At 41.1% G+C, this 144,179-nt stretch overlaps 7 protein-coding genes and 1 pseudogene across 7 annotated transcripts in view; 5 read left to right on the forward strand and 3 right to left on the reverse strand.

Moving 5' to 3' along the window:
- The first annotated feature begins 26,899 nt into the window (after positions 1 to 26,899).
- Positions 26,900 to 27,649, forward strand: LOC105277931. The gene has a single exon (XM_011336683.1). It carries the CDS (start codon positions 26,900 to 26,902, stop codon positions 27,647 to 27,649), a length of 750 nt encoding a protein of 249 aa, XP_011334985.1.
- Positions 27,650 to 45,440: 17,791 nt separating this feature from the next.
- Positions 45,441 to 48,988, reverse strand: LOC105277926 (piggyBac transposable element-derived protein 4). The gene has a single exon (XM_011336678.3). It carries the CDS (start codon positions 48,850 to 48,852, stop codon positions 47,110 to 47,112), a length of 1,743 nt encoding a protein of 580 aa, XP_011334980.3. The 5' UTR covers positions 48,853 to 48,988; the 3' UTR covers positions 45,441 to 47,109.
- A 14,214-nt stretch (positions 48,989 to 63,202) lies between these two features.
- On the forward strand, positions 63,203 to 63,664 carry LOC113561763. The gene has a single exon (XM_026968932.1). The coding sequence runs from the start codon at positions 63,203 to 63,205 to the stop codon at positions 63,662 to 63,664; it is 462 nt and encodes a 153-aa protein (XP_026824733.1).
- Positions 63,665 to 88,998: 25,334 nt separating this feature from the next.
- LOC113561766 lies at positions 88,999 to 90,639 on the reverse strand. The gene is made up of 3 exons (XM_026968942.1): positions 90,476 to 90,639; positions 89,910 to 90,302; positions 88,999 to 89,539 (listed from the first exon to the last, which is right to left on the reverse strand). Exons 1-3 carry the CDS (start codon positions 90,637 to 90,639, stop codon positions 88,999 to 89,001), a joined length of 1,098 nt encoding a protein of 365 aa, XP_026824743.1.
- Positions 90,640 to 91,363: 724 nt separating this feature from the next.
- LOC109610876 lies at positions 91,364 to 92,349 on the forward strand (annotated as a pseudogene).
- Positions 92,350 to 116,658: 24,309 nt separating this feature from the next.
- LOC113561768 lies at positions 116,659 to 117,096 on the reverse strand. The gene has a single exon (XM_026968948.1). It carries the CDS (start codon positions 117,094 to 117,096, stop codon positions 116,659 to 116,661), a length of 438 nt encoding a protein of 145 aa, XP_026824749.1.
- A 4,202-nt stretch (positions 117,097 to 121,298) lies between these two features.
- LOC113561769 lies at positions 121,299 to 121,736 on the forward strand. Its single transcript, XM_026968949.1, has one exon. The coding sequence runs from the start codon at positions 121,299 to 121,301 to the stop codon at positions 121,734 to 121,736; it is 438 nt and encodes a 145-aa protein (XP_026824750.1).
- A 13,406-nt stretch (positions 121,737 to 135,142) lies between these two features.
- The window catches only part of LOC105274761, a 9,950-nt gene continuing 913 nt past the window's right edge, over positions 135,143 to 144,179 (forward strand). Inside the window, exons 1-7 of the mRNA XM_020030190.2 lie at positions 135,143 to 135,494; positions 142,267 to 142,500; positions 142,674 to 142,835; positions 143,049 to 143,204; positions 143,276 to 143,344; positions 143,407 to 143,484; positions 143,598 to 143,863. Coding sequence (XP_019885749.1) covers positions 142,275 to 142,500; positions 142,674 to 142,835; positions 143,049 to 143,204; positions 143,276 to 143,344; positions 143,407 to 143,484; positions 143,598 to 143,863 — 957 coding nt within the window. The 5' untranslated portion in view covers positions 135,143 to 135,494; positions 142,267 to 142,274. The remainder of the gene's footprint in view (positions 135,495 to 142,266; positions 142,501 to 142,673; positions 142,836 to 143,048; positions 143,205 to 143,275; positions 143,345 to 143,406; positions 143,485 to 143,597; positions 143,864 to 144,179) is intronic.

Raw genomic sequence — 144,179 nt, forward strand, 5'->3', positions numbered from 1 at the left:
CACAACTCAATGAAACTAATTGAATGGTTCTTTTTAGTTGAATATACATTTAGTACTTGTTTCTTGCACAGAGATGGCACCGTACATATTAAAAAAGCGGTAAATTCAAATATTATTTGCAATATTACTGTGCGGTGCTATTATTGGGAGCGCCTCAGTTGAACACAGTTTACTTGGACACGTTGCAAGTGGACACCGTTCCATTTGGACACCGAAAATTGCACACCGTTCACTTGGACACCGTGCACTTGGACACCGTGCAGATGGACACCGTTAACTTGCACACCGTGCAGATGGACACCGTTAACTTGCACACCGTGCAGATGGACACCGTTAACTTGCACACCGTGCAGATGGACACCGTTAACTTGCACACCGTGCAGATGGACACCGTTAACTTGCACACCGTGCAGTTGGACACAGAAAAATGTACATCGTTCACTTGGACATCGTTAATGTGCATATGTATCATTTGGACACAGAAAAATGCACACTGTGCAGTTGGACACCGTTCACTTGGACACCGTTTACCTGGACACCGTTCACTTGGACACCGTTCAGTTGCGCACCGTTCAGTTGGACACCGTTTATTTCGACACGAAAAGACATGAAAAAAAGCGTTTTCCACCCACACACCCTGCGAGGGGGGGTGCGGGTGCGGGGCCGAAGGCCCCCCGCACCCCCCCTTCGGTGTGTGTGTGTGTGTGCGCGCGCAAACAAACCATGTCCATCTTTCCGTGTCCAACTGCACGGTGCACAATTGAACGGTGTCCAAGTGAACGTTGTCCAAGTGAACGGTGTTCAACTGCACAGCGTGCATTTTTCTGTGTCCAAATGATACATGTGCACATTAACGGTGTCCAAGTGAACGGTGTGCATTTTCTGTGTCCAATTGCACGGTGTGCAAGTTAACGGTGTCCATTTGAGCGGTGTCCAAGTGAACGGTGTGCAATTTTCGGTGTCCAAATAAACGGTGTCCACTTGCAACGTGTCCAAGTGATATACACTCCTATTATTTTGCACATAACTGTATGTATGCGCATCAAGAGAAATAAAAAAAATTTGGACCACATCTTTATTCTATAGCCCCACTGCCCTTGCGGCGCGGGGCTTCCTATTTCCTATTTCGCCCGCACTATCTGTTGACGCTTCTCTCTCTCTCTCTTCTCCTCCCTCTCTCTCATCGTATCTACATACAACAATAAATAATAAACAATAAACAATAAAAAACATAAAGATTAATAATAAGTAATGAATAATAGAATAAATGAATAATTGAACTCCACTCTTGGATACCATGTTCGCCTTTTACTTAAAAAAATCGCGTCACTAATAAGAATAATTTATTCCAAGAATAAAGAAAATTACAAATTAAATAAAACGTAATCAGTTTTGTAACATAATCTGGTAGTACATTTTTTCCCTTCATGGAATACATGTATAAGTAAAGGAAAAAAGTAGTTTTGCTATACAATTCGAATGGACTTATTGTTACTGAACGGCAAAACTGCGGAAAGGTGGTGATCTGTTCCATCTGGAGGAAATGTAAGAAATTCCTTTTCATTGCAATAACAAAAATTGCAATATTGAAGATTTTTGATTTTCAAATAATGTATACAAAATAGGATTGTTAGAAAGGATTAATAGGAAGAGAGGATAGATAGAAAGAAAGGATAGAAGGAAAGATAGATATAAAGGATAGAAAAAAGATGCAAATGATAGATGGAAAGATATAAAGAACAGAACATAGAAAAAGAAATGCATAGAGATATACTGATTGTGAAGGCATTTTACATTCGATGTATAATTGACAACAGAATTTGGAACAGAAATCTTAAAAAAAGAACGTTTGAAACGTCAGAAGTATATGTATGTATACATACATAAATAAACAAATAATTCATCTAATATAGTATAATATTTAATGTAATTTAATATACTATAATATACTGTAATGAGATATATATGTACATTTATTATTAGAATTATATCCTTTATCTGTCGCGAATTATAGATTACGTACAGTGACCTTTGCACTATAAGGACTAAATCATTTTTCGAGTTTTTAGTAATACCGAATTCGTTGAAAACGATCATTATGGAGTTCTCACAACAATCTGAAAAGAATAAGTAATTATTCTTCAAATTACGTCATTGCGCCTCTTTTTTGTGTTTTATTCTTCATATCTTTCTGTCATTTTGCTATCCTTTATATATATTTTTTCTATTTATCTTTCTTTCTATCCTATTCTATACACATTATTTGGAAATGCAAAACTTTATTTCTTTATTACATTTTTACAATTTTTGTTATTGCAATGCAGAGAAATTTTTCATATTTCCTTTTGACGAAGAGACCACCATCTTCTCACGGTTTCTCCGTTGAGCAACAATACGTCCATTCGTTTTACAGTAGTAATACAATTAAATATATAAATATATTTAATTGTATTACAACTGTAATACAATTAATTTTACAAAATTTTACAAAAAGACAATGCGCAAATTACTTTTCTACTTATTTTTCAATTATTTTTAATTAAATACAATTGTAATACAATTAAATATATAAATATATTTAATTGTATTACAATTGTATTTAAATATAGCAAAACTACTTTTTCCTTTTATACATGTATTTGCTGAAGGTAAAAGTATACTAACAGTATACTTTATACGAAACTACCCGGTAAAAAATGTGTTATACATATATCATCATATAAAACTGTACGTAATTATATAGAAACATAAAATTATGTATCAAATATGTTCATATATGTCCATACATACTTTCTTTCTCTTGTATAATTTCTGATCACATATATGTAGAACAAATAATAAGAAAAATAATTGAAAAATAAGTAGAAAAGTAATTTGCGCATTGTCTTTTTGTAAAATTGTGAGATACTATTTTATACATCATCATATATGATCGTATATAACATATTTCTATATATACACATATAGAAACATGTTGTATACTATTATATATAATGATGTATAAAATATTATCTATATATAGAAACATGTTATATACGTGTGACGCAGCGTTCCGCTGCGCCCCTAGTACCGCCAATAGTGCTCACGGCGCCTGCGACCGTGCAGACCGACCGACGCGAGGCCCCACCAAGCGGCGCGACCCCACCAAGCGCCGCTGCCCCCAGATCACAGGTCTGGGGTATATAAGCGCGACTCGCGAGACCGACGGTACCATTCCTCGGCCAGAGCTCTCCAACTCTGGCCATCCTAAGTCTGCATACTGAGCAGCCACTCCGCCTAAGCCTGCACGTTGAGCAGCCAACCCGCCTAAGTCTGCGTGCTGAGCAGCAACTCCTAAGCCTGCGTGTTGAGCAGCACTCCGCCCGAGCCTGTATGTTGAGCAGCACGTCCGCCTAAGCCTGCGTGTTGAGCAGCAACCCGACCGCATAGCCGCAACTCCGATTCCGCGACTTCCGCGACTCCGCATTATACGCCGATTCCGCGACTCCGTATATATGCTGGTTCGGCAACTCCGCCTAGAGGTACGGCCGCCTAGATATAAGACCGCGTAGTTCTAGGTGATTGTACTGAAGACCAAGAAATACAATTTGTCATACCTATAGCTGGTTCATCAATCAACTATCTCCCTGTCGCCACTGTTCGCCGACTCTCGGACACTCGCGAGCTGTCCGCTCACTCGTGATACGTTACAAATGGAGCCCGAACAGGGACCTCGGCGACAGGAATAAGGAATTGATATGCCCAAACTCCACACCGAAACCGGGTGGATTCACCGATTAACAAAAGCCGAGCTAGAACAAGAACTAGATAGCCACGGCAAATCCACCGAAGGGAATCGCGACGAGTTACGAGCACGACTAGTAGCATTCTGGAGCGAACACCGCCCCGCGCGCCGCTACACCACTATGACGATCGAGCGACCCGCCACCGAGGCCTTCGCCGAGACCGCCACCCTACTCGACACCGTGCGGAAATGGGGTTGTCAGTTTGACGGCCGAAACGGCATAACATTCCTGGAGCGGCTAGAGGACCTCCGGACGGGCTACGGCATGATCCGCCGACAATTGCTCTCATGCCTGCCACTCTTATTTAAAGACCAGGCGTTACTCTAGTACCGCAATAACCGGGAGGACTGGGTAAACTGGGGGGACTTCGAGGCCTGCTTCAGAGCCTAACTACGCTCCGGCCGCCACGCCCTTCGAGCTAGAGGAAGAGATCGCCCGCCGAAAGCAAGGGGCCACCGAGACCGCCCGCGAGTACGTAACGGCACTCCAGACGCTGATGCGCCGACACTAGGGAATGTTCGAAGCCACACGGCTGGAGAGGGTGTATCATAATCTCCGTCCCGAGTATAAATTGTACGTACGGCGCACCGACTTCACCACGCTGCCAGAATTGCTAACACGCACTGACGAATACGAGCGAGTCCGAAAAGAAGAGTGCGGTAACGCAGGCAAGACCATCACCGACCGCCGTACCACCGACCGACCGCTAGCCACCGTTTCAGCCACTTACGACGCCAAAGAGTGCTGCTGGAACTGTGGGCAGCGGGGACACACCAGACGCTTCTGCCAAAAGCCCGCAAAAAACTTCTGCTCGCAGTGCGGCAAGGAAGGCGTGCTAACCCGCGACTGCCACGGGGCGGGAAACGGCATCGAGACCGAGGCCGATGGGAGCGACGCTCGGTCAAGCGACCCAAACTCCCCGCCGTGAGGCCGCCGACGCGACGCCGCTCCGAAACTCGGCCGCACCTCCGCATCCGGCTAGCGGGAGAATATCACTGGGCGCTAGTGGACACAGGGGCCATCCTTTCCTACGTCTCGGAGGAAAAGGCGAAGCAGCTGCGCCGCCACGGCCGCGAACTACCCACCAGGACCACAGCCCGCCTGGCAGATGAACGCACCCAGGAAATTTGGGCGGAGCTCCGCATCCGGACCGATGCCGGGCACCACCAGGGGGAGCACAATTTTTTAGTACTGCCCCGACTAAGGTCCTCAATCATCCTCGGCATGGACCTCCTGGCAAAGGCAGGGTTCACCTGGGGACTGGGCCGGCCAACTACCTCTTTCGAGACCGTCGAGGAAACCACCGGCCTCACTACCATTTCTCCCTACCAGCAACGACAGTTCGAGGCTCTCCTGCAGGAGTACCTACTACAATTCGAGGCCCTCACCGGACCGACCGACCGGGCCGAACACCACATCCGGCTGGAGGAAGGGTAACCCCCCATTCGCCAACGTTACCGAACCTACAACCCGGCCATACAGAAGGTCATTGACCAGGAGATCGACGCAATGCTGGCCGAGGGTTGCATCGAAGCCGCCAGCAGCCCCTGAAATTCCGGCGTGGTACTGGCAAGGAAGAAAGACGGGCGGTACAGATTCTGCATCGACTTCCGCCGATTGAATACTGTATCCAAACGCGACGCCTATCCGATACAACCAGTACAACATATACTGGATCAGCTCAAAGAAGCACGGTTCCTATCGACTCTCGATCTCCGCAATGGGTACTGGCAAGTGCCTCTCCACCCGAACAGCCGACCCCTCACCGCCTTCGCCATACCAGGCCGGGGACAATTTGAATTCAAAGTAATGCCCTTCGGGTTGCACTCCGCACCAGCGACGTTTCAACGCTTGCTGGACACGATCATCAGACCCGACATGGAGCCTCGAGCCTTCGCCTACCTGGATGACATCATAGTCTTCGGGAGGACCTTCGAGGAGCATTTCACGAATCTACGCGAGGTACTCCACCGGCTACTCAAAGTCAAACTCCGCGTCAACGTCAGCAAGTGCCACTTTGCTCGGGATAGCCTACGGTACCTCGGACATATTGTGGACCACGACGGATTACGAACAGGCTCAGAAAAAGTAAGAACCATCACCGAGTTCCCTACCCCGACCAACCTCAGGGCATTACGGCGTTTCCTCGAAATCGCCTCATGGTATCGGCAGTTCGTACCTAACATCGCCACGGTGGCCGCCCCACTACACCAGCTACTCCACAAAAAGGCCCGGTGGACCTGAGAGGAGGAACAAGAGCAAGCATTCCTCACGCTCAAACACTAACTCGCTACCGCATCGGTGCTCCGCTGCCCGGACTTCGCCTTACTATTTACCCTCCAGACAGACGCCAGCGAGACCGGGATCGGCGCCGTACTAACTCAAGAGGTGGAGGGACATGAGAGAGTGGTGGCATACGCCAGCCGTACGTTACGACCGGCCGAGAGGAACTATTCGGCCACCGAGAAGGAATGTCTGGCCGTGGTCTGGGGAATTGAGAAAATGCGGCCGTACTTGGAAGGGTACCGTTTCACGGTCATGATCGATCACTTTTCACTCCGCTGGCTCCGGACACTAGAACACCCAACCAGGAGGCTGGCTCGATGGGCAGTCGCTCTCCAGCAGCATGATTTCGAGGTACAATACCGGAAGGGAACATTCAACACGGTGCCGGATGCTCTCTCCTGACAACCGCTGAACGACGAGGGGGGCCTCAACGACGAAATTGCCGCTCTCGAGGCCGAACAAGGTTGCAGGTGGTATAAGAAAACAATGGGAACCACCGAAACCGAACCTGAGAAACGCCCCGACTATACCGTCCGGAACGACAAACTGTACCGGCACATGCACGAACGACACTCCCTGGATGACGAGGGAGAGGAGTCAGCCTGGACGCTATATATCCCCCGGCCGTTACGACCGCGAGTACTGGACGAATGTCACAATGCTGCCACCGCCGGACACCTTGGCATCACCAAGACCATCACCCGACTAGCACAACGGTACTATTGGCCCGGGATGTTTCGGGAGGCTGCAAGCTACGTACGCCGATGCCCGAACTGCCAGGCCTATAAAACATCGCAGCAAGCACCAGCGGGTCTACTATACCACCGCCCGACCGTCGAACCGGGAGATACCATCGCCACGGACATAATCGGGCCCCTACCGCGATCCGCCAAGGGACACGCATGGGCCATCGTCACCCAAGACACTTTTACTAAGTGGCTGGAGATCAAACCGCTCCGCAACGCGACCGCCACCGCCACCAGTACAGTTCTCGAAGAGTGGGTGTACCGGCATGGGTGCCCCAAGCTCCTCATCTCAGACAATGGGCGCCAGTTTGTCAGCCGGGAATTCGCGGGCACCGTCCACCGGCTCGGGATCCGCCATCAGCGCACTCCTCCGTGTAATCCGGTCGAGCGGACTCTTAAATCGCATTCTTAAAACAATGATCGCCCAGTTCGTCGGGGGAAACCACCGGGTGTGGGACCACCGGTTGCCCGAACTTGTGTTCGCGGCCAACACCACGGTCCATGAGGACACCGGATATAATCCTGCCTTCCTGACCTATGGGCGGGAACTCCCTCCTCCCGGCAGCACGAGGCGCGAACAAGAGAGCGCCGATGGAATCGACAACCCAACCCCTGACCGACAACCGCGCGTCAACCGTCTCAACCGGTTGCGGGAAGCGTACCACATGGCCACGCTACGATAGAGAGAGGCCACCGAACAGCAACGTCGGCACTACAACCTGCGACGCCGAGAATGGCGACCACAGGCCGGAGACGCAGTCCTGAAACGAGAACACCCGCTCTTCAACGCCACCGAGAATTTTGCGGGAAAACTCGCACCGAAATACACCGGCCCCTATATGGTACGAAGAATCATATCACCGGTTATTGTACAGCTCGAGGACAACGGCCGGAACCTCGGAAATGTACACGTCAGGGACTTGAAAAAGTACGACCAAGAGTAAAGGCCCCGCGGCGCCGGGACAATAACAATCCCCACGCGCCGTACGTTGACACACAGCGCCGACAGTCTAGCACCATGAGCCGGTGTGAGCACAGGCAAGCGCAAGCCGCAGCCCAACAGGTCACCCCCGTACGCCCGGCGTATTCCCCACCGAAAGAGGCCACCGTCAGACCGCCAACCAGCCATCCACGGTACCCGCGGTCTCGGCAGGACCAGCTATGCGCCGCACTGGGCACACCACCACCGTCCCGCCGGCCTAGAGTTCCATCGGCCAGACCGGCCCGCACCCCCCCAACCCCGGCACCGACTCACCCAGCACCCCTAACCCCGGCTCAATTCCGCGCCGAAATGGAGGCACTCTTTGGGCGTATCAGCGACTCCGACCCGGACGACTTCATGGGGCTCGGAGATTATTATTTTATTATTCAATGAATAATAAAATAATAGAGGATTGCTGACCATCTAGCATACGTTTAGCCAGTAAGATCAATAGAAAAACTAATATTCAATATGAAATTAACTGGCGAGTAATAATAATATTTCAATTATATTTTAGTCGTTCACCGATGCTGCGTGTTAATTCTCCTTGTATGTGCGTCTTAAAGATCTTCGAAGGATCCGCGGAGGGAATGAATGATAGAATGTAAGAATAAAATATATGCGTCAATGTCTGGATAAAATTCGGATCAGCCCGGTTTATTTCGTCGTCGAGATACAAATCTGTCCGTGAAGAATACACGTCCGCGCGCTATTACGATCGCCAGTCGAATCATCACATTTTCTCACATCTCAATCCTGCTTGTCGCCTGCTTGTCTCGTTTCTCGGTTATTTGTTCCGCGTGTTATTACTCTAACTGCTATTAATAGCCTGTTTTCGTGTATCGATTGGGATATCGAGCGACTATCTCGCGATGTATTAAAATCGTATGATATAATCTGAAATCTAAATCTAAAATCTGATGTGTATAATATATTACAATAAAATAAAATAAAAAATGATAAAAGTCGCTACAATATATTAATGTTACAATTTTTAACTTAACAATGTAACTGCAATATACATATACGTCTGTTATATCGCAATTACATTATGAATTAAGTGGGAAAATATGTATAACATTGATGTTATGCATATAATTACAACTTTGTGCTGTACTGAAATAATTAATTATAGATACATAATATATAATAATTATATTAAAATACATAATATAATAATTATAATTATATAAATTATTACAATAAATTATTTTTATATAATTACAATTAGTATACAGGGTGAGTCATGACTTACCGGACACCCTGTCTAATTATATAAAAGTAATTTATTGTAATAATTGATATAATTATAATTATTATATTATGTATTGTAATATAATTATTATATATTATGTATCTATAATTATTATTTTAATACACACAAAGTTGTAATTATATATAACATCAATGTTATATTTTCCCACTTAATTCATAATGTAATTGCGATATAACAGGCGTGTATGTATATTGCAGTTACATTGTTAAGTTAAAAATTGTAACATTAAGATATAATTGTCTATAAGTTTTTTGTATTAGTTTTTTATTAATAACTTTTTAATAAATAATTAGCAGCTAAACTTTTTTGATTACTCAGGAGAGGGACTGTGAAACATATGTTAAAGTCAAGACGATTCACCGCATGATTGTCCTATTCGAAACATATTTATTGTATTATAATATTCCGAAAAGTTTTTCTCTGTTAATTAAATTAAATTATAATGCGCAATATACAAAGTATAAATATGAAAAAAATCAGAATTATTTATAGGATGCGAAGATTTCTTCTCTTTATATTTGTGGTTCTAAAAAGATTGTTTTGTTTGGCACTGTCGAGAATTACATGCTATTCATCATTCGCGAAACTGCTAGAAGATCGACGATTCTCGGTTTTCAAATGGAACGAACCAAGTCGAATTGTCGGGGCGTTTTTGCGTGTTTGTCAAAACGAGCTGTTATGAGGAATCGACTCTAAACTCCGAAGATCAGCTGAGTGACACGTACCGCGAGCGAGGACGCGTTGCTAACCGGGCTTTTTCCTCACGCGATTTCCTGGTGGTTCGCGACAAATAACGGGGGTTCGTGTGACAAAGGATCGAATCGCCGAGTCGCGGTTGTTCGCCTAACCGAAATTTAGTCTCGCAATGAGAGCTCTCCGCGACGGACGTACTTAACGCATTTCCCTGCTCGACGAATCGATCCTCTGTTTTCGAGTCAAGTGTTCACGGGAACTGTTTCCGGCGAACGTCCGTCTGCTACGCTACTGCGAGGGTCGCCCACGACTGCCCGCGACCTCCACCGCTGTTCTGTGACATCTCTCGCCTGCTTCGGCCCGCGATTCACTGTATTGAACACTGTGTCACCATATTAAGTGGAATACCAACCCGAGACCGGAAGCGGCGTACGAGACCGACCCGGAGGAGCGTTGCGATCCGACGGCAAGCGCTACCACGACGAACCCACCGTGGAGGAAGGTCGACGTTGCGCGGGAGCTCCTGGCCAACCGCTCCGTCAAGATTTCCGACTCTACAGGCGAGTCGAAGTGTCACACGACCACCGGTCGCGTCGCGAACCGAGCCGTCGGGTGTACGCTCGACTGGGCTACGCTCAGATCCGCGGCGCCTCAAAAACCACACTGCGGCCGCTCTTCCGTCTCGGCCCTGATGTTACTGTACTCTCGTTCGTAAATATAGTCAACTGGTTGTGTTGTGCAACTTTGTGTAGTGCTTCTCTTCCCTGCCCCTCCAGCGGATCTGCGGATCTGCGTTACTGTCACTCCGCGTCCAGATCTGAGCGGTTCTGGCGTTTGAAAGTTGGTCCGCCGTCTCGCGGACGGATCACGCGCAAACAGGCACTATGGGATGAATTTTAATTTTGACCCAATCACTCGTATGCACAATCACTTGATAGGTGATGATCATGGGTGTCCGCAGGTGGAAGGTAAGACTGGCCATTTGCCCCTATCAGCAAACAATTAAACGTTTGTCCTTGCTTGAAATAAAGAAAGAAGATGCCATATTACAAACGCAACGCACAACATCTACCTTATCGTGATGAGAAAGTTTTTACTACCAAAATTATAAATTTTAAATGTATAAATTGTAAATTATAAATATTTTAATTCTAGACTGAGAAATTTTCCATCGTACCATATATTACATAATTATAATTATATAAAAATACTTTATCGTAATAATTTATTTGATACGAAGAATCGATAATTATGATTTGATTTTAATACACTTTCATACAATTAATATTTATGACATGTTATATAATAATTATAAGTAATTATTTTTCAATTTTAAATTAAATATAAATTATTAGAATAAATCATTGTTATATAATTATATAATAATTGTAATTATATTAAAATAATTGATTGTAATAATTTATATTTAACTTAAAATTGCGAAATAATTACTTATAATTATTATATATTGTATGTCATAAGTAATAATAGTAATTGGATCAAATTGTTTTAAAATCCAATCATAATATCGATTCTTCATATAAAATGCATGGTCGGGCAATATATGTGTTGCGGGATTAGCCATTTTTACGCGTTTTAACTTATTTTATTGGCTATGATTAATAGTATGCAGACATGCGTTCGGTCTTTGGGTAGTAGGCGCGCCATGCAATCTGCAGATGGCGCTCTTACCTGCACCTATCTGCACCGAAAAGGGACTTCATTTATGCACCTCAGTGTACAAGCATACAAATTTATATACATTTATACAGATACCCATATTTACATAATCATATTTATTGAACATTTTTTTGAAATTTTATTTTCAGATCATCCAGGACGCAAAAAGGAGAGCCGTCCAAAAAGAGCGTCAAAAAATACGACGGACGGCGGTCGGGTTAATGCACAACGCCCCGATATGGACATCGGTCCAGGGAATCGAGGGCACGTCGTCCCAGGGATTCACGACCGTGCCGGCCCAGGGATTCGCGAACGTGTTGGCTCAGGGATTCGCGAACGTGCCGGCCCAGGGATTCACGACCGTGCTGACTAGGAATTCACGACCATGCCGGCCCAGGAAGTCGCGAATCCAAATAAATAAAAAATAAATAAATAAAAGGAGATCATTTTGTTTTTTGCTTTCCATACCTCTTTTCTGTTTTTCTTAGCGCTCTCTCTTTCTCTCTCTCTCCTCCTCCCTCTCCCTCCCTCCCTCCCTCCCTCCAAACATATAATATTATTGGAGATCGTGTAGTATTGTTTAAGAAATATATTTGAGTATTATTTCAGTGTTAGTAATGACTAATGACTATTGAGACTGATTATCGATTGCGATCTTTTCGGGAAAAAAATAAGTCTTTCAGGGCCACATAAAATTTTATCACATGCAATAATGCTGAAATATATTTCTTAAAAATTAGTCTAACAATAACTATTCTGATACCTAGTAGTCTAACAATAACGTTCAATAATTCATTCAGAATAGTTATTGTTAGACTAATTTTATCAATAACGCATAAGTGTTGTAGCGAGCGAAATAACTACCGCGTGGGCCTCACCTAAAACTTATTTTGGGTGAAGTTCCGAATGGGACAACGCACCGATTGCGATGAAATTTTACAGGTAGCTTCAAGATGTCATAGTAAGGTCAATTCTATAATTTCACTCACGGCTTTTGTTTAGTTCAAAAGATATAAACAAAAACATAACTTAATATATTACTAATCGACAAAAGAAAATTCTGCTCTAATGACCAAATCTTTAGTATATCTTACCAAAGTTATGTCTATAAATAACATTTAAAAAATTTCAACCTTTACTCACTGTCAGTAACAAAAAAAGGGTAAATATTAACAATAACGGAGGATGCCCCGATGACCTTGACGGTGGCATATATTATAGAGGTCACTCTCCTGAGTGACCTTCAAAAGGTTTTAGCCGTCGCTCGTTGTTTATTAAATAGTTATTAACAAAAGAAGTTTAATAATTTTGCATGAATTTTCAGTTGTTCACGCGAAACAAGAACTTGAGTTTGACATATATTACAAAGGTCACCTTCCCGAATAACCAGCATTAGGTTTCACCCGTCGCACGTTGTTTGTTAAAAAGTTATTAACAAAAAAGTTTCATAAATAAAGCATAATTTTACGATACCATATACGTTTACGAAAGAGTATATTTGATGAAATTTTAGCTTTAAATCAGAAATAGGATTGGCTTAGATTACATTTTCCGAAAGTGGAGCCCCGGACACATACGCTCGTTTTTCTTAGAAGAATTTGTTATGATGTACAGGGTGTCCGATGGGAAGTTGCTGAAACTAATCAGCTGTCAGTTTTAAACGTATGCAGTTATGGAAAAACAAAAATTGCGTTGGAAAGAGGAAAGTCTGCAGTTTTTAATGGGAATAAATAAAATTTAGCAAAATGTTTGTATATCAGTTTATTTTATTAATGAAAAATATGCTAATAATCAAGTAAGCTAATGATAAATATTTTCAAAGTGTGCACCATCTGAATTTGTACAAAAATTAATTCTTTTACGAAAACTTATGAAAACTTTTTCTAACATGTCGTCTTTAATGTTGCTGACGACCTTTTTAATAGCTACTACTAAATCTGACACTGTTTCTGGATTTTCGGCATAACAATGGTCCTTAATGTATCCCCAAAGAAAGAAGTCACATGGATTTAAATCCGGCGAGTACGGTGGCCATTCTAGCCCCCCCCCCCTGGGCAAATTTGGAGTATCCCAGACCGATGACTCAATTGCCATAAACTTTATGGATTGTTTCGAAGACCTCCTGGGTTCGATGTGGTGTCGCTCCATCCTGCATGAAATGAAATCCTCTAACCAGGCCTCCTTTTTTTGCATGAGGGAAGAATTGTGTTTCGAGAAGCTGCTTGTAACTTTCATCAGTGACTGTTGATTCGAAGAATTGCAGATAAATTCCTTTTACCGAGATCGCAGCCCATGCTGTTATTTTCTGTGGATGTAAAGGTTTAGCCAGGGAAACGTTGGGATTTTCCGACCCCCAAAATCTATAATTTTGTTTATTAACATAACCATTTAGCCAGAAATGTGCTTCGTCCGTGTAAATTATCAATTTTGCATCAAGTTCTCCATCTTCAAACATTCCATTTATCGTCTTGCAGAATTCCACACATTTCGTCATAGCGCGTTTGGTTAGCAATTGATGCGATGTTATTTTATAGGGATGCATTTTCAGGAAATGTTTTAAAATCCTGTGTAACGTTGTTTTGGATATTTCAAGAGCTTGGGCAGCTTTCCGAATGGAAGAATATGGATTCTCTTCAAAATACTTCTTAATATCTTCAATGTTTTCTTCTGCAGCTACAGACACAGAAGGACCTGGCAGATCATGTCTACGGTCTTGGATAGTTCCATACTGCATAAAATTATCGATAATTCTGATAAAAATAACGCAAACCATTATTTTAATGCAGATTTATTGCCAAAAAATGGAGTGACGTAACGCATACGTTTAAAGAAATAATAAATTGTACCCTTTTCAGCGTGTTTTCGCTCTTAACTTTATGTGTTCCGTATTTAGTACGAAACCCCCTGTAAGCATTGCTATAAACTTTTCCTCTGGAAAAGAAGCACTCGACAAGATAAATCTTTTCTTCCGTCGTCAGATTACTCATTTTGACGCGCACGGACTTGCATCTACCACAACCAGAATAAAACTGCGGATACTCAGATGAACGACCGTTAACCATAAGACCCTTTCTGAAGTCATGGAGGGGAGAACCAATCGTTTACTTTCAGCAACTTCCCATGGGACACCCTGTACTTATACGTCGGGCACCTCGGACCAATAACATAGGGAGCGGTGTAGGATGGTATCGGCATCGTTTTCAGCCTGCTTCGCGGGAGGGCGGGGGGCAGGGGCTTCGCCCCCCCCCCCGCCGAAACAGTGTAACAAATTTCACACAAATTGTGATCACTTGGTACATGGCACGGATCCCGGCGGGGGGAGGGGCTTCGCCCTTCCCTTCCCGCTCTCCCGCGAAGCGGGCTGAAAACCGAGCGTATGTGTCCGGGGCTCCAATTTCGAAAATATAACCTAACTCAAACCTATTTCTGATTCAAAGCTAAAATTTATTCTTATAAAGTGTATTTATTTTATTAATAGTTTGAGTTATGTTTCTGTTTATATCTTTTGAACTAAACAAAAGCCGCGAGTAAAATTTTAGAAATGACCTTACTATGACCTTTTGAAGCTACCTGCAAAATTTGATCGCAATCGATGCGTTGTCCCATTCGGAACTACAGCCTTTATTTTTTCCCGAACAGATCGAAATCGATAATCAGCCTCAATAATCATTAGTCATTACTAACGCTGAAATAATACTCAAATTATTTCTTCAAAAATACTTCAACAAGAAAGAGATAACAAATGCGTCTACTCTTGTCAAGTGGGCAGGTATCGCAACATCGCGGAACTTCTTAGAACTAATATTGTGTTCTTCGCTACGATTTCATACATGCACACCGTTTTTTGATTGAATCTTTTTTGTTAGACTTCTAAAGTCTCTTTTTCAAGCTTCCTTATATTTCTGTCTTCTGTCCCTTTGTCAATAACTATGATTCGGTACATACAAATTGCACAACTTGTATATTAAGCACCTTATTGTACGAGGTGAGCAACAACACCAGTGATTTTCGAAATTTTTTTCCATTTTCAACATCAACACTAGATTATTGACAAACATTTCTATATGTATTGTAACTGTGCCAAAGGATTTTTCATTCTATGCAGCCAAAAAAGATTCAATCTAACAAAGTCTGCCGTTAATACAGACGAGTTCAGGATCCCCTTAAGGGAATCCTGGTGTCGTCTGTATTACCGACAAAGTAAATGACATTTTTTAATCTTTTTATTAGTTGCGCATAGAGATCATATAATCAGAGATACGACAAGTAGATCAGAGTGCCGCCATCATATCTCATCGAAATTGTGCAAAGGAGAAAGAGATAATTGTGCGTTCTCTCTCTTGCACTGTCCGACTGTTCGCACTTTGATCGAGTGAAAAGTGCACGTAATAAATGTACATATGGCAATAATCAAACAAGAAGCTAATGGGACAAAGTATATTTACGTGATATAGTTTTACAGTTGTATAAAATAGCAGAAACGGATGAAAAATGGTGGACCAATCAGCAGAGGATGTCTAATGTCGCAACTCTGATTACAGGATCTCTAGTTGCGCAGAATGAAAAATCCTCTTGCACGATGAAAGAAATCCGTTTGCACGATATCGAGGAACTAATCTTCTACTCTTGTCCACGATTTTACATGCGAAATTTGGCATGGAATTTTCCAAACAATGAATTTTTTTATTACGTTTCTAAATTCACTTCAAAAAATATAAACTTTGCTATGTAGAAGATGGTAAATTTATTTAGAAGCATACAATTATACAGGGTGGCCCATTTTAATTTATAGAGTCGATTTTTTAAAACACTAAAAGAGATACGAAAAAATGTTTCAGACAAACATGTCACGATTTCGAGGGGGACATAAGATGATACCATTCGTTTGACCTTGAATAGTCGTTTGAAGGTCACGCGAAGATCACCTTCAATTTCTTAAACTGAAATCCCAACTTTTTATTGCAGATTCTTATTCTCCATCGAAAAGTAAGTAACTTTTGTCTGAAACATTTTCCCGAAAAATGTCATCTTATGTCCTTAAAATGTCCTCAAAACTCATCTTGAAGATCATTTTAAGGACATAAGATGACATTTTTCGGAAAAATATTTCAGACAAAAGTTGCATGTTTTCTCGCGTAGAATCCGAATCCGTAATAAAAAAAATACCATGTCTCATTAAAAAAAAATTTCAGACCGGAAGTTAGAATTTCGATAAATAATGACCCGTCTAGTTGTATCCACATTCTCTGTCGTGTATGGAGATCAACGTTCGAACAGTGTATTGTCGAATATCGACAATGTCAAACGTGATTACGTAAATCGGTATTCGACAATACACTGTTCGAACGTTGATCTCCATACACGACAGAGAATGTGGATACAACTAGACGGGTCATTGTTTATCGAAATTCTAACTTCCGGTCTGAAATTTTTTTTTAATGAGACATGGTATTTTTTATTACGGATTCGGATTCTACGCGAGAAAACATGCAACTTTTGTCTGAAATATTTTTCCGAAAAATGTCATCTTATGTCCTTAAAATGATCTTCAAGATGAGTTTTGAGGACATTTTAAGGACATAAGATGACATTTTTCGGGAAAATGTTTCAGACAAAAGTTACTTACTTTTCGATGGAGAATAAGAATCTGCAATAAAAAGTTGGGATTTCAGTTTAAGAAATTGAAGGTGATCTTCGCGTGACCTTCAAACGACTATTCAAGGTCAAACGAATGGTATCATCTTATGTCCCCCTCGAAATCGTGACATGTTTGTCTGAAACATTTTTTCGTATCTCTTTTAGTGTTTTAAAAAATCGACTGAATAAATTAAAATGGGCCACCCTGTATAAACTCGACTTTATTTAAAATGAAATATATGGCTGCGTTCGAAAATTCACTGCCAATACTGAAACTCTATAGTGTACGTGACATAAACTATAGAGTTTCAGTACTGGCAGTGAATTTTCGAACGCAGCCATATATTTCATTTTAAATAAAGTCGAGTTTATATAATTGTATGCTTCTAAATAAATTTACCATCTTCTACATAGCAAAGTTCACAGTTGTAATCTCTAACCTAACATTTTAACGTTTTATTACTCCTTTCATAGTAAGTAAAGAACGATAATTTTCAAATATTCTTGTGTGTATAAAAACATCGAATAAATGTATTTACTTGCAAATATGATGGGAGCGACATAGACAATATTTATATTGGATTAATTTCGTTTTATGTAGCATAATATATACTGCGAATATTTACCGATGAAAAGTCACGTTTTCCTCCATACCAGCTTCTTTCTTGCAGATACAGCATGATCTTACCATTATTAATATAATCTCATAAATTGCGTCTCACTTTTTGTATGCACGTTCAGTAATTCGGTATACACTGTTCTTCTCTCTAACTGTGAGCCTGCGAGTTAGCGAGAACTGAACTTTCCTATATCTATAGATAAGATAAGGGGCGTGTCGTTCTCCCCACCAGCGACTAAAAGAGAAGGACGGGTCTACTCCACAAGGCTATGTCTGCACCGTGATGTTGCCGCGCTGCTTTCTACGGTGAGGGTCGGTCTATCTCTATAAGTCTATGCCAATCAGTTACCACATGGTTACCGCGTAACCCCCACTCCGCGTCACGTGACCCGTTTTAGTTCGTCAGATCCGGATACAAGCGGAGATGGCACTAGTGTCCATTGGTCGCCACTTTTGAGGTGGGAGTTTGCACTCACTGTGGCATATCAAGCCCATGAGCGGAAAACGAGCCTGAGACAGAAAGAGTTTGGGGTCAGGCTCTCTCACTCTCTTCGTCGTTGCGCCTGCGCAGAACGCTGAAAGTACAGGCGGTGGCAAAACTTGATCCAAGTTGTACTAGTTGGCTAATTCTGTCATGCATACATTATGATTAAATATATTTTTTATTTAATTATTCCCTCTTTTTGTGTAACATGCCATCAACCCATTATTGATACTGATATTTTTGACTCCGGTTATTTCTCCATAAGTTTTTAGGTTAAGTAAAAACTTTTGAACTTGACTGTACGACAAAGACAGGCTGACCCAAAATCTCCTCTCTGTCGGCTCGCTTTAGGCAGCCCAGTTCCCATTCCAGTATTATTACATTTCAGTGGTCGTACGTCGTACGTCGAACGTGGTGTGAGTCCTCGCTTATATAGAACTCTAGTTGTAACCATTTTTGAGATCTCCCATTGGCTAAGGGCTCATGCCTACAGGACGCGGTAAATGCGACAACGCGGTGGCCAATCACCGTCTTGCATTTCTAGTAATACTAAATATATAACTTCGGTATTTCCAGAAATGCAAGACGGTGATTGGCCACCGCGTTGCCGCATTACCGCGTCCTGTGGGCATGAGCCCTATCCGATATCCAATAACAGAGCTTGTTTCTAGTATGATACAATGGGTACGGTCAAAGTCACGCTTCGAAGCGCTTCTAGACACTTTCTATCCTTCTTCTCATTTGACAGAAGGAAAAGGATAGAAAATGTCTAGAAGCGCTTCGAAGCGTGAGGGTGCCTCCCCACGGAGCGTAGCTTGCGTAAAGCGTAACTTGCGTATTTAGTAATTTTACTAGAATGTCCACAAAAAGCAACACAACTAAACGCAAATCGAAACCTCAAGTTCCCCATGGAGCGTACATTGCGTAAATCGCGCAACCTGCCTAACGAAAACAACCAATCAGCGATTAGATTTCTGTTTGTATTCTCTAACAGAAATGTAAAACGAATTTGCGACTGGTTGTCGTAACTTACGCGTTACGCAAAGTACGCTCCATGGGGAAATCCAGCCTTGTGCGCAAGTATGAGTAAGCGGAATGTATGTGTGTATATGTGATCCTATATAATTATCACTCCGCAAAGTAAAATTACTTCATATTAATGCCACTTATATATATAATTAATATTTATCTGCATTAACATTGAACATTAATTGATTTATTGCTTTTTAGGTCATAATATAAAATAGTACAAGCAACGGCATAAATGCCTTCCTTCGGTCATGAGTAACGATCGGTAACGGCAGATGGCACGACTGTGATGTGGACGGAGGCGGCGCGGCGCACACAGGCGAATTCTTACAAATTCAAAACCTAAAATATAAAATTAAGGTGTTTTCGAAATCTAGTTTAATAAATAATGTATTGACTATCAAAGAATCATTTGCAGTTATGAACAAAAATTAACCATTGTTTTTAAAAAATGCCATTTTTAATCTGACGAGTTCATATTTTTGCAAAAATTAAAAACTAAGTTATTGTTTGTATTTTAATAACATTAAGAACTTATCGATTAAAATTATAAAAACGTGCTAATAACATAAGCATCGCCAGCGTAAACATAGTATGTATACATACTAATATATTTTTATGTATATATATTATATATTGTTAAAGCTAAATAATAAATAATAATAATATAAAATTTAGTAAGAATATTTTTCAATATATCTATTTAATATATATAAGATATATACAGGGTGTTTCCTAAGTAAGTAGACAAACTTAAGGATATTCCTTGGCATATTTTAAGAAGAAAAGGTCATATAAACATATGTCCTAAACTGCTTTGTTTTCCAAAAAAAGTACATCACTGTTTTCGTTCACTTTTCGGATAGCGTGCTTTTGCAGTACGAGTCAACAGCGATGGGGATGGAGTGGGGATGGTCTCACGGCGCCGCAAGTGAACACTCGTTTCAGACTGCGCCGCGCGGCCGCCGCGAGACCATTCCCACTCCATCCCCATCGCTGTTGACTCGTACTGCAAAAGCACGCTATCCAGCATCACTGCTATCACGTTATCTTTGACGCAAACTTTATTAGTTCCTATTAAGTTTAGTAATTTTATTAATTATGGTAAATTACACAAACGCCGAAATGGCAGATATGCATTTCGTATACGGTCTTGCTAATGGAAACGCTCGTCAAGCAAGACGTATTTACAATGACAGATACTTTTTTTTGGAAAACAAAGCAGTTTAGGACATATGTTTATATGACCTTTTCTTCTTAAAATAAGCCAAGGAATATCCTCCTTAAGTGTCTACTTACTTAGGAAACACCCTGTATATGTATATTTAATATATGATATATGGAAAGTTATTCAAGAAATATATTTGAGACTGTTTCGACGTTATTAAATCTTTGGTGGCCCTGAAAAGGACCGATTTTTGGCCCTGAAAAGGACCGATTTTTTCCGGTAAAGAGGTCGATAGTGAATAGTCCGTCAGTCAGTAATCAGTTCAGTATCCGTCACGATCGATAACTTGATTGAGTCGATTAAGAATCGAATCAATCAAATTTGCGAGGAAGTCGGGTTGAAACTGAAGTTCTTCCCAGACTTCTTTCGCATAGGCAGCTAACGCTGCTGTCGTCCTCTCCCTTCTTGGTTCCCATCGTTGAACCATTTGTGCCCAAACATTTTCGATCAAATTTAGATCTGGCGAACGAGCATTGGATCAAATAAATCTCCGGATGATTCTGAAACCATGCTTGTGTTTCCCGTGATGAATGTACACTAGAATTATCCTGCACTAATCGAATAACTGGCATGTCCTCTGCGGGGTAGATTTCACGTACTGACGGAAGAAATACTTCTTCCAGTATGCGAATGTACTGCGCAGAGTTCATGCGTGTGGAAATATCTACCAGCTCTCCGATTGTAGTGTCAGAAATTCAGCCCCACATTGCACAGGAAATCCTTCCACTTCTGTGGATAGGCACAACATGATTAGGATTTAACCGTTGATCACGTAATCGCCATACGTGAGGTTGACGATCGGTACACGATACAAAGACCTTTTTATCGGTCCAGATCGTGGCCTCTCATTTCTCACGGCTTGTCGTCAAGCTGTTCAAAGCAAACGCGACACGTTGCTCCCGATGTTCAGGAGTCAACGGAATTTTGTGAGCTGGACGATAGCAGTGAAGTCCGGCTTCGTTTAGTCTTCGTCTTGCAATCCTGTCCGATATGCCGACGTCCGCAGTCTGGATGGCTTCTGCAACTGTGCCAAAAGGCCGTTGTTGCATTGAAGCGACGAGATTTTCGTCTTCGTCCCGTGTCGTCCGTCGTGGTCGGCGATTATGCTTGCGATGATCATGCAATGCATGATCACCGCCTTCAGCATACCGCTGTATCTACGTGCATACTGTCTTTGTGGAGCATGGAATATCAGCAGCAATATCTGCTACTGATCTTCCAGCTTGTCACTGTCCCACTATGCGACCTCTCACCTCGGGGCACAAATTTTTAAACATGACTTAACGCGCACCTGCAATAAGTCACAAGATAAAACGCATCGCCTTCCGCGAGTTGTATTTATACAATTTGCGGGAAGCGCTGCGGCTCATTTTCAGATTGTGCATTGTTTTTCCGTGAAATCGTAACATTGGACTCGCTAATTAATCGCCAATAGGAATTGAAGAATTTGTTATATGCATTTCATTGGTTCGCATCGACACACCCCGTTGGGTATATAAACGATGCGCGAGTCCAGTGATGTTATAAACAAAACGTCTTCGTCGAGAGAAGACGGAACTTTCCCTGCTTATTTTTTCTTTTCGAGGTTGTGTAAAGGTTGTTCTACATTAGTCGCAAGCGATTGACCACATGCATATTAATCGCAAGTCGCACGAGTCTTATCCCAGCAAACACAAAGTAACAGGTAATATATATGTTAGTTATAATTTCCCACTCATTAATATAAATACAACATACCATACTTGTTATGTAACAATTACATTGTTGAGTGGGAAATTATAACTAACATGTATATTACCTGTTACTTTGTGTTTGCTGGGATTATATCATATAGTTGCCATGATAACAAAGCTCGACGCTCAAGTTATTGCAAATCGCAGAGACGCAAATGTCAAATTTGACCAAACTTTGCGACTGCTGCTTGCGAGCAATTTACGATCGGAAGTAGTGCAGCTTACGTTTATGCGATTGCTTGCGTCTAATGTAGAACGACCTTTACTTGCAAACAATGAGGCTGTCATCACTGTATGCGACTAACTCGCATTATCTGCAGTAATATATTGGGTCATTAAGTATGAAACTTTACAAATAGAACAAAAACTTTTGCATTTTTTGGCACATGGACATGATTTATTTTCAATCGAAGTATGCGCCCATGTTATCTACACACTTCTGCCATTTTAGTGGTAGTTGGTCTATGCCTCTACTATAGAAGCCAGGAGTACGGGAATCGATGAAGTCGCGGAAGGCTGTTTCGACTGCCTGTTGAGAATTGAAGAATTTTCCCACCAACAAGTTGTCCAAATTCCGGAAGAAGTGATAGTCGGTAGGTGATAGATCTGGTGAATATGGTGGATGACGGAGAGTTTCCAATTCCAACTCCTGTAGCTTTGCCACGGTCAGTCGTGCAGTGTGCGGTTGAGCATTATCATGCAACAGGATTGGCATTGACCGATTGACCAATTTCGGTTGTTTAATAGCAAGTTGTTGTATCATTTCGTCCAGTTGCTTGCAATATACTTCAGCCGTTATCGATGTACCAGGTTTCATAAAGTTGTAGTAGATAACACCTGACCTGGACCACCAAACAGTCACCATAAGCTTCTTCTGTGTAATGTTGAGTTTCGCGTGATGTCTCGGTGGTTCATCAGCGTTCAACCACTGATGTGAGCGTTTACGATTGTCGTAGAGTATCCACTTTTCATCGCAGGTCATAATTCGATTCAAAAAAGATCCATTTTTGTGACGGGAAAGCAAAGAAAGGGAAGCCTCTAGATGTTGCACCTGCTGCGCATCGGTCAATTCGTGCGGGACCCATTTGTCCAACTTCTTTATCTTACCAATTGCAGCTAAATGAACCAATATGGTGGGTATGGAAACATTGAATATCGATGCCAATTCACGTGTACTTTGAGATGGATCGGACTCTACTACGGCTCTCAAGTGATCATTATCCACCTTCGTCTTTGGTCTTCCACGTGGCTCATTAGCGAGGCTGAAATCTCCATCTCTGAAGTTTTTGAACCAATTGCCCACCGTTGCTTTAGTAGTTGAACCTTCACCAAATACAGCGTTGATATTACGAGCTGTCTCCGACACTGTGGTTCCACGGCGGAACTCATATTCATAAGTCACACGAATTTTGGACTTTTCCATAGTTCTATAAAAAAGAATCCATCAATAAAACTAATGAAGATATTTGAACAAACAAATATGACATTTGAAGAGCGAACATACATCTATCACACTAACCTAACCTAATACTGACGTCTGGCGCCAAATTTGAGATAACAAATGTTAAAGATGGCGCTTTTACATTTGTAAAGTTTCATACTTAATGACCCAATATATTATTTTTCAGGACCAAAAATCGGTCCTTTTCAGGGCCACCAAAGATTTAATAACGTCGAAACAGTCTCAAATATATTTCTTGAATAACTTTCCATATATCATATATTAAATATACATATACAGGGTGTTTCCTAAGTAAGTAGACACTTAAGGAGGATATTCCTTGGCTTATTTTAAGAAGAAAAGGTCATATAAACATATGTCCTAAACTGCTTTGTTTTCCAAAAAAAAGTATCTGTCATTGTAAATACGTCTTGCTTGACGAGCGTTTCCATTAGCAAGACCGTATACGAAATGCATATCTGCCATTTCGGCGTTTGTGTAATTTACCATAATTAATAAAATTACTAAACTTAATAGGAACTAATAAAGTTTGCGTCAAAGATAACGTGATAGCAGTGATGCTGGATAGCGTGCTTTTGCAGTACGAGTCAACAGCGATGGGATGGAGTGGGAATGGTCTCGCGGCGGCCGCGCGGCGCAGTCTGAAACGAGTGTTCACTTGCGGCGCCGTGAGACCATCCCCACTCCATCCCCATCGCTGTTGACTCGTACTGCAAAAGCACGCTATCCGAAAAGTGAACGAAAACAGTGATGTACTTTTTTTGGAAAACAAAGCAGTTTAGGACATATGTTTATATGACCTTTTCTTCTTAAAATATGCCAAGGAATATCCTTAAGTTTGTCTACTTACTTAGGAAACACCCTGTATATATCTTATATATATTAAATAGATATATTGAAAAATATTCTTACTAAATTTTATATTATTATTATTTATTATTTAGCTTTAACAATATATAATATATATACATAAAAATATATTAGTATGTATACATACTATGTTTACGCTGGCGATGCTTATGTTATTAGCACGTTTTTATAATTTTAATCGATAAGTTCTTAATGTTATTAAAATACAAACAATAACTTAGTTTTTAATTTTTGCAAAAATATGAACTCGTCAGATTAAAAATGGCATTTTTTAAAAACAATGGTTAATTTTTGTTCATAACTGCAAATGATTCTTTGATAGTCAATACATTATTTATTAAACTAGATTTCGAAAACACCTTAATTTTATATTTTAGGTTTTGAATTTGTAAGAATTCGCCTGTGTGCGCCGCGCCGCCTCCGTCCACATCACAGTCGTGCCATCTGCCGTTACCGATCGTTACTCATGACCGAAGGAAGGCATTTATGCCGTTGCTTGTACATACATAGTATCAGTGCTCGATGTGGCAGACTGCTCATTACTTATCTCATAAGAGATATAATAAATAAATATTGTTGAAAAATAAGTTTTTTATTATATAAATATATTATATAAATGTATCTAAAATTACTTTTATATAGAGGAAAGTCCCCGATTATGAGATACCATATCGAGTTTGCCGAATGTAAGGAAATCTATAGGCAGAATTTTAAAATGTAATACGTTATCTTGAAGAGAATTTAATAAGCTTTAGGTTGGTGAAATGAAAAATCTAATTTAAATATTATTTTTTCTGAAAATTAAAAAAATTTGAAAAAAGAGCTTTACGCAGGATCGAGAAAGTGTGCTCCTAATATAAGATACCTCAAGAAATCGGTGTTAAAAGTGCAAAATATATCAGTATTGCAAGTAAAAAACTTTATTAGATAGTTTTATAAAAATACTGCTGCCACAGCCTTCGCCAAATCTTCACGATTCCACTGTTGACGCTTCCTCGTTTCTCTAACCTCCATAGTCAGATTCTATAAAAATTAAATACACAAAAATTCGTAATATAAATTCGTATTAATTTTTCTTTAACCTTAAGTAGTATTTTCTTTCTTTTTATTACACTACATAATCTTCATATTCGAGCAATAATTATCTCATATTAAGAGTACCCTGAATATCTCATTATACAAGCCACACGCCTAGCGGTTCCGCGATCATGAAATCTAACCTCTACAATTAAGCAATTCAACAAATTGCGTATTTTCCTGTTACTACGATTCTACTCTATCATTGCATACTGAATTTATTGCCAACCATTTCTTTATTATATAATAAACAAGGTTTAAAGACTAACCTCAAGTTCCTTTGACATGTTCACAATTTCACTAACCTTTTCTTGCAAAGGCTAAACGCAATAACGAACAATGAATTTTTCACTAAATACATTTTACACCAAGAGTAATAAGTTCATGGTGGAACTAACAGATGGTGCTCAATAGTTTAGCAGAAACCCCATTATCTCATATTAAGAGCATATCTCATAATAGGGGATTCTCCTCTCTCTCTCTCTCTCTCTATATATATATATATATATATATACTCGATATAAGAATTTTTCTTATTTCCACTAGTAGAATATGCTCCCGCAGTTTGTCGGTTAAAACCCGGGACACCCTGTATATATATATATATATATACATGTATCCAAAATATGATAAGGAAAGGAATTAGGAAAAAGAAAGATTTTTTCAAAATTTATAATTTTTAGCTTTCTATTAAAAAGCTATTAAATACAAAGAATACACATAATAAGAACTACTTATGGAATGACATTAACTTGTAATGGAAAATCAATGTAAATACTCTTAATAACAAACATTAAAGAAACATCCCTTTAAACATAATACATTCCTGTTGAGATGTAGGAGATACGACGTACTTCCACCTCATTTACAAGGATTAAGACTAAAATTGGCGTTCCGAAGCAAAGGTGTGAAATTCAAGTTTCAGAAGTGTAAAATCCGAATGCTCAGGTTTTTGTTAAATTTAGAAATCAAGGACATTAACTTTAATATAAAATTTGTACGTAAGAGAATTATAGAAATTGAGAATACACTGGTTTCATCTTTGCCGAATGACATAGTCACCAACTTCTTTAAGTTAAATAAAAGTAGGTTCCGGTTTCATAATAAAAATATGAGAGATAAGTTAATTAACAAATTTGAAAAAATTTTCAATAGACATAAACCAATTTGTTCTCTTTTAAATACTGACAATAGCAAATAGCTTAACAATATCAACGGTAAAAACATTCCTGAAGATGTGAGATTGATCTTGAGTTTGGGTGACAAGTTTGCGCTTCCATTTAGTAGTACGAGTAAGGTTGACAGATGTAATATGACTTTAAATGTTATCAAGAACTTTGAGTATGCCGCATTGAAGCTTCCGAGTGATATCGTTAGTGAAACCAGAAATTCTGTTACTAACTTATTGAAAACCTTCTTGAATAGAAATCAACATGGTAATTGCATTGAAAGATACATTACTGTGGCCTTTAATTCGTGCAAAAGGTTCTTAAATGATAATAGGGATCTTTTTGTTACAAAAGCTGATAAAGGCAATGTCACTGTTGTTATGGATAGATGTTCTTACTTTACACGTATGAATGAATTGCTCGATGATCAAACGACTTACAAAAAATTGGTCAAAGATCCTACCAACCGTCTTATGTCCAAGGTTAACGACTTAGTGAAAATATGGCTGAGTTCTGGTTTGATTGACGAATCCACTCATAAATGGTTACGAGTTACGTCCTGCAATCTATCGAGATCCTACGGTCTCCCGAAAATTCATAAGGATGGATACCCATTGAGAATTATTGTTTCTACGATAGGTAGTCCTTTTTACAACATTGCATGTTTTTTACATAAGATCTTAAATGACTCGATTTCCAAACCCGTTTTGCATGTGAAAGATAGTTGGTCTTTTGTTAGAAATATTAGTAACTCCAAAATTGACGGTAATGAGATAATGGTCTCGCTGGATGCTACTTCGTTATTCACTAACATTCCGAAGGAGCTTGTTTTGAGAGCTATTGAGAGGAGATGGCACTTAATCAGAGATTCAACAAGTTTTAATCTCGACTAGTTCTTGTATGCGATAGATTTAGTTCTAAGCTCCACGTGTTTTAAATTTGACGACAATTTTTATGAACAGGTCTTCGGCAGCCCTATGGGTTCTCCTCTGTCCCCGATTCTTGCTGACATGGTCCTGGATGATTTGGAATCTGACTGCATTAAGCTGCTTAACTTTAATATACGGGTTTTCTACAGATATGTCGATGACATATTTGCAGTTTTACCTATTGACAAGATACAAAATGTGTTATCTGTTTTCAACAACTATCATCCTCGACTACAATTTACGTGTGAAACTGAATGTGACGGCTCCCTTAACTTTTTAGACACTACCGTTATCAGGGACAGAGATAGGCTGATTACTAATTAGTTCCACAAACCCACGTTTTCAGGCCGATATATCAGTTATTTTTCCAGCCACCCTCTTAAACATAAGATTGGTGTTGTTTTGGGACTAGTTGACCATGCAATTTTATTATCTGACCCTATCTTTCATTTTTCGAATATTGAAACTGTATTAGACATTCTATCTAACAATGGTTATCCATCTGATTTCACTACTAGACATGTCAACCGTAGACTTAAGAAGATTTTTCATGAGGAGATATCTAATGAACATACAAATAGACAGATTAACAACAATTTTATAATGACTCCTTACATTAATGGACTAAGTGAGAATTTAGCACGATTATTTAAATGTATAAATGTTAATTGCGTTTTTACTGTTTTCAAGAAACTTAACGGTGTGATTAGACTAGGCAAAGACGTATTAGCAAACAATCGGTCTATGAATGTTGTGTATAAGATCAATTGTTCTAATTGCGAGGCTTGTTATATTGGCCAAACCTGCAGAAATCTCGAAAAGCGTATTAAAGAACACAAATCTGACATTTTAAAACACGAAACTTCTCTCTCTGTTGTTAGTAAACATAGGGTTGACAATGATCACGAATTTGACTGGGTTGGCACAGAAAGGACCCCGCACATTTTATAGGAAAAAATCGGGCCCGGTCAAATTGGCTGAAATTGAAATATGTTGTAGTTTAGGTGATGCTGATTAAAAGTTTCCTTAGGCAAAAACGTCAAAAAACAAAAATATAAAAGATACGATTTAAAGTGAGCAAATTGGAGTTTAAAAAATTTTTGAACATGTACATAAATATTTAAAAAATATATTAATATGCAGGTATATAAGTGTTTGTGTGTGTGTGTTGTATTTACACGCACGCATGTGCGCGTACGCACACACACATATATATATATATATATATATATATATATATACAGAGTGAGTCAAAAAGATGGGTACCCCTGAATATCTAACAGGGGTTACGTTGTTGAAAGAAATGTTTTATACAAAAGTTGTAAGGTTCAGAGGGGGACATAAGATGGTGTCATTGATTTGACCTTGAGTGAACGTGCCAAGGTCATACGGAATTCAACATTGTTTTTTTAAACGGAACCCCATACTTTTTATTGCAGATTCTGATTCTTCGTCGAAAAGTAAGTAACTTTTGTCCGAAACATTTTTTTAAAAACGCCCTCCTTATCCCGAAAACTCAGGTTCAACCTTTGGCGGACCGATGATAATAGCTTTTCCTTATGTTATTCTCCTCCAGACTTACCTTTCTTACGACAGCTACCACTGATCGGTGTGAGCATTCCGTGATGCACACGTTTCTCGCGAGGAACTCCGCACGCGCACAGAGCTGCGGGAGAGAAAGCGGAATGGACCACTATGCAGTTGCGGATGCTGCGCATGAGATATTCCGCTGGCTGTTATTACCCGACGTCCGTCGCGATGCTGAACGATAGTTGTAGACGTGCCGATGATACCACACTGGGGAGTTTGTGGAAAAACGTGTCATTCGTTCTATTCACCGCGCAAGCACCCACTATTATATATTCTACATAAAAATACTTGTTCACTTACCCTAATTTGATCCTTATTTACTTTTTACTGGTTCAGTGAAACGGTGGAAGAATTCTAGACCGCCACACAGGCCAACCGAACAAAGAACGAGACGGCACGTTAGGTTATTGTTCAATGGACGGCACGCACTAACACACATACATATCAGCGTATCTTCCACCAGAAATTGAAATTGACGTAATGACAAAACGACGTAACGGCGTAAAATAACTAGGCGGAAGTTTTCTAGTAACTTCAGGTTACGCTTTACGCAAGTTACGCTCCGTGGGGAGGCATCCTGACTTCGACCGTACCCAATATCTCTAGTTAGAATTCCTAAAGCCTTGTGTCCACGATGTTAGAAATCGATCCGAGATCTCGATCCGATTTCTAGCATCGTGGACACAAGGCTTTAGGAATTCTAACTAGAGATATTGGGTACGGTCGAAGTCAGGATGCCTCCCCACGGAGCGTAACTTGCGTAAAGCGTAACCTGAAGTTACTAGAAAACTTCCGCCTAGTTATTTTACGCCGTTACGTCGTTTTGTCATTACGTCGATTTCAATTTCTGGCGGAAGATACGCTGATATGTGTATGTGTTAGTGCGTGCCGTCCATTGAACTATAACCTAACGTGCCGTCTCGTTCTTTGTTCGGTTGGCCTGTGTGGCGGTCTAGAATTCCTCCACCGTTTCAGGAGAACAACTTTCAAGCCTTGTGTCCACGATGCTAGAAATCGGATCGAGATCTCGGATCGATTTCTAACATCGTGGACACAAGGCTTGAAAGTTGTTCTCCTATTGGATTTCGGACGTTGTACGTCGTACATCGACGCGGTGTGAATCCTCACTTATATAGAACTCTAGTTGCAACCATTTTTGAGATCTCCCATTGGTTAAAAGAAAATTCCGTCGCACAATTTTAGTATAAATAGAACCAGTCAGGCTTTCCTCGCTCTCTTCTCTCCTTCTTCTCTTACGTTCTCTTACGTCCGCAGTTTTTAGTCCCTTGGTTTTCCAGTTTTCGGGTTCGGTTCAAAATAGTACAGTGGCGAGATCTCTAAATTGGCGTCAACGTGGTCATAAATCAAGGTTTATATTTTATCTATTTCTCCCTTTCTCTAAATTCGTTCAATGTTGTCTATTAATTATCCTCAATAAACACAATATTTAGTTAGGTAAATATTCAAGTAATATTCGAATCTCCAACTCTCGCATTCCTTTTCCGGTAACTTTCGATCCTCTTTGAATCGCAAACGCACACAACTTGAGTCCCTGGGGTAAATTGCTTGAATGCATTGACTCCAAAAACTAAAATAGTAGCGTTACATACCGTAACAATACCCTCCCATATTCATACACAACACTGTTATATGAAAGAGGTTATATAAAGATTTTTTGGAATTCTGGAGTCGTCTGTATTACCGATGTAGTAGCAATGGATTTTTTTATTACGTTTCTAAATTCACTTCGAAAAGCATCATCGTATTCATTTAATATGTGGCCAGTGTGGATGATAGCCATTTCGTACATACAAAGTGCCAAATTGTTAGGGCTAGTGCACGTACATTGCCGTACGATGGCTTACGTGTCGCGTAACGTAAGCTTCTCACTAAGATGGCGTAAGGTGGCGTAAAGTGCTACGGCAATGTACGTGCGCTGGCCCTTATATTAAACATATTATTGTACGAGGTTAGGTTAACAAGCCGATAACAAACCTATAATTTTTGAACATTTTCCCGCTTCGAAGCTTTGTATATACAAAATAGCTATCATCCACACTAACCATATATTGAACGAATACGATGATATTTTTTGAAGTGAATTTAGAAACGTAATAAAAAAATTCATTGTTTGGAAAATTCCATTGTGACGTCCTGACGTCCACCTCACACCCATTTTAATTTTTTTATTTGCAATATTAATTATTAATGTATAACCGCTGATAGTTATTTTTGAGCGCCATTGATACTTACCATTTTTGCTTCACTACTTATTATTAACCACAGGCTTACGTACAGTAGTCTGTTATTAACCTAACCAAGAATATTATTTACTTAGCAACCTAACCGACACATTTATTATGTTAAAAGCTTTAGCTTGATACTAGTTTTAATATAAAAATATATGAAGTAATAATATTAACATATATAAAGGGAAAAGAAAATATTAAAAACACAAAAACATACATAAAATCAGTAAACTGTATAAAAACAGTTTTATATATTCAAGCAGTTAAATAAAATAATTTTGACACGTTTATCATTAATAATTTGGTAGATTTATAATATAATATTACGAGATTGGTAATATTTAAGATCGTTTGAATTGTAATACCATGAAGGTTTTTGTAGGTGTAGCAAAACCATTGAGCTACTTAATATTGTTTATTATATAAAAAGTATTAATGTGATTGTAATAATTGAAAGAATTGGTTTGGAAATATATCTTATTATATGGTTATATAGCCATTGATAAGTATTACAAATTTGGCTTAATACATTAGGGTTCTTGACAGGATAAAATATTTAATTATTTTTTATAACAAAGAAACAAATGGATTTGAAATGGATTTTATTATACTATAGTAAAGTCCTTTGCAAGTAGGTAATTTTCGTTAAAACCAATAGGGTCGGTTATTATATAAAAACGGGAAAAATCAATTAGTTATTTAAGACAAGAGTAAAAATAATGCCGGCGGAATTGAGTTTTATTAAGTGACAGTGTAGCTTTGACAGTTATTATAATTTACGGAGACATTTGGTGTTGAATGTTGTATAAGGTTATAAGTTGTTATTAATAACAATTAAAGGAGTAAATTTTGGAATTGATTTTATTATACAATGAAATAGTTTTTGTGAGTATAGTAAATTGTATTACCACATTTGAAGTAATTTATCGTATAGAAAAATAAAGATTATTTTTATAACATAAAAGGAGAAACATTTTATAAGTAAAAGAATGAAGAATATTTATCTACAATCTTAGTCAAAAAGAAGTACGTATTTAAAGTTACGAAATTGCAATAAAATTTTACTAAATTTTTTGGGTCTAAAATTTGAACCGTAAGGAAATAATTTGTTATAATTATATTGAAGCATCTAGGTCATAAGAGGAAACTAGTAGGGACCTCAGATTTTGAAAATAATCATTTTTACGGAAGTGACCAACAACTTTTGGGAATCATCATTTTTAGCTAGGCTGATGGTACCTTTGATGAAATTTTCCTTATCGCAGCACGGGATCATTGAGAAACTGCAAAAATTGCAAAGTCACTATTTGTTAAACAAATCAGCGTTATTTTTCAATATTTATAGTGTAGGAAGTTTTAATGAAATATTAATAGTTTAGAAGTTACAAAGTTAAAAACAATTAAAGTCAAAATCAATTAGTGAACAATTTAATATAAAAGGAAATAAGTTGTTTAACCCAAAAATATTAAGAAAAGAATAAATCGTTAATTAATTATGAATACAAGTATATTACACATGGTATTACATTTATAGTAAGGATTATTGAATTTTTTTAAGGGAATATTTTATGTTATTGAGCATTAATTTAAGTACATAATTATTACGCACTTAATCCGTTAATAATTAAGTTAATATTAACCATACCATATACGAACACACTTATATATGTGCGTATAACCCATAAAACAATTATTGGTTATTTAAGATTTTATGAATAAATTAAGACTAATATTGTATTGGAATAATAATTTTATATGGTTTAATTATAATATTAAACCCGGCACATCAATAGTTGCTTTATTAATAATTTTATAATAACCAAAGAATAGACGTGCAAGTACATACACGTGTATATCTATATATATAGGCATCCCTATAACTATAAGACAATTATTGGTTGAGTGAGATTTTATAAGTTTATTAGAATGGTATATTGAAAAAATAATTTTAGATGATTTAATTACATTATTAAAGGCTCAAGATACCAATAATTGATTTTACAATAATTTATAATTATTATTATTTAACTGAGTGCGTTATATTATTAAGTAAACGTATGCAAGGTCTTATAATAATTCATGCATAAGACTACGAGCATATAAAATGCATATGTCAAGCGTTATAATTTTTAGAATTAAATTTGTGAGCATTACAGAATTATTTGAATATTAATTTGAATAAGACACTGACCGAATAAGACAGTGAACACAGCGTTAAGTAACAAAGGAAAAAAGATTTAAATTCACGAAGGAATATTATTTCATGATGACTAATTGTACAATAACAAAGGAAAAAAAAAGGATTTAAATTCACGAAGGAATATTATTTCATGATGACTAATTGTAAAAGACGGTGACTTGTCGGCACCTGATTGAAATAATAATCCAAGACCGCTGTCTTAATCAAAGGTTGAATAGATATCTCGAGTAAGATATATCGGCAGGAAGTTGCAGCTGCCATTTGATTCGGAGAAACTCCGGTTGATTAAAAAGTATAACAGATGAGCGATAATTCTGTACTGAGAATTTTATGTTGAACTTACGCGTCAAAATACGTTTGTCTTTTGTAAGCGTTGAGCTCACCGTTGAGCTCATCGTCCCCACTAGACGCACCGTGAGACCAATCCCAGCACTTAAGTTTTCGATCCCACCATAAGAAGCTTCGAAAACGCAGAACCAATGAGTTAAGTGGGCAGAGCCTCCCTACTATTTTAGTTTTTGCTTTAACCGTAGCGTCCCCACTTATTGTAATCCCTTCTCGAGCTACAGGGACCCTGTCCCCACGCATCATAATTTTCGAATATATAACGTGATGCAGCAGCCAGAGAAACTTACTTAGGACGACTATTACGATTACTACCATTATTATAACGACTACTATTATTGGAGTCGCCAGCTAGCGTAAATTCGCTAACTAGGCGTAAAATATAACGTAGAGCCAGTGAAGTTTGAGTTATTACCGAAGTCTGATTGACTTATTCTTTTTGCTGCTACATCATCAAGTGCTTCCTGACCTGAGGGTTAGATCCGTGGGAACGCTTGTGAGTAGATTTGTTTAATTATTTTATACTCGCTGCTCTTATGAAACGTTATACTTGTATTCCATATACATACTACACATTTTGACAGATTTATAAAGCTTCAATACATTATTACACTTACAGTTACTGAATATTTTTGATTTATAACTATTTGTGAAACAATTACTGGCCTGAGGGTTCAGATTTATATGACATTTGCGAATACAACTATTTCAAGTAACACATACATTCATATTGTAACCAACTTCTATATTGCACTTGATTGTAGTAATAAACTTTTGATTAATTTGATTGTTCATTAAATATACCCTTCAAATATTATTGCATTAATCATTGAGAATAATATTAATGGTACAACAGTTGCAAACAATTATATTTCAACTTTAACTTTCGTTTAGAATCGCTCGCCAGCGTAAATTCGCAGCGAAGCGTCATCCTATATTGAATATATAGTACATGAATGCATTAATTATTCAATTTATTTGCGCGAGGCATACCCATTTATTTTAATTATATTAAAAGCGTTAATTCACTTTTTCCCTTTCAATACCATTAACAGCGACTTCATTCGCTGTGATTTATCCTTTGAAAACATTCGAGGGCGAACATTCGCTTCCATACCTGTCATATACCACGGCGTGTATAGCCGCCATTTTCTCATGCCTTAGCCCAGTATAAGAACATATATCCCTCATTATACAATTAAGTCACATTGAATATTAAAGTGAATTAATATCAAATCATACCATTATTTGAAGGATAATTCGATTATAAACATTAATTTAACAGTTGCATTACAAGTTTATTACATTTGTGTACTTAAATCAAGTGAGCATGGTAAAAGTTCGACTTACGCTAGTGACAATAGTACGACTTACGCTAGTGACAATTACGCTAGTGACAATATTAAGAGATTGCTGACTTACCATAAAGCAGTGCATGGTGAATTAATAACTTTAATTATGGTTACAGTATAGCACTAACAAGATTTAAGTTTAATAAATTACGTAATTTTCGTTTATTGTATTGTTAAGCACGAACATAGATTCATTCGTCTGACCAATTCTTTATGTATACTACGTCTGACCAATTCATTATATATTCTACCTGATATATTCAATTTAGTCACAGGAGGTATATTTTATTTAATTAACAAATAAAGCATTACGAAATTATGAATAATAATTAATAACGAATTAGAATCAATATTAATTTGTTTTAAATCACTATTTTATTCTTCAACTCCATCACCGTGTATGAGCATAAAAGTGCCCGTCTCTTTACCTTGTGCTACATTCCACTTATAAAGAAAGGCGTAGTAACCTGCCTACTTTTCTTTTGAGATATTTTATTTTATTCAATCCTTTGCATATGAGCATTATTATTGCTCATCCTTTTCATTTTTCCATTAGTAAGAGCGAAGTGACGCCCTTATTTCCATATTATACTACTGTCATACACTACACAGCGACATTACGCTGTGATTTTCTTTTCAATATTTTCCTATTCTTATACCATAATTTTGTTGAAGAATTAAAAGAGATAATAATTTTAATTTATTTTTCATTTGTTGAATAATAGAAAGATACCAAGTTACAACCAAACGGGTGGCTCAATCACTATAGAAGTAGGTACTCAAGCGATAATCCGCTTTATTGAGCGAAAACCCGCTCAGAGTACTAATTTTTATTATTATTATTTTCGCATGTAGATGGTTAGAAGGAATAAGCATAGAGCGGGCCGCCGAAAAAGGGAAAGAATCGAGTATCTGCTGCAGTTGCGTCGAGCTCAATTTTCCGACTTCCTGCGCAACCTGGGCGACCAACCGCCTAGTCGATCTGTAAACCCTGACAAACGGCAGAGCGAAGAAACCGCTACGCCAGATCCTTCAACGTTAACTCAGGAAACCTCTTCATCTCAGTTACCATCACACTGCAGCGAGTCCTCGCCGCAAGTTACTGAATGTACATCTTCCCCAGAAGAATCTGACGCATCTACGGTGAAAGTTTTTGTAAAAGAAAATCAGCCAGTTGATTCAACGGGTGATTCAGATATTGAATTTATCGAAGAAATTGAAGTTATTTCTAAACCTCCCTGTGATCCTATAATTAATGCATATTTTATGAAGATAGAAAAACTTGTTAGAATTACACTAACAGAGAGCACCACAAACACGAGTGTAACACACGAATTTCCAGACGAAATGGAATCAGAAGTTGAATAATAAATGATATTGATTATGTTATACTAATCCAAAGGTGCTTATTATTTTATTTGACAGACAACCATTCCTATTATAAAATCTTATGACATAATTGGCCATTTAAGAAGTTTCGTAATTGACTTACAATATTATTATATTTTTGACAATCACGATTTCATCACCGTAAGAGTTAATCGCAAGCTCTCTCCATTCCCGGGTAAAGTCGGTGTATGCAGATTGACCCATAATCAAAAGAGAGCACCTGAAATCAAATCACCTGAGGGATAGATTTGGGACAGGTACCTGATCGTCTACATTCTCACTTCCCTGGATGTGACACCATGCCAAATTTCGCATGTAAAATCGTGGACAAGAGTAGAAGATTAGGTTCCTCGATATCGTGCAAACGGATTTCTTTCATCGTGCAAGAGGATTTTTCATTCTGCGCAACTAGAGATCCTGTAATCAGAGTTGCGACATTAGACATCCTCTGCTGATTGGTCCACCATTTTTCATCCGTTTCTGCTATTTTATACAACTGTAAAACTATATCACGTAAATATACTTGTCTTATTAGCTTCTTGTTTGATTATTGCCATATGTACATTTATTACGTGCACTTTTCACTCGATCAGAGTGCGAACAGTCGGAAAGTGCAAGAGAGAGAACGCACAATTATCTCTTTCTCCCTCGCACAATTTCGATGAGATATGATGGCGGCACTCTGATCTACTTGTCGCAACTCTGATTATATGATCTCTATGCGCAACTAATAAGGCCGGATCTACAATAGGTGTAGTAAGCTTTAAGCTGCAAGAAATTGACCAATCTCAGTGGAATATGAGGAGAAAGATCAACTGTGATTGATGAATTTCTTACGACTTGAGGCTTACTACACCTATTAGACCTAGTAGACCCAATCGAAATGATTCCGTTTTTTCCACATTTGTCCCTTTCTTCCTTGTTCTTCCCTTTCTATTTTTTGGGGAAAAATGTGGGAAAAACGGAATCATTCCGATCGGAATCGTTTCTGAACAGTTTCATAATATGTGCTCTAGAGTGGCTAGTAATTTAGTGGTCTTTTTCATAGATAGAACTTTTGTATGTTGCAGGATGTTGAGGATGACGACAAGGAAAATGTATTGCGCATTATCTTTTTGTTGCAGAAATACATTTCCACTTAGCATGTCACCTCGCATGTGCTCCTCGAATACAAAAGAGACTCAACATTGTCCTATAAAGCAACGACAGAAAAAAATAGAAGAACTGACAAGGAGAATGGTAAAAATGGGTCTCACTTTCGATGAACTACAAGAGTTACAGGAAAATCTGGAAAAGGCAATAATGAATGTGAAAAAGGAATTAAAACTTATCATCCAATTCTCAAAAACTCAGCAAATCAATTGGAGTAGAAATAATGTAGTTCCGAGCGAAGCTGGGTGAAAATGCTTATTATTTATTCTTCTTCAAAACACACAAACGTTTCAGTCCACACGTTGGACCATCTTCAGTGTGCAATAATACATTCTGTTGATCAATGTGTTACGTTACAATACTAATTATTTTCTATATAAATGTGCATTCAAGGTTTAAAGTCAATAATTACTCACATATAAGTCATCCTACGTAATGTCGCATGTCAATCTCATTCCTCACAAACATAATTCTACACGTTCAAATGAATATTTCAAACAGAAAAACTTTGAAAGTCATAACTCGGTCAAACAATCAAATGAACATCTCAATATAAAAAACTTATAATAATAGTGACTCGGTTGTTACGTCCAAGAGACTCCACGGTTCCTCGCTTCCATAGGAAAAATATCAAAGTTAGAAAAAAAAGGGACAAGTAAGAAATAAAACCCACCAACGGAAAGAACGACCGGACGAGCGCAGGGGGCCAAGTGAACGGGGATTATGCAAAACATAGGGCCCACAGTTTTCCAACCCGCTCGGCCAGAACACTCGATAGGCAATAAACAACCGGAGTTAGTAGCAGAAAATCACTTAGCGAAGACCGTTCCCAATCTGGGAAAGCGGAGCGACACTTGGGAAACGTAACCGCTGACGGTCATAAAGTAATCCACCGAATTTAAATACTGAGAAATCCTGCCAACATGGGCAGACGGAACCTAACTACACTATGCAAATAGACTAAGGGAAACGCGAACATGGATTGCAATATGGTCAGCGTAGGGATTCTCACAAATGCCGCACCGTAATACTTGAAATCGGTATCATAAATCCATCAGATACCACGATAATGCAGAAGCCACGAACATTTCGTTAGAAACAAACCTTTTTTTTATATTTTCTTCTTTTCTGGGAAAATCATAGCCCCTCCTACACTCTTTTAGCCCTATATAAGGGGAGCAATTTGATCAGAGCCTCTCTTCGCCTTTGGATCGTCAACCAGCATACGTTCGTATTGTTCGTCGAGTCAGTGAATTTCTACTTAGAACGTTGTTACGTTCCCGTGATCGGGACATCGAGTAAGAACATAGAATTAGTGTCGGTCTCCACTCGAAGACTCTCTGGTCAGATTGGTTCGCTCATCCAACTTAGAAGAACTCCATTCGAAGCACAACATTGAAGACAGTAAGTCTCCTGCACATAAAATCTAAATTTTCTTCTCTTTTTACCGTTTCGTGATATTTGAGCAAGGTTCAATCCGTTTTCCTATTCAAGTGGCCTACGAAAATCGTGATCGCAGTCGATCCCCTCTCCCGGAATCATCACCGATTATCCTACCCTGAATTACCAACAACCAAAGAACAGGGAAAAATTAGTAATAGTAACGACCGTTACTCACCCCTCTCAATAGAAATTCCGACACCGTCGTCGAGTATCATCGGGAATCCACCCTCCACCCCCAGTGTCTCCCCTCTTTCCCTTTCGGAACTATCCCCCCGGTGGTACTCACCGATTCCCTCCGGAGAACTCGATCAGTTTATAGATTTGACCATCCCTACCTCCCCTCCAGTAATCAGGCGAGAGCCATTCCTTCCCCCTCTACCTCCAGTCCCTGAAAATTCCGAATTTGCTGGGCTTCCTATTCCTTCTATTGCAACTCTCAGGGAATTTTCCCAAGGAGCTTTTCAGCTGGTCATCGAGCATTTTCTCAATCTTTTCCCCTTCCGCCCCGCACCGTTATCTGCGGTCCAGGACTGATAGACATACCTGCCCTCAAGGAAGCGATCAGCTACGCTGGCCCCTACACCTACGTTCCCTTTATTACCCACCACCATGTTCACCTAGTCCTGATCCCCGCGTCTTACATTAGAGAATTTTTATATAATTTTAATCTTGAAATGTAGGCGTAAATAATGTAATAATAATAACATGTATCAACGTTTTTGGATTAACTATTATACGTTTGGTTTAGAATTGATTTAGAATTATAAATATGTACCGATGTTCCTCCGAATGAATCGGATTACACAGTTTTTAATTTTCAACTTGTACAAATATTTTAGTTAAAATTTGTATTGATAGTATATCGTTGTGTTTCCCGTAGCGGCGTTTTAATCGAATTATTGTTTTTTGTAATCATGTTCAAATCCGCAATCCAGTTTCAAAACTTTAACCATTTGTACTTGTATTTCTGATGACCATTGACAGAATATATTATTGTTAATTTACCAAATAAATTTCATTTTAGTTAATTCCCCTCGCTTCACCCTCTCCTTCGACAGATCGTACAGGTCCTATCCTTGGTAATAGGGATTCATTTCCCTTACCTAAAAAGGACCATCGAGTTGACCATCTCGAATAATAGGGTAAAATCGACTTCGGTCGTTGACCCGAAAATCGAGTGTCCGTTTCGAACAATAGGGTAAAATCGACTTTGGTTGTTGACCCGAAAATCGAGGGACCGTTTCGAATAACAGGGTAAAATCGACTTTGGTTGTTGACCCGAAAATCGAAACGTATCGGTCGGCTCGAACACACGAGGTACTGCGGTTGTGTGCCTACGTACTTCGAGAGGCGTCTAGTTGCGCCCTTCCTCGAGCTCACGGAGCTCTGGACGTAACACGGTCATACAAATTATGGTCATATCCTTAACATGTTCATCCGCATGTAAAAATGTGACTGAGTTCCTCGCGCCATACCACAGATCTGTCAACGTAAGCTATCCATGTCGTATATAATAAGCAGGCCAAAACAAAGTCGTCCAGGTTGTTACGGGGAAAACATATTCAAAATAGGAAAATAATCCGTTGGTAACGTCTGCGTGTCATTTTGTAAATTCAACGGGTTTATTTGCATTTTGATGTTCACCATTTCAGACACCATTCTTTTCCTATATGTACTCTCTTCATCCAAAATCTCCACTTCATTCTGTTAAAGGAACAGGGTGGTGATAGGAATCGTGAGTGAAGTGTTAGAGGCGCGACTAATCTCGCAGGCTGCCGCTGCGAGGCGTGCGAAGCGAGGTGCGACTGTAGGAAAAACCTGAAGAACTGCGAATAAAGTGTGATATTCAGTTTAACTACGTCTCGATAATTCCACTCGCTTACAGAATCTACTTGTTTAATAAGTTTCACTCGGATGTCCGTAAACTATCTCTCATTTATTAGAGCTCGATACACACGTTCGTCTTGATTGACGGTTCGACTTACATAGCGAGTTTTAAATTAGCACCGTCCGACTTCGCCCGTTGCCCGAAGTACACCGGAGATTCCCAACCGCTATCGAGATATCGAAGAGACGCGATAACTCTTATTCTCTAACACTACCGCCGTTTGAGCGTCTCATCTTCGTTGAAGCTATATTAATTATATCGCGGAATTTTCTGAATCGATTTCTCGGGAGCGCTTTCGTAAGAATGTCAGCTTCCTGTAGTTCTGACGGAACATATTCTACCGAAATTTCTCCGCTTTCGACCTTTTCCCGGATATAGTAATACCGTATATCGATATGTTTCGTCCTTTTGTGGAACTCAGGGTTCCTAACGAGACGTATCGCGCTTTGGTTATCTATACATAATATTGTGTCCCTCTCGCAGGATGGGGTCGCCATTATCTCCGGTAGTTGCGGACATAGTCATGGATGATTTGGAGACATGGTGCATTGAGAAAGTGGGTTTCAGGATTAAAGTGTATTATAGATATGTCGACGATATATTTATGATCTTACCATCGGACAGAATTCAGCATGTGCTAAATATATTTAACAGTTATCATCCACGGTTACAATTCACAGTGAAATTGGAACATAATAATATGCTTAATTTTTTAGACATTACCATTATTAGGAACAATGGAAATTTAATTACAAATTGGTTTCATAAACTGACTTTTTCAGGCAGATATGTTAACTACTTTTCTAGTCATCCGTTACAACATAAAATCAGCGTGGTCACAAGCCTGACGGATAGAACAATCTTACTCTCTAACATAAAATTTCACGATGCGAATATTATGATGGTTAAATCTATATTGAGTAATAATTGCTATCCATTAGAATTTATAGACAGACATATTAAGAAAAGGCTTAAAACAATTAAATATAAAAACATGGGCAATAATAATGGATTGACTGTAACTAACAATACAAACAAGGAAACCAAACATTATATATGTTTTCCTTTTGTAAAAGGTCTTAGTGATCAAGTTAGCAGAATCTTAAAATAATACCAAATAAATACTTTACACAGTGTGAACAAAAAATTAGATTGCGTGATAAAATGTGGTAAAGACGAAATAACGAATAGTAATAAGATAGGAGTAATATATCGTATTAATTGTGTAAACTGCGAAGCCTGTTATGTAGGTCAGACTGGAAGGCATCTTGCCACACGAATTTCGGAACATAAGAAAGCTATAAAGAAATGTGAAAATAATTGGTCATTGGTGAGCAAACACAGAATATCTAATATTCATGACTTCGATTGGTCAAATGTGGACGTACTGCATCATGAGCACCATTTGGGTAAAAGAGAAATAGCAGAAATGATTTTCATTAAAAGAAACTCGTATACTATCTGTTAGAAGTAGGTACATTAGATGATAATTTGCTAAGTCAGAATCGGTTGATAAGTTGTGACACAGTAGTGGAAATTAATTAGGTATCGATCGAACAGAGCGCGTGCAAGTTCTCTTATCAAGAAGCTATCGATAAAATCTAGAACGATCGATTCGTTAGATAGAGAGACCGCGTGGCTGAGTTCAGAGGTCCGTGTGCGTTAATTGTTCGATAAGAAAGATAGTTCTGTATATTTCTTTTATTTTTATTATTTTTGTACTGGCCAGCAAACTCGTTAGAGTGAGAACCTTGTGTTAAATAAACTGAAGTGTTACGAACAGAAAACCAACGTTTAACATTCACTGTGCACTCTCCAACTCTGCTAATCGACAACACTATCAACTTACATAAAGATACCGAAGGTTTGCCTGGTGTTTATGATCCAGTATTGAATAACATCTATTGATTGTCACCTAAATCACTTGTTTGCTGATTATCACCATGTACGGACGTGTCTATTGTCGTCTCCGAGACGACTTATCGATTCTTGTTATAAGTTAATTTTTCATTTTTAATGTATTTTTCTGGTAGTAAGTGTGACCTTTCATATTCATTTCTTTGGTTTTGTTGATGTGTATTTGCTATATTTCATATTGCTTTTGTTTTTAGAAAAATGACATTATATTTTGTTTAAAATTGTACACCTGAAGAGGACTAGAAATTCTAGTCGAAACGTAGTGATTTGCGGACAATAAAAGTGCCAGTGGTGTCGATGTTAAATAAGAGTTACATTTAATTATTTCCTGGCGAAACAAACATACTCTCTTGGAATCGTTATTTAATTGTTATGTAATTGACACTTCTTTTGTCCCCTCACCTTCTAACGGGGTTACTACCCGTCCTCCAGTGAGGGTACAGCAGCGTCACCACATGCAAGCGAAGTGATGATGAGCAGAAGAGGTATGAGGCTTCATTTCCGTAGATTTGCCATCCGGTGCACGTCACTAATCACTAGTCGATGTTCCGACTGATGCCAAAAATTTTGTTATTATTATTTAAAAAATGTATATAAATAAATATAAATAAATAAATAAATAAGTCAAAACTATAAAATATATAATATAAAAAATATAACATATGTTTTATAGTTTTCCAATTTATTTCATGTTTATTTTATTTGTTACATTCGGGAGACTCCACGGTTCCTCGCTTCCATAAGAAAAATATTAAATTTAGAAATAGGAAAAAGTAACAAATAAGAACTAAACCCCACCAACGGAAAAAATGACCGAACGAGCGCAGGGGGGCCAGGTGGACAGGCGTTACGCCAACCATAAGGCTCGCAGCTTTTCCAATCCTAACTGCGCTCAGCCGGAACGTCCGATAGGTAATAAATAACCAGAATTAAGAGCTAAAATCACTTAGCGAAGACAGCTCCAGAACCTGAAAAAGCGGAGCGGTACCCGCTGACGGCAATAAAAGTAATCCACCACAATTAAATACTGAGAAATCTGCCATACATGGGGAGATTCAAACTAGAGATACGACGCAAATGGACTAATGGAAACGTGAGCATGGATTGCAATATGGTAAACGGAGGGGTCTTCACAAGTGCCGCACTTTAACTTTCAAGAACAAAATCATAAATCTATCGGATACCAGCTGCAATTTGGGAAAGACAAGCGCTCCAATAGAAACGAATTTGCTTTACTTTTCTTTTCTTCTGGGAAACAAATAACCCCCACCTACACTTTTTTAGCCCTATATAAAGGGACCAATTTGGTCAGAGGTCCTCTTCAATCTTCAGTTGGCTTACAACGCATATCGTACTGTTTCGTTCCCGTGATCGGGACATCGAGCTTAAATCTTAGAGTCAGTGTTGGACTCCACCCGAGGGACCTCTGGTCAGGTTGGTTCCCTCCTCAAACGCATTGACGATCAACTCCATCCAAGAAGCGGTACCAGAAAAGTAAGCCTAAGTTCATTATTAATTTCATTTTACTCCCCTCCAACCGTCTTCGTGGTTTCATTTCGGTTTCTGGCACAAAGAATCAATTCCGTCTTATTTTATTTAAGTGTCAAATTTCAATCGCGGACGCAGTAATACCCCGACAGAAACACGGGCAGAAACTGTAACGTGCAACCAAGGGGCATCTTACACCGATTCAGCACAATTAACAACCGATACCACCGAGCGTTACTCACCCCTTTTTGTGAATATCCCGTCACCTGGATCTAGCGTAATCGGGAATCCATCTTCTTCTCTCGACCACTCCCCCCTTTCCCTCCCTGAGTTGTCTCCGCGGTGGTATTCACCCATCCCCTCTCCTGAGTTCGGGCGGACCCCAAACTCGGCCATCCCTTCCTCTACACCCGAACTAAGTACCTCCCTTCCCTCATCAGCTTCAGTCCCTGAGAACCCCGATTTTTCCGGCCTGCCCATCCCTACCATTCCTAACATTAAGGGAGTTTTCGCAGGGCGCTTTCCACCTTTTATTGGAGTACTTCTTAGATTTCTTTCCCACCTATTCTCTTCCACTCCCTCCTATCACTATAATCTGCGGACCAGGACCCATAAATATTCCTGCTCTCAGAATCGCGGTCGAAAACGCTGGTCCCGACACATTTATACCTTTCATAACCCACCACCGCGTTCATCCTGTATTAATCCCGGCGATTTATATTAGAGAGTTTATTTTTAATTTGGACATTTAAGCATGAATATGATAGATTTATTTTATTTATCATTATAGTTTGAAATATCTAATATGTATCAATAGTATAGAGAGTTTAAATGCGAGTTTAATTTTTGAATTTTTAAATTATATAGACAACCTAATATTACCTCCATTATGCGTTTCGAAGTTATAATTATCTATCCGTTACCTTAAATTATGTTATATATATATATATATATATATTCTTACCAACGATGTTCGGAAATGTATAATTCTTCTAATCAGAACTTTCTCAAATCTTTTTGTCTTGATTTTATAAGTTAGTCAAAATTACAGTTGCGCTATTTATAAGAAAGAGAATCATGAATAAATTTGTACTCCAAATTCTAAATTATAGTCAAACGTATCAGTAGCGATTCATTAATTTCATTTATGTAACCATTAGACAGAATATATTAGTGGAAATGTTTTAAGAGACAAACCCAAGTTTCATTTATTTCTAACTACCCTCGTATAACATTCCCTTTCCTTGACAGATCGTACAGGTCCTATCCTTGGTAATAGGAATTCATTTCCCTTACCTAAAAAGGACTATCGAGTTGACCATCTCGAATAGTAGGGTAAAATCGACTTCGGTCGTTGACCCGAAAATCGAGGGACCGTTTCGAATAACAGGGTAAAATCGACTTTGGTCGTTAACCCGAAAATCGAAACGTATCGGTCGGCTCGAACACACGAGGTACTGCGGTTTTGTGCCTACGTACCTCGAGAGGCGTCTGGTTGCGCCCTTCCTCGAGCTCACGGAGCTCTAGACGTAACAATTATTTGAAACAGTTGGATTTTTTTGGAAAATATTTTTTTAATGGTTTTTCTAATGGAGGTATTGTTTTTTTAAATACCTCGTTATAAATCGTAGATGTTGAAATATTCTTTGGTAATATTAGTGAATTTTTATTTGGATGCACAACAAATTTGCGCCAAATTATAATAATGTAAATCGTATTATTTAACTCATTTATTGAAATTCTATTTTTTTACATTTTCTTTAAAAGTTTGCGCTGTTTGTTTTTCACTATTTTGTAATTTATCCATATTGCTAAATATATGATTTACAGATATATTTTTTTTATTGATTCCAAATATTTGGAATTTAATTACCTTATTTAGCCCTCAGAGCACACACCTATTTTTTCGATCACGGAGCACACTGTGGGTTTGTGAGACCCTGTGCACTTTTTCACGGTCTACCATTTAAAAACTACTTATCCGATCAACTTGAAAAAATTCTCAGATATTCTTGAAATATTGTAGAATCAATCCCCGTAGTTCAAATGCCTCGTTAGAAATATTAAAACATCGAAAAAATTCCTGAAAAAATGTTTTTTTTTAAAAAAAGGTAATTTTGTAAAAAAATTGTAATTTTCTTAATTTTTTATATTTTTGGTTAAAAATTTAGGTTTGTATTCTCGAATAGTGGTACAATCAGGGAAAAATTACTCCTGTAGTGTATCTTTCAAAAAAGGTATTTATTTTGCAGGTTGACGGAGGTGGTTTTTTTTAGATGTGAAAAAGCGTTCCTTTCTAAAAGAAGCGTGGAAACAAATAAATTTTTGACAAAATATACTTGAAAATTGTATATTTTTATTGAAATTTACTTGAAATATGATTACAATGAACAAATAATATTAAAATGATGTTAGAAGTACTCAGTGCCACCGCAGTCATTACAAATATAAGCTTGATGCTCTTCACACATTGGGCGCAAGCAACATCGACACAAGCGTTTTGTTTTCCTATCTTTTTTGTAAGAACAGAGTGCACACCTTGCCCTTTTCTGCAACTCTGGTCGATCACCTTGTGGCGGAGCCTCTGCATTTTCTCCCAAAATAAGAAGTATACTTTTCCTGATGTCGGTACGTAGTGTAGCGTTCTCAAGCTTCTCTCTCAAATACGGCTCCAACAGAGAGAAAACCAGCTGCTTCAAAGCACTCTTGGCAGAAAGATTCTTTTCCAGATATTTGCAAGTGTAGAGAATCCTTGCATTCACTTGAGCTTGATCAAGCATGCCAAAAAAGAAACGCATTGGCCAACGCTTGGTTGCGCGAGCAGTTGTGTATGCGTGGCAGAGCTTGTCAAAGACGTCGGTACCACCCTTTGTTTTATTGTAATATAGAATCATCTGTGGTTTACCATTATCTACAATATTTGTTGTTATAATTTTAGTGCTAACAACAAGGACTAATTTGTGTTTCTTTGGTGTATAGCTGACTAAAGTAATGTCTCCACTGTGGCAAAATTTTGAAGATGGAACTTCTTTTGATGCGATTTTCATTTCATTTAGGATTTCTTTCTTATTCTTACGAATGGTACCAGTTAGCTTCATATTGTACGGATCTTTGAGCATATCCTTCAATAGTGGATATGTAGTAAACCAATTGTCACAAGTGATGGAACGGTCGGTACCATGAATTGGAGTGGTCACTTTCTTGACAAAAAATTCTCCAGATGACTCGTTTGACGGATGACCAGTTTTTCCCAAATAAAGGATTCCATTTATCAGATAGAAGTTCTGAGCATCATTCAAGGTGATTATTTTCAAGCCATACTTATCAGGCTTGGACTTGATGTACATCCTGAATTTACATCGTCCTCGGAACGACAGCAACTGCTCATCTACTGTTGTGTCGTTAGACGGTTCATAATAATATTCACAATTGCGGATAAATTTATCCCATAACTCTCTAATTGGAGATAATCGATCGTCCCCAGAACGATTCTGTCTCACGTCAAAACGCAAATGATTTGCCAGAAATTGAAATCGTGATTTTGGCATGGCACTACGATACAGATTATAACCACTTGTGTTACTCCAAATTTCCTTTATGCTCACATGGTTTGACTTCCATAGTCCTGAATAGTACAGTAAGGCTATGAAAGCATTGATTTCCTTCAAATCAGTTGTGTGATAGTATGTCTGCATAACAGCATTATCGGCCATCATTTTAGCACAGACATCTTCGATTTCTATGTTAGTATATTCAACAATTTTATTACGCATTTCCTCATCAAAGAGACAATTCCAAAACTCTGTGACACTGTTGCAGTTCTCAGCACCATTACGAGGTTTAGGAGTTCTTTCTTCAGCATTCACTCGATCTGATGTTCTTGGTCGAGGAAGGGTGCTCCATTTTGTGTTATTTTTGCTGCGCAGCGTCGTTGACGGTCTGCCACGGGCACGCTCACGCTGCTCCAAAATGCGTTGATTCAACGTCATTTCTTCTACATCTTCAGCTTCACTGTAGTCTAAAGTTTCACTTCCAGTCGAGGACTGAACTGAAACATTATCCTCTTCAGCAGAATTTTCGCCACCAAAATCCTCTTCTTCCTCGTTCTGCAACAAGGCGTCCCGCACACGTGTGCGTAGATTGTACGCCATCATGCACTGTGGTAAAATAATGATTTGGCAAAATCGACGCTTGGCACACACCAGGGTCTGAGTGACCCTGCACCGACTTTGAACAGTTCTGAATGCCTACTGACTACAGGACTTTATGGGGGAAGCACCGGAACGCATCATAGGTAGGACCCCAAACTACCGCCAGGGGCCCCAGGCCCGCCAATTTTCAAACTGCCTAAAAGATATTCAGGACGAAACTTGAGGACAGGGTCTGACAGACCCTGTATGTGCTTCGAGGGTTAGTAGTGTTAAGAATTTCGCAGAGTGTAGGCCCCTCCACTGGAAGAACATCATCTCACACCTCGGGACAGCAAAACGTCGGAACGGGGACCCGGCGGGAAAGAAGAACGAAGAAGGGAAGCCTGAGGGTCGCGGGAGCGTTGGAGGTTCCGAGCCATGCAAGGAAACGATGCCGCCGACCGCCGAATCAAAATGCGGAGCAGCAAGGAACGGAGCTGCGAGCGCGGATCGTCAGCGAGGAATCCCGTGCCGACCCAAAAAAAGGAGCACAGCCAGCTCGACCGCCAGGGAGGGGGTGCGCAACCCCTTGGCGACAACCTCGAGTCCCCTCGTTTGGGCCTGGCCAGCCCGGCGAGGAAAAGCGAAAACCGGGGAAGGTCGGCGCGGCTAGCCATCTACCACGATCCACAAGAAGCGCCTGAAGAGCGGCTACCCGCCGTGCGAAAGATAGCGGCGATAGGAGCTGCGGCGGCTCGGCGATAAGTCGGTGGTGGATCGATGCGCGGATCGATGCGTGAACGGGGAAGGACCTCGCGACGCGCCCCGCGACTCGTCACTTGGAGTTTGACGAAGCTAGAGGAGCGATCCTGACGAGGGCCTCGAAACAGAGAGCGAGAGAACAGCGAGCGACGACGCAGAGGACGAGGTCTTTATGTAAGGTTGCACTCTGCGATATCTTTTGTAATTACACCGGCTACGACGGCGCCTCGAGCTCTGTTGCCTAAATCATTGTTTCGCCTCGTGAGGGGGACAGGTTATCGTGTAGTGCCAAGGAGAGCGAGAAACGAGACGAGGCCCGTCCGCCCCGGTGTCGCGCATAAGGGGGGTAGAACTTCCACCTCGAAAGCCAACTCCAGTCGATTGTCGCGTAATATTGTCGTCTTTGTATTATAATCGGAATTTGTAGTCCTGTATTAACTCGCGTCTTGTCGAGCCGTGAGCCGTGGAGTCTGTTTATTGTGCGTTGCCGAGTCGTGAATTGTTTCGAGTGTTTCGTCGCGTGTATTGCGTTTCGTGTCTTGTCGTCCGGAGGAGTATTAATGGTCGCGTTTTGAGAGTATCCGCCTCGCCGACGATGGACCGTGGGTTATGCCGAGTATTCTAGTAGCGGGTCCTCGACTTCCGAGCGTTGGAAGAACGGGTGAGACTTTCCGGGTGCGGTAACGCCCGTGAGGGAGATCGTCGGGATTCAGGCGAGATCGCGGGAGGGAAAAGGAATTCGAGCCGACGGTAACGGACGTTTCCTGACCGGACCGCGATACCCCGCAGAAATCACCGACGAAGGTCTCAAGAGCGGGTGCCAAGAAAGTCACCGCGAAGTAACAAACTGACTCGCGTATGAGTATAGTAGTCGTCAGTATCGGGGCTGTGCGGTGACGACCGCTTGGGTATTGCGTCGTGTATCTCGTCTTTCGTTGTGTTCCTCAACATTGCGTCTGTGTATCGGCGTACTGGCGTTCGTATGATTTCGAGTAGCGAACCCCTGTATCCACGGAAGTTCTTCGAAATATATTTATTTTATACAATTGCGTTGTGTCTTACTGTCTTCCTTCCAGCGGCCTTATAATACCCTAACCCAGGACGGCTGACTAGTCGAGCTATCGAAATTTTATGTGCGAATTTCGTGAGCGGCGCAAGTGATTGCGCCTGGCGCCCAAGTACCGTATCGTCTCTCGTATTGGTGATCGTGACCACGAGACTCAGACCCGGGGGATAGAGAGAAGTTATCGAGAGAGAGAGAGAGAGAGAGAGAGAGAGACTGAGTTCCGAGCAAAAGAGTGTCGAGAGGACTTGCCGAGGAAAGTCTGAGTCGTCACGATCACGGTTGTTTGGGAATACTTGTCGTTTTGGTTATTTCGCGTGAAATCTGATTTGCGACACCGCGCCTACGCGTACGGCGGACCGTAGGCCAGCAACGGCCGTCGCAAAGGAAACGAGTACTGTAAAGCTCAGTACAATAGCAGGTAATAGAGCGGTAAATTTCGAGGAGAAAGCAGTGAGAGAAGGGGAAAGAAAGCTAGTAATAGAATGTGTTATGGAGAAGGAGATGGAAGGACAAGGGGGTATGGGGGGAGAGGAGAGAGAGATATTTTATAGGCAAAATGGTTTTAGCTCGGAAGGGATAAAATTACTGAGAAGAATGGGAACGGATATAGGACAATTAATAGGACAAAGAGAAAGGGAGAGATTGGAGCAATGGATAGGTAATAGGATAGAAAACACGAGATATAATATTAGATACAAGGATATAATGGTACAAGGGAAACCGAAATATCTAAGAGAGAGAGGAAATAAAAGAAGCCAAAAGATGATTGCAAGATGGAGATGCGGAAATGAGGAGGAGAGAAACAGATTCTGGGCTGGAGAAGGAGGAAGAAATTGTCAAATTTGTGGGAAAGAAGAAGGTGCAATTGAGCATATATTAACACATGTAGAAAAGGAGAATAGGTTTAGGGTGAGAGAATTATTAGGAGAGGAAGGAAATTTAGGAAAAATAAAATGTATGCGTGAAATAGAAAGGTTAAGAGAGGATCCGAAGAAAGAAAAAGTGAATGAAGGAATGAATGGTTAAGACACAATTGTAAACCGAGTCCCGGATTTAGGCCGAAAGGCCAAGCCGAAATAAAGTATTATTATATAGTAACGTCTTGGGACATTACATTTTTACACCTAGTCTGCAATGCAAAGATCACGTATCGCGGTTTCTCCAGCTGAGTCGCGGCCTTGACAGTCCACGAGTGCTTGGTGGTGCTCTGTAGTAGAGGAAACTCGTACAGATCTCACGATCGGAATGTTATACTCAGATAGCGTCCGCTCTCCAAGGCTCGTAGCATCGATAGCTTATTAACTGCATTCAGTAACACATGCGACATTCGCCACTGTATCTTGAACAGCTCAATCTTTGGCTCCAGCGCGGGATCTCCCAATAGACTATTGTTGTAGTTGCGCGATCGTATTAGAATCAGCTCATGACGAGCGTTTATCACCACGCGTTTGTAATCCTCGCAAAATCCCAGTAACATAGAGAGCGGTACGCAAAAATTAAAGTTTCCATCCACATTGTCAATATATGTATCCCAACCAGCATTATCCAGAGTCACGCCTCTGTCGAGTGTTAACAATGTATAGTTTTTGAGTGTCGAAGTCATTCCAACATTTTTGTTGCGATCAATTTCCACTCCGTCAAGTTCGTAGCGTATCTCATCGAACATGAACGCCACGCAATTATTCCCCAATACCACATTAGAGCCCTCAATGGCTCTGTTTGTCGTTAGTTTGCCCTCGACGTACAGAAAGCTCTAACACGGTAAGGTATACAAATCTTGCTGCTGTATGGGTATTCGTATCTCATTGCTGTGTCCCAACAGCGTGTTGGCGTACGGATTATACGTATGAGAATCAATCTTGACGATGCGATCGTCAAAGACTGGCTCACCTCCGATATTCAAAATGTCAATCATTTTTCCCCGCGATTAGGTATCTCGTACTCTGAAGCCCAAAGATTTCAAAAATTCAACGTTTGATGCACTGAGCTTCTTCGTATTAGATTTGAAAACGTCAATGTTTGGCAGCTTTTGTTTATCGAATGTCACCGCAGTTCTTACAACAGTATTACGCACGTACGCCGTTTCGTTCAGAACGAGTATCTCATCTTACACTACACACACTATCGTTGTCGTGTTGTACGTGTAATCTGACGGTAATCTCCTCACCGCGAAAATCAAGTAATCGCCCGTCCTGATCCACAACACGTAACGTCAGATCCGTAATGCACCGTGCGATGATCGGCAGGTAAATGATCTGCGCAGGTGTTTCTGATATCTTATATCCTGGTGGCACGCGCGGCGAAAATTCGTGTATTGTGTGCACACGCGTACCGTTGCTGTACGCACCGGCGGTCACGTTACACTCTATGCGAATAATGTTCACGTTCATGATATTGACTGGTACGTCCGATTCGTGCCATTTTCGCGGTTGCAATATCCGATTCGACGAGAATCCCAGCAGCGATCCAATGTTGTTCGGTTTCTTAAAGTTTATTCGATAGGCACACTTGATTTCGCTCCGCATCGTATTGTAATTAGCACGAAGTACTATCGAATACTCCTCATCATCGACGTTTTTGGCATTATCGCCGGAACCAGCTACGTGTCGTTCAATCACACGCTTCAGATACTCATCTATGGCGTGTAGTTCGTACGATCCCTCGGGTATAGTAATTTCCTTGTCATCTTTACCAAAGTAAAATTTATTATTCGAGGAATTCACGTTCAGTATCGTGTAATACGTTTAAAAATCCATAAGTCCGAGCTCGTACCCATCATCGCTCAAATCAATCGCGGGAAAGTAGTTTACCGTGCTACTCTTCCCGGTTAGCGTAAGCGTCAGCGACATGTTCGAGCGAATACTGAGCGCCGATCGCGGAATGTTATGGTTTAAATGTTTTGCCAACCGTCTGGAGAAATTTCAGGCACAATTGTCTGCAAATGCTCTGATTGTACGTTTGATACGCGGTACGATTGTACTCAATTTTCACGGCGTTATGTCCGAGAGAGCGCACCAAGTCCCTCGGTGGTCGAAGATTCCCAAAACTGTCAAAATATATAACATGATCTCCTCGCTTCGCATACGCTACCCAATGGGTGCCTGGGCCTTCCGCGTCATTCAAATTCACAATACCGCTCTCGTTTCGACCAACTCTGTCCATCGGTAGGGCATTACGCATAAATACACCTCTGAAGAACGGTATGCGCATACGATTAGCCAAGTGTTCCAATTGTATATTGGTGGTTATACCCGTAGGCATTCTTATCGTCTTTTGACGTTTTTTTCCACCATTCTTCTTCTTCAAGATACCCTTTCCACGCTTGTACGGAGCGAGATAAAGTCCCTGACCTTCCATAGCGCGATTGTGACGGCGCATTTCATCCAGCTGATGCTGCGCGGCCTTGTTGTCATTCACCGCTTTCGCGACTCCCGCTGCCCCCGCAGCCAACGATCCGATTACTCCCAGCAACGGCAGCAGTGGCAGGACACCGCCGCGTCTCGCTATCGGAAGCACTCGTTTCTTCGGTACTCTTCTGATGACTTCATCTTTTTCTTCGTCTTCATACCCATGCTCAATTTGGTCTTGGCTTCCATAGCTGTCCAAACTGTTGTAGCGGCAGCTCTCTCTCTCTCTCTCTCTCTCAGAGTCGAATCCCTCACGAAAATGCGTTCTCGCGCCCTTTCGGCGAGTATCTTATCCGCCGCGTGTTTGTTGTCAAGATCGTTGCTACGTAGGTACGCTATATCGTGCTCGCGACACGCCGCGTCCAAGAGATTGATACCTCGATCACCTCTAGCTAGACGTTCTTCTACACGAGTTCCAGGTCCACAAAACTGATAGCCCGGAATGTGCAGTTCGAAGAGAAGCGCGTTTATCGCACGATTCAGCAAACCTCCACCTCTCACTACCGTTTTTGGCATGCGTAACAATCCCTGATCAACGGTGCCGGACCGTCGATGTGCGGTTGTTGCCACGTTTAATTGTAATGTTTGTAACAGCGGCGATAAGTCTGCACCTCCAAATCCGCCTTTATATGGTTCGGAAGTGTTTAGGCAAGAGAGTCATGAACATGGGAAAAATATAGATACGACTCTGCGTTATCGACATGACATACACGCGGTGGCGTTCCGCACGACGAACGGTGGCGCTGGCGCCCGTGTACCACGGGATTTCCCGCCGGCGAGCGCTTCTCATAACGATCTACGATCGAACGGTGCCGCGCCTTGCTTGGTGGTACGCATATCCGTGTGAGCTCGCTTCGAGTATGTATGTGTCGCGTTTTCTCTTTGAGTGTGTCACAGTTTTCTCTCTGACAAGTAAACCTACGGAAGTGTTACTCTCCGATTTTTCTGAAATTTGGATATGTTATAATACATGAAAAACTAAGGGACAAGTATTTTTTTTAGCGGCGGAAAAACATATTTAGGGGGTGAAACGATCCCCCAAAATGGGGGGTAAAATGGAAAAATTGCAATATCTTTGAGACCAGTGAAGCGATTTTAATGATTTCTGGTATGAAAGTATCTTTCGATAGAAGACGAAAATCGGCCTAGGTATGTTGGAAGGGGAGTGAAAATTCAAAATCTTATTAAATACTCGTGGTATAAAAGTGGGTATATAAAAGAAAAACCGTTGGAATTTGATAATCCTGTTGATTTCTGTTTTAAAAATTGTGAGACATTTTGCGGGTTCTGCAATGTGTGTGCAGTAATAAGATGTTCTTGGTGCAAAAAATCTTTGTGTACAATACATTTTTTTAACGAATATCATGTATGCAAAACTTTCAAAAAATGATTTAATTGTTAAATCAGCCATTTATAAAATAAAAGTAATAATAAAAAAATTAATGAAATAAAAATTAAAAAAAATTAAAACGACAAAAAAAAATAATAAAATTGAAATAACAAAAAAAATCTTTCGTTACCTGTACATAAGCGTTCTAACAATGAATCATGTTCTGACACACTTACAGAAAATAGTGAGAGGCAAGGGGATTCACTCTAATCATTTTTCATTTCATTTTTTAGCTACATTGTTTAAACAATTTTGTTATAAACGATTAATATTTTTAACATGTTTAATTCACTTCACATAACTAACAATAAATGTCAAAAGTTGATTTTATTGTATTTTGAAAGTCGCATGTCGAGTTACTGTCTATTCAAGTAATTTTTCGAGTTTTCGTCCGCCATATTGAATTTTGAAAATCTGATTTCAGATTCGGATTTAGCGACTTAAAAAACCAATATATTGAAAAGATCGAACAGTTAAAAAATATAGTTTCACAAGGTGTTTCATGCGCAATGCCAAACGAACGCGTCAATTTAGGGATTGTTTACCCCCCAAATATTTATATAAAACAAAACAAAAAAGTACGTGTTCCTTAATTAGCTTTCCTCTTGAAGTTTTAATAGATTTTACTTCGATCAGATCAAAACTGATTTTTTGCAGCAAGAAATTGGTCACTTTAGGGGTAGTTCACCCCCTAATTTTCACTCCCCTTCCAACATACCTAGGCCGATTTTCGTCTTCTATCGAAAGATACTTTCATACCAAAAATCATTAAAATCGCTTCACTGGTCTCAAAGATATCGCAATTTTTCCATTTTACCCCCCATTTTGGGGGGGTCGTTTCACCCTCTAAATATGTTTTTCCGCCGCTAAAAAAAAATACGTGTCCCTTAGTTTTTCATGTATTATAACATATCCAAATTTCAGAAAAATCGGAGAGTGACACTTCCGTAGGTTTACTTGTGAGTGTGTCGCAGTTATTCGAGGGCAACCGAACCCATGAGGCATCCTGAAGCGGATGTTATATCCGCACGAGACGTACGAGATATTTTAATTGACCAAGGATCGCCTCGCGACGGAAAAACGAGGGTTGAGCCATTTCTTCCATCGATCCTGCGGATCGATGCCGCCATTGCAGCGGACCACAAAGATAAGTAATCCGTTACTGACCGAGCTTTATTTCGTCCAACGATCGTTATCCAAGTTCATCTCTCAGGCTGTGGTATCGATTTCGAGCCGAGAGTTCGATCCATGGACTCGTAAGAATCATTATAACGGGTTTCCCCGTATACTACGGGAAATTGACCATAACGTGCTTTGTCTTCCCGTATACTACGGGCAAGTGACTTCTTTACCGGTTCTCTCCGTATACTACGGAGAGGTGATCATCTCGATTTTAGTCCATCCGTATGTTATGTATAAATGTCTTTTATTTCATATCCGTATCCTTCAAAAAAAGGATCGCGACTTACTGATTCGGTACTTTATTGAACTGCGTTTACAACGCAGAACCGCGGCCATTTTCATACGCACAACCTTTTCGAGTATCGTTCATAACGCACACTATTTCGTTCGCTAATTATCCGTCCGATACATATTATCTTATGATATATGTTATTCACGTAATTTATAAGATTGATACGATATGTTTCTTATGCGAATTATCTGATTTATGTTGTTTATATTGCTTATGTGGTTTATATGTTCAATGTAATTCATATGATTTACGATTTATGTGATTCATCAAACTATTGCGACATTTCTTTTGTTAATGTTACTCGAGCCGCTAACTGCTTCAGAAAAGTCGTTTATTGTTTGATCTTTGCGTTCAAATACATTTACTATATTGCGTTTATTCACTTTTCAACGTCTTTGACGAACATTTACTTATTCTTTTAGTTTACGATTAGTGATCTTTTGATTTCTTTAGCATTTAATGATTCTGTTTTGGTTTTAATATACCGACTTGCGTATGTAATTACGAAATACATTATACGATTATTATTTTTCCTGATTCGTTATTTTTCGACACACCGGTCCGTCCGATATTTATTTTCACCGAGCTCAGGTTCCTGCGGGAGCTTGTACAGGAAGCTTGTTCCACACGTAGTCGATATAGTTCCCACATTCTCGCAACAGAACGATCTTCGGCACAAATTGTAACTGTTCAGCGGTTAAGTCGCGAATATCGGAAGGACATGACAGTGTGAAAAACATTGTGATACTGATGGCTTTCGCGATTCCGCCAACCTATAAATAGTCGTTCGACTCCCCTCCTCCTAGTAAGTGCAAATATGAGATTCGTGCGACAACCGTTGACGATACGCATCAAAAATTTGGACGATAGAACGCGGGTACTATCGGAGAAGGAGGTACGCAGACATGGAAAACTGTTGCCACACACGATACGCGCGATTGTTTGTGGGCCCTCGAAGTGGCAAGACCAACGTGCTGATAAGTCTGTTGGAAAGTCCGCACGGTGTACGTTTCGAGAACGTGTACGTGTACTCGAAATCGTTGCAACAGCCCAAATATCGGTACTTGGAAAATGTATTGTCGCCGATTGAAGAAATTGGCTATTTCACGTTTTCTAATAACAGTGACGTTATTCCACCGAGCGAGGCGCGTCCAAACTCGATCTTCGTCTTTGATGACGTGGCATGCGATAAGCAGAATACGGTGAGAGAATACTTTGCGATGGGGCGACACTCGAACGTCGACTGTTTCTATCTCTGTCAGACGTATGCAAAGATACCCAAGCATCTTATACGCGACAAAGCGAACCTGCTGATCTTGTTTAAACAGGATGGTGCCAACTTGAAACACGTGCACAACGATCACGTGAATACCGACATGTCGTACGATGATTTTTGCGTATTGTGTCGCAGTTGTTGGCAACGCAAATACGGTTTCGTAGCGATAGACAAGGACAGCGCGATCACTAATGGGCGGTATAGAAACGGATTTAATGAGTTTGCGATACCCCATAAAGTGGTTAGTCACCGTTAATACGTGTTCGGTGAACCGTCCGTACCCCGTTACGACATGGCGACGTTCACTGGCAATACAGATATTCAAGCGCGCGAGAGGATGGTGAAGAAAATTGCGAAAACCAGTGATTCGATCCGCAAGAAGCATCGCGCTCTAAAGACTGGCAAGATGGTGGAAGATGCCGCGTTGGAGAGACACTTTAGACCGATCATCGGGCCTCTGCAGAAGCTTGTCGATAATACCACGGACGATACATCCAGCCCGCTAATACAGAAAGACGAACCGATGAGCAATACCGAAGACACAGAGAGTGAAACATTATCCCCGCAGAGTGAGATTAATGTGGTACATAATAATAAGAGGAAACTCTCGTTGGGCGCATCACCGAGAACGTCATCGCCCAAGCGAAAACGAGTTCCATTCAACATGACAACCTTTACCCCGATGAAAGTAGCGCCGCAACCGTTTGAACGGTCCACGATCGAAATCTCTTCCGATGAAAATTTCGAAACCAGGAGCGAATCGCTACGAACTTCCGTTCATTACACGCTGCAAACACCGGAGGGTCGAGAGATGCTGCACAGTCAGCTAGGTCTGCTAGGACAACAATACATAAGCCCTGTCCTGAGCGGTGATCGAGAGAGCGGCATAGATAACGTGTACGGCGTTTATCTCGGTCAGGATGGAATGATGTTCGGTAATAAACGTTTCGACGTGGACACCCGTGATAACATATTTGTCGACGGCGTGCGATACATTGGTACACCCGGTTTTTACGAACTGATCTTCATGAAATGTCCTAACAAAGCCATGTACACGGTTAATGATTTGCAAACGTACAAGGGCATGCTGCTGACGACGAATGCGCATAGACGCAAACACATCGCGTATGGTCAAGTAAAGAGCAACAAGGGTTACAAGTATAGGGTATCTCATGGGAAGTTGCTGAAACTAATCAGCTGTAATTTTTAAACGTATGCAGTTATTGAAAAAACAAAAATTGCGTTGGAAAGAGGAAAGTCTGCAGTTTTGAATGGGTATAAATAAAATTTAGCAAAATGTTTGTATATCAGTTTATTTTATTAAGGGGGGATTCTCATGTAAAGAGCCAAAAAGAAGCAGATTTTTCGGAATTTTTTTTCAAGAACGTATTTAGTCAAAGGATCTCAAACTTTAATAGTACATCAATACATGTAAAGAGAATATAAAAATATTTTTTTGGTTAAAAAAACATATATATAGATATAGGTATGGACGCCTCCTTCAGCGGCTTCGGCGTCGCAGGCGTCAAACGGTGTGCAGTCTAGCATCCGCTGTAATGGTCTGAAACAGAATATTCAACAATATTTATTAATTATAGATCATTACGCATCGTTTGAACCTCATGAAGCAAGAAAAAAAACCAAATTGAAAAGAATGGCGACATTTGAAAAAAAAATGCTGTTTTTTCATTAAAATTTTCATTGTTATTGTGAAATAAACATTATTTACTTTAAAAATTTGTGTTGCTTTTGAGGTTCATACGATGAACAATATAATTGTCTACATGTAGAGCCCCGAAAGAGCCCAATCGGTCTAATATTTTTTTAGTTATCCTGCACACCAGTTTGAAAAAAGTGATTTCGAGAAAAACGCGTTTAAAGTTTTCGGTTATAAAAAGTAATGCTTTTCAATACTTACAGTCCTAATTGGCGATTCCAGGGCCATGTAGTAGGCCTTCTGCATCCTCGTATAATTGCTGCTGTTGTAAATTCAGTTCTTTGCGAGCAGTTCGAGCTTCTTTCGAGCTACTGAGGCTTTGTCGCTCCTGTTGCCGTATTCGCGTGGCGTCATACGAGTCTGCATACTCCTTACAATGGGTACCGATCTTTAGTTCTAATCTGTCCATAATTTTTAAAACGGCGAAATAGCCTTCGTTGAATAATCCTGCAGCAATATATGCGGCTATTTCTACTGTTCGGATGCCACAATATAAATATTTCGGAGCCAAACGCCAAACACACGAATTGAAGCTCTCGTAAAAATTTCCTGCCTCAGCTATACAAGTACGCGAAGGTATATCCCAACAAAAGAAAACCGTTAGACGTATACCTGCGAAGCTGTTTGTTATGTACGAGTGTATGAGTGAGGGCAGACGAGACGCGTGTCTCCGCTCCGAGCGCTCCCAGCTACCTACTCAACGCGCGGTCGAAAACTCGACTATAACTATACGTAGAGGTCGAATATCGATTTGTAACTTTAGGAACATATTTTCCACATGTATTAGAGTTGATTTAAGCAAAAAAAATCGAATTTTTTGACTCGTTACATGAGAATCCCCCCTTAATGAAAAATATGCTAATAATCAAGTAAGCTAATGATAAATATTTTCAAAGTGTGCACCATCTGAATTTGTACAAAAATTAATTCTTTTACAAAAACTTATGAAAACTTTTTCTAACATGTCGTCTTTAATGTTGCTGACGACCTTTTTAATAGCTACTACTAAATCTGACACTGTTTCTGGATTTCCGGCATAACAATGGTCCTTAATGTATCCCCAAAGAAAGAAGTCACATGGATTTAAATCCGGCGAGTACGGTGGCCATTCTAGCCCCCCCCCCCCTGGGCAAATTTGGAGTATCCCAGACCGATGACTCAATTGCCATAAACTTTATGGATTGTTTCGAAGACCTCCTGGGTTCGATGTGGTGTCGCTCCATCCTGCATGAAATGAAATCCTCTAACCAGGCCTCCTTTTTTTGCATGAGGGAAGAATTGTGTTTCGAGAAGCTGCTTGTAACTTTCATCAGTGACTGTTGATTCGAAGAATTGCAGATAAATTCCTTTTACCGAGATCGCAGCCCATGCTGTTATTTTCTGTGGATGTAAAGGTTTAGCCAGGGAAACGTTGGGATTTTCCGACCCCCAAAATCTATAATTTTGTTTATTAACATAACCATTTAGCCAGAAATGTGCTTCGTCCGTGTAAATTATCAATTTTGCATCAAGTTCTCCATCTTCAAACATTCCATTTATCGTCTTGCAGAATTCCACACGTTTCGTCATAGCGCGTTTGGTTAGCAATTGATGCGATGTTATTTTATAGGGATGCATTTTCAGGAAATGTTTTAAAATCCTGTGTAACGTTGTTTTGGATATTTCAAGAACTTGGGCAGCTTTCAGAATGGAAGAATATGGATTCTCTTCAAAATACTTCTTAATATCTTCAATGTTTTCTTCTGCAGCTACAGACACAGAAGGACCTGGCAGATCATGTCTACGGTCTTGGATAGTTCCATACTGCATAAAATTATCGATAATTCTGATAAAAATAACGCAAACCATTATTTTAATGCAGATTTATTGCCAAAAAATGGAGTGACGTAACGCATACGTTTAAAGAAATAATAAATTCTACCCTTTTCAGCGTGTTTTCGCTCTTAACTTTATGTGTTCCGTATTTAGTACGAAACCCCCTGTAAGCATTGCTATAAACTTTTCCTCTGGAAAAGAAGCACTCGACAAGATAAATCTTTTCTTCCGTCGTCAGATTACTCATTTTGACGCGCACGGACTTGCATCTACCACAACCAGAATAAAACTGCGGACACTCAGATGAACGACCGTTAACCATAAGACCCTTTCTGAAGTCATGGAGGGGAGAACCAATCGTTTACTTTCAGCAACTTCCCATGGGACACCCTGTACAACCGCGTAATCACACCGTTACTGCCAATCGTACCTAAGAAGCGATCTGGAAGAGGAGTACCTCGCGCTGTGACATTAAACGACAATGTGACACTAAACGACAATATGATCGATTACGTGGACTGGAACGATCCCAACGAACTGGTTGATCGTCTGCGATTGCTCGAAGTTTCGCACCAAGCGGGAAATAACGCCCACGATAATAAGATTCTGTCGATTATCGAAGAACTTCGCGAGGCAGGTCTCATTATAAATTAAATGGTACATCAATGAAACGAATCAGTCAATCGTGTGCACCAACATGCCAATCAACAAGTTTGGTGTATTACTTGAACGAAGGGAGGGAGGCACCGATGAACAATCCGTATTATCAGTTCAGTGGAGTAGTGAGAAACTACGTACGTGCAAACGCATTGTGTCGCCACGCTGCTGATTTTGACGCACAGTCGCGCAAAATTCGTCGTGTAGCGCAGCCCGAGGCTGATACCGAGGCTGATACCGACGCTGTCAACAAACTATACGTGGAACAGTACGTTAAAATGTCGTGGAATCAACATGCAGAATTTGAGAGGAAGCTGAGTATTGCGTTCGAGAAGGACACGCAAGCGTTATGGGCTACGATAAAGGAGCTTCGACTACTGCTGCATCGGAAACGACTAATAGAACGGCAACGAACGGCCAACGAACAGTGTCGAACGGCTCACGAACGACTTAAGAACGGGTCTGGAACGGCGACGAACGGGACGGGAACAGCGACGAACGTGGCAAGAACGGCTCAAGAAAGGGTCTAGAACGGCGATGAACGGGACTGGAACAGCGACGAACGTGGCAAGAACGATTCAAGAAAGGGTCTGGAACAGCGACGAACGTGGCAAGAACGGCTCAAGAAAGGGTCTGGAACGGCGATGAACGGGACTGGAACAGCGACGAACGTGGCAAGAACGATTCAAGAAAGGGTCTGAAACAGTGACGAACGGGGCAAGAACGGCTCTGGAAAGGCGTCGAACGTTTACAAACAGTTTTGAGACATATAACTACACGTCTAACAGTCGTTGATTGTATCGCCAAAACATGCGATCGCGAAAATCCGATGGACGTAAAAAGATCGTCAGTTCCGAGAAACGGCGACTCGTCGAGGAACTGCATGCGAGAAGAACTTTTCCACGAAGACGCGTCATAGTCCGCGGGTACGATGACCTGTGGCAAGCTTACATAGTGGAGATGCGTCCGTACTCACGTTTCAACAAAGGCTACAATTATATACACACAATTATAGACGTGTTGAGCAAGTATGCATGGGCCGTACCGCTCAAGAGTAAATGCGGGAGCGAGACAGCCGATGCGTTTGCAAAGCTATTTCGAAAGGATGGAAGGTGTCCAAACAATTTGCATCCTGACAGAGGAAAGGAATTCTACAATGCTGACGTGCAGCGGCTCCTAATGAAACATGATATCAATCACTATTCTACGTATTCACCCATGAAAGCCTCGGTCGTGAAACGGTTCACTCGTACACTAAAGAACGACATGTGAAAAATGTTTACGCTCAATGAAAACTATAGATGGATCGACGAACTACAGCAGCTCGTTGCAAAGTATAACGCGCGAAAACATCGGACGATCGGTATGCGACCCATCGATGTAACGGCCAAGATCGCGGATAAACTCTTAGCCACGGTGTACAGCAACGTAAAGATTGCAGCCCCGGCGCGATTCACAGTAAGTGATCCGGTACGCGTCAGCAAGTATAAGACGGTCTTCGATAAGGGCTACACGCCAAACTGGACGACCGAGGTATTCAGAATCATCAAGGTGCAGACGACTAATCCCGTGACCTATCTCATCGAGGATTCGCGCGGCGAGCCAATCGCCGGAGGATTCTACGAACACGAATTGCATCTCGTTGCTAATCCGGACATATATCTCGTGGAAAAGGTGCTACGCAGGAAAGGTGCCGAGGTTTACGTAAAATGGCTGGGATTCGATGATTCGTACAATTCATGGATACACAAGGACAATGTAGTTTAGAAATGTATTTCCTATTGTAATAAAGTATTTACAATATTATATGACAATATAATATGACATGACATGAAATATTATATAACAATATAATTACAAAACCTTTATTTCCTATTTACAATGGTATCCGATAATGTCCCCATGGTAACGTGTCGTTAGAACCGTTTATAACATAACGCTTATCATCGTACGGACTTAGAGCGATTTTCGGCTCTGACACAGTGTACACCTCATGCAATTTTGATTTTATGCATGATTGGCGTCGCGTCACTTCCGTATGATCTTTCAGACACCGCGTGTAGTCTTCAAATGTTATCGCTTTCGATACGACATTATCCTTGATACCTTTCGCTTTTTTGGTGTCTTTCCTACCGACCACTCTCACAGCGTACATCTTCGCTCTAAGTCCGACGAACTCTGCCATTATCGCGCCGTTGTTTTCGTCCTTCATCAAATCGGGTACCTTTTTATTTGTGAGTGTCATTCCATACGCATTATCGACCTCATAATCGCTCGTATCGAATCTCGCAACATTATGTTTCATTTGCTCGCATACGTCGTCGCACTTGATATGATAAAGTAAACTATCCGTATCCGTCTACATGATGTTGCATTTGTCGCGATAAAGAGGTACCATATACTCGTGATGAAATTCGTACAAACACGTCTTGGATATGTCGAGTATGCACATACCCACGTAGATTGGTTTGTTGAATTTCGCCTGGAGTTTGCACAGTTCAATTGCAGCCAGGTTTGCCGAAAAGACGCTCCGGCTATGGAAATTTGGTTTAGCGATCAGTGCTTCCGCACCGTACCTTCCGTTCCATTTCGTTACAAGCTTTACATCCATATGATTGCGTACATTTTCCATAGTTTTTCCAAATACCGCATTGTTCATTAATTTGTACAAATTTTTTTCGAAATCGTTGGTCGCGCGCATTCGAAATTGTGTATTGAGTTCAATGTACCTACGAAGCCATGCGGATTGCGCGAATTGTAATACGCGATGAATTTTTGTTATCCGCAGGCCGTGACGCGTACACTGCTGCAGGTTGCGATAGTGTATCACGTAACGTTCCTTATCATATAACGTTGCGAGCAACTTGTCCTGCCGCTTGCCCGGCGGCTTATCGTGCGTAGGACAGAATGGTAGGTCAGTGTGCGCATCGTGCAGATGCTGTGGATATTCGAGATCGACCTCGAGAATGTAACCGGTGGACGAATCAGGAGCAATAACGTTCACGTCGAAGTCCGAGACGTCGTCGACCCTTTGAAAATCTGCATAGAGCAGAGGTTGAGACATTGCCCAACCGTATAAATTATTAACGTCAAAGTACGTCAAGTACGACGATGGTTTCGATGGATCGTACGACTCCATGTATTTATTGTTGGCACGGGCGTACCTGTTTGAACACTGACTTAGGCCGCCGCGTATGCCACGTTCTATGAACATAACCATATCGATATCGGTGAGCAGTTCGAAATTTATACGCGTATGCTTGAGCATCGCGTCCCACGTGAAACCCGGTAGCGTATAGTAATATGCCGCATCGAGACCATAGCTCGTGATACAACTGTCGCGAAAATTTTCAAAAATATCGGCGAATAATAACACGTCAGTTTTCAAATACGGGTCACTGTATTCGCCTAACGTTTGAATAGCGAACCGCTGTCAGATGTTCTCGGCGTGCGCGTAATCGCTCTCGGATATCGTGTCACCCGTTAAGGAACTGTAGAATGATTCTCGCGCTGGTAAACGGGTATCTTGCAACTTTTCGACGCAATCCACGTACTCGTACGGGAAGATTCCCTTTCGTGTCAATAGGTCGAAATCCTCGATTGATAAATTAGAGAATTCTGATCGTAAAATTTTGAGTTTGTCTTTGCTAAGAAACGATGCCAATTTATCCAGACTACTACTCAAAAATCGTAACGAATCAATAAAGCGCAATTTCACATGGTTCCGAAATGATACATCTGCCTCGTTAACATTTTTGGTAAACGAAATGTACTTTTCTTTTGTAATCGGTAGTAGATCAATTGTGCCCTTGAAATTATTAGCTAATTCTTTGATTATAAAATGTGAATCGTAGCCGGATAAATTGTGAAATACTATCGGAATAGTGTAGGAATCTTTATAATTTAGATTACAATTTGAATGCGCAGGACCTCTGTACCGACCGGTCAGATGGCAATGATCGCGTACTCGCGTCTCGTCTTGCGCGAGTGGCTCTTCGCAGATATGACAATGCGTCGCGCTATGGTATGCTACTTCCTGTTCTCTCGTTAGATTTTCCATGGGCACATTAGCGGTTAGAATTGCTTTTACGCGAAACGCTAGAGCTTTCAGTTCTTCGACAAACCACGAAATGCAGTCGGTGCCACGACGGTATCGATACGCGGATGATGAGTTGTCGTATGAACACCGCACGTAGTACGCAGCACTATATGCCTTGTGATGGTGATATGGGTATGTGCCGGATTTTTCCGCTCCTCTCTTCTCCAATGCACACTCCAAGTCGGCGTATACGACGAACGGCATCCGCTCCTTCCTGCTGTGGTTGCCGAAACGCAGCCACTTGTCGTCCTTGTTTGGTAAAACGATGGCACAATCGTTTAGTTTTGTGCAATCTACGGAGTGGGCCTCCAATCTCCCGTTGGAGGAGAAGTAGTGCAGACACCTGCATGAATGAAGAGATCTATTACTTCTGGTCAAAAGACGGCGTATTTATTATAATACAACGTACTTACCGATCGCAAATATATTTTTTTCGTTTATTGCTGCTAAGTTGGATGCCGACTAGCCGAGACAGGTTCTTGATCCACGTGAAGTGGCCCAAGCCATTATCTTGTGGTACGTACAATAGATTGATGTGCCGGGCCTTCTTATTATCGGTGAGACGCAGTGGAACGATACTTAATGATCCTTCTTTTTCATATTTTTGTTTTGTGAGACACAGTGGAACGATACTTAATGATCCTTCTTTTTCATTTTTTTGTTTCCCACATTCCTTCATATAATATATGTTGATTGAGACATTGTTGAGCTCTTCAAACTTGTTGACTTGCTTCAATGTCATGGGAAATTCTATGCCTTGGAGATTGAGTACTGTGGTATAATGGGGATACGATGATTGCCGCTCTACGTGTCTTTTTGTCGGGTACAGAGCGGCAACCACTGACCATGCAAAACATGCGACATCGTTACTTTGCACGTTTACCACTGCTTTCTTCATCACAATTTCCTTCGGTAATTTGACGTGACATCCCGCGTGCATAGGGTTATATTTGTTAACGTTAACCGTCAAGTCCAGTATACGCGGCAACGCCCATCCACTGTCGCGCTTCTGGAACTCTTCAAGAGACGCCAAGGTGGGCTCGATAACGTATCGTGCAACCCATTCTTTCAGATTGGACGTACGAAAGAGTGCTCGGTTTCTCGTATTGATACTTTTATTGGCGGTCTTCTCACCCGCCACAAACTCGCCATTGAACACGGTATTCAATTTCACACTGTCATGTTCATTTATTAACTTTTGCACATGATCGAGCACTATGATGCCAGCGTCTTCCAGGAATCGCCATGGTTCGATATAGCCGGAATTTATCACAGCACCGGTTAAAATGCGGCTTTCGAACGCGGTTTCTATCTCTCGCCAAGAGAGTTCTTCTACACCGTTATTCTACCCTGCATACTCGCCACCAATATGAATAAAGCGTCTTTCTAATTGCTTCTTTAGTCCCTCGAGCCGCGCGATTCGAGCTACTAAGGACTGTTTGTTTCCGATAGAGAGTCGCAGCTGCTTGGCGTCGCGATTGTGTTCTTCCAATTGCTCGATAAGGTCATCACACTGTTGTGTCCATGCGAAATATTCACCCAAGTTTGATACACGCGATGATTGTGCCACAATGTTCTGTTCTAGTTGAGTGAGGTTCTCTATTTTTCGCCTTTCCACTCCTTCAACGTGACCGATGTAACATGCGGCACTTCTGACACGTATACTGATATGCTATTGCATATCATTCCCCATTATATGATTTACCACCCTATATCTTTGTCTCACTCTAATACACACATGTTGGAAAATTTGCCTTACCGCATCTAAAATATCTTGTGAGGCTATATCGCATGCGCTCGCATATTTTGCAGCTTAAGTTGCACGTGGTTCAATGTGATGATGTACTACTTCGTGATCGCGTCATTTGATACCTTCTACGATACTTATCTAACCTATGCGAATAACTGAGGACTATAGAAAAGTGCACTACAACGTTTAGGAGCAATTGTTTTTTTATTGCATATATTTGTTACATATTACCAACGTATTTCAAAAGGCTAATGCCAACAACTCACAATCGATAAGTTCCTTGTCATCGAAGTATTCGCTGTTTTGTATGGCAACGGTTATGTCGTTAGGATTATTAATGCTACGTGCGATCTTACAGAACTGTTCGTACTTGTCATCTACATGGTCGATGCAGCTTACTAACCAATTGTACATGTAATCGATACATTTATCGAGATTAAACATAGTTGTTAGTGTAGCTTCCATCATTATTGATCGCACGTTTGTTGCTTCGAACCGAACACACTTCGTATCGTTAAACTTAATAAATTCTACAGTTAGCGGCCCGATATATATGGGATCTACGGGTCGTTTATCAGTTTTGGAAAAATACTCCTGGATTAAACGCTGATGTTCCACAAGGCCTTTCCAGGTTTCCATTCCGAGGGTCAATTCATTCCCTCGTTTGTCTCCCACAGCAATCTCCATGTAACTCGGACCATATTCCACGTTTATGCCAACTTCCAAATACTTGTGTTCCGTCGTCAGCGCGTACCTTCTTCCTAGAATACGAACGCATCGTCGTCGGCGTTGTGATTGCGATGCTGCAGTATCACGCGCTTTAGAAGTGACGGCCGGTGTGGAATTAGCACTACGGAGAAATATTATAGGTATATTAGACATCACACCGTTGCTTATATCAATTGCTAAATATACTTACTAGCTTCGGTTTCTCCTCCCTGCTGTATCGCAATTCTGCTCCATGTGTCTCTTGCTCCACATTGTTCCTTCTAGCTTCTTCTCTTCAGATCTAATGGTGCTCGTTCCACTGAACAACTAATGTTTGTAACATTCGCTCTTCTCCTTAAATACACGTTTAACCCCCGCCCCTTCCTCCTCTTCGCGCACACTTACGAGCCTAACCCATAGCAGTCCACTTGGACCTGAGACGTCGGCGCTCGCGTTTTATCACCCGCGAAACACGTCGCGACGTGTACAGCGAAGAGGGTATCGGTTACGTCGCGCACGTGGATGCCCCTCCCCGCCCGCGAGCCAGGTCAGCGGAAGTGCCGAAATGCTGGATATTGGTTCCTTAGTAACGAATGCTATCATGCACTTTCCATCACGCCACCCCGACACATGTTATGTACAATGGGGTTGGGTTCGCGAATAGTCTGCGAAAATGTCGCGGTCCCTGCGGCCCTCCCTCCCCTCCCGCGAGTTAGGTCCGCGATATCACGTCACCCGTGAAACATGTTGTGTACAATGGGGGTTTCTCTTACATCGCGCACGTGCCGTGCATCCTTCCCCCCTCACCCCCTCCTGTGGGTTAGGTCAGCAAAAAACTGTCACGATCCCTGCGGGTTGGGTCCGCGAAAACCCCCTCCCGCGGGTTGGGCCAGCAAATACTGTCGCGTGTGGGTTAGGTCAGCAGTCCCCCCTCCCCGCGACCCCCTCGCCGTGTGACGTCGTACCTCCCCTCCCCCCACTGACTCAGCCCCCCCTCAGATCCCTGGGTTAGAATCTGTACTATTATCTTACTCATTTCATTTGTAGTAGTTTGCAGTAACAATAATTTCGTTTGTAGTTTTATCAATTAAAAATACAAAAATTTTTAAATGACTCGCACCTGACATTGAGATATTTCAAATTCGCTTGCGCAGTCTTCTTTACGGTTCAACTAAAAACTACAAACTACAAACTGCAAATTAAACGAAGCACTACAAACAACCACAAATGATTCTAAAGAAGACTGCGCAAGCGGATTTCAGATATCTCAACAAATGGCAAAGTTGGCTTTTTGCAATTTGTTTAATTGTTAATAATGTTTGAACGGTTCACCTACAAACGAAACGAAAAGCACTACAAACAACTACAAACGAAATGCTACTATTTACTGTATTAAAAAATTAATGTTTTAAAAGTCGGTTGCCAGGTTCACATATTAGATGTTAGCGCGGGGCTCTGGCGTTACGCGCCGTCTCTGCCAGCGCGCTTCCCATTCCTTCTCTCCGCACGCCGCACGCCACACGCCTGCTCGCCGCGCGCTTGCATTCGGCGGTAGGCCGGACTAATACAGCGATTTTTAACAATTAATAACTCGTTAACTATTGCGCAAATTGCAAAATGGTAGAGGACTTTTCGACTCAGTTAGGCCTGAACTATATGCCATTAATCGGTTGCACGGAGATTACCAGACACCCTGTATACGTATAGAAATTATAATGATGATATTATCAATGCAAGGAATAATTTAAGGAATTACTTGATAAATGTTCATTTCGTCGTAATTAGGCTTCATATAACAATTAGCCATTACAGATACATATAACACAAGGATGAAATTAAAGTTGTTAACTTTCATAACGCAGACATTGTGTATGATTTTCATTAATCCTCAAACCTACCATATGTTATATAATGGCAGCTTTCGGGACAGTAATACTTTTTACTATTTAATACTAACCCATACAGCACAAGATCGTTCTATGATCATTCATAGAATAATATCGGAGAATGTTTAGAATATTCTCATATAATGCTTCAGAGTTTCTGTGAACTTTCCATGGAACATTTGAAGTAGACAAAAACTCACATTCTCTGAATGTTCTATAAATATTCTGTAGCATATTCTATGAACATTTTGCGTATGTTTATGGACTGAGTTGTAATCGTAAACGTAGGGTGCGTTCCACTTGACGCTTCCAACGATCGCGAACGTCATTCTGTCTTTATTGCTCACTGAACATTGAATAAAGATAGAATAACGCTCGCGATCGTTGGGAGCGTCAAGTGGAACGTACCCGTAGTCGTAGAATATATTGACCAATATCAAAGATGTCCAGAGTCTTCCAGATATTTCTACGACGTCCTGCGAACTTTTGCTATATATGTTTTCTAGAACAAATTGGATTATTTCGATCGACAAACCTATTCCCATCGAAATCATGTACTACGAAATGCATCACGATACGGAATGAATAAAAAGTGTGACCTGATAAGTCGATTAATGTTATTTTTACACAGAAAAGTTCGTAGGACGTTATAGGAATATTTAGATACATAACAAACGAAATAAAATATTATAAGAATATTCATTGAAATATCATTAGAATATTCTGAGTACTTACCAAATAACATACCAATAACATTTAGAACATTCGTGGAACTGTTTACGAGTATTCTTTTCAAATGTTCTCAGAATATATGGAAATCATCTTGTTAGAATATTCTCCGAATATTTTGTGCCGTATGGGAAATAACTGAGTCTGTTGCAATGTAATATTCGGAACTGAAAAATGGCTATTAACACATTGCAGCGAATATTGCAGCTAATTCATCTATAACAATAAATATGTTAAATTAATCTTACAAGAGGAAGTCTCGGCAGTCTCTAATCACCGATTTCAATGAGGTTTTGTTGGTGGCGTTGTATTCACTCACACTTATATAGTGCCAGAGTCGTAGCACCAAAGCCGTAAACAATATGGTTGATTACCGCTGGAGAGCAAAATCACGTATACGTGACAGCGGCCGTCAAAGCGGCCGTTAAACTTGATGACTAATACATACTAATTCTCATATGTTAATTAATATTTGGGATAATATAAAAGAAGATAATCTATTGTATATGTATTGTATTGTATGTAGGAATCTCAATGATGATATTTTCATTAGAAGAAACAGTTTAGTGATCAAATTGCTTGTGTTACGTCCAGAGACTGCATGGTTCCTTGATTCCAAGAAATATAGCGATATCTTTTTTTCATTGTTGAACAATGTGACGCGACGCGTCGATCCGGTCGCGTGTGGTCAGTAGGGCCCCAGTGAGGGATTAGGAAAAAACAAATGATACAGCTCCGTCGGATCATCTCCGGGGAAATACCCTCACAGGAGCCGCGGGTTTTGACATACGTATCCGGGCAGGCGCGATATTAGATCCCGATATTAAACCCCTTGATCTCTAATGATCATTTTTTAATTAAAAGACAATAAGCCGCATCGCAACAAATTCGGTCGCGCGTAACTGTAGTTTCGCGGTGTCAGTTTGGGATATCGCTCTTCCAGGAAGAGAAATGATACAGCTGTGCCGGATCATCCCCGGGTAAATACCCTCACAGGAGCCGCGAGTCCAGACACACGTGTACCGGCGCAAGTCCAGACGCACGTGTGTCGGCGCGAGACTTCAGTAAGGAAATTATCCGGTTTAAGAGAACCATCTGCGAACGGCTCATCGCCTCATAGACCAACTGTCGATACCTGCAATTAATTAACGAACGGTCCCCGAAAAGTAGTTCCCGGAAAAGTTACCTCTCTTCCACACTATTCCTATCATATAAAAGGTGACGACCACTCTGGAAGACAGCTTTTTCATTTTTTGTTAGCCTTCGCGAACGTAGGATCGCTTATCTTGTGTGGGAGTCTCGTAAACTCAGTGACGGCCTAGAGAATAACACAAAGACTTCCAAAGTGAATAACACAAAGACTCCAAAGTGGAATTACACCAGCTCGGTTGCGTGAGTTCTACTCTGGTCTCTGGACACCAAGATTCCCTGCAGAACACGGAAATCTCTGATTGCGCGAGTTCTACTCCGGTCTCTGGACACCAACATTCCCTGCAGACCACGGGAATCTCTCACCGGTCGGCGTTACTCAATAGAGACTACACACCTGCAAATAAGTGAACGAATCTTCTATTTGTTATTCATCGCCGACAACTCTTATTCTCATTTTCCTCTTCTAGTCTCTTCTACCCTTTTCTATCCGCTTTCTCCTTACCTTATTCCGTTTGCCCCTTTTTAAGTGTCTCCCAACAAAAGATCCCGCAGTGCGTCTCCTTCTCCGGGACCGTCTCGTACAGATCAAGGGCTGTGGTCTGGGGGCCACCCATCAGCAGAACCACCGCGTAAAAGGAACGCAACTGAGATCAATCCGCGGCCCCCCTCTGCGTCATCTACTTGCTCATCGATTGTAATATTAGATCCTCCTCGGCCTCCCTTCTCCGCCTCCTCTGTCCAGATCATTTTTTCCCCTTCTCATCGGGCATCGCCATCCTCTTCTGTCCAGATTTTGGAACCTTTACCCCGATCTCCTACTCCGTTTTCTGTTTCCTCAACCTCTTCCGTTTCTTCCACCTCTTCATCTCACTCCTTTTCCCGACCATCAACCCCTTCAAGCGTTTCTCTTTCTATATCCCCTCCTCCTTCTCTTACACCGCCATCTTCCTGTTATTTCTCTCTATCCGAATCCTCATCACGGACATCTCGGGTGTCTCCGTGTAAAACACTCTCCTCCATCCAGGCATCACCGCCTAGCTTTCCCCGATACTCTCCCTCTATTTCCCCAGCTCCCTCCTCCCGTCATTTCTCACCTATCCAACCTGGTGATTTTGAGGATTTCCCAACTTCCCCTCCTCTTTCTCCGTCCCCCCTAGTGGATGAGGATACCATCCTAGAGTTCGTCCGCCGTTCGCTAGTGGCTCTCGGTGAATGGTCCCTTTACATCTTCCCTCAAATCACTATCCCTCTTCCACCTGATGCCCTCATCCTAGACTCCGATTTTGATCCCATTCCCACTCTCAGGGCCGCTCTTCGGCACACAGGCCCAGCCGTCGGGATACCCCTCATAGTCAGGGGACGGCTTTATCCGATCCTGACCCCTGTCACCCTTCTCCGCCGTTACTTTTTAACCAACGATTAATGTTAGTTTAGAATTAAAGTAAAACATTTTTGTTGAACTGAATATATTAGTTCCAATTAATAGTTAATTACAATCTGCCAGTAAAGAAACACACAAATTATATTTCCATTTTTCTAATTACACATTGTATATAAAAGCCAAACACCACGAACACCATATTATGTTATTCGCAGATGTAATTTTTTTTTTATTCTTAATATACACTACTCACAAAAATTAGAGGAACACCAAACTTTTCTTAAAATATAGGCAAACTTCAAGCAGCTGTAACTTTGTTAAAAATGAACGAAATGTAAATTTAAAAAAAGGATTTTAAAGCTTGAAACTTCTACTTTCGAACGGTTGCCATGAGTTTAAATTTTTGTGACCTTTGGTAATTTTTACATACAAAAAACTGCGAACTGGACAAAATAAGAAATTTTCTTTTCACTTTGAAGGTCTGTCACGTATCAAAAACAAAATCTGCGAAAATTCTCGACTCTTTATTGTAAAAGATTGAAGTTTTCTCTACAAAACGCTTTTTTTTAATTTTTCTACGAGTTTTTGTTACTGAGTTATCGCCGATTAAATAAAAATTGGCATAATTTACTTTGATTGCTCATAACTCCGGTAAAAATCATCGCACAGCAATTTAAAAAACGGATTCTTAAAGCTGAAACTTTGCTCTATTGAACGGTATACTTGCCCAAATTTTTTCGAAAACATGTAACCATGCTGAAAATGGATGAATATAACGTAAAAATGAATGATTTTTCACTTTGTCATTTTGACCTTAAAAACAATCGTACAGAATGACAAAAACATTTGTTCTTCACATTTTTTTATACTTTTCAATACCATGAATTTGACAAAAATTTGCCGAATAGCTATAAGATTGTTTTCATGGTGGCCACTGTGGTTTTATGGGACAAAACTAAGAAATTGCTAAATTTCAGTAAGATAAAATGGAAAATAATGTTAATTAATGTTAAAAAATTGATTTCTAGCGCACTATATTAATCTTTATTAAGTCAGCAATAACAAAGTACACACTTTTCTACCAAAAGTTGAAAAAATTTGTGACCGCCGGCGTTAGTTTTCTCCAAAGCGTACCACGTGGAGGTCGCACGGTCGGATTTACGCTTCGTTTTGTGTGTGTGTGTGTGTGTGTGTGCGCGCGCGCGCGCGCGCGTGCGTGTGTGTGTGCGCGCGTGTATGGGAGCGCTCACGGATTGCACGCAACTAGTGGAACGTCTTGCCGCTAGGCGGCGACAAGACGTAAGACGTTTCTCGTAAGTGAAAGAGTTCAGCTATATTACTTAAGATCGCGCATTCGTACTCACAAGTGCTTATGCTTACATACGCATACGTATACTGAGCTGTTCGGAGTTATTCTATTGGTGATTTTTGATACTGTCTGATATATCACTAGTTAAGGTATTTACTTATTCCTTTACTTATTTTTACATTTCTTCTTTTCTTTTATCTATTCTGTTTTCTCCTACTTCCGTTTTCTGCTCGTTGTTCTTTTACGATGCCTATGCGTCATTTAACTGAGACAGATTGTGCTCGTATTGTGACTCCCCTACAGGAGAATCACAGTCAACGGTATGTTGCCAACCAGTTTGGAGTAAGTCCGTCCGTCATTAATCGGATTTATTCCCGGTTTCGAGAGACTGGCTCATACCATAGACGGCCGGGTCAAGGCCGTTCTCGTGAAACAAGCGCTCGGGAAGATCGAATGATCGTCCAGTAAGTTACACAGAATCGCTTTGTATGCGCACGTAGAATTGCCGGCGATATTAATTATGGTCGACAGCATCCGATCTCGGCTTCAACGATAAGAAATCGTTTGAGAGAAGGAGGATTGCATGCTCATCGACCAGTGCAAGTTCCATACCTTACCCATCGTCATCGTCGCCTACGATTACATTATGCTCATTCTTTAGTCAGTAGGCGACCTGGGCAATGGAATTCTGTACTGTTTAAGGATGAGTCTAGATTTTGCCTTTTTGGCAATGACAGACGAGCCTGAGTTTGGCGACGTCAAGGAGAACGCTATTCCGAAAACTGCAACAGACCGGTTCGAGCTTTTCATGGTGGTTCTGTAATGGTATGGGCAGGAATATCTCGATTTTCACGAACACCTCTTGTACTTATCCCTCCACCAGGATTAACTTCTAGACGATATGTTCATGAAATACTAGAGCCATATGTTCTACCAATTAGAAATCGAATTGGTCAACGGTTTCGCCTAGTGCATGACAACGCACGACCGCACACTGCTCGTTACACCCAACAGTTTCTGAGAAACCATCAAATCGATACATTATTGCATCCGCTAATGAGTCTCGATTTGAATCCAATCGAGCATGTTTGGGATATGTTAGAGCGCCAAGTACGCGAAAACTATCCCAACATCGTCGATTTGGCTTCGTTTGTCACAGTTCTTTGCCGAACTTGGCAGCGAATCCCTCAAAGAGCAATACGTCGTTGCATCAATATGCGAAATCGATTGCGAACAGTCATTATGAATAGAGGCGGAAATACACGTTATTAAATTCTTTTTAGCGTTAATCACTCCATCTTGCATTAATCACTAATACACTCCACATAATACATACGCACACACACGCATGCACGCACACACACACACACACACACACACACACAAAACGAAGCGTAAATCCGACCGTGCGACCTCCACGTGGTACGCTTTGGAGAAAACTAACGCCGGCGGTCACAAATTTTTTCAACTTTTGGTAGAAAAGTGTGTACTTTGTTATTGCTGACTTAATAAAGATTAATATAGTGCGCTAGAAATCAATTTTTTAACATTAATTAACATTATTTTCCATTTTATCTTACTGAAATTTAGCAATTTCTTAGTTTTGTCCCATAAAACCACAGTGGCCACCATGAAAACAATCTTATAGCTATTCGGCAAATTTTTGTCAAATTCATGGTATTGAAAAGTATAAAAAAATGTGAAGAACAAATGTTTTTGTCATTCTGTACGATTGTTTTTAAGGTCAAAATGACAAAGTGAAAAATCATTCATTTTTACGTTATATTCATCCATTTTCAGCATGGTTACATGTTTTCGAAAAAATTTGGGCAAGTATACCGTTCAATAGAGCAAAGTTTCAGCTTTAAGAATCCGTTTTTTAAATTGCTGTGCGATGATTTTTACCGGAGTTATGAGCAATCAAAGTAAATTGTGCCAATTTTTATTTAATCGGCGATAACTCAGTAACAAAAACTCGTAGAAAAATTTAAAAAAAGCGTTTTGTAGGGAAAACTTCAATCTTTTACAATAAAGAGTCGAGAATTTTCGCAGATTTTGTTTTTGATACGTGACAGACCTTCAAAGTGAAAAGAAAATTTCTTATTTTGTCCAGTTCGCAGTTTTTTGTATGTAAAAATTACCAAACGTCACAAAAATTTAAACTCATGGCAACCGTTCGAAAGTAGAAGTTTCAAGCTTTAAAATCCTTTTTTTAAATTTACATTTCGTTCATTTTTAACAAAGTTACAGCTGCTTGAAGTTTGCCTATTTTTTAAGAAAAGTTTGGTGTTCCTCTAATTTTTGTGAGTAGTGTATAAAAAATTAACAAAGTAAAAAAGTAGGTGATAAGATGCCGATCCTGGACCAGGGGCTTCGAGGGGCCGCGGGGAGGGAGGGTCTCTTGGCGCGGGGGTATGACTAACGCGGGGAGAGGGGTCTCTGGGCGCGTGGTATGACGTCACGCGGGATGGGGGTCTCTGAGCGTGAGGTATTACGTCACGCGGGCGGGAGGGGGTTTCTCTAGACCGTGGGCTCCGAGGGGGATGAGGGAAGGGAGGGGGGTTTCCCTGACCGGGGGCTCCGAGGGATTGCGTGGAGGGGGAGGGTGTTTCTCTGGACCAAGGGCTCCGAGGGGGGTGCGGGGAGGGGGTCTCTTGGCGCGGTGTATGACATCACGCGGGGAGGGGAGGGTGTTTCTCTGGACCTGGGGCTCTAAGGGGGATGCGGAGAGGGAGAGGGTGTTTCTCTGGACCAGGAGCCCCGGGGGGAAGGGGGGTCTCTGGACGCGTGTGGTATGACGTCACGCGGGGGTCTTCGAGCGCCGGTACCAGTCAAAGGGATGTTTATGTAAACAGACTACTAGGAACCAAGGTCGATAGATGGAGGAACTGGCGAAGTAAGGTCCTCGCATGACCGCCATTTTCGGGACAGCGAGTATGTATGTATGTATGTATGTATGTACACGTAGTATCATGATATATACATGTGTATTGATGTGTATGTCAGTCAGCAGGCAAAGTCGACAACAAAGTGAACAGTGTTGTGAAACAAAAATGCCAGGTTGTTTTGCCAAAACCTGCATTTATGCAAAAATACTTCACCGTTCTTATTAATGTATCCCGCATAAAACGATAATAACCTACATTTCGCCGCCATTTTCGGGTCAAATCGTGTGAAGTGGATGCGAGGACCTTACTTCGCCAGTTCCTCCATCAATCGACCTTGCTAAGAACCAAGGTATTGTTATATAGAAGCGATAAGAAAATTGCAAGCGCCGGTACCTGGCTGCTATCAATCATAATTGCCATAGCAAAAGACGTTACCGCGCGTGAGATAGTTGATAGATAAAAAATCCGTTAAAATTCTTCGGGACACCGGTACTCGGATTCTAACTCACGGGGCTCTGAGGGGGTGTGAGGAGGGGCGGGTGTCGGAGGGAGGTCTCTGGACGCGGGGGGTATGACGTCACGCGGAGGTCTTCGAGCACCTGTACCAGTCAAAGGGATGTTTATGTAAACAGACTACTAGGAACCATGGTATTGTTATACAGAAGCGATAAGAAAATTGCAAGCGCCGATACCTGGCTACTATCAATTACAACAAAGACGTTACCGCGCGTGAGATAGTTGATAGATAAAAATCCGTTAAAATTCTTCGGGGTACCGGTACCCGGATTCTAAGCCATGGGGCTCTGAGGGGGTGTGGGGAGGGGCGGGTGCCTCTCAAGTGTCCTCTGGCACGTGGGTCTTCAACCGTCGGCTGCAGTCAAATAATGTGGCCACAGGGTGGAAAGAGACGGAGATGTCACATAATCAAACTGAAAAAGGTTTAGCACCACAGTTGGTTACGAGCGCTCCATAGAAAAGTTGTCAGTGAGAAGTGCTACGGAAACATGGAATAGAGTGAACATGACCTGTTGGAGGAAGCCAACAATGTTGCTACCTTGGGCGAATACCTCACGTGGGTGCAACGTTGTGACGAGTGTATTGAACAATGGGAAGAAAGTAGTCGTGTCAAGCGTCCGCGGCTATTTATCGGAAATAGACAATCGTTAGTGGCTCGAATCGCGCGGCTCGAGGGATTGAAGAAGCGTTTGGAAAGACGCTTTATACATTTCGGTGGAGATTACATCGAACAGCCTTCCAGCGCAGAACTCTTGTGGCGAGAGATTGATACTGCGTTCGAAAACCGTATATTAACCGGTGCGGTGATCAATGCGAAATACATCGAGCCGCGACGATTCCTGAAAGACACTAGCAGCATAGTGCTGAGGCATGTGCGCAACGCTATTGAACAACACAACAGCGTAAAAGTGAACACCGTGTTCAACGGCGAGTTCGTGGCGGGTGAGAAGACCGCCAATAAAAGTATCAACACGAAAAATCGTGGCCTCTTCCCTGCATCCGGTATGCAAGAGTGGTTCGCGCAATACGTGATCGAGCCCACCTTGACAACCCTCGAAGAGTTCCAGGAGCGTGATAGCGGGTGGGCGTTGTCGCGTATATTGAACCTGATAATCAGCATTAACAAGTACAATCCCTTGCACGCGGGATGCCATATCAAATTACCGGAGGAGATCACGACGAAGAAGGCCGTAATCAACGTGCATTCTATAGATAATGCGTGCTTCGCGTGGTCGGTGGTCGCCGCTCTGTACCCGGCGGAAAGACACGTAGACCGATCAGCTTCCTATCCGCACTACACAACGGTGCTGAATCTCCAGGGCATAGAGTTTCCTGTAACGCTGAAGAACATTGTGAAGTTCGAACGTCTGAACGACATCTCCATAAACGTGTATACCATCCAGGAGAAGAAGAAAGAAGAGGAACAACTCACGATCGTACCGAAACGACTCACCGATGAGAAGATGAATAAGCACGCGAATCTGCTGTACGTGTGTTACGGGAACAGTCAATGTTACCGACATCGATTCGGCGACTTAGGGCGGTCGATAATGAATCGATCGCGCTAGAGTTTCGGGCGAGAGGGGGCGCTCTGCTAGGCCGGTTTTCCGGGTGCGCCGCGCGAATTTTCCTTTGTTCTTCATTCTCTGTTTGGTACGGCGTCAGTTGCTGAAACGAAAAGTGTGTTCTCTGCGAGCGAAGGGCGAAGGGATTTAGAGAGGACAGTGGGTCCTGCGAATATCTCCTGACCATGTCAGCGAGACCCCTCCTTCGATTGCGATCCCTCAGTGCGAGGATTTTCTTGGTTATCCCTCAGTGCGAGGCGAGGTTACACGGGTGAGCTTTGCGGACACGGAAGTAAGTACAGTGAGTACTTTTCGGCCTTGATCAAGCCGAAGCCCTCTTCAGGGTGATAGTGTCTCAGGTAGACACTTTTTCCACGCCCCGAGCGGCCTGCGTCAGCGAGACGCACGGTTACAAGGTCAGTGAGACGCACGGTTTCAAGGTCAGTGAGACACTTACATTTCTTTACTATTTGGGTCGTGTCAGCGGGACACGTTTTGCACATACTACATTGCTCGTGTCAGCGAGACACTCTTTCTTTCATTACGATAACGTCAGTGAGGCGTTTTTGGTTCTTTACTATTGCGATTTCAGCAGTGTTAGTGCGACACTCAAACATTCTATTATTTACTCGCTATTATTTCCAACGATTTTACTTACAGCAATTTTATTTACAGCAATATTATTTTCACCGACATTTATTTTCAATGATATTTAGTTGCGTCTTATATTGTAATCACTGTTATTTGATTTATGTTCGGTACTTTGTCACGACGTAACACACCAGTTTTGTTATCAAATAAGAGGCATTTTTTACAAAATAAACAACGTGCAAGATGCGCAGGACAACAACGTGGGACATTTCGCTTGCATCAAGAACCTGCCCCGCTTGATGGGCTCGCAACTGAACAAGCAGATGCATAAGAAGTATATCTGCGATCGGTAAGTAGCATTATTATTATAATGAATAAATACCTATTGCTAGCAATTAGCATTGTCAGAAATTAACAGATTCTTTCTTTTATTCTTGCAGATGTCTCCACTACTTCTACAGTAATGAGAAGCTGGAGGCCCACACCGTGGATTGCAACAAGATAAACGATTGCGCAATCATCTTACCCAACGAAGAGGACAAGTGGCTGCAATTTACACACTATAACCGGAAGGAGCGAATGCCGTTCGTCGTGTACGCCGATCTGGAGTGCATCCTGCAGAAGACCGAGGAGGAGGACGACCTGAAGCTGTACCAGCGTCACCAGGTATTCAGCATCGGGTATTACGTGCGGTGCTCGTACAGTCAGGCGTTATCCGGGTATCGATCCCGTCGCGATACCGATTGTATAGCATGGTTCGTCGAAGAATTAAGAAGTTTAGCGTATCGCGTGAAAGCGAGTTTGTCGAGAAATGTCCCTATGGTAGAATTAACTCGGGACGAGCGTGAAAAATTTGATAGCGCGACGCAGTGTCATATCTGCGAGAAACTGTTCGCGCCGGACGACACACGGGTTTGTGATCATTGCCACCTCCGGTCGGTACAGAGGTCCCGCGCATGCGAATTGTAACCTAAATTACAGAGATTCGCATACTATTCCGATAGTATTCCATAATTTATCCGGCTACGACGCGCATTTCATTGTCAAAGAACTGGCTAGCAATTTCAAGGGCAATGTCGATGTATTGCCGATTAATAAAGAAAAGTACATTTCGTTCACGAAACACGTTTACGGGTTCGATGACAATAAAACACCATGGCATAACCACATGCAATTGCGGTTCATCGATTCATTTAACCTCTTAGGTACTGTACGCCACTATAGTGGCTTTCGCGTATGTCATCTTTTTGAACGGTACGCCACTATAGTGACTTTCGCGTATGTCATCTTTTTGAACGGTACGCCACTATAGTGGCTCACTCTGTCGTTAGATATATGTAAATTATCGCCTCATCACGCGCGTTATTTGTTGCGTTTCACATTTTTTCGTCCACACATCATTTTCTAACAATATCAAAGTTATCGTTAAAGAGTACTCGTGTCAAAGAGACCGACGAAACATACAATCTTTACTTTTTGATCCACCAGTGCCAGGTATTGTTACTTTTTATTTTAATATGTACATATATGCTATTATTCGAAGATCTTTTTAACATGCCACTTCGTATATTTATAATTTTGTAGATTTCTTGACCCTAGTATGTCAATACAAAACAGAAAGCGGAGAGCACTTAGTAATGATTCGGAAGTGGACTCGGAAATTGCAAATGACGCGCTAAAGAAAAATATGAGTGGTAGAAAGCATGTAAGAAAATTGCAAAGAAGAATACTGAGTTCATCAAAATCGGAAGATTCTGATAGTCACGTAGAGTCGGCATGCAAGGAAATGGTCTGGTCACATCCAAATTTGAATCCACAAATACATAAATTTAACTCGAATAATTCTGGAATGAAAATACAAATTAGTCGATCTGCTACTCCGTTAGACTACTTTGAACTATTTTTTTCTGAAGAATTAGTATCATTTGTTGTGGAAAAAACAAATTAGTATCGTAAATACAAAATAGATAATTCTATGTGCTCTTTTGTAAAACGTCATGAAGGAGAAGCAACTCTGAGTGAGATGTATTATTTTTTTGCAATTAGGTTACTAATGTCGCGAGTAAAAAAGTTACATTATTCCGAATATTGGACAAAGGATAAATTTTTGCGTACTGACATTTTCGGACGAATAATGAGTAGAGATAGATATGTTTTTTTGTTACGAATACTTTATTTTAGTGAGATTACGACAGCTAATTCTGATAGGCTGGTAAAAATAAGAGAATTCTGTAGTAAGCTTCGCCTTTCATTTCAAAATTATTTTAGTCCATTTCGTAATTTATGCATAGATGAAAGTTTATTATTATATAAAGGGAGGTTATCATTCAAACAGTATATTCCATCCAAACGAAATAGATTTGGCATCAAATCTTTTATACCGTGCGACTGTAAAAGTGGATACGTACTAAATTTTATTGTATATGCAGGTAGCGATTCGGAGGTAACAAAAATAAATGAGAAGTCTCTCGGAAAATCAGACGAAATTGTAATTTCATTATTAGAATCATATTTAGGGAAAAGACGCACTTTGTTTGTCGACAATTGGTATAGCAGTCCGGCTTTATTTACTTATCTCCATGACAATACAACAAACGCGTGCGGCACCATAAAACGTCGAAGAAAGGGTATGCCTATCATGAGTGAAAAATTAAACAGAGGTGAAATGTGTTTTCGTTCTTCGTCTAAAATGCTCTCACTCAAATGGCAAGACAAACGCGAAGTATATATGCTGTCCACTTGCCACTCTGCGGATTTTATAAATACGAAAAAAATAAATTACAGAACGAAACAGGTTATCCAAAAACCCTCTTGCATAGTGAACTATACCACAAATATGGGTGCGGTAGATAATAGAGATAAAGTAATAGCTAGCCTAGAATCCATCAGAAAAAGTACTAAGTGGTACAAAAAATATTTTTTCCATCTACTTGATGTGGCCATTTGGAATGCGTTTTGTCTGTACAAGATGAAAAGGAATGAAAAAATAACAATGCGCGCATTTCACCTTCGATTAATTAAAGAAATCATAAAAAAATATGGCGACATAAATAATAATTTCAGCAATCGTCAAAAATCTATTGCAGACCATCCTTTAAGATTAACTGAAAGACATTTCCCGTCTTTTTGTAAAACTGTAAATACCAAAAAAACGTTACGAAACTGTGTTGTGTGCGCGAAAAATGATGTAAGGCGAAGATCACGCTACGAATGTAAACATTGTGATGTGGGACTCTGCGTCGTCCCTTGTTTCGAAATATATCATACACAATTGTATTATTAATTTGTTTTAATTTATATTGTTAATTATTAAAGTATACGTGTTCATATTATCTTATTATGTTTTTTTCAAACTCTACATGAAAATGTATAAATAAATTATAATTTATTCATCTATAACTCTATTTTCATGTAATTTCATAGTGGAAAACGTCACTAGACACAAATCGCAGTACTAAATTATTTACGCGCAGTCCGCGTCGAATCGTGCCGTACAGAAATGCAGCGCCGCGGAAAGTCCAGCCGTAGCTAAGAGGTTAAATTCCTAAGTAGCAGTCTCGATAAACTGTCATCTTATTTAAATAACGATAAACTCCGAATCGTACGATCCGAATTTGCAAAATTGTCGGCTGACGACTTTGATTTACTTACGCGAAAGGGCGTGTTCCCTTACGAGTACGTGGATTGCACCGAAAAATTAGAGGATACTCGCCTACCGCCGCGCGAATCGTTCTATAGTCTCTGGCCGGTGATACGATATCCGAGAACGATTACGCGCACGCTGAGAACATCTGACAGCGGTTCGCCATTCGAACGCTCGGCGAGTACAGCGATTTGTACTTGAAAACGGATGTTTTGTTGTTGGCCGACGTATTCGAAAATTTCCGCGATAGCTGCATCAATAGTTACGGTCTTGATCCCGCGTATTATTATTACACTCTGCCCGGTTTTACGTGGGACGCGATGCTCAAGCATACGCGTATAAATTTCGAACTTCGTACCGATATCGATATGGTCATGTTCATAGAACGCGGTATACGCGGCGGCCTGAGCCAATGTTCGAACAGGTACGCGCAAGCCAACAAGTACATGCAGTCGTACGACCCATCGAAACCTTCGTCGTATCTCATGTATTACGACGTTAATAACTTGTACGGTTGGGCAATGTGTCAACCACTGCCCTATGCCGAATTTCGATGGGTCGATGACACTTCCAAATTTGACGTGAACGTGATCGCTCCTGATTCACCAAAGGGATACATTCTCGAAGTCGATCTCGAGTATCCTCAACAGCTTCACGACGCGCACGTCGACCTTCCGTTCTGCCCGACGCACGATAAGCCGCCGGGCAAACGGCAAGATAAGTTGCTTGCAACTGTGTACGATAAGAAGTGGTACGTCATTCATTACCGCAACCTGCAGCAGTGTACTCGTCACGGTCTTCGCGTCATAAAAATACACCGCGTAGAATTCACGCAATCTCTATGGCTCCGCGATTACATCGAACTAAATACGCTATTTAGAACGGCAGCGAAAATTGATTTTGAGAAAAATTTGTACAAACTAATGAACAACGCGGTATTCGGTAAAATCATGGAGAACGTGCGCAATCACGTGGATGTTAAACTGTTAACTAAATGGAACGGACCATACGGCGCGGAGGCAATGATCGCGAAACCGAATTTCCACAGTCGCAGCGTCTTTTCGGAAAACCTGGTCACGATCGAGATGCGTAAGCTCGAGGTGAAGTTCAACAAACTGATCTACGTGGGTATGTGCATCCTCGACATATCCAAGGTCTGTTTGTACGAGTTTCACCACGAGTACATGTTACCCCTTTATCACGAGAAGTGTAAGGTTACGTACACGGATACCGATAGTTTAATTTACCATATCGAGTGCGAGGACGTGTACGAGCAAATGAAACGCGACATTGCACGATTTGATACGAGTGATTACGCATCCGACAACGTATACGGAATACCGCTCGCGAATAAAGAGGTACCAAGTTTAATGAAAGATGAGAACAATGGCGTGATCATGACGAAATTCGTGGAGATCAGAGCGAAAATGTACGCTTTGAAAGTAGACGGTAAAAAAGATACGAAGAAAGCGAAAGGAGTCAAGACGAATGTAGTCGCGCGAACGATAGCGTTCGATGATTACATGCAGTGTTTGAAAGACCACATAGAAATGACTCGAGATCAAGCGCGTATAACATCGAAGCTGCATAACGTATACACCGTTCGCGAGATGAAAATCGCTCTGAGTCCGTACGACAATAAGCGCTACGTCGTACCCGATACGACCGATACGCTACCGTGGGGACATTTCCGGATACCGTTGTAAATTTTTTTTTCTTTTGTGTGTCTACTAAAGGACGTAGCCCGTTAATAAAGCTTGTTAAAATATGTAGGATAAGGATAATAATAAAGAGTTATTGTATTCCATATATTTCCATATAATGTATCAATATACTATCGTACAGTTATACATTTATATATTTTATACGCTTGTGAAAAATAATAATAAAAGTATTAAACGACATTGTCTTTGTGTATCAACGAATTGTCCGATCCATCGAATCCCAGCCACTTCACGTAGACCTCATCACCTCTCCTGCGCAGTACTTTCTCCACGAGGTACACGTCCGGATACCTCGCGCGATGCAACTTGTGCTCGTAGAACGCTCCGGCGACCGGTTTGTCGCGATAGTCATCGAGCAGATAGGTCACGGGGTTGGTACGTTGTACTTTGACGATCTTGAATACCTCGGTGGTCCAGTTTGGCACGTAACCCTTCTCGAAGACCGTCTTGTATTTGCTGACGCGTACCGAGTCGCCTACTTTGAACCTTGCTGGAGCCGCTATCTTTATCGAGCTGTACACCGTCGTCAAGAGTCTCTCAGCCTCCGCGGGGGTTACGTCGACGGGTCGCATGCCAATCGTTCGGTGTTTTCGGGTGTTGTACTCTTTGACGAGTCGCAGTAGCGCATCGACCCACTTGTAATTTCCGTTGAGCGTAAACATCTGCCACATAGCGTTCTTCAGCGTACGATTGAATCGCTCGACGACCGATGCCTTCAATACCGAATACGTGGAATAATGATTGATGTCGTGTTTCCTCGTGAGTCGTTGCACGTCGGTGTTGTAAAATTCCTTCCCCATATCGGTTTGCAAGTTTTTCGGACATCTCTTGCTCTCTCGAATTATCTAGGCGATAGCCGCAGCCGTCTCGCTTTCGCCTTTGCTCTTGAGCGGCACGGCCCATGCGTACTTGCTCAACACATCGATGACGGTGAGTATGTAGTGGTAACCTCTGTTGAAACGCGAGTACGGGCGCATCTCGACTAAGTCTGCCTGCCACAGGTCATCGTATCCCCGAACTATGACGCGTCGTTGTGGAAAATTTCGTCTCGCCGAGGCATGCAGCTCCTCGACGAGTCGCCGCTTCTCGGAATTGACGTTCTTACGTCCTACGGAGCTCATGTTTTGACGGATGCAAATCATCAACTGGTTGGCACGTACTATGTGCGAAGATAGTTACATTAATAAATAATATCTTCAATGTATATAATCGTTATCTTCGCCAATTCTGTTAATACTTCATAAAAGATGACAATATTCTTTGACCAATATTGGCTGAACTTTATTTTAAGATATCTACAACGTTTCGACCACTGTTGTGGTCCTTTTCAAGTAATCTACATTACAAATAAAATAAACAATTATAATAAATAGACAATTAGAGATGGAAATCAGATAAAAGACGGTTAATGCTTACTTGTGAACTCCAAAAATTCAAGACAAAAGCCAAACGCTGAATGTTAGTAAGCAGTCAACGCAAAAATCGCTTACATATATCGAAGATCACATAGTAATGTCTACAAGATGTAAAATAACAAGACATACGAGTAACCTCTATCGAGAGAGAAAGTCGATGGAAGACTAACTACACAAATAAGATCTCCTATATGTTATGTATGATGTTGTGATACACACTACGAAGATTATCTGTGTCCTTCTGCTTATTTATGGCATCGATGTGTTTCTTTATGTAGAACATCTCCGCAACTTCTCGCTTCTTATTATTTTTCTCTTGGTGTAAAACAATCGGATTTAGCCAGTCAAAATCGTGATTGTTATCTAGACGATGTTTACTAACCACCGATTGGTCATCCGCACGCTTTCTAATATCAACGCTATGTTCATTTATTTGGGTCTTCAAATGTCTTTTTGTTTGTCCCACGTAACACGCGTCGCAATCAGAACAATTGATTTTGTAAACCACACCGGTCTTCCTTGCATCCAACAAACTCGATGCCATAAATAAGCAGAAGGACACAGATAATCTTCGTAGTGTGTATCACAACATCATACATAACATATAGGAGATCTTATTTGTGTAGTTAGTCTTCCATCGATTTTCTCTCTCGATGGAGGTTACTCGTATGTCTTGTTATTTTACATCTTGTAGACATTACTATGTGATCTTCGATATATGTAAGCGATTTTTGCGTTGACTGCTTACTAACATTCAGCGTTTGGCTTTTGTCTTGAATTTTTGGAGTTCACAAGTAAGCATTAACCGTCTTTTATCTGATTTCTATCTCTAATTGTCTATTTGTTATAATTGTTTATTTTATTTGTAATGTAGATTACTTGAAAAGGACCACAACAGTGGTCGAAACGTTGTAGATATCTTAAAATAAAGTTCAGCTAATATTGGTCAAAGAATATTGTCATCTTTTATGAAGAAATAATATCTTGTTGATCGACACAACTGGCAAGTTCTTTAATAGATCACACACAACGTTTCGACCTTAGTTCAGGTCCTTATCAAGTGTAATACACAGTTATTTTCTAAAAAAGATTATAATTAAAATTAAAAATTAAATAGAAAAATCATACAAAGAAAAACAAGAAAGGACGATACTTACTGGCTGAAAATAACTGAGAGCGCGTCAAGGAGCACGAAGCATCCCTCATGATCATCAAAACACGACTGATACCTAGACAAACAACCAAGAGACTTACAAAATAGAGACATAAGCAGCCGGCAAATCTTCCATATCCTTCTGCATGTTTATCGAGTTAGAGTGCTTTTTGATAAAAACCATCTCCGCGATTTCTCGCTTCCTCCTATGGTTTTCGTGATGTAAAATTTTGGTATTGCACCAATCAAAATTATGATCTTTAAGAGCTCGATGCTTACTGACAACCGACCGGCAATTATCGTCCTTCGAAATATCCGACCTATGCTCCTTCACACGCGTCTCCAAATGACGTTTGGTCTGCCCGATATAACAAGCTTCGCAGTTCTCGCATTCAATTTTGTATACAACACCCATATGCTGATCATTAATTAACCTATCTTTACCAAGTTTAATGAGACAATTGAGTCTTTTGTGAACCGTATAAGCGAAATCAATATTTCTCCGCTTCAGAACACGTCCTATACCCTCACATAAACCTTTGATGTACGGGATAGTTATAAAGTTTTTATTGCGTGTTAAGTCATTATCAATAGATTTGTCACGATATTTGATTTTCTTAAGACGTCGGTTAATATGTCTATTGATAAAACTCGAAGGATAACCATTGTTCATTAATATACTTTTAATTATCTTAATATTGGGTTCGTGGAAACGGTCATCAGACAATAAAATAGCCCGGTCAGTAAGACCCAAAATGACACCAATTTTATGTTGTAACGGATGATGAGAGAAAAAATTGATGTATCTCCCTGAGAACGTCGGTTTGCGGTACCAATTCGTAGTAAAGTTTACAATTATCCCTGATAACTGTTGTATCTAGAAAGTTTATGGAACAATCGCATTCCAATTCGCACGTAAACTTAAGTCTAGGATGATAGTTATTAAATAAATTAAGTACATCACTAATCCTGTCGCTAGGTAAAATCGCAAAAATGTCATCTACATACCTGTAAAAGGTTGTTATCTTAAAGTCTAGCTTTCTAATATATTCAGTTTCTAAATCGTCAAGAACAATGTCAGCTAATACTGGAGACAAAGGGGAGCCCATGGGGCTACCAAACATTTGTTCGTAAAAATTTCCATCACACCTGAAACTCGTGGAACCCAGAACTAAGTCAATGGTATATAAAAATTGATTGAGATTTAGTTTAGTGGACCCGCTGATAAAGTGCCATCTTTTAGTTATAGCTGTGATCACTAGCTCCTTCGGAATGTTGGTAAATAAGGAAGTAACATCTAATGAAACCATTGTTTCGTTAGGTTCAATGCACCGGTTCCTAATACCATCAACAAAGGTCCAACTATCGCATATGTGAGATCCAGGTTTAGGGATGGAATCGCTTAAAATTTTATGTAAAAAACACGCAATGTCATATAATGGGCTGCCTATGGCTGAAACAATGATTCTTAATAAGGCTTATGCACCTTGGGTAAACCATAACATCTTGAAATGCTGCAAGTTGTAATGTGTAATTGTTTATAAGTCAGTTCATCAATAATATCAGATCTGTACCAAGACTTAACCAGTTCATTTACTCTCGTGGTTAATTTTTTAGTAGGATCTTTCGTCAATTTCCGGTAAGTAGTTTGGTCACTAAGTATATTGTTCATTTGTTCAAGATAAATTAATCTGTTCATAACCACAGTGACTTGCCCTTTGTCCGCTTTAGTAATCATTAAGTCATTATTTTCCCTTAAAAACTTTCTACAAGAATTAAAAGTCGTGCAGAAGTATCTGTCCAAAAAATTAACATGACAATCATTGTTAAAAAAATTTTTTAGTAAATAAGAAATCGAATTTCTGGTTTCATTAATCAATTCGTCAGGTAATTTAAAACACTTAGACTCAAAATTTTTAATGACATCCAAAACAACATTAGCCTGGTCTACCTTGCTTTTCCTATCTATTGGTAACGCAAACCTCTCACCAAAACTCAAGACGTCAACCACATGGTCAGGAAGATCCCTGTCACTGATATTGATCAACCATTTACTTCTGTCACAATTTAAAAGAGTAGACAGTGGGTCTCGCTTTTTTAAAATTCTGTCAAATTTCTTAGCTAATTGATTTTTTACGTTGATATTGTGATAATTTATTCTCTTATTGTTGCGTCCAAAAAATTCATTGACAGTGTCAATAGATAAAAACGAAACCAACATATCCTCCGTGTTATCAATTTTAGTTTTTAGGTACTTAATGTGGTAGTTGACATCTCTAATTTTTAAATTTAACACTGTTCTCTGGTATTTAATTTTAAGATTGTTAAATTTGTAATTCACTGTGTTGCTACGAAACACTAAATTGAAGCGTCGTCCATGAATGTGCGGTGGTAATACGTCGTATCTTCTACATCTTAATAGGAATGTAAGCTGTTGACGGGTAGTACAATCAACGGCATAAATGCCGTCGCTACTTGCAAGTAAGGAGCGCGATGGGCAGATGGCGGTGGCGGCTAAAGGACAAGTAGTAGTAGGAATCTCTCCAGTCTGTAAGTAACGCAGATAATATTACGATGCACAATGTATTTGTAATAATACGAAATAATACTTTGTATTTCATAGACTATGCGCTTTCATTAATATTATATGTTTACACACGTATAGTATATTTTTAAATTAGAGCAATATTATATTTTTTAAATAACTGATAACGTTTGAAGTTTTTATTACTCTCTTTAAATATATATATATATATATACACACATATATATTTATACAGTCTCTGTATGGTTTCGGTGCGGTATATTTTCCTGTTTTGTACCTTAGGAACACCCACTGCATTATAAGACAAGAAAAAAAGATTATGCTGTGGTTCTACAAGCAGTATGTGATTCAGAACTGAGATTCACTGACTGTTTTGCTGGTTACCCTGGTTCAGTGGGTGATAGACGCATTTTCCGAAACTCTGACTTGTTTCTGGATGCAGAACGTAATGTGAATGCTCTCTTTCCAAATGGTGAATACATCATAGCTGACAAGGCGTACTCTGTGTTACTATGGTGCATTCCTCCCTATACTGATAATGGTCGCCTAACACGAGTAAGTTTTATTGACACATTATATTCAGTCCGTGAGAACAGAGCTGCTGCATCTATAAATGCTTTTTAACTATCATGAATTTTTTTAGGCACAGAAGTGCTTCAATTCAGTACTGTCACAATCAAGACAAGTTATTGACCATTCTTTTTCACTGCTAAGGGAAGATTCCGACGATTGAAACATTTAGATATGAAAAGAATTGACTTAATTCCAAGTTTCATTCTTGCTTGTTGTGTGCTGCACAACATTTGTCTGGGTAGGTTTGGAGAGGATCAAGCAGAAGAAGATAATGTTGATGATTACATTGAGGAAGGCCTTTCAAATTGTAAGACAAGTAGTACGGGATAAGGATGATGACGATAATAACGTAGGCTTTCAGGAAGGTGAAGCCAAGAGAGCCCACCTTGTAGCTCTTCTTGGAAGAAATGATTGATGGGAATGTTAACATTAATCATGTTCTCCATTTTTACTTATGACACAGATTGTAATAAATAATAGCACACAAATAAACATAAACCTGTTTATTCTACAAATATTTTCTATAAACATCAGTTATAAGAAGAACTAATAACAAGTAATACATTTTGACAAAAAACTATATAATAATAAAGAAACAAACTGAACTCACATGTCTTTTAAGCTCTAAACAAGACTAGAGAAATCAGGATAGATTGTAAACATTTTTTAACTCAGAGATATAACTAGGACGTATATCTAAACAAGAAACAAAAGAGATAATACTGATACTAACATAAATTTGATAATACTCTTTGTCTTATGTTACTACAAAACAATTCAATTTAAAAATGTCTTTGGATAATGACAATCTAGGTATCCGTTATAAAATATAATAAAAGCCAGTTATAATTAATTGGCATTGTCAACCAAGTACAAGGCACAGAATCAGTTATATTACTTATGAGCAGTTTGTTGATGTATCCTAGGCTGCGTTCCGATATTCACTGCCAGTACTGAAAATCTATAGTGTATGTGACTATAGAGTTTCAGAAGTTCCTAGAGATGCATTTTGATGTGTATTTTCTCTTCATTACTAGATGATTACAGATTAGCTCATAAACAAATAATACAACTGATTCATAGCTTCTCTAGAAGCTTATTCATAACATCAGTAAACGCTGCAATTCCTTTATTCTGCACAGCAATCATTGTCTCATGTCGTTTTTCCCTTGCTAATTCTCTTTTCTCCGCATCTTCACGAAGAGTTTTAGACCAAGCTTCTAATTCTCTATTCAGTTTGCTCTTTTTTACTTTTTTAATTTGTTTCTCTTTATCAAAGTGCCTGTCAGTCTCTATCTCTTCAGAGGGCTTGTTTAGAGACTGATTAGGATAGAGGCGTTGTTTTCGGTGAAAAGCGAGTTGGTTGAGTTCTTGAATTCTGGTCGATGAGTTGACGTGATTTATTGCACTGAATAACTCGAGGTCCGCTACTCCGAATTGACTCTACTTTTCTCAGAGACGACCGAAATGATAGTGTTCGACAATAGCGTCGGGGAGAGCGAAGATTCGCATGCTAGCGAGCAAACCGTCGTGGATTCCGCTTATTGGTTCGAACGGGCCGAGCGGGGACGAAACCGACAATACAGGCATCAAAACAAGCTCGGCTTGACATAAAGAGCGATAGATTAAGATCGATCGATGTAGTGATCTATACGAGACACCTAAGTGCGATAGTGTAATTGCCGATCGGATTGCCGGTAACATTCCGCCCGCCTCGGTATTGAGATTGCAGTACCGAAAGTTTATGATGTGAATGACGTAAAAACTGAATACAAAGCCACGAAAGGAGAATATCCACGAGGCTGCGATTGGCTCGATATAAAACAAAAAAAGAAAAAACTGATTAACTCGCGACGGGTGGCGGACATAGTTTAACAATAGGTCGTTTTAAAATTGAGTTTGCGGTGCGAATGGTAGCGACGCGAATTAGTCCGTTAGATCCGGCGTGCGTCTGTATGACCCTTGCAAGAGGCCATTTGGTTGGCGGAACCCTCTCGTCCTTAAGGAGGACCAGCTGCCCGATGGAGATCGACGGCGAGCACGTTTGCCACTTGGATATGTCCTGTAGCCTCTGGAGGTACTCCTTTTGCCATCGTGCCCAGAATCGGTGCATGAGTTGCTGAAGGAATTGCCACCGAGACAGTCGATTGGCCGGTTCCTTGTCCAGAGAAGGTTCGGGCGTCGTCGTGAGCGGGCAGCCTATTAGAAAATGGGCTGGAGTCAAGGCTTCGAGATCGGAAGGATCGTCGGACAGCGGACAGAGAGGACGAGAATTAAGGATCGCTTCGATCCGAGTCAGGAGGGTGGTGAATTCCTCGTAGGTCAATGTGGAGTCGCCAATGAGTCGTTTTAAGTGGAATTTTACCGCTTTTACGGCTGCTTCCCACTTGCCTCCGAAGTAAGGCGCGGCTGGAGGATTAAAATGCTACTCGGTTTGGTCGGATGCGAGACTGTTTGCGATCTCGGCAGATTCAGAAGAGGCCGCATCGAACAGTCAACGGAGCTCTGCGTCAGCACCAATGAAGTTGGTGCCGCAGTCGCTCGTCAAGGAAGCCGGTATTCCCCGACGACCTGCAAATCGCCGGTATGCTGCGAGAAAACCCTGAGAGGAGTAGTCCGTTGCTATCTCTAAATGAACCGCGGACGTCGAGAAGCAGACGAACACGACGAGGAAGCCTTTATAGGTTCGTGACGCCCGACCGCGCCACGCTCGGAGCGAAAAGGGCCCGGCATAGTCAACGCCGGCGTGATAGAACGGTCGCGATGGTGTGACCCGGGACGAAGGCAACTGCCCCATAAGTTGCTTGGCGGCTTCGGCTCGATGTCGCGTGCATCGGAGGCATCGACGCACGAACGATTGGACTGGGGTGCGACCACCAAGGATCCAGAATCGTTGACGAAGCGTGACGAGCATCAGTTGAACACCACCGTGGAAGGTCCGCCGATGTGTGTCAGCGAGAACCAGTTGAGTCAAGACCGAGTCTCGAGGAAGAAGAAGGGGGTGCTTTGTATCTGGATCCAGGGCCGAGTTCTTAAGCCTTCCGCCTAGTCGTAGAAATCCGTTAGCATCTAGGAAAGGAGTAAGACGTATTAGTGGGTTCGATTTCGAGAGAGGTATGCCTCGAGCGAGAGAACTAATTTCTTGAGCGAAATAAGACGCTTGTGTGAGTTTCACCCAGAACAATTCAGCGTCCCGCAGTTCTGCAGCAGATAGAACGTCAGGCTGCAGGTGGTTTGCTGTTCGGCGAAGTCGGTATGTAGCACGCTTGATCCAAGCCGTGATACGAATGAGACGGTTCAGGCTGGAGTACCGTTCGATTAACTCCCACATACTGCATGGTTGCGATACGGCGACGGCGGTGTGATGTGGTCTCTCCTCGAGGTCGGAGGTGCAGCTGGAGGCTGGAACGAGAGTCGGCCAGGAAACCGACGGCTTGGCGAGCCAGGCGGGGCCCTTTCACCACAACGAATGCGTCGAGAGTTCGGTGGGAGATAAACCTCGAGAGGCACAATCGGCGGGATTGTCAACACCGGGAACATGTCGCCAGTGAGCCGATGGGCCGAGGTCTTGGATAAATGCCATTCGATTCGCCACGAATTCCTTCCAACGGGAAGGATAGCCGTTTATCCAGGTAAGAGCGACACTGGAATCTGTCCATAAGTGGAGAGGAGCCGTCCCGAAATCGAGGGCGGTTCGAATGCGCGATATCAAACGTACGAGGAGTACTGCAGCGCAAAGTTCCAATCGCGGAATGGTCGTCGGTTTGATCGGCGCGACTTTGTTCTTGGCGGCCACCAGAGAGACGCGAACTTGCTCATCGTCCCTCAGGCGAATGTACACCACGGCGCCGAGCGCATGTTGAGATGCGTCGGCGAATCCGTGCAATTCCACGATGGATCGCGAGGAATATCCGAGCCAACGTTGGACTGTGAAGGTGGTGGATGTTACGTCGGCCTCGAACTCCTTCCATCGTCTTCCGTCCGTGTCTGGCAGTTCTTCGTCCCAATCCCGACCGAGTCTCCATAGATCTTGGATTAGCATTTTGGCGATGATGGTCACCGGGGTGATCCAGCCGAGGGGGTCGTAGATTTGTGCAATCTTCGACAAAACACTGCGCTTCGTGATTCTCGTCGACGGAGCTGTAAATTGAACTCGGATTACGAAAGAGTCGTCAGAAGGTCGCCATGATAATCCGAGAGCGCGAGAGAGCGCGTCCGAGGCTAGTTCTCGAGATGAGTCGGTGGTTTGTCGGTCCGACGGGATGTCGTCGAGAACCGCGGGCTTGTTTGACGACCATTTATGCAACGAGAAACCGCCCGCCATGAAGATCCGGTCCACTTGCTGAGCCTTTTCTTTTGCACGCGAGATGGTTTCGTCTCCCGAAAGGACGTCATCCACGTACATGTCGCGGAGCAATACATCGGCGGCGAGTGGATATCGCGATCCTTCATCCGTAGCGAGCTGTCGAACGATCCTGATTGCGTTGAAGGGGGAACACGTTAGTCCGTACGTGACCGTGTTGAGCTCATAGATGACGGGCGCTCCTGAGATGCTCCACAGAATTCGTTGGTATACCCGATCGTCTGGATGTACCAGAATTTGGCGATACATTTTTGAAATATCGGCTGTGAAGGCGTATGCGTAAAGTTGCCATCGGATTATGACGTTAAAGATTTCGGTCTGTAGCTTTGGCCCGACTAGGAGGCAATCGTTTAAGGACGCGCCATTCGTGGTTTGACTCGACCCGTTGAACACTACCCGGAGCCTTGTCGTAGAGCTCGTCTCGCGGAAGACTCCGTGATGCGGTAAGAAATAAGCTGGAGGTTCGACCGACGAGTGTTCTGGTAATCGTGACATGTGTCCGAGGGATTCGTATTCGTTGATAAACTCTGTATATAAGCGCGACAACGTCGAGTTTCGCGAGAGACGGTGTTGGAGCTGACTTAGTGTCCGAGTCGCGGTGACGTAAGACGAGCCGAAGCCGGGTCCGGGCGAACGGAATGGTAGTCGAATGACATATCGACCGGACATGGTTCGAGTGTGAGTTTCGAGAAAATGTTGTTCGCACTGCTCCTCTTCTGGAGTGAGCGCCTTTCGCTTAGTGTCTGGAATTTCATCTTGAGCCCAGAATTTGCAGAGTATATCTTTGAGCTCATGGTCCGGGACTCCATTATACGATTGAGGATGCGGACTATTGGTAATGGACTGCGGCCGTGATCCAGTGGGTCCAAATAGAATCCAGCCTAGCCGGGTATACTGCGCTGTTGGTTGTTCATCTGTGCCTTGAACCAGGATCGGGGGCGGCAGATCCGACGGAGGTGTCAGCAGAGGCCCGATCACGTTTGCACCGAGAATTATGTCGACTTTACCGGGTATGGCAAATGACGGATCGGCGAGAGCGAGCGGTTGAGTGTGCCTCCAGTTTTCGGTGGATAGCGGCGTAGCCGGAATGCGATCAGTGAGGCTGGGCATAACGTGGGCGACGACGTCGAGTTCGAAGCGAGGTTCGACGCGCGATTGAAGGCGAAGTGACACATCTCCGCGGGTGAAACCGACGGACCGCGACCCGATACCGAGAATCGGGATGGCGGCGGCCTTTCGAGAGAGTTGCAGAATCTGCGCGAGAGATTCTGGAACGAACGAGAGTTCGGATCCGCTATCGAGGAGAGCTCGTGCGGACATGCGCGATCCGTGATCCGAGAAAATATTCACTTGTGCCGTCGGAAGAAGTGTTGAAGATCTGTATGTGTCTACTTTTGTGGAAGCGTGCAACGAGGTGGCTGCGCTGGCGTCGGACGAGGCGGTTGCTCCGGAATGAGGCGTGGAGCTGGTAGTTGGAGCCGTTATCGAGCTGTGCGGAGTTGAGTTCAACGTGGCGATGTGGATTAGCGTATGATGTTGACCTTGGCAAATGCGGCAGCGCTTGAGCGTGCGGCACTCGCTCAGTTTGTGTGCTCCGAGACAATTAAAACACAGTCTTTTCGCGTTCACGATTTCGCGTCGATCCGTGACCGATTTCGCGGAGAAACCCGGACAGCGAGCGATGTAATGTTCTTCGTTGCATAAGGCGCACTTTGAAGACGAGGTAATAGCGGCGTGAGCTCGAGCTGTTGGCTTCGCTTTAGTGCTCGGTTTTGCTGGACGCGAGGTCTGGTCGGAAGTCGTCTGTGTTATCATTTCCAGTGCTCGCGTGCGCCCATCTAAAAACTCCTCAAGTTCGGCAAACGTCGCGGGTTCCGTGATTGCGCCTTGCTGCAGTTCCCACGCCTCGCGAGAGTCAATGTCCAACCGGCCAACCATAAAATGCACGAGGAAATAATTCCACGTATCGATAGGCACTTCAAGGGATCGCAACCCGCCTAGAGCTTCGTTGACGGTCGCGAGCAGCTCCTTCAGGTCGTCAGCAGACTTGCGAGAGAGCGGTTTGATGCCGAACATAAGATCCAAATACGAGCAAACAAGGACGCGTTTGTTGCAGTAACGCGTGACTAACGTCTCCCACGCTCGGTTAAAGTTGTCATCGGTGACCGCTATATTCGAAATGCGGCGAGCTGCTTCTCCCGTAAGTGATTTTTAAGGTAATGCAGCTTTTCTACCGGCGGAATGTCAGAGTTATGAATGACCATCGATTGGAAAAGATCTCGAAAAGCTGGCCACGTTTTGTAGTCTCCGGTGAATTTAGGTAAGGATATCTTCGGCAGAGCTCGAGCGACAGCGCTGCGGGACGTAGCCGAAATGGAGGCATCGAGTGAGGCGTTTGGCTCGGAAGCGGATTTCGGTAGCAAAGCCTGCCAGAGAGTTAAGAGCTCATCTTTGTTTTGAAAATACGCGGTTTCACACGAATCGTAGAAATCCTTAGCGAAATACTCGTGCGAAGCATAGTCGCCCGACCGAGCGGCTACTAATTTCGAATGATACTTCTGGTACGTCTGCCAGTTAGATTCAAGCGTTTCTAGCCGAGTGTTAATCGTAATCAGCGTAAATTTATCCTTACCGCTCTTCTTAAAATTCTCGACGAGGCGGCTTATGCGATGCTGGAGATCTCGCTGGTTTCGGATGATGGCTTCGAACTCCATGTTCGAGGATCCTCCTCACGCTGGCTGGGTGACGAATCAGATGACGGCGAAGCTGAGTGCGGGTGGAGAGATGCGAGCGGCCAGGAACACGCCGTGCGATGATATGACTCTTTGCGAGGGACAGTACGTTCGAGAGCGATCCACGAATTGAACGAGTGAAACAGTGGAGATCCGGCTCGAAGGACCATTTAATGTTTAGAGACTGATTAGGATAGAGGCGTTGTTTTCGGTGAAAAGCGAGTTGGTCGAGTTCTTGAATTCTGGTAAATGAGTTGACGTGATTTATTGCACTGAATAACTCGAGGTTCGCTACTCCGAATTGACTCTACTTTTCTCAGAGACGACCGAAATGATAGTGTCCGACAATAGCGTCGGGGAGAGCGAAGATTCGCATGCTAGCGAGCAAACCGTCGTGGATTCCGCTTATTGGTTCGAACGGGCCGAACGGGGACAAAACCGACAATACAGGCGTCAAAACAAGCTCGGCTTGACATAAAGAGCGATAGATTAAGATCGATCGATGTAGTGATCTATACGAGACACCTTAAAGTGCGATAGTGTAATTGCCGATCGGATTGCCGGTAACAGGGCTCATCATCACTAGTTGTACTATCATTTCCTAAAGCTGTAGACGCTGTTCTCTTTATTTTTGAGGAGGCAAGTGTGACAGGTGTGACTTGGTGATTTACAAAATATATCATCTAACTCGTTATAGAAGCTACACGTCTTTGGAGCATTCCCAGATTTGGAGTTATGATCCTTGACAGCCATGTACGCCTTACTTAAGTTTTTCCACTTATTTTCAGTCTGACAAGGGAAGTAACACAACTGTCCCTCACCGATTTTGATGGGCTTTGGATATGTTGTAGAGCATCGAAAAATATTAGACCCATATTTTTTTTAGCAGCGTATCTCAACGTTTAGGGGTTGAAATAGCTCCTCGAAGATAATGAATTTTTTCATTTTTAGCGATTGTCTTTGAAAATATAAGATATATGAAAAAATGGTTTATACAAAAGTTTTATAGTATTTTATACTCTTTACAACGGTGTATTCATATTTTTTGAAATGTCAAATTTCTTAATTTACCTCCACCCCTACCCCCTTATTTTTGCAAAATTTAAGAACTTGGTAAGAACAAAAATTGAAGAGCATCGAATGCCAAATCCAACCATATATAATACTATTATGTTTCCACGATTCACTTTTTGGGAAAACGAGTTGAAAACATTGTGCTATAGGCGCCGCGCTGTACGTAGGTGTTGCGTTATTTCTCTGCAGTTGCGCTGTACTCAATAACTGCATATTGTGCATATTGTCTGATACTATAATATGAAAGCGAATTAATCCTCATCTGTTAGATGACTCATCTGTCGATAGGCTGCCCCATCGACATAATCGGCATTGTCTCTCGCGACACTCGAAGACGCCTCGAGTGGGGATAGTAGCGAAGTCCGATCAGGCCAAAGTGAAGTAAAATAGCCGCAATGCGTATAATAAAGAAATCTTGGCTACATTTTCTTGACGTAGTGAATGATTCTGTATTTATGCGCAAGGTGACACAGAACATCTATTTATAAATGTCCGCTTTGATTGTTGATTCTTTGACGACGTGCATATGTTTGGACTTTGATTCACTTTTGTTGGGCGCAGTGGTGAACAGGAAAGGCAAAGAGGAATCGTATAAACGTAAACGTGTAGTTATGCTCAAGCGAACGGTTTATTCAGTAGCGTAGCTCACTAGCCAGCAACGGTCGGCCGTAGCACGTACATTGCGCGCAGCAGCACAGGGCCGTACAATGCGTGTTCTGAAATATATCGCAATTACTAATTCATTACCAACACTCCCCCTTGAATAAATAATCGCGAATGTTTCGCTTTTAAACTGTTAAACCCATGTTTTTAATACAATCTTGAAACTTCAGTTTCGACAAAGGTTTGGTTAATGCATCTGCCATCATCTCTTGGGTGGTGACCTTGACGACGGAGATCTTCTCCTTCTTGGTTAACTCCCTCAGGAAGTGGTGACGGACATCGATGTGCTTAGATCGTCGCCGATACCCGCCGTCTCTCGCAAGATCGATTGCCCCTTTGTTGTCACAATAGATCTGCGTAGCCTGCTGTACTGCCGGAGAGTCGAGTTCTGCCAACAAATAGCGCAGCCACAGCGCCTCCTGACTGGCGCTGGATAACGCCATATATTCTGCTTCGGTTGTCGACAGGGCCGGAGTCCTTTGACGTTCGCTCTGCCAAGACACGGCACCTCCTTGAAACCTAAAAAATGTACCTGAAACAGAACGTCTTTGATCTTGGTCATTCGCCCAATCTGCGTCGCTGAAACCCTCTAATTTGGCGTTTCCATCACGACTGTATTCCAGTTTTACATCTCTGGTACTCTTAAGATAGCGGAGAATCCGCTTGACTGCTGTCCAGTCCGGTTTCCCAGGGTTTTGGTTGAAACGACTGACCGCGTTGATAGCCTGAGCAACGTCGGGTCGCGTACCCACGCTTACATACAAGATGCTGCCCACTGCTTCTCGGTAAGGCACTGCTCTCATGTCAACTTCTTCGGTCGTCTTCGGAGCCATTTCTTTGCTCAATACTTGATGCTGGCTTAACGGAGTACCTGCTGGGTTAGCTTCGTCCATATGGTATCTTTCCAATATTCGTTGTATATAGGCGCGCTGGTTTATCCATAACTTGCCTCGCTGTTTATCTCTCTCGACTTCGATACCTAAAAAGTGTTTAGCTTCTTCTAAATCCTTCATGTTGAATTTACTCGCCATGGACTTCTTGGTTTCCATAATGACGTCTTTACTATTCGCCAAAATAATAATGTCGTCTACGTAAATCGCAATTATTATTTCCTTACTTCCTTTAAATTTATAATAAATGCATGAATCAGCTTTAGACTGCTCGAAACCCATCTTCGTTAACGTGGAATCTAATTTCTTGTTCCAAACTCTTCCACTCTGCTTGAGTCCATACATGGCCTTATTAAACTTCCATACTTTATGTTCTAGGCCTCTCTCGGTAATTTGTTTCGGTGGACGCATATAGACTTCATCGTTTAAGTCTCCTTGCAGATATCCGGTGGTGACGTCCATTTGATGTACCTCAATATCGTATTTAACTGCTAGTGCGAGTAGCACTCTGATCGAGTTATATCGAACTACCGGAGAATATACTTCGTTGTAGTCGATTCCTGTTACCTGTGAACATCCTCTCACGACCAATCGGGCCTTGTATCTTTCGGGTTTTCCTGTGGCGTCTGTCTTAATCCTGAAGACCCACTTTGTGTCTAAGATAGTTTTATCATGCGGAAGGTCGACCAAGGTCCATGTTTTCATTCCTTTTTAAAGAACGTATTTCTTCGCGCATAGCTTGTATCCATAACTGGCGATCCGGTCCGTTTAATGCTTGTTGTACGCTAACTGGCTCCGTAGGACTCTCGGTTGTAGTCAAATAAGTCAAGAAGTCGTCTCCGTAGTCTTTCGTCTTACGGGTTCTCTGCGATCTTCTTAACGCGGACTGTTGTGGAGCTGGAGGCTGATCGTTAGCTGCCACAGCCATTGCTTCTCCAGCCTGGTCACTCTGAAGTGCACTGCCAGATTGCTCGGATGGTGCCTTGTGTTCACTCTTAGTATCGATATCAAAATAAATATCTTTGGATCCATTGCTCGATATTATTTCTGCATTATCTTCTCGGTCACTCTCGTTACCTCTATCTTCTTCACCGTGGACATATAAAGGTTAATGAAGGCTTTCGTCAATCTCCTTTTGCGGTATATCTGTCGCTGTCTCGTAAAAAACGACATCTCTGCTCCTAATAATTGCTTTCGTACTTGGGTCTATCAATCGATAACCCACTGAGTCCGTGCAATATCCGACGAAAATATATTCTGCAGCTTTTGAATCCCATTTTAGGCGCTTTTCTTTAGGGATATATGCTAGCACCTTGCATCCGAATACACGAAAGTGTGAAAGATCCGGCTTGTTATCCGTCCACGCCTCCACTGGTGTCATGTCCTTCAATCCTTTAGTTGGGGCTCTATTTACAAGATAGGCTGCCATAGACACAGCCTCAGCCCAATAACACACAGGTAGGCTAGTTTCCATCAGCATGGACCGCGCCTTCTCTACTAGGGTACGATTCATTCGCTCGGCGAGTCTGTTCAGCTGCGGTGAATATGGAACGGTGAGTTGGTGCTTGATTCCGAATTTCGCTAACAATTTCTCTAACCTTCGATTCACGTATTCTCGTCCGTTGTCCGTTCGTAGTTTTTGTATTTTGCGGCCGGTTTCGTTCTCTACTTGCGCCCGAAAATCTTCGAAGCAATCTACTACTTCGTCTTTCGTTTTTATAAAGTATACAAAAACCATTCTGGTATAATCGTCGATCAAAGTTAAAAAATACTTCGATCCTCCGATGGACACGTTCTCCATGGGACCGCATAGGTCTGAATGCATTAGTTTTAAAATTCGCGATGCCCGTTTTCCAAGTTGATGTTTAATCAACTTGGAAAACGGGCATCGCGGTAAACGTTGCATTTTACCTTTTACGCAGGAGACACAAGGTGGTGCGTTGCTTCCCTCACTGTATCTTGTGTCAGTAGCCATTCCTTGATTTAAAAGAGACATACTGCGTCGATTTATATGTCCGAGACGTTTATGCCACAGCTCTTCGGAAGGTTCGCTCACAGCTGCATAAGTTGTAAACTTTGGTGCTGTATTCAATTTATACTACGAACTGTTCTCAGATAGATCATAAAAATTTGTCTTATAGATCATGTAAGATTCTTTACAATTCTTCTTCAGATACAAAAGAGAATTCGCAATGAATGCGAAATAGTGTTTAGATAGAGTTCCATTAGAATACTATGTAAGCACTATTTTTTGAATTCATTGCGAATTCTTATAGAGCATAAAAGGAATTCCTTTTATAATATTTAAAGGACTCAGAACTGATGACATACAAATGATATCTTTTTGAACTCTTAAGAGTACTTTTCGAATAGAAATGGGATGGAAAAAGACTTCATTTCCTAATTCGGGAATTTAAAAAGAATTCTTTTTAAATTCTGTTTGCTATCTGGGTAGTTATACCTTCCTGTGTACCTTTCTTGTTCGGCAAACTCATCACAATTTGTTCTAATTTCCCTAAGTTAATCATTTCAAATTCATATATAACTTTTTTATTTACAATAGGATATATAATTCTTCTATTTATCTCAACCTTCTCTTCTCCCTCTATAGATTTTACTATATTATCTATACTCTGTACATAAAATAAATTAAATTTATCCGCTATATTGCACCCACAATCTCCTTCTAATATTTCAAAATCAATATTTTCTATTTTCTTAAACCCCATTTGTTCCCCTTTTAATACTTCTTTTAATGTTTTCCACATCTTTACAGGATTATTTTTATTGTAATCTATCAAATTTTTATAATATTCTTTCTTTTTGGTCTTAATAAGTTTAACTACACTGCATTTCTCTCAAATTTAAATTGTAACCAATCTTGCTCCGTGTTTGAAAACAGTGCTCTATTATACGCTACATCTCTAATTACCACTACTTCTCTAATTTCATCTGTATACCATTTTTTTCCTTCCCATACTTTCGGTATTCTAAATTTCTTTTTAGGTGCTACAATATCCAATACATTCACTATACTATTAACAAAATTATTAGCTTTCACATTCACACACAATTCCTGTCCTTGTATCTTATTTTCTTCCATTAATAAAACAAAATTATCTACATTAATTTTACTATAATTTCGACCCCACCATTCTTTATATCTATCCTCTAAGTCTTTTATTTTTAATTTAATTTGAAGTCAAGCATGATCTGTTATTTTCGGTTCTTCGCATACCTGTATATTTATTTTCCTATTCGCAAAAATCAAATTAATAATTGTTTGACTATCTTTTGTCACCCTCGTTGGCTTATCTACATATTGTTTCATGCCTAATCCTAACATAATCGTATGTATCTTTTTTGTATAAAACGAATCCTCCAATATATTTATATTAAAATCTCCCACTATAATACAATCTCCTTTTAATACTAATCGCTCTGTAATGTCCTCTAAAAAGTCTACAAAAACACTATCTGGAGCACTTGGCGAATGGTACATTACAGCTATTGATCCTTTGTACCATTTTTCCTTTACTTCTATAGCTACACACCAACAGTTCGAGTTCGTTTTTTCCTGCAAGGTTATATCATATCTAATTTCTTCTCTAATATACAGAATGACGCCTCCTGTATGTCTATTCTCACTATCACATCTAACCATATCGTATCCTGGCACGTTTACTTCACAATTACTTATATCTTCCGTTAGTCGGCTCTTCGACAGCGCTAGGAAGGCAGGATTCCTTTTCTTCATAACCTGGTGTAAAATCTCGTCCTTATGGGCTATCCAGCTCTGTGCATTGGTGTATAGAATTTCGTCCATCACTTCATGTAGTTGCTATTTGTTATTGTTTGTGCTACTTTGCCAGCCTATTCTTCTTTTCTGCTCCTCTAATATCCTTTTAAATACCGGACATTCTGGATCCAGTACATCATGCTCATCGTTTATTTTCAAATTATAAGACTGTATCTTATGCATGCAATTTACACACTTCTTCTTTCTTAACGTGCATTCGCTCTCCTTGTGATCTCCTGTACATTTATGACAGGTTTCCTGTCTTGTGCAGTTCTTTGCAATGTGAAAATATCCCCAGCAATTGTAGCATCTTATGACGCTAACATAATTAGACACAATGAATTTTCTCCATCCTATATTAATTTTACCTTTCTTTAATAATAATTCATGCGTTCGTTCATCTGTCTCTAATATCAAATTACCTTATTCTCGTCCTCTTCTTCTTGGTTGTTTGTCCTCTTCTTTTCTGCCTTTTATTATCTTCTTCAATATCCGTAAACAAAATCCTTTTTCAATTTTATTCTGCTTCTTAATTACATCTATTAAACTATCTTCATTTAATTTCATCTCCTCCTCTCCAATTCCAATAATTTTAACTTTCAGTTTCTTCTGTATCGGCTCAGCAACCTCATAATCTTTACCTAATTTCTCTTGCACTGTGTTTTTTAATGTTTCTATTTCTTCTCCAGTTTCGCAGCCCAGCACTACTGTACCTTTGTTACCTTTTCTCATTTTCGTTATCCCTACTGCAATATTTTTGATGTTTATCTTCTCTTTTATTACTTTCTTAGTATCTTCACTTCCCTGTTGTACTTCAGGTTTGACAATTATGATGCTTTCTTTCGCTTTCTCCTTCACTATATTGGAGTAGTTCCTCTGAGTTGTTCCTCCAGCTCCCAAATCAACTATTTCTCCTTGAATCTTTTGTTTCATCTCCCTTAATTCTCTTCTTATATCTCTCAATTCTTCTTGCACTACTTCCTTTATCATCAATTTAATTTCCTTTTTACATACCATCTCTCATTTCTTAAAATCCAGTCAATTTTCAAGTCGATACCAGATGGTTTCTTCACACCTGCTACAGAATCCGAACTTCCAGCAGATTCCGCTGTACACAGCCTCTCTCTTCCACTCTTTGACATGATCGGAGTTCTATCCTTTTCCTTTTCACTTTCCACTGAAAATTTTTCATATGGACCATCACATGCCACCAGCTCATTGTATTTATTATACACCTTATGTTTACAAACGCACCCCGGGTGCAAAAATATCTTATTGCATCTTTTGCATGCTGTTACAATGTTTTTAATTTCCTTCTTGCATGCAGAACATTTATATTCCACATAATCGTCTTCCATGCCGAATTTATTCGTGATCGCAGCTTACCATACGGTCGTCCACGTACACCGCGAGGCCCGTGTCAGCAAATATGTCTACCTGTCAGACGACGACCGAAAATTCCAATGGAATATATTCAGTTCTCACGTCTACAATAGAGCACATCTCGGCTAGATAACATGCACAGCCATCGTTGGTTCAAGAACTCATCACATGGACATATTTTTAAAATGTTTTAATCACTTGACACCACTAAACACAAACAATTATTACGGAGCGATGTGACACACGTCCGACTCGATAGAGAGAGAGAGAGGGAGGGAGGGAGAGGGAGAGAGGTAGAGAGAGAGGGTAGGGGAGGAGGAGGGGAGGGGAAGGGAGAGGGGGAAGAAGAGAGGGGAGAGAGAGAAAGTTATATGTGTATGTGTGCAAAAACATGGAAATTGTTAAAGAGTATTTTCAAAACTTGGTGTTTGAATGGAGCGCGTTATGTGAATGCGGCTCTCGTGTGAGCGATGGCGCTGAGCGATGAGTGGGGATCGATTGATCGATCTTATGGCAGCACAATATCATAAAATCTCCGGTATGTGAATGTGGAAATATGTACCAAACCGCCAATCATGTTTTTTTGGCAGTGTTCATTACTTAATCAAGAGCGCACGTCCTTAGTTAGCGCGATTATTAGTCATTATTCTAGTGGCCCGATGTGCCTAGAGCAAATTCTTAACGATGTGAATCCAAATATAACATCGGCAGTAGCGGAGTTTATTAAGGCAATTCCAATGAAGATATAATAGTGTTATTTACAAAGTGTTTCTTCCGAGTGGGTGATTAATTTTAAGGTGCATAAAGATATATTTTTATAACAAGAATTTAATATGTAGGCAGTATATTACTTTACGGCATTGTTTATACTTTTGTTTTTCATTAAATGTGTCCCGAGTACGCCGTATTCGACCCTCATAAGAGGCAGTCTCTAGATATTTTTTCGTTGTTTTCGTTGTTTTATAGTAAAAAAAGCTATTCTGTCAAAGTACAAATTAAATATGTTAACTAGCGCAATATAGATATAAGATACAAGATATACATGTTAAATAGTAACAGTAAAGGTGCAATTAGGTATGTTAACTGCCGTAATACACATACGGTACTAGACATATCGTTAAATAACAATAACAGCGTACAAATTAGGTATGTTAACTATATATTGTAAAGTATGTATGGTGCTAAACGATGTGATCTAGAGTTGTAAATGGCACAGGCGAGCGGATTAATCAATGCGAGGTGTAAATCAAGCTCCTTTAGTTGTAATCAGCTAGGTGTAAGGGTATGAATATTGAAGCGTCCAGCGTTAAGCTATAAGTAGGTAATACTCATATGTAGGTTGCAGTTTTGTGGCCTTTGTTCGGAACATTTTGGAGGCGAAGCAAAACAAGTTAAGTTTAAGGTTCTCTCGATTACCGACTGTGCTATATGCGAAAAATGTACTCACTGGCCAGATGGCGTTGCCAAGGCCCTATACCTTTTTTACAATAAACCAACCGATTGATCGATCCTATGTGGATGTATGCTTTTTTGTTTTTCCATCGCTTTGGCGCTTAATCGTTGAGTTCTGGCGTTATACTTACTTACCTCGTGCGCATAAGATATTAGGACTGATATTCATATTACATTCATTTAGTTGTACAAGATTTATGTTCAACAAGTATAATACATTATAATTATTTGTGTGACATTAAATCAGTCGTAAATCACGAATACATCCGCTGCACTTTACTATTTATCGATAAGTCCAACAGGTTATGGGCCCAGGAGAACACGTGTCGATAAGTGCACCAAGTAAAAAGTGAAAAATAATAGTAAAACGGACGGAAAGACTTCAAAAAATTAAAAAAGAACAATGTGTGCAGATAAAAACTTAATATTAATGACCGAAGATGTCGACAAATTGAAGGATGGAACTGGATACACATTATGGAAATTCCAAATGCAGATATATCTCGAGGCCGCCGATTTATTAGATGTCGTGAAAAATCCTACAACAGCAGAAAACGCTCAAACGGAAGCGTGGAAGAAAACAGACGCCAAGGCACGGAAACTTATAGTAAGTAATATCGAAAAAGTATGCCTAATCAAGAGACACGGTAGTGTCTCGCGCCAAGTATACGCGCAGCGAGACCGCACCGTGACTCTTTTACGCGAAGCGACGCTTTCGCAGACACTCAGATTATTAGATCTCAATAACCGCTGAAGGGATCAACTTCTAAGTAGGCTCAATGGATAGCTTGGGGTCGAATTACATGATAAAAGTGTTTTTATTTTTTTTGTACGTGCCCTACGAGCGGATATATGGCGATGCAAAGTCTGAAATTGGAAAATTTCATTTAAGAAACGTCGTCGTCATCGTCGTTTGTACAGTTCGTTCTTTTTCGTCGAGATGGCAGCAGCTCCGTTTATACCGACCGGCGGAGATGCTGTTGGTATATCCGTGTGACTCACACAACAATCATATGTAGAGGTTCTATATTAGAAAACTCTAACTTATCGACCCGACCGTCATGTGTAAGTCACACGGATATACAGACAGCATCTCCGCCGGTCGGTGTACGACAAGTGTACGACGCGATGTAGTGCAAGAAGTTGGAGTGAGAAAAGATATATTTGCGAGAGAACGAGTGAGTGAGTGAGTGAGTGAGCGAAAGAGCTAGCGAATGAGAGAGCGAAAGAGCGAGTGAATGAGAGAGCGAGAGAGCGAGTGATATATTATACGTCTATGCATGCAACGCATAGAGATCCGAGAGCGAGACATCAGTGGGTCCCGAACCCTCGTCTCGTGAGAGTTACGTACTGTAATCCGGTAAGTATATTCAGTTTAGCGGCCTCATTAAGCTCTTTCGAGACTATTTACACGAAACGAAAGAATCTGGTAGAAAAAAGCGTCGCTCTGTTCCGCAAAGCGGGATATTAATCGTTAAAGTTGATCACTTTTCAGGTTAGGAAATCTGTCAAATACATTACTAAATATAATGACAGGTTTCCTAACTTAAAAAGTGGTCTACTTTAATGAGTGATATCTTGTTTCGCGGGACAAATCGACGCTTTTTTCTGCTAATTCTTTCGTTTCGCGCAAAACATCTCGAAAGAGCTTAATGAGGCCGCTAAACTGAATATAATAATTGTATACACTAATTTGTGAAAAAGCGCGATTAGACGGTTTTATACGTCTTTGAAGCTGGAACGACGTTCTACGAATATCGAAAAAATATTGAAAGTTCTAATAGCACTTTTCATAGTTCTACAGTTCCTGATAAACATTAAAAAGAGTTCTGCATTCCTTTTATTGAAAAATCGAAATTGAAAAAATGTCGTGCTACCTTTGCGAATCTAGCACGACACTCTCCCCTCTAAAGTACTAAAACGCGTGGAAATTTATTATTTTTGACTATAGTTTCCGATATTTTTAATCGAAATTCATATATATATATATATATATATACAATTTCAGATCGATATTCCACACGTTAACAATTTTTGAATAATTCGTTATATCTGCGTTCAGCACGACACTTAGTGAAAATGGGTCGTGCTGAAGATTTTCAGCAGTTCTAACGATAGTTCTCGACAGTTCTGCAAGAGAGTTCTACGCAATAGAATTAGTTTCAAGAAGAATTTTGCAGACGTGTCGTCTAACGTATTGCTCTCTTTAATGCTAGCCACTGATACTACATAGATGTTATACAGATATGTACAGGGAGGGGAGGTGAGGAGGTTCAACGCGATAAAAAGACGCAATTTGATCGGAAAAAATACTTTAATTAACGTGATTAATGTGTTTACAAAGAGAACATATATATATAATGTATAACATAATATAATAATGTGCGCGTGCACATGGAGACATCGTCCTCGCGCGACGGAGAGCGTTCTTACACCTCGGAGCACGCGCACGTCCGTCGCTAGCACGTCGAGCAATGACGTTCTACGTCGTTAACGTCCTCGTTCATCGTCTTCAACCGCTCTGCATAGAACGGGACGCCCTCGTACTTCGCCAGTTCACTTTGTAACTGTGTCCGTTCCTCCTCCTGCTTTGCCCGTTCGTTATAATATTGTTTTTCCGTTATCGACATTTCATGATTCACTCCTCGCCATCGATTATGTGTAGGTCGATTATGTAGGTATAGGTCGTACGGTATAGGCCGTCCATCACCGTCAGTTCGCACAACCGCCCGAGACCGGCGGGAATCGTGACGCACAGCGCTACGTCCCTGTCCTCGACCTTGTAGGCGATGTCCTCCGTGTAGTACCGCCAGTCCCATGATCTTCGCGTCCCTGTTGCCGCGTCCTTGAACTCTCTCAGCATCCGCGTGTACAGTGCCCTTCGCACGTGATACGGCCAGTCCACGACGCTCCTCTTTTGAATCACGACTCCCTGCCTCGTGGAACGTTCGCCGGTTCGACGTACACCGATCTCGCGGTCGCGCAGAAAACGCGCTACCGGGATTCGCTGAACGCTCCCGGGCCCGGTCTCTTCTGGAGTATCGTCCCCGAGAACGTCGTGGACGTCCCCGAGAACTTCGTTGACGTCCTCCTCGAGAGGGCTCATGCGTTCGTTGAAGACCCAATCTCGCATTGTCGCGCGTCGGAACAGCGGAGATCGCCGGTAACGCGTCTACGTCTGCGTACCCTTGTCACAGACCTATCCGTGCAACCCTCGCGCCTCGATCGCTTGACACTTGTGACATTCGATGATCCGCGACGGCGGTCCGTCTATGTGATCACGCTGCCCGGGCTGGTTGTGGTGCGCGTAGCACTTGCGGTACCGTTGCACCTCGGGATCGCGTCGCAGGTTTCCGGTAACCTGTTCCACAACCCTTCCACGTAGTCGCCGTATCGTTCCAGGAGAATGATCTTCGGAACGTACTGCAACTGCTCGCTCGTCAAACGGCAGATCTCTCTGTCTTCCGGCAGCAACAGGAACATCGTCGCGTTTGCTCGATCGGACACACTTCCCGTTTTATATATGCATCACGTACTGCGCAGTTTCGCACACGTCCGCAAAATTAGCGATGGTATCCGCTCGTTAGACCGAGAATCTCTTATTGTTACATAGTGCAACATCAGCACAATGTCATATACGCTTGGACCTGCACGACCATGTTCAAGGACACAGGGGGGGGGGGAAGAGTCAGCAGGGGGTCGTATATTGTTACAATTGTTACATGTGGTACAGCGCTATTGTTACCTATTGCATTATCACTATTATTATATGTTTGCTCGGAACGAACGCGCCCCGAAACTGCGCAGTAGCGCAAATGGCGGCAGCGCTATTGTTACATATTGCATCATCCCTATGTTTATATACGCTTGGACCTGCACGAACATGTTCAAGGCCAGGTGACGTCAACGTTTTTTGCGGACCTGCACGGACGCGTTCACGGTTGCCTGTCCTATGCAATGTCGTATGGACGCGACGTCTAACGTATTACTCTCTATAATGCTAGCCACTAATACAACATAGATGTTATACAGATAGGTACAGGTAGAGGAGGTGAGGAGGTTCAACGCGATAAAAAGACGCAATTTGATCGGAAAATATACTTTAATTTACCTCATTAATGTGTTTACATACAGAACATATATAATGTATAACATAATATAATATGATAGAGAATGTGCGCGTGGTGACTGCTGGTATACGGCGTGTAACTCAAAAATTACCAAAAACCATAATCAGTAGTTCGCAATCGAGCAGGTCGTTCCGGTCGAAGTCCGCGCTGCCGCTTATGGCTCTGAGAGCACTGGAAGGATCCTCCACACCCGCGGCGATGTGCCTGAAGGCGCGAAGTTTAGCCTCGGCGCGTCCGACGACGACGGTCATCGTGGCGATCACGCGCTGGACACAGTGCCGAAATCCGTAGAGGAAGCGCACCGTCGGTGCGGACAGGGTCAATCGTCCGAACGGAGTGTCCAGACGTATCGTTGGCTGGCTGTTGATGGTAGCGAAGCGCACCGTCAGGTCACCCAGCTGCATGGGCGGGGACGGACCGTGCTCGCCATTAGCCCGCGCGAGGTTGTCGCAGATTATGGCTCTACTGTCCACCAATCCCTTCCACATTTCGGGAGTCAGCAGTATCTCCTTGCTGGTAGTGTCCCCCAGCACGATGTGCACGGCCACCGCATCCGCGGTCGGAGGGATGCCTATTCCAATCTCCAGAAACTTGTAGCCGGTCCTGGTCAAGTTGTATCTGCGGCTCAGTATCCGCATGCGTCGCACGTCTACGTTGGACGTCGCGGCGACGTCTCTCCACCTGTGAGGCGAGAAAACGATGATGCTGATGATGATGACGAATCGTGACCTAGCGGCCAGCGCGCGCGTAACTTACTCGCGACGACGCTTCTTCAGCGCGCCCCCGTCCTCCACAGGCCGCGGAGCTGCGGTCCCAATCTGGTCGAGAGGTAACGTGACGTGGTACATTGCGCAGTGGGCAGGTCCTCTACACTCAGAATATGAACACCTGACTGACGTATCCTCAGCGGGACGCAGTTTATATACCCTCTTGCTCTCATGTATAAGCACGTTACGTAGAGGGGAATGCGTGGTCGTGCTGGGGGTCGACTATTCGAACGTGGTTCCTCAAATGTTCGGACATCTTCCAGTCGTTCGAAATATCTCTGCACACGAGTCAGCTGTCCCGCTTCCGCATTTACCCCCTGAGCAGTACGACCCATGCATACGTGTCCAGCGGACCGATAAGGGGCGAGTATGTAATTGCAGCATATAGTGTAACGCGAGTCGGTCGCATCTTCGCTGTGTCAGCGCACCACAGGCCAGTGTACCCGCTGACTATGGCACGCAGCTCGTCTATTGTACAGTAGGTTTATCCGCACAAACCTTCTTCGGGATTCAATTTCCTTTTTCGCATGTTATCTCTGCACACGAGTCAGCTGTCCCACGCTTCCGCAGTTACCCCTGATAGTGAAACGCGAGTACGGTCGCAACTTCGCTATGTCAGCCCGCCACGGACCAGCGTACCTGCTGACTATGGCACGCGTCTCGCAGCCCGTCTATCATACGGGGAGTTTCCCATAATCCTTCTTCGGGATTCAATTCCCTTTTTCGCATATACGGAGCGAGATAAAGTGACCCGGCTATCCATAGCGCGATTGTGAAGACGCGCTTCATCTCGCTGACACCGCGCGAAAAGAGCAAACCCCTCATACCACGCGCTCTATAAAGACAACGCATCATGCGACACTCTCATTCCTATTGTAACTGGCAACCCGACATCCGTTCCTGGCTAATAATATGGAGACCGTGGTTGACGCCATCGAGGGAGTATACGCGGCGGCAGTGATGGTGGCACACAACGCCGCTGTACTGGTAGCGAAGACGCGCGAGACGGCAGGGTACCTCAGCCGTCTCGGCGCGGGAGTGGGCGAGGCCCGTGTTGCCGAGATGGAGCAGGTCTTGTAAGTACACACAAACATACGTAAACCTAATGACCCGACCTATACTGCGGACGGTGTAACGGAGTGTACATGATCTTCCAGGCGCGACTTGAGAACGTGTCTGCAGAACATAGACGAGGTGCTGCAGCACAGGGTGGACTTTTTCGATGCGGTCCAGCCGATCGTCGGCAGAGGCATCGGACTGCAGTACGTACGCGCCAACACACCGCCACGTGAGTAAGTATTGCTACCTCATACGTTTCTGCGGCGTCTACACACGCTACACTCATACCAGTGTTAATATATGTGTACTCTCTTTTGTAGCAGACCCCCCGCAGAGTAGGAAAAGGAGATGTGAGAGGAGCAACGTGCGCGCGCGCACACACACACACACACACACACACACACTATATAAACTATAATGTATAGGATATAAATATAGAGTAATGTGTAATAAGCGATAAACATGTATATATATATATATATATATTTTAATAATGTAAAACAGTAATGTATATAACAACATACCCACTACTTCGTTAGTCCCAATCCCGCGCTAAGGTCCACCCATCCACCACGCGTAATATTTTAAAAGATATTTTATAGTTTTGTAATATCCCAGGCAGCACACATTGGTTTCAAAGCCGTTTCATAAACGTTTTAACGTAACGTTCCATAACCATTTTATTGAAATGTGTATTTAGGAGCAAACTGTCCAACGAATCGGTTTTCCGGATGGTTATTTATAAGGTGATAACGCAAATGTTTCTTGCGAGAACGTCACGCCTGGCTTGGCCATCTATCGGACGCTTGGTGAATCAGAGGCGGGAATCACACACACACGCGCGCGCGCGCACGCACGCACGCACGCACACGTGTGTTGATTTTGGTCTCTTGTTCCATAATCGAGTACATTGAAACGTATGATGTAAAAATAATTAATACTCGCACATTAAATAGAAGAAATTACTATATTTTCTATATTAATTATATAATTTCGAATCAATTTAATAAAACACATTTTTCGTTTCTGTGGAAACGTGAAAAATACGTTTTTAAAATTTAGGTCTAAAAATGGTTTCTATTTAAACCGTTTCTTAAATGGTACTTTATGTTTCTTAGACATTAGATACGTCTAAGAAACATATATTAGGCTAACATGTGCCGCCTGAGATGTATTTTTAATATACGCGAAAAAGTAGACAATTGTGTGTAAGATTACTGAAATACTGAAATAAGGTTTCAGTAATCTACCGACAATATTATAACGTAAGATTATATTGTAAGGTTAGTGGTATATAAGTAACATGATCATTATAAATAGTTTTGTATAAAATGTTTTTCAGCATACGCGAAAAATGAGATTGCACGTAAGATTACTGAAATAGTGAAATAAGATTTCATTAATCTTCTGACAATATTATAATGTAAGATTATATTGATTCATCGCACTGAATCGCACCGTCAACGGTCCAACGCTGATACAACTTGCGATATCCTTGCAAAGATGGTTCCGCGCGCTTCGACACAGGCGACTATCCCGTGGACAACGCGTACGATATGCCTCTGCGGAACAAGAAGGTGCCGGGCCTCATGAAGGACGAGAACAACGACGCCGTCATGACCGAGTTCATCGGCTTGAGATCCAAGATGTACGCGCTGAGGGTATGCGGAAAGAGGGACACGAAGATGACCAAGGGTGTTTGCAGGAGCGTTGCGGGGAGAACGATAACGTTCGACGACTACGCGCGCTGTTTGTGGGAAACGGAGGAAATGACCTGACGACAGTCGCGGATACAGTCGAAGCTGCACCGGGTCTACACCATAGCGGAGACGAAGCTCGCTCTCAGCCCGCAAGACGACAAGCGGTACATCACACCCGACTCCACCAGCACTCTCCCGTGGGGACACTACGGCAGTACACGTTGATACACACGAGGGGGAACAATAAGGAACGCAGCATGTGTTTACGAAAATGTAATCTTTTATTTTAATACATATAATGTATATAACGTATATAGAGTGTCTGACATGAGGCGGGTACAGTAGGCGTAACAAACAGTTAGCCGCTCGTGCGATGCGATAGCGGCTAGTTTCTGATTACAGCGGTAGGCGTGAACATATCTATCTCGTCGTCTCGACGTTACGTCTACTGTCCCCGCCTCATGTCAGACACCCTGTACAAAAGCACACGGCGGTATATACGCGTACGATCACAAGACATTGTCCCTACTGATCCACGAATTGTGCGACGCGACCATTCCGAGCCACTTGACGTACACCTCGTTTCCCCTCCGTCGCAGCACCTTTTCCACGAGATAGACGTCCGGATTACGTGCTCTGAGCAACTCGTGTTCGTAGAAGCTGCCAGAGTTCGAAACTATCGCCACGATAGTCCTCCAACAGGTACGGCGCGGGATTGGTCCGTTGCACCTTCGCTACCCTAAACACCTCCGCGGTCCAATTCGGTGTATAGCCCGACGCGAAGACGGTCTTGAATTTGCTCACGCGCACCGTATCGCCCGCGCGGAATTTCGCTGGCGCGGCGATCTTCACGCGCTTGTAAACAGTGGATAACAACCGTGCAGCTGTGGCCGGCGTGACGTCGACCGGCCGCATCGCGATAGTACAGTGTCGTCGAGCGTGTACTCTCGCGGTACGAGGTGCGATAACGCGTCTACTCATTGTGTACGATCCATTGAGCGTAAACACTTTCCACATTTCATTCTTCAGCGCACGATTGAAGCGTTCCACTATCGAGGCTTTCATTACCGAGTGCGTAGAATAGTGATTTATACAGCGCTCACGCGCTAGTTCTCGCACGTGCGCGTTGTAGAATTCCTTGTCCTGTCGGTCTGCAGATTACGCGGGCACCTGCCATCGTCGTGGAATATCCGAGTGAACGCCTCGGCCTCTTCGCTGCCCGACTTACGCTTGAGAGGTACCGCCCACGCGTACTTGCTCAGCGCGTCGATGATCGTCAGTACCTAGCGGTAGCCTCCGTTCTACCGCGCGTACGATTGCACGTCGACCAAATCCGCCTGCCACAGGTCGTCGTACCCGCGTACGATCTCGCGTCGGCGAAGAAAGTTTCATCGCGCTGGCGCGGGTAATTCACGCACCAATTGTAGTCTCTCTCTCTCTCTCCCGTTCTCTCTCCCGCTCTCTCTCTCCCTCTCTCTCTCTCCCGCTCTCTCTCTCTCTCTCGTGTAAATTGTGTAGAGAAGATTAAGAATTTTAAAATTAAAAATATAAATGCAGATCATTCAGCGTTTGATATTAATTGTTCATGTTATAAATGAGAACTAGAAAAACAAAGAAGTAAAATAAATGGTAGTTTATAGCACATAGTAAAATCACAAAAAGGAAAAGGCAAAATGATTTGTTTAAATGTTCAAGGATTTATAAAACATAAAGACGAAATAGAAAATGTATTGTTAGAAAAATGTAGACCATGCGTACTGGGATTTACTGAGACACATGTAACGCATATGGTGGAAGACCATGAACTACAGATTAATGAATATATATGTGTGAGAGTTAATTCGGAATTGAGTAGAACGGGTGGTGTATTGTTGTATATAGATAGAAAAATCAAATTTGAGATCATGGCCAAGGAAGTATGTAAAAGAAATTGGTGGTCAGCCAAAGTTAAAATTAGTGATAAGAATTTCAATGGAAATTTGATGTTAATTTATCATTCACCTAGTGGTAGAGATTCTACTGTTTTGGATTTTTTAGAAGAATCATGTAATAATGATATGTTGAATGGTAATGTTATAATAATGGGAGACTTTAATATTGATATGAAAGTTAATAATTATTATCAAACTAAATTAATAAGAATAATGAATTCAGTTGGTTTGAAACAAATGGTAAATGAACTTACGAGAATAGTAGATACACGTGAGTCGGTTATTGATTTGATTTTTACCAATCACGAAATAGAAGTATCAGTAAAACATGAACCAAAAATAATGGACCATTCAATAGTTGAGGTGTATTGGAATGTAAATGTGCAAGTTAATGAGAATAGAGTAATTGTTTGTAGAGACTGTAAAAGAATGGATGTAGATACATTTATGAGATTAATTGATAATAATTTAAATGCTATAGAAGGTGATAATGTTAATGAGTTGGCGAATTTAACTGTAAATTTAATTATAAAATGTTTAGATGAAGTGGCTCCAAGAAAAGAAATTATGTTACAAAATAAATAGCAAAGAAAGCAGTGGTTTTCAAGAGAAATTCGTCAAATGTTAAAACAGAGAAATAAAGCTTATAAGATAGCAAGGACTACTAAGAGTAAAGATGATTGGAAATTGTTTAGGCAATTAAGAAATAAGATAGTTGATGTATGTAGGAAAGCCAAAAGAAACTATTTAGAATCAAAATTGGATAATAATAGAAAAGATCCTAAGCGAATGTGGGAGTCGCTGAAGGAGATACTGAAAGGTAACTCTTTTAGTGACAATATATATAAAGAGATTCAATGTAATAATATAATGATTAGTGATATAAATGAAATGGCAGATATATTTAATAGATATATTGTTGATAGTATTAAGTCAATAACTGAGTCTGATTATATGATGGAGGTAGTGAAAGTTATAAATACAGATAAGGAATTTTTAGTATTTAATAGAATTGAGGTTGGACACTTAAGCAAAATAGTTCAGAATTTAGCAAATAAAAGTGGTACAGAGGAAGGAATAACTGTAGAGATAATGAAGAGAGTAGTAACTGTAGCAGGTTCAAAGATAGCGCATATATTAAATAGATCTTTAGAAGAGGGAATATTCCCTAGCGAATGGAAATAAGCGACAGTAATCCCGATACCAAAGATAAAAGGTTCAAAGAGAATGGAAGATTTTAGACCGATAAATAAGTTACCAATTTATGAAAAGATTTTAGAAATAATAGTGCACAAACAACTGGTTGAATATTTTGAGGATAATAACTTTCAAATAAGTATTTGAAGAGTGCCAATCAGGTTTTAGAGCAGGTCATTCATGTGAAACAGCATTGCAATGAGTTGTATCAGATTGAAAGCTTAGTATAGGAGAAGGAAAGATGGTAGGAGTTGTGTTCTCAGACCTAAAAAGGGCATTTGAATTAGTAGATAGGAATATTTTAGTAAAGAAAATGGAATGGTATGGAATAAAAGGAGTAGTTCTTAAATGGTTTAAGAGTTATTTGGAAAATAGAACGCAAAGAGTGAAATTAAATGGTATATTGTCTGATCTTATTGATGTCGAGCTGGGGGTTCCACAGGGAACCGTCTTAGGGCCGATATTGTTTTTGATTTTTATAAATGATATAATTAAGATAATAGATGATAATAGATGATAAGTGCGTACTTAGATTATTTGCTGATGATGCGTTGATTTATACAATGGGGTATTCTAGCATAGAAATAAGCGATAATCTTAATCAACAGATTGTAAAAGTTAAAGAATGGTTAAAAGCGAATAGATTACAATTAAATGTTAATAAAACCAAAGTTATGTTGGTAAGAGGTATAAGAAAAAAAGTAGATCAGAGTAATTTAAAAGTAAAATTGGAAAATATAGTTTTGGAAGTAATTAATGAAATAAAATATTTAAGAGTTGTGATTGATAAAAATTTGAATTTTTCGGCACATGTAAATTATTTAGGTAAAAAGATTGGTTCAAAATTGGGCGTATTGCGTAGAGTTAGTGAGAACTTGACACCATATATGAGGTGTGTTGTATATAAAACGATTGTTGCTCCGTTGTTTGAATATTGTTCGTCTGTATTGTTGAGTTTAGGAGATACTAATTTACAGTATTTAGAAATATTGCAAAATAAGGGAATGAGGATTATATTGCGGTGCAATAATAGAGTTAGAATTAAGGATATGCTTGAGGCTTTGCAGTTTATGTCAGTGAAAGAAAGAATTGAATATAATGTGTGTATTTTAGTTTATAAAATGGTAAATGGACAATGTCCAAGTTATTTAGTAAATAAAATAGAATTAGTAGGAAAGGATGAAATAGTCAAAACAAGACAGAGAGGCGATATATATATATATAAGTAAATGTAAAACAAGAGAGGAACAGAGAATGTTGTTATACGATGGATTTGTGATGTATAATAATTTACCACATGAAGTAAAAAGAGAACTGAGACTGCAAAGCTTCAAGAAAGTGTTGGCGTTGCATATTAGGAATAGAGAGGGTGGGGGAAGTGCCAAGCGCTAAGTAATATTGTAGGTAGTTAAGAGTTAGTATGTATGTAATGTATAAGGTAATTATCAACTGTAGCTACTGCAGCTAATTAAGACCAATCAATCAATCTCTCTCTCTCCCGTTTTCTCTCTCTCTCCCTCTCTCTCTCTCTCTTTCTCTCTCTCTCTCTCCGAACTGATGTTGCCACGCCCCTTGGCCCTCATCGTCGACCGGGTCGACTAACGGTCCGAACGACGGACGAACGGGTCGCCCAACGGTCCGAACGACGGACCGTCGGATCGCGCTACGAAGAGGGCCAAGGCGCGTGGCAACATCAGTTCGGAGAGAGAGAGAGAGAGCGGGAGAGAGAGAGAGGGAGAGAGAGAGCGGGAGAGAGAACGGGAGAGAGAGAGAGAGACTACAATTGGTGCGTGAATTACCCGCGCCAGCGCGATGAAACTTTCTTCGCCGACGCGAGATCGTACGCGGGTACGACGACCTGTGGCAGGCGGATTTGGTCGACGTGCAATCGTACGCGCGGTAGAACGGAGGCTACCGCTAGGTACTGACGATCATCGACGCGCTGAGCAAGTACGCGTGGGCGGTACCTCTCAAGCGTAAGTCGGGCAGCGAAGAGGCCGAGGCGTTCACTCGGATATTCCACGACGATGGCAGGTGCCCGCGTAATCTGCAGACCGACAGGACAAGGAATTCTACAACGCGCACGTGCGAGAACTAGCGCGTAAGCGCTGTATAAATCACTATTCTACGCACTCGGTAATGAAAGCCTCGATAGTGGAACGCTTCAATCGTGCGCTGAAGAATGAAATGTGGAAAGTGTTTACGCTCAATGGATCGTACACAATGAGTAGACGCGTTATCGCACCTCGTACCGCGAGAGTACACGCTCGACGACACTGTACTATCGCGATGCGGCCGGTCGACGTCACGCCGGCCACAGCTGCACGGTTGTTATCCACTGTTTACAAGCGCGTGAAGATCGCCGCGCCAGCGAAATTCCGCGCGGGCGATACGGTGCGCGTGAGCAAATTCAAGACCGTCTTCGCGTCGGGCTATACACCGAATTGGACCGCGGAGGTGTTTAGGGTAGCGAAGGTGCAACGGACCAATCCCGCGCCGTACCTGTTGGAGGACTATCGTGGCGATAGTTTCGAACTCTGGCAGCTTCTACGAACACGAGTTGCTCAGAGCACGTAATCCGGACGTCTATCTCGTGGAAAAGGTGCTGCGACGGAGGGGAAACGAGGTGTACGTCAAGTGGCTCGGAATGGTCGCGTCGCACAATTCGTGGATCAGTAGGGACAATGTCTTGTGATCGTACGCGTATATACCGCCGTGTGCTTTTGTACAGGGTGTCTGACATGAGGCGGGGACAGTAGACGTAACGTCGAGACGACGAGATAGATATGTTCACGCCTACCGCTGTAATCAGAAACTAGCCGCTATCGCATCGCACGAGCGGCTAACTGTTTGTTACGCCTACTGTACCCGCCTCATGTCAGACACTCTATATACGTTATATACATTATATGTATTAAAATAAAAGATTACATTTTCGTAAACACATGCTGCGTTCCTTATTGTTCCCCCTCGTGTGTATCAACGTGTACTGCCGTAGTGTCCCCACGGGAGAGTGCTGGTGGAGTCGGGTGTGATGTACCGCTTGTCGTCTTGCGGGCTGAGAGCGAGCTTCGTCTCCGCTATGGTGTAGACCCGGTGCAGCTTCGACTGTATCCGCGACTGTCGTCAGGTCATTTCCTCCGTTTCCCACAAACAGCGCGCGTAGTCGTCGAACGTTATCGTTCTCCCCGCAACGCTCCTGCAAACACCCTTGGTCATCTTCGTGTCCCTCTTTCCGCATACCCTCAGCGCGTACATCTTGGATCTCAAGCCGATGAACTCGGTCATGACGGCGTCGTTGTTCTCGTCCTTCATGAGGCCCGGCACCTTCTTGTTCCGCAGAGGCATATCGTACGCGTTGTCCACGGGATAGTCGCCTGTGTCGAAGCGCGCGGAACCATCTTTGCAAGGATATCGCAAGTTGTATCAGCGTTGGACCGTTGACGGTGCGATTCAGTGCGATGAATCAATATAATCTTACATTATAATATTGTCAGAAGATTAATGAAATCTTATTTCACTATTTCAGTAATCTTACGTGCAATCTCATTTTTCGCGTATGCTGAAAAACATTTTATACAAAACTATTTATAATGATCATGTTACTTATATACCACTAACCTTACAATATAATCTTACGTTATAATATTGTCGGTAGATTACTGAAACCTTATTTCAGTATTTCAGTAATCTTACACACAATTGTCTACTTTTTCGCGTATATTAAAAATACATCTCAGGCGGCACATGTTAGCCTAATATATGTTTCTTAGACGTATCTAATGTCTAAGAAACATAAAGTACCATTTAAGAAACGGTTTAAATAGAAACCATTTTTAGACCTAAATTTTAAAAACGTATTTTTCACGTTTCCACAGAAACGAAAAATGTGTTTTATTAAATTGATTCGAAATTATATAATTAATATAGAAAATATAGTAATTTCTTCTATTTAATGTGCGAGTATTAATTATTTTTACATCATACGTTTCAATGTACTCGATTATGGAACAAGAGACCAAAATCAACACACGTGTGCGTGCGTGCGTGCGTGCGCGCGCGCGCGTGTGTGTGTGATTCCCGCCTCTGATTCACCAAGCGTCCGATAGATGGCCAAGCCAGGCGTGACGTTCTCGCAAGAAACATTTGCGTTATCACCTTATAAATAACCATCCGGAAAACCGATTCGTTGGACAGTTTGCTCCTAAATACACATTTCAATAAAATGGTTATGGAACGTTACGTTAAAACGTTTATGAAACGGCTTTGAAACCAATGTGTGCTGCCTGGGATATTACAAAACTATAAAATATCTTTTAAAATATTACGCGTGGTGGATGGGTGGACCGTAGCGCGGGATTGGGACTAACGAAGTAGTGGGTATGTTGTTATATACATTACTGTTTTACATTATTAAAATATATATATATATATATACATGTTTATCGCTTATTACACATTACTCTATATTTATATCCTATACATTATAGTTTATATAGTGTGTGTGTGTGTGTGTGTGTGTGTGTGCGCGCGCGCACGTTGCTCCTCTCACATCTCCTTTTCCTACTCTGCGGGGGGTCTGCTACAAAAGAGAGTACACATATATTAACACTGGTATGAGTGTAGCGTGTGTAGACGCCGCAGAAACGTATGAGGTAGCAATACTTACTCACGTGGCGGTGTGTTGGCGCGTACGTACTGCAGTCCGATGCCTCTGCCGACGATCGGCTGGACCGCATCGAAAAAGTCCACCCTGTGCTGCAGCACCTCGTCTATGTTCTGCAGACACGTTCTCAAGTCGCGCCTGGAAGATCATGTACACTCCGTTACACCGTCCGCAGTATAGGTCGGGTCATTAGGTTTACGTATGTTTGTGTGTACTTACAAGACCTGCTCCATCTCGGCAACACGGGCCTCGCCCACTCCCGCGCCGAGACGGCTGAGGTACCCTGCCGTCTCGCGCGTCTTCGCTACCAGTACAGCGGCGTTGTGTGCCACCATCACTGCCGCCGCGTATACTCCCTCGATGGCGTCAACCACGGTCTCCATATTATTAGCCAGGAACGGATGTCGGGTTGCCAGTTACAATAGGAATGAGAGTGTCGCATGATGCGTTGTCTTTATAGAGCGCGTGGTATGAGGGGTTTGCTCTTTTCGCGCGGTGTCAGCGAGATGAAGCGCGTCTTCACAATCGCGCTATGGATAGCCGGGTCACTTTATCTCGCTCCGTATATGCGAAAAAGGGAATTGAATCCCGAAGAAGGATTATGGGAAACTCCCCGTATGATAGACGGGCTGCGAGACGCGTGCCATAGTCAGCAGGTACGCTGGTCCGTGGCGGGCTGACATAGCGAAGTTGCGACCGTACTCGCGTTTCACTATCAGGGGTAACTGCGGAAGCGTGGGACAGCTGACTCGTGTGCAGAGATAACATGCGAAAAAGGAAATTGAATCCCGAAGAAGGTTTGTGCGGATAAACCTACTGTACAATAGACGAGCTGCGTGCCATAGTCAGCGGGTACACTGGCCTGTGGTGCGCTGACACAGCGAAGATGCGACCGACTCGCGTTACACTATATGCTGCAATTACATACTCGCCCCTTATCGGTCCGCTGGACACGTATGCATGGGTCGTACTGCTCAGGGGGTAAATGCGGAAGCGGGACAGCTGACTCGTGTGCAGAGATATTTCGAACGACTGGAAGATGTCCGAACATTTGAGGAACCACGTTCGAATAGTCGACCCCCAGCACGACCACGCATTCCCCTCTACGTAACGTGCTTATACATGAGAGCAAGAGGGTATATAAACTGCGTCCCGCTGAGGATACGTCAGTCAGGTGTTCATATTCTGAGTGTAGAGGACCTGCCCACTGCGCAATGTACCACGTCACGTTACCTCTCGACCAGATTGGGACCGCAGCTCCGCGGCCTGTGGAGGACGGGGGCGCGCTGAAGAAGCGTCGTCGCGAGTAAGTTACGCGCGCGCTGGCCGCTAGGTCACGATTCGTCATCATCATCAGCATCATCGTTTTCTCGCCTCACAGGTGGAGAGACGTCGCCGCGACGTCCAACGTAGACGTGCGACGCATGCGGATACTGAGCCGCAGATACAACTTGACCAGGACCGGCTACAAGTTTCTGGAGATTGGAATAGGCATCCCTCCGACCGCGGATGCGGTGGCCGTGCACATCGTGCTGGGGGACACTACCAGCAAGGAGATACTGCTGACTCCCGAAATGTGGAAGGGATTGGTGGACAGTAGAGCCATAATCTGCGACAACCTCGCGCGGGCTAATGGCGAGCACGGTCCGTCCCCGCCCATGCAGCTGGGTGACCTGACGGTGCGCTTCGCTACCATCAACAGCCAGCCAACGATACGTCTGGACACTCCGTTCGGACGATTGACCCTGTCCGCACCGACGGTGCGCTTCCTCTACGGATTTCGGCACTGTGTCCAGCGCGTGATCGCCACGATGACCGTCGTCGTCGGACGCGCCGAGGCTAAACTTCGCGCCTTCAGGCACATCGCCGCGGGTGTGGAGGATCCTTCCAGTGCTCTCAGAGCCATAAGCGGCAGCGCGGACTTCGACCGGAACGACCTGCTCGATTGCGAACTACTGATTATGGTTTTTGGTAATTTTTGAGTTACACGCCGTATACCAGCAGTCACCACGCGCACATTCTCTATCATATTATATTATGTTATACATTATATATGTTCTGTATGTAAACACATTAATGAGGTAAATTAAAGTATATTTTCCGATCAAATTGCGTCTTTTTATCGCGTTGAACCTCCTCACCTCCTCTACCTGTACCTATCTGTATAACATCTATGTTGTATTAGTGGCTAGCATTATAGAGAGTAATACGTTAGACGTCGCGTCCATACGACATTGCATAGGACAGGCAACCGTGAACGCGTCCGTGCAGGTCCGCAAAAAACGTTGACGTCACCTGGCCTTGAACATGTTCGTGCAGGTCCAAGCGTATATAAACATAGGGATGATGCAATATGTAACAATAGCGCTGCCGCCATTTGCGCTACTGCGCAGTTTCGGGGCGCGTTCGTTCCGAGCAAACATATAATAATAGTGATAATGCAATAGGTAACAATAGCGCTGTACCACATGTAACAATTGTAACAATATACGACCCCCTGCTGACTCTTCCCCCCCCCCTGTGTCCTTGAACATGGTCGTGCAGGTCCAAGCGTATATGACATTGTGCTGATGTTGCACTATGTAACAATAAGAGATTCTCGGTCTAACGAGCGGATACCATCGCTAATTTTGCGGACGTGTGCGAAACTGCGCAGTACGTGATGCATATATAAAACGGGAAGTGTGTCCGATCGAGCAAACGCGACGATGTTCCTGTTGCTGCCGGAAGACAGAGAGATCTGCCGTTTGACGAGCGAGCAGTTGCAGTACGTTCCGAAGATCATTCTCCTGGAACGATACGGCGACTACGTGGAAGGGTTGTGGAACAGGTTACCGGAAACCTGCGACGCGATCCCGAGGTGCAACGGTACCGCAAGTGCTACGCGCACCACAACCAGCCCGGGCAGCGTGATCACATAGACGGACCGCCGTCGCGGATCATCGAATGTCACAAGTGTCAAGCGATCGAGGCGCGAGGGTTGCACGGATAGGTCTGTGACAAGGGTACGCAGACGTAGACGCGTTACCGGCGATCTCCGCTGTTCCGACGCGCGACAATGCGAGATTGGGTCTTCAACGAACGCATGAGCCCTCTCGAGGAGGACGTCAACGAAGTTCTCGGGGACGTCCACGACGTTCTCGGGGACGATACTCCAGAAGAGACCGGGCCCGGGAGCGTTCAGCGAATCCCGGTAGCGCGTTTTCTGCGCGACCGCGAGATCGGTGTACGTCGAACCGGCGAACGTTCCACGAGGCAGGGAGTCGTGATTCAAAAGAGGAGCGTCGTGGACTGGCCGTATCACGTGCGAAGGGCACTGTACACGCGGATGCTGAGAGAGTTCAAGGACGCGGCAACAGGGACGCGAAGATCATGGGACTGGCGGTACTACACGGAGGACATCGCCTACAAGGTCGAGGACAGGGACGTAGCGCTGTGCGTCACGATTCCCGCCGGTCTCGGGCGGTTGTGCGAACTGACGGTGATGGACGGCCTATACCGTACGACCTATACCTACATAATCGACCTACACATAATCGATGGCGAGGAGTGAATCATGAAATGTCGATAACGGAAAAACAATATTATAACGAACGGGCAAAGCAGGAGGAGGAACGGACACAGTTACAAAGTGAACTGGCGAAGTACGAGGGCGTCCCGTTCTATGCAGAGCGGTTGAAGACGATGAACGAGGACGTTAACGACGTAGAACGTCATTGCTCGACGTGCTAGCGACGGACGTGCGCGTGCTCCGAGGTGTAAGAACGCTCTCCGTCGCGCGAGGACGATGTCTCCATGTGCACGCGCACATTATTATATTATGGTATACATTATATATATATGTTCTCTTTGTAAACACATTAATCACGTTAATTAAAGTATTTTTTCCGATCAAATTGCGTCTTTTTATCGCGTTGAACCTCCTCACCTCCCCTCCCTGTACATATCTGTATAACATCTATGTAGTATCAGTGGCTAGCATTAAAGAGAGCAATACGTTAGACGACACGTCCGCAAAATTAGTGATGGTATCACCTGACCTTGCACGTGTTCGTGCAGGTCCAAGCGTATATAAAAGTAGTGCTGATGTTGCACTATGTAACACAATAGCGCTGCCGCCATTTGCGCTACTGCGCAGTTTCGGGGCGTGTTCCGAGAAAAAACGATGACACGTCACCTGACCTTGAACATGTTCGTGCAGGTGCAAGCGTATATAAAATTTTGCTGCTGATGCAATAGGTACCAATAGCGCTGTACCACATGTAACATTATACGACCCCCCCTACCCCTTGCTGATTCAGCCCTCGATGTGAACATGATACCCCTGCTGACTCAGCCTGACCTTAAACATGTTCGTGCAGGTCTACGACGACCCCCTCCCCCTGCTGACTCAGCCCCAGCGTTGTACCATATGTAACAATATATAACCCCCCCTGTTGATTCAGCCCTCTGATGTGAACATGATACCCCTGCTGACTAAGCCTGACCTTGAACATGTTCGTCCAGGTCTACGACGACCCCCCCTGCTGACTCTGCCCCTTCCCCCTCACCCCCCTCGTTGCCCCTGGGTTAAAACCGGCCCTCTATATCTACTGTAGTTGCATAACAAATTTTCAAGACAATATATACATATATTCTCTTTGTAATTGGTAAGATACTACTACTTGGTTTTTTTAAATTGTTGTACAATAAGTAATTTTCGAGGTAATACATCCTCTTTGCAATTGGCGCAATTTGAGGATTTCATAAATTGTTTTAAAAAATACTATAAAATAATAATATTTAAATACAATTAGAACTACTATCGTTTGGATTGGAATAGGATAATTGAATGAGAATATAAAAGTACATATTACTTGGTTTAATATTTTTTTTAATTAAAGAAACTACCACATTGGTTTTTTCGAGCACATACTACGCGCATACTTGGCGCCTTTTTTTACTTTTTTTTGTTTACAGTTGACGCGAGGTTAACACACGGGTCGCCGAAGCGGTTCACGGGGCACGTCACGTCTTATGAGAATGCTTTATTCTCGAGCGTTTATAGAATGCTCTCGAAAGTTTGAGAAGCACCGAGATCGCGGCACACGTGCACCGCACGTGGTCGCCTGAGAAGCACACGGGCTCTACCAGTATTATTGACCCGTCAAACGCCGCGAATGAGTAGTCAAAAACACTGAGAAAAGTCCGAGAATGCACTGAGCACAACCGAGTCGTACACAATGAGAAACTATCCCCTAAACTAGCCTAAAATGTCGAGCGCGCACTTTCGTGGTGAGCCCATGGCCGGTGTAACGAACAGAGTGAGACGACGCGCGTGAAGACGAAGTAGCCTGACCGGGGGCGCGGTAAGACGCCGCGCGCGATCGCGACCGATAGGTGACGTCATCTCGCGGATCGATGATCGATTCCGCAACATTTCCGCCCGCCATCAGCAAGATGTTGCTGATGAGTCCACTCCTATGATGGTTGAACTGGATCTTGGTGAGTGGTTGGCAATAGAGCGAGCTTCGTGATAGGCCTGGTGAGAATCGGTGGAAGAGCTCCGGTAAAGTCTCACATTTTGCGGTGTGTGCTCGGCAAAGAGGGATCCGTGCACATCAATTGATGAGCCAACTACCTCTTGCTCGAGTCACACCCTCACGCGCATTCACTCACACTGGCATTGACTATGCTGGTCCACTCACGCTCAAGCCATGGAAGGGAAGAGGAGCGAAGACTCACAAAGGATGGATGTGTGTGTTCGTCTGTTTCACGACGTCCGCAGTTCATCTCGAAGTCGTCTCAGACTACACAACGGACGGATTTATCTCAACTTACAAGAGGTTCACATCACGGAGGAGCATTCCACACACACAGTACTCTGACTGTGGTACAAACTTTCTTGGGGCTGACGCTTCATTCCAGAAGTTGTTCACACAGAGCACTCAAGAAAACCAGCATCTCTCATTATTATTCGCTCACGATCGTACTCATTGGAAGTTTAACCCACCTGCAGCGCCACACATGGGCGGCAAATGGGAAGCAGTGGTCAAATCAACGAAATATCACCTTTGACGCACTGTGGGCCAAACACTGCTCACATTTGAGGAAACAACAACCCTGCTCACACAAATTGAGGCGATCCTGAACTCACGACCTCTCGAACCTCTCAGTGACGATTCGGACGACATATCAGCACTCACCCTGGGACATTTTCTCATCGGAAGTGCTCTTACAACAATACCAGAGCCGTCACTCAATGACTTAGCCATCACAAGACTCTCACGATGGCAGTTCATCCAACAACGTGAGCGTGGTGGTGGCCGTCTTCAGCGTCACCACCCTGGTGAGTCCATCCTTACCTGGAATGAGTGAGAGAACTTTGGCTAATGGCCACTTGCACGGTGGGAATCTCTCGTCCGTGATGAGCACCAATGATCCCACTTTAATGATGTTTGAGGGATGATGCCACTTCGAGATTGCTTGTTGTCGTTGCAGGTATTGCGATGACCATTGAGACCAAAATTGTTGTACTCTTTGTTGGATGAACTGCTATCGTGAGAGTCTTGTGATGGCTAAGTCATTGAGTGACGGCTCTGGTATTGTTGTAAGAGCACTTCCGATGAGAAAATGTCCCGGGGTGAGTGCTGATATGTCGTCCGGATCGTCACTGAGAGGTTCGAGAGGTCGTGAGTTCAGGATCGCCTCAATTTGTGTGAGCAGGGTTGTTGTTTCCTCAAATGTGAGCAGTGTTTGGCCCACAGTGCGTCAAAGGTGATATTTCGTTGATTTGACCACTGCTTCCCATTTGCCGCCCATGTGTGGCGCTGCAGGTGGGTTAAACTTCCAATGAGTACGATCGTGAGCGAATAATAATGAGAGATGCTGGTTTTCTTGAGTGCTCTGTGTGAACAACTTCTGGAATGAAGCGTCAGCCCCAAGAAAGTTTGTACCACAGTCAGAGTACTGTGTGTGTGGAATGCTCCTCCGTGATGTGAACCTCTTGTAAGTTGAGATAAATCCGTCCGTTGTGTAGTCTGAGACAACTTCGAGATGAACTGCGGACGTCGTGAAACAGACGAACACACAAATCCATCCTTTGTGAGTCTTCGCTCCTCTTCCCTTCCATGGCTTGAGCGTGAGTGGACCAGCATAGTCAATGCCAGTGTGAGTGAATGCGCGTGAGGGTGTGACTCGAGCAAGAGGTAGTTGGCTCATCAATTGATGTGCACAGATCCCTCTTTGTCGAGCACACACCGCAAAATGTGAGACTTTACCGGAGCTCTTCCACCGATGATCCAATAAGATTGTTTGAGATGAACCAAGGTTGACTGAGTGCCTCCGTGCAATGTTTGCTTGTGAGCGTCGTTAATGATGAGTTCGGACAGCCTTGCGTGTCGAGGTAATATCACTGGATGTTTGCCGTCGAAGGTGAGTGATGAGTTATTGAGGCGTTCTCCGACACGAATCACTCCCTGGTGATCAACAAAGTCTGTGAGACGACTGAATGCATGAGAGGCAGGCAGATGAGACTGAGAATTGAGAATCTTGAGCTCAGAAGCGAAGAATGTAGATTAAGTGGCCTTTACCCAGAAGAGTCTAGACCATTCCATGGCCGCTGGTGTGATGACTGCTGCTGGCTTTGTATCGAGATTGTTTCGCAGCCGTAAGACAAACTGGAAACAGAGAGTGGTGAGTCTGAGAAGTTTGTTGAGATTCATATCATGACCTGTAAAAATGCGCACGAAATGTGGTTGAAGCTAGAATCAATATTTGAAAGAGATTCAGAGCAACAGAAGTGCTCACTAATGCAGCAGTTTTTTGAATTTAAGAGAAAAAAGGAGAGTGATATGGCAACACATATAATCGAACTTAAAAATCTTGCTTTCAAAATCCAATCTTTAGGTGAAACATAAACGATACTATGATAATTTCAAAACTGCTAAATACACTGCCGGAGAGCTGCAAATTCTTTGCCAGTGCACGGGAGTCAACGCCAGCAAGAGAACGTACACTGACAAACTTAACGGCCAGATTGCTCGCAGAGGAAGCCAGGAATGCAACATCTGAAGAGGAAATTGCACTGAAGATGGAAGAAAAGGTCTACTAAAAATGCCACAAGAAAGGTCATATCGCACACAACTGTAAAAAAAACGGAGAGTGGTAAGAAATCTAAGGATTTAATATGTTACTTATGCCAAAAACCAGGGCACTTAGCGAAGAATTGTAAGGAATCGATGTCTTCCTGTAAAATATGTAAGAAAAACAACCACACCGATAAAGACTGCTACTCTAGGAAACGCAGCGGCAAGACGGACAGAGAGGAGGTTAGTAAAATAACATTTCTATGCGACAACAACAGCAACGCTGGTTGGATACTGGACTCAGGAGCCTCGTCACACATGACGAATAATGAAAATATTTTACAAAAGAGTCAACCAATACAAACTAAAGTTGGAATAGCCAGTCACGACGGATACATGACTGCAACGAAGATAGGAACTGTCGACCTAGGAAACTGTGAGTTGAACAATGTCCTTTACATACCAAATCTTAAAATAAGTTTAATGTCAGTAAGTGCACTAACCGAAAAAGGTGGTAAAGTAATTTTTCATAGAGATACAGTAACAATAAGTAAAAATAAAAATGTTGTTCTTGAAGGAAGGAAGAATTTAACTGGATTATATATGATAAAAGGTACAATTAAAGAAACAGCTTTAAATGTTAAAGAAGAGGTTAAGGCAAGACTCTGGCATAAACGATTAGGACATGTTGGAATAGATAATATGAAGAAGTTGTTAAAATTATCCGAAGGTATTGACATGAAACAAGAAAATGTAGGAAAATGTAGGACGATCTTAAAAATTGTGAAACGTGCACACAGGCCAAGCAAGTAAGAACATTCTTTGGAGAGACAAGATAAAGGGCCGAACAACCATTGGAAATAATCCATACAGATGTGTGTGGACCTATCTCTCCCAATACGTGGGACAACAAAAGATATTTCTTAACATTAATAGATGACTACACAAATTATACAATGGTGTATCTTCTCGCAGAAAAATCAGAGGTATCAGAAAACCTAAAGGAATATATTATAGAAGCTGAATCCAAATGGGACTTAAAAACTAAGCAGATACGTTGTGACAACGGGAAAGAGTACGCAAATAAGGATTTACTTACCTGGTGCAAGAAAAAAGGAACTAAAATCAACTTTACGCCACCCCATACTCCTTAACTTAACGGCAAGGCTGAGAGGCTCAATAGAACATTGGTAGAAAAAGTCAGAGCGATAATAATTGATGACGAAAATAAATATCTCTGGGGAGAAGCAGTGAGGGTTAGCAGCCTACCTGCATAACAGAAATCCAACAAAAGCGACCGACAGAACAGCCTATGAAATGTGGAATAATAAAAAACCAAACTTAAAAAATCTACGAGTGTTTGGTTGTAAAGCTTGTGTAAAAAAATCTTGAGCAAAAAAGAAAACTCGATAATCGAAATATACTTACAAAATTCGTAGGATACACAGACACTGGCTACAGATTATGGGACAAGCTGAGAACAAAAATAATAATATCTCGCGACGTACATTTTATAGAAGAAGAAGATGATGAAGAGAAGAAATAACATGGAACAATACAACTTAGAGAGGACAGCGAGGGAAATCAAACTTCAGAAGAAGAAGACAACGAGATAATTAACAAAGAAATGAGCGACGATGATATGGAAAGTGCGACAGAAGAACTTGAAGAAGACACAAATAAAGATAAGCAGACAAAAATACCACTAAGAAGATCGCAAAGAGAGAGGAAATATCCTGAGAGATACATGGATTATGTTTATTTAACTTATAAGAAAGCAATGGAAAGTGAAAACAAGGAAAAATGGCTGGTAGCTGTAAACGAAGAAAAGGCTGCATTGCAGCGAAACAACACATGGAAATTAGTCACAAAGGAAGAAGTAGAAGGGAAAAAATGCCTTTCAAGTAGATGGGTATTAAGAAAAAAGGAAAACGGAATATATAAAACAAGACTGGTAGCTAGAGGTTGTGAACAGAAGAATGAAATAGACTACGACAAATTGTACTGTCTTGTAGTAAATACTGCCGAATTACGCATATTGTTTGCTCTAGCAAGCAAAAATAAATGGCACTATATTAAATTTGATATAAAAACTGCTTTCCTTTACGAAGAAATCGAAGAGGATATAGAGCTATGAGGTATGAGTATAGATATATGAGGTTACCAGAAGGATTTAAAAATGGTACAATATGCAAATTAACGAAGGCTTTATACGGATTAAAGCAAGCTCCAAACAGTTGGAATCAAGCGACGCAGTAGCGTCGCGACGCCAAGTATATAATCAAAAATAAGGTTCCGAACAATGAGAGTCACTGTATAATATCGAGTGTTACCAATTTCATTGTATAAACGTCGCGCGCTATCAAGTAGCTTATCTGGAATTCATGCCATTTGACAGGTCATATCAACTTATGATTAAAATATCTCAGGAATTAAAACCGTAATCAAAAATCTAACGGCACTTGTATAAAAACATGTGAATGCGAGCTTTCGATCGCGACCAGTTCGAATAAGATTGGTGCAGTCAATCCTGAGATATAATCGTACGTTAGAATCGTGACGTTCCATTTTCCGTATTCTGGTTCAGACTCACGTACGTATGTTCGCACATACACATGCAAAACGATTTTGTCCCTCAAGCTGCTGTTCACACATGCATGATTTAATCTATTATGAATTAAAAATGATTTTAATAATACATGGGAAATGTTTTATTTTACGATAAAGATATAAATCGCAAATACTATAAAAAATGTGATATATACCCAGCAAACACTGAATATAAATGCAATGTAACGTAAGAGTAACATGTAATATAACAGATGTTATACTCTATTTATATTATAATAATGTAATCTTACTTTATATACACAATATAATTGGGTTATGAAACTATTACATTACTCCGCTATTTATATGTTATAATAACCAAATAGTAATATAACTGCAATGTTGCGTGTTACAACACTGTTGTATTTATATTATATTGATATTATATTTCCCGCCCATTCTGTGTGAACATAGCCTAGAAGTTTAGAAATAGCGCTGCTCTCTTCTGGTTTGCTGTTTGATCTGCATGCAGGAATTACGCGTGGATGTGAATTTATATGAAAGGTAATCCTTTTCATCTTCATAAATAACCAGTATATACATTCTACACAACGTACGTGTTAGTTCGACCTGTATTATTCTTTTTGGTTAATATTTGTTGGTTATCTTGCAAAATTGTTGTCCGAAAAATCAAGGTTATGTTTCAAGGACGATTCATGCGTTGCAGTATAAATTTATCACTTAATTCTAAATTTTGTTACATTTTAAAGAAAATGGGTTAGCGTTTATACATTTTTTGCTATTTTATATTGTCTAAAATATCGTAAGAAAAATGCTTGCTTTATAGTTATAGCTTCATACGTGAATATCACTGGTTGACTGGTAATACAATTTCGATGTGCTTCATTGATTTGCACATAAGACATAATCAATTAATTAAGCATTGTCCAGACTGCGTAACAGAACTGCAGTTGGTCAGTTATCAACGAACGCTGTTTTATTGAACTATTGACATTTGAACAGTTTCAAAGTTTCAAGGTGCACTGCAAACACGTAAGTAAATGATACAAATATCTGTATTTATTAACTGATTATGAATAGCAATAAACATTCATATTTAAAAAATGCAATGAAAGTTTCATTGTATTTTTTAAAGAGCTTATGTCAGCAGTTCTTATAGGCCTGTTTAATTGTATATTTCTTTGATTATATATAATTGTTTCTTACTATTCGTTCACAATTACATGTTTTTATGTTTTTATTTCTGTTACTTTATTTCTATTGCAGCACTTTATGTATTAGTTAAAAGTACTGAAAAGTATATTTGATCTTTCAATACTCGATATTTTAATTAAATGTGCTGAAAACTGCTTGAACTATCCACTGACTCTGTTATACATATTGTGGACACGTAGATTAACACATTTGTGTGTATATATGTTTAAAGTAATAATTATTAACATTTTCACAAATGAAAGAATCAAATTCATGCAGATTCCCTAAAATGTAAAGAATATAATACCAAACCTAAATTGTTTTTACTTTACACTTTTCCTCTAAAAAGTGTTTATTAGAATAAATATTAAATAGGATAAAAATGAAGATTACATGAAAGACAAGCTAAAGTTATATTTAAGATTAAATATTATAAAATATAACAAATATATAATTTTCTCCAAGACATTTTCACACAAGTTTCATTTCCGTATAAAAATATTAATTATTTTTAAACTGTTTTTTTTTTAGTACTTCTATATATGCAGAATAACCTGACGATGTCATTAATAAATAATCACGTGACTTGATTTAAGACAATATAAAATGAGAGTAGTGTACTTTTAAAATATTATTTAAATTTATTTTCTTATAACTCCAATATTTTTCAAACTTAATACTTTATTGTGAATACATAAAAGTATAAAATTTTTTATTTTATATCATAACATTTAATGTAATATCTTAATATCTTGATCTTGATCTTGATCTTAATATCTTAATATCTTGAAATTTCTTCGAGTTGTCTTTAATGCGATGTATGCTTTTTCATTCCATTTATTCCACCAATCATCTTTAGAGAAAAACATTTAGATTAAAGTGTACAGAATTTTGTTTTAGTGTTATATATATATAGGGTGGCCCATTTTAATTTATACAGTCGATTTTTTAAAACACTAAAAGAGATACGAAAAAATGTTTCAGACAGACATGTCACGATTTCGAGGGGGACATAAGATGATACCATTGGTTTGACCTTGAATAGTCGTTTGAAGGTCACGCGAAGATCACCTTCAATTTCTTAAATTGAAACCCCAACTTTTTATTGCAGATTCTTATTCTCCATCGAAAAGTAAGTAACTTTTGTCTGAAACATTTTTCCGAAAAATGTCATCTTATGTCCTTAAAATGTCCTCAAAACTCATCTTGAAGATCATTTTAAGGACATAAGATAACATTTTTCGGAAAAATGTTTCAGACAAAAGTTGCATGTTTTCTCGCGTAGAATCCGAATCCGTAATAAAAAATACCATGTCTCATTAAAAAAACATTTCAGACCGGAAGTTAGAATTTCGATAAATAATGACCCGTCTAGTTGTATCCACATTCTCTGTCGTGTATGGAGATCAACGTTCGAACAGTGTATTGTCGAATACCAATTTACGTAATCACGTGACATTGGTATTCGACAATACACTGTTCGAACGTTGATCTCCATACACGACAGAGAATGTGGATACAACTAGACGGGTCATTATTTATCGAAATTCTAACTTCCGGTCTGAAATGTTTTTTTAATGAGACATGGTATTTTTTATTACGGATTCGGATTCTACGCGAGAAAACATGCAACTTTTGTCTGAAACATTTTTCCGAAAAATGTTATCTTATGTCCTTAAAATGATCTTCAAGATGAGTTTTGAGGACATTTTAAGGACATAAGATGACATTTTTCGGAAAAATGTTTCAGACAAAAGTTACTTACTTTTCGATGGAGAATAAGAATCTGCAATAAAAAGTTGGGGTTTCAATTTAAGAAATTGAAGGTGATCTTCGCGTGACCTTCAAACGACTATTCAAGGTCAAACCAATGGTATCATCTTATGTCCCTCTCGAAATCGTGACATGTTTGTCTGAAACATTTTTTCGTATCTCTTTTAGTGTTTTAAAAAATCGACTGTATAAATTAAAATGGACCACCCTGTATATACAGGGTGGTCCACTTAAATCGATCATCTTAGATATTTCACTTGTTTTTGATGATATGAAAAAATGTCTAAGGAAAAAGTTGCACCGTTCGAAGGGGCTATCATGATGACAGAACAACAATTTTTTCAAGGCTATTTTTTTCGGAGATTCAAAGGTCAAGATAATTTTTTTAAATGGAACTACATATTTTTATTTGCGCAATTTTATAGCCAACATCGAGAGGAGTTCAGCGACCTATGACAACATGACCTTTAAATGATCTTAAACGCGGGAAACAGAAAAATCAAACTTTATACTCTTCAACACAAAAGTTTATTTAAGGAGGTGTTCGAAATGATGTCCTCCGACTTCAATACATTTTCTAAGGCTCCATGGACGTTCTACTCATCGAAGCCACCTTAGATTTTCGACGGTCCAATAGTTCATATTTCTTCTATTTACTTGTCCATGGTTAGTGAACATTGATTCATCGGTAAACACTCTCATGTTCTGGAATTCAATGGAATGTAAGATTGAAATAATTCCATACATGGATTGTGTGCGTGTGTGTATGTGTATGTAAATATTTATGATTGTGAAATGCTTTCGCAGTTCAGTTCATTTCCTGAGCTTCTCGATATCAGAGTTTAAATATGACTGATTATACGAAAGAGGAAAGAATAGAAATGTTTCTTATTTACGGTGAAAGCGGAAGAAGCTCTACAGAGGCGCAGAGAATGTACGGCTAAAGATACCCTGAAAAGCGTTTACTATCTCGCGCTGCTTTTGACCGTCTTATTAAAACATTTCGTGAAACTGGAAGTGTTTGTTCACGTAAGAAAATGCGACCTCGTTTGCAAACTAATGAACCAGCAGAAGTTACTGTTTTGGCTGCAGTGGCAAATAATCCACATACCAGTTCTCGACAAATACAAAGAAATACTGGTATTTCCAAGACAAGTGTTTTACGCATTTTTAAACGCCACTCATTTCATCCATATCACATTGCATTGCATCAAGAACTTCATGGAAATGATTTTATTAATCGAATAGAATTTTGTCAATGGGCGCTACAACAGTTGGAGGTCAATGAATTCTTCTTCAATAGAATATTGTTTACCGATGAATCAACTTTCACTAACCATGGACAAGTAAATAGAAGAAATATGCACTATTGGTCCGTTGAAAATCCAAGGTGGCTTCGACAAGTAGAACGTCAACGTCCATGGTCTTAATGTATGGTGTGGTGTTTTACACAATCGAATCATTGGCCCTTTCTTTATTGATGGTACATTAAATAGGCAAAAATATGCTGATTTTTTGTCCCAACAATTATCAAACTTATTGGAAGAGGTGCCGTTAGAAACTCGTTTACAAATGTGGTATCAGCATGATGGTTGTCCGGCTCATAACGACGTGTTGCACGTACAGTTTTACACGAAATGTTTCCGGAACGCTGGATAGGAAGAGGAGGACATATCAGTTGGCCAGCACGTTCTCCTGATTTGAATTCTTTAGACTTTTTTGTGGGGAATGTTAAAGAACACTGTTTACAATGATGTACCAACTACACAAGAGAACATAAAGAGAGAGCATTTTGAATGCATGTACTAGTATAAATTCAGAAATGATAGAAAGGGTAAGAGTATCATTTGTGCATCGTATTACAAAATGTATTGAAGTCGGAGGACATCATTTCGAACACCTTCTTAAATAAATTTTTGTGTTGAAGAGCATAAAGTTTGATTTTTCTGTTTCCCGCGTTCAAGATCATTTAAAGGTCATGTTGTCATAGGTCGCTGAACTCCTCTCGATGTTGGCTATAAAATTGCGCAAACAAAAATATGTAGTTCCATTTAAAAAAATTATCTTGACCTTTGAATCTCCGAAAAAAATAGCCTTGAAAAAATTGTTGTTCTGTCATCATGATAGGCCCTTCGAACGGTGCAACTTTTTCCTTAGACATTTTTTCGTATCATCAAAAACAAGTGAAATATCTAAGATGATCGATTTAAGTGAACCACCCTGTATATATGTATATATATTTATATAAAAGAATAGTTTATATTTATTTCATTAGTTTAATTAAAATATATTTCGATTTTAGGGTTCTTTTGCATATTGAGGTGTGTAACGCGCATGCAACTTTTATAATATTTCTTTACGCATAACTCGCACTCTACGTTTATCATGCCGAAAGATATTAGATATTTAACAAAAAGACGAAGGAATCAGATTGTTAATCGAGATTTACACTGTAATGAAGATTCTATTTCATTACAGTATCAAGATTTTATTTCAGATTCTATTTTATCGAATTCAGCATCTAATGTAGTAGAACAAGCGGCAAATATTAATATAAATACAAATGTTGGCACAAATAGTATTTCATTTGAGGATATAAACCAATCGGAGAAATTATCAATAGGATCGCAGTTTGAAAGCAATGAAATATGTACTCCTGACACACAAAATAATATACCTACATTGACAGAAATTTTTAATAATCAGTGCAACAAACAAAGTTTACGGGAAGATTTACAGAAATTAATAATAGAACGTAATGTTCCTCACAGTACTGCTAATGAGTTACTTTGAATATTAATAAAGCATGGTCATACAGAATTGCCTAGTGATGTTCGAGTTTTAGTTGCTACACCACGTAACGCGTCCGTAAACATAAAAGATGTGGGTAATGGTCGTTATGTACATTTTGGCCTTACTTCTGCTCTGGAGCAATCCATAGAAATTTACTCACAATTTATTAAGACAAATGAAATTAAAATAAATATAAATATAGACGGATTACCAATTTCCAAAAGTTCGACTAGCCAATTCTGGCCCATTATGGCATCGATTGAAAATATTGGTATTTATACAGAGCCATTTGTAATTGGTGTATATCACGGCATGTGTAAACCAAGCGATGCGAATGAGTTTCTGACTAGTTTCGTTAATGAATTTATGTTTCTCTCTGAAAATGATATAATTGTTTGCAACAAGAAATATAAAGTGAAGATTAATGCAATACTTTGCGATGCTCCAGCTAAGTCATTTATAACGTTTACGAAAGGACATACAGGATATTTCTCTTGTTCCAAATGTGTACAAGAAGGCGACTTCCTGTGCAATAGAGTAATTTTTCCTGAAATAAATAACATTTTACGTACAGATGACTCATTTAAAAATAGAACTCAAATTGAACATCACACAGGCGATTCTATATTAGAAAATCTTTCCATCGGAATGATTTCACAACTTCCACTCTATTATATGCACCTTGTTTGTTTGGGTGTTACGAAACGATTGTTACAATTATGGATCAGGGGAAATAAACAAAATAGATTACATAGAGAAAATATTAATTCAATTTCACAATATTTAATGGATATTAAAAATAGCATTCCATCTGAATTTGCAAGGAAACCTAGAACTTTAGATGATATTGATAGGTGGAAAGCCACGGAATTGCGACAATTTTTGTTATATACTGGAATAGTAATTTTGAAGTCAACTATACCTCCGATTTGGTATAATCATTTTCTTTCTCTCAGTATGGCAATAAGAATAATGGCTAATCCGCAAATATGTACGTCATTTCTTCATTATGCACATTCATTACTATTATATTTTGTATCCAATTACGGTACTATTTACGGTGAAAAATATCTATCACATAATGTGCATAACTTTCTTCATATTGTTAATGATGTAAAAACCTTTGGTTGTCTTGACAATTTCAGTTGTTTTAAGTACGAAAATAACATGCAGAAGATTAAAAAAAACTGCATCAATGTGGAAAGCCCTTAGAAGAATTATCAAATCGCATATTTGAAGAATTAAAACAACCAATTATACAACACCCTCTCCTACATTACCCAGTTGTTGTATATACAAAAAGAAACAAAATTTCGTATTTTCAGTATAAAAATTTCAAAATTGCAATAAATGAAAATGATAAATGTGCTTTACTTGATGCTAATTCTGTTGTTTTTATTTTGGATATAGTTAAAGAAGAAAGTACTTTATTTTTTCGTGTAAAACGTTTTTTAAATCCAAAATCTGTTTTTACTGTGCCATGTGATTCGAAAAAACTGGGTATATTTGTTATTTTAAATACAACTGCTTCAGAAACTACAATAGTTCCACTCACTGCAATAAAACAAAAATGTTTAATATTGAAAGATATGAATCAGGCTGATTCTTATATTATAATACCGCTTCTTCATACTAACAATTAGATGCTATACCTTTTTGTAAATATATTTTTTTGCTTTACGAGGGTAAATAACCCTAAAAACATATATATTATGATTAATGTAATATGAATAATGTCATTGCAACGTATTCCTTTGTCTTTGTGAAAATACTTATTTCGATAGGCATATTAGAAGTATACAAATTTGATTCATATGAAATTGAATAAACCTTTGTAAGGTAAGTCGAATTTACAAATATGCCGTATCAAGCGATGCAGTAGCGTCGCGACGCCAAGCACATAAAAACAAGGTTCGGAACGATGAGAGCCACTGTATAAACGTCGCGCGCTACCGTATAGCTTATCCGGAATTTCATGCCAAATTCATGTCAAACAACTTTTGATTAAAATATCTCAGGAACTAAACACACTGTTTTCTTATAGAAAAGGTCATGGATCGTGGCGAAAATATAGGAAATAAGAGGTATTCCGTTATCAAGTTTCTTATGGATAACTCATATTCAGAAATACCAACGTCATGGTTAATACTCGATGGCAATAAACAGAAGTGCTTCTGGCCACCACGAACATCAAATGCTGCATCCCTAATAGTAAATTGCACAAGTCCAAATTTAGAAACTTGGAACCAATTTGAAGTTAACATCATAAAACACAGTAGTAAGCACTCATGCATTTATATCTTACACAGTATGTGATTATATTACACTATTAGATCATATAAGTTAAAATGAAATATATTATTATAATATGTTTGTAATTATTATTATAATTATCCCATATTTACACACGCGCACACAGCTTAATATAGGTGTATAAATTTTTTATTATAGCATCCCTAGAATCTGCAAGGAAAAGTGCAGCTGACTCCAATTACCAAACAACTGATGAAGACAAATTGGGATGTGGCAAAAGGAAACATACGTTATACAATCGATACGGAAGTGAACAAGAGGAAAGTGATAATTGTGAACCTCGACCCTGTAAGATTAAGAGTATGTATTAAAAAAGATGTATTTATAATAGCTACAAATCTTTTAAGAAGTTACTAAACATTAATGTCTCCTAAAGATTAATGATTTCTACACCTAAACAATTGTCTTGTTTTTATATGGCAGTTTTTTCAAGACAGAGATAAAAGTGAAATAGTTCATTTCAGTTTTTAAGTACTATAGGCAAAATGTTTTAAAAAATAACATTTTTTACAGGGAAAACAATCAGTATCAATAAAAGTGTTTCTACTTTTCTATCGTGTCCGGACAACCTAAGATTCAATGATGTATCAGATATATCTAATAATAATGTAGTGGAAAGCTGGAGAAATGTAACTGATGCAATATGCAACATTCCAGTTTCCCAACCTGGTATGTAATATGTGATGTTATTAATACTATGTATGATTTTATTATTTTATAATACCTGTATATATTTCCAGAAAAAAGGGAGATTTTGCGTGCAAATCCTGAGGATACACAAATATCTGATATACCCATAATATTTGAAGGTATACATATTGTTAAAGTCAACAAATATTTAATATAATATTAATATGTCTAAATAATGTAGATGCTTCATTATCTGAAAACATATCTGAAAGGCAAGAAGTGCAAAATGTGCAAGAGATGCAGGACTCGAATATAAAAGGTATGTATTAATATTTGCGTATTATTTATTAATAATTAATGCATAATGATGACTATTAGTTAAATAGTAATCTGACATATATAAAAAATGATGGTATACTTTTTACGTTGCAGAGTATTTCGGACAAATAATACAAACGCAAGAAGAAATAATACATTCGCAAGCACAAATAAGACGTGCACAAGCAGCATCTAATTTAATGTTACGAGATATAAAAGAATTGGTGAACGGAATGGAAGAGGGTATGAGGAGTCGCGCTCCTCTTACAACAAAGGGCAATGACAGTTTGATTGCAGAAATTTTACCGTTACATACGATTGAAACCATACGAGACTTCGATTCATTATTACAAAACTCTGATGAAGCAGTTATGCAATTTGTAAATTTTTATATTAATTTATCAATCGTATAATAATAAATTTTTATTGCATGCACGTATTAAATCATAAAATTATTTCAATAGCACTTTTATTTCGATATTGCATATATCTATTTCTTATATCACATGTGCAAGATTTTATGATACAATATTGATATTAATACTGGTACTGAAAGTATTTAGGAACATGTGATACAGAATAAGTAAAAACTATTGATATTAAATATTGATATTGATATTGGTATTTTGTTAACGGTCTTACAATTACGACTAACATTTTTTCACGTGCAATGACTTTAAGCGAAATTTTGGAGTT

Source organism: Ooceraea biroi, chromosome 4 (assembly GCF_003672135.1).
Source record: "Ooceraea biroi isolate clonal line C1 chromosome 4, Obir_v5.4, whole genome shotgun sequence".
Classification (NCBI taxonomy): Eukaryota; Metazoa; Arthropoda; class Insecta; order Hymenoptera; family Formicidae; genus Ooceraea; species Ooceraea biroi.

What these genes read in the sequence shown, in the direction of transcription:
- LOC113561768 (XM_026968948.1), bottom strand. Translation starts at nt 117,096, where the DNA reads ATGAAAGCCTCGATAGTGGAACGCTTCAATCGTGCGCTGAAGAATGAA.
- LOC105277931 (XM_011336683.1), top strand. Translation starts at nt 26,900, where the DNA reads ATGACTTTAAATGTTATCAAGAACTTTGAGTATGCCGCATTGAAGCTT.
- LOC105277926 (XM_011336678.3), bottom strand. Translation starts at nt 48,852, where the DNA reads ATGATGGCGTACAATCTACGCACACGTGTGCGGGACGCCTTGTTGCAG.
- LOC113561769 (XM_026968949.1), top strand. Translation starts at nt 121,299, where the DNA reads ATGAAAGCCTCGATAGTGGAACGCTTCAATCGTGCGCTGAAGAATGAA.
- LOC113561763 (XM_026968932.1), top strand. Translation starts at nt 63,203, where the DNA reads ATGCGATCGCGAAAATCCGATGGACGTAAAAAGATCGTCAGTTCCGAG.
- LOC113561766 (XM_026968942.1), bottom strand. Translation starts at nt 90,639, where the DNA reads ATGATTACTAAAGCGGACAAAGGGCAAGTCACTGTGGTTATGAACAGA. An exon ending in AATGAACTGGTTAAGTCTTG is followed by an intron (nt 90,303 to 90,475) that starts GTACAGATCTGA and finishes TAAAATTTTAAG; the next exon opens with CGATTCCATCCCTAAACCTG. An exon ending in AAGATAACAACCTTTTACAG is followed by an intron (nt 89,540 to 89,909) that starts GTATGTAGATGA and finishes TTTTATCAATAG; the next exon opens with ACATATTAACCGACGTCTTA.